Source organism: Bubalus bubalis, chromosome 3, assembly GCF_019923935.1.
Source record: "Bubalus bubalis isolate 160015118507 breed Murrah chromosome 3, NDDB_SH_1, whole genome shotgun sequence".
NCBI classification, from domain to species: domain Eukaryota; kingdom Metazoa; phylum Chordata; class Mammalia; order Artiodactyla; family Bovidae; genus Bubalus; species Bubalus bubalis.
Genome location: NC_059159.1, coordinates 8,023,188 through 8,145,083, shown reverse-complemented (window position 1 = coordinate 8,145,083; position 121,896 = coordinate 8,023,188). Strand labels below are relative to the sequence as shown.

At 54.6% G+C, this 121,896-nt stretch overlaps 5 protein-coding genes, 6 long non-coding RNA genes and 2 other non-coding genes across 21 annotated transcripts in view; 7 read left to right on the top strand and 6 right to left on the bottom strand.

The window, feature by feature from the left end:
• The first annotated feature begins 10,752 nt into the window (after positions 1-10,752).
• ST6GALNAC2 (ST6 N-acetylgalactosaminide alpha-2,6-sialyltransferase 2) lies at positions 10,753-29,419 on the top strand. 2 transcript variants are annotated; one of them, XM_044938607.2, is made up of 9 exons: positions 10,753-10,992; positions 14,832-14,895; positions 19,565-19,739; positions 20,360-20,528; positions 20,948-21,086; positions 23,486-23,589; positions 25,242-25,442; positions 27,408-27,507; positions 28,635-29,419. In XM_044938607.2, the coding sequence occupies exons 1-9, from the start codon at positions 10,868-10,870 to the stop codon at positions 28,800-28,802; spliced, it is 1,245 nt and encodes a 414-aa protein (XP_044794542.2). In that variant the 5' UTR covers positions 10,753-10,867; the 3' UTR covers positions 28,803-29,419. The 2 variants fall into 2 exon arrangements, with proteins under 2 accessions (XP_044794542.2, XP_006045380.4); XM_006045318.4 differs by having other exon boundaries at positions 10,756-10,992; positions 25,359-25,442.
• On the bottom strand, positions 14,045-21,037 carry LOC112583614. Of its 3 annotated transcripts, none has more exons than XR_003107676.3 (3): positions 20,900-21,037; positions 14,772-14,913; positions 14,045-14,367 (listed from the first exon to the last, which is right to left on the bottom strand). It is a non-coding gene; the product is annotated as an uncharacterized LOC112583614 (long non-coding RNA). The 3 variants fall into 3 exon arrangements; XR_003107677.3 differs by having other exon boundaries at positions 14,045-14,364; XR_006549302.2 differs by having other exon boundaries at positions 20,905-21,015.
• Positions 29,420-31,996: 2,577 nt separating the features above from the next.
• LOC112584113 lies at positions 31,997-32,081 on the bottom strand. The gene has a single exon (XR_003108459.1). It is a non-coding gene; the product is annotated as a small nucleolar RNA R38 (small nucleolar RNA).
• A 1,492-nt stretch (positions 32,082-33,573) lies between these two features.
• Positions 33,574-33,651, bottom strand: LOC112584112. Its single transcript, XR_003108458.1, has one exon. It is a non-coding gene; the product is annotated as a small nucleolar RNA R38 (small nucleolar RNA).
• Positions 33,652-33,936: 285 nt separating this feature from the next.
• LOC102414721 lies at positions 33,937-40,886 on the bottom strand. The gene is made up of 5 exons (XR_006549300.2): positions 40,823-40,886; positions 36,864-36,926; positions 36,627-36,713; positions 34,514-34,902; positions 33,937-34,008 (listed from the first exon to the last, which is right to left on the bottom strand). It is a non-coding gene; the product is annotated as an uncharacterized LOC102414721 (long non-coding RNA).
• A 2,019-nt stretch (positions 40,887-42,905) lies between these two features.
• On the bottom strand, positions 42,906-52,077 carry PRCD (photoreceptor disc component). The gene is made up of 5 exons (XM_006045316.4): positions 51,463-52,077; positions 51,097-51,162; positions 48,624-48,704; positions 48,142-48,233; positions 42,906-43,535 (listed from the first exon to the last, which is right to left on the bottom strand). Exons 1-3 carry the CDS (start codon positions 51,534-51,536, stop codon positions 48,683-48,685), a joined length of 162 nt encoding a protein of 53 aa, XP_006045378.3. The 5' UTR covers positions 51,537-52,077; the 3' UTR covers positions 42,906-43,535; positions 48,142-48,233; positions 48,624-48,682.
• On the top strand, positions 47,335-49,326 carry LOC112583613. Its single transcript, XR_006549301.1, has 2 exons — positions 47,335-47,743; positions 49,075-49,326. It is a non-coding gene; the product is annotated as an uncharacterized LOC112583613 (long non-coding RNA).
• Positions 52,078-53,968: 1,891 nt separating the features above from the next.
• Positions 53,969-63,855, top strand: CYGB (cytoglobin). 3 transcript variants are annotated; one of them, XM_025279563.3, is made up of 6 exons: positions 54,153-54,291; positions 54,681-54,894; positions 59,498-59,729; positions 60,010-60,173; positions 62,247-62,292; positions 62,552-63,855. In XM_025279563.3, the coding sequence occupies exons 3-6, from the start codon at positions 59,550-59,552 to the stop codon at positions 62,621-62,623; spliced, it is 462 nt and encodes a 153-aa protein (XP_025135348.1). In that variant the 5' UTR covers positions 54,153-54,291; positions 54,681-54,894; positions 59,498-59,549; the 3' UTR covers positions 62,624-63,855. The 3 variants fall into 3 exon arrangements, with proteins under 3 accessions (XP_006045375.1, XP_006045377.1, XP_025135348.1); XM_006045313.4 differs by lacking the exon at positions 54,681-54,894 and having other exon boundaries at positions 53,969-54,291; XM_006045315.4 differs by lacking the exons at positions 54,681-54,894; positions 62,247-62,292 and having other exon boundaries at positions 53,975-54,291.
• A 6,876-nt stretch (positions 63,856-70,731) lies between these two features.
• Positions 70,732-74,244, top strand: LOC123332515. The gene is made up of 2 exons (XR_006549299.2): positions 70,732-71,521; positions 73,954-74,244. It is a non-coding gene; the product is annotated as an uncharacterized LOC123332515 (long non-coding RNA).
• Positions 74,245-75,145: 901 nt separating this feature from the next.
• Positions 75,146-83,234, top strand: LOC123332514. The gene is made up of 4 exons (XR_006549298.2): positions 75,146-76,121; positions 77,019-77,150; positions 77,926-78,081; positions 82,648-83,234. It is a non-coding gene; the product is annotated as an uncharacterized LOC123332514 (long non-coding RNA).
• A 2,419-nt stretch (positions 83,235-85,653) lies between these two features.
• On the top strand, positions 85,654-110,602 carry RHBDF2 (rhomboid 5 homolog 2). 4 transcript variants are annotated; one of them, XM_044938605.1, is made up of 20 exons: positions 85,654-85,801; positions 96,348-96,549; positions 97,076-97,185; positions 100,539-100,704; positions 101,619-101,761; positions 102,248-102,443; positions 102,527-102,730; positions 103,620-103,748; positions 104,126-104,238; positions 104,372-104,566; positions 105,582-105,693; positions 105,914-105,988; positions 106,175-106,336; positions 107,211-107,320; positions 107,485-107,548; positions 107,641-107,735; positions 107,923-107,998; positions 108,130-108,230; positions 108,376-108,529; positions 109,241-110,602. In XM_044938605.1, exons 4-20 carry the CDS (start codon positions 100,561-100,563, stop codon positions 109,658-109,660), a joined length of 2,493 nt encoding a protein of 830 aa, XP_044794540.1. In that variant the 5' UTR covers positions 85,654-85,801; positions 96,348-96,549; positions 97,076-97,185; positions 100,539-100,560; the 3' UTR covers positions 109,661-110,602. The 4 variants fall into 4 exon arrangements, with proteins under 4 accessions (XP_044794540.1, XP_025135344.2, XP_006045372.3 ...); XM_025279559.2 differs by lacking the exon at positions 97,076-97,185; XM_006045310.3 differs by lacking the exon at positions 97,076-97,185 and having other exon boundaries at positions 85,696-85,801; positions 96,423-96,549.
• Positions 110,603-111,116: 514 nt separating this feature from the next.
• Positions 111,117-113,035, bottom strand: LOC102401346 (serotonin N-acetyltransferase). The gene is made up of 3 exons (XM_044938606.2): positions 112,534-113,035; positions 112,098-112,252; positions 111,117-111,774 (listed from the first exon to the last, which is right to left on the bottom strand). The coding sequence occupies exons 1-3, from the start codon at positions 112,691-112,693 to the stop codon at positions 111,325-111,327; spliced, it is 765 nt and encodes a 254-aa protein (XP_044794541.1). The 5' UTR covers positions 112,694-113,035; the 3' UTR covers positions 111,117-111,324.
• Positions 113,036-118,201: 5,166 nt separating this feature from the next.
• The window catches only part of LOC112583612, a 5,544-nt gene continuing 1,849 nt past the window's right edge, over positions 118,202-121,896 (top strand). The window contains exon 1 of the long non-coding RNA XR_003107672.3: positions 118,202-119,248. This is a non-coding gene — a long non-coding RNA (uncharacterized LOC112583612). The remainder of the gene's footprint in view (positions 119,249-121,896) is intronic.

Sequence of the window (121,896 nt, the reverse complement as noted above, 5' to 3'; positions counted from 1 at the left end):
TAGTGGTTTTCATTTTACTGTTGTTCTTTTAAAAGTTTAAGAGACGCCTTCCTGGTCATCTGGACACTGGTAAGTATTGCCATATGGGTTCAGTGCCCCATTTATATTGATGATTTATTTACCCATCTCCTGAAATGTCATATTTTAACTAACTTCTACCATAATGTTTCTCAAACTAGAGGACAGGGCTTTTCTATATATATGTAGAAAAGTATCCTCACACTTTAAAAATTACTATCAGTGATATGGACCTGGGCTTCCCAGGTGGTGCTATTGGTAAAGAACCAGCCTGCCAATGCAGGAGACATAAGAGACATGGGTTTGATCCCTGGGTCAGGAAGATGCCCTGGAGGAGGACATGGGAACCCGCTCCAGTATTCGTGCTTAGGGAATCCCATGGACAGAGGACCCTGGTGGACTACGGTCCATAGGGTTGCAAAGAGTCAGACATGACTGAAGCAACTTAAGCACACGCGCACAGTATGGAACCTCTGAAATCTTTAAGCAGAAGAGAGGTTATGTTTAGAGCACCATCTAAGTCACGTTGGCAGCTAGCTGAGCAAAAGTTGAATTTGAGAGGACAAGATGGAAGGCAGACTGGTGATTATAAAACAGTTGTAACCCAATATTGTCCACTTATAGTAGGGGCGGGGAGATGAGCACAGATTTGAAAAATATTTAGGATCCAGGAAGTAAATGGATAGTAAATAGAGGGACTTCCCTGGTGATCCAGGGATTAAGACTCCCAGCTGCCAATGCAACAGACCCAGGTTCTATCCCTGGTCAGGGAACTAGATTCCATATAACGCAACTAAGAGTTTCCCATTCCACTAACAACTAATGATCCCACATGCCGCAACCAAGGCCTGGCACAGACAAATAAATATAAATAAATAAATCTTTAAAAAACAACTTATTTTTAAAAACAAGGCCTCCTCCCTTAAAAACAAGATAGCACATGGATTCAATTTGGATTCCAAACTAATAACAACAACAAAAAAAAACCATAGTGAACTGTGTTAAGCATCATAGACAGGAAAATAGTAAATCACTGATTTATTTTGGAACACTTAATTCATTATAATAAATACAGTATTATGGCAGCACAATTGAGATGAATGATGAAATCACTTTTAAGTTTCATAATTTTAACATTTTTGTTTCCTATTATTCCCAGGACCAATTATAATTGTGCAAAATTTTATCAACTGCACTGTCATACAAACAGACAAATTATCTATTGTTAAGACTAGTTTCTCATTTCTGACAAAATAACATTTGTTTTCTCAAGAAGTTGACATTTTTCAAGGGACTGGAAAAAAGTTCCCATTAATAGGTCTATAGAAAAAAACGTAGAAAAAGAAACATTTCACATCTTGAAAAGCATTAGGCACTAATTGTTTGAATCACAAATGCTAATCCGTGTTCTGACTGACCCAGAACATCCCAGCTGATATTCAAAATTTTGTCATCAACTGTATTTTCTTTTTGCAAGCTCAGTTTCTACTCAGCTTCAGTTCAGTGCATAAATTTCTCTTCTTATAAATTCTTGAATTAAAACTAGAACAATTTTCATCATGGCTTTTTTCATAAAATAATAATTAATCATCTAAAAATGGTTTTGATTGAAATAACAAAAACTAGCTTCTGGCACATAATTAGAACATCTGATAAATTTTGATTAGGAACTTGCTTGAAATTCATGCCATTTCAGATACTGAAAAATAAATTGATTTTAGTTAAAAAAAATTTTTTTACAAAGATGCTTATAAAAGTTGTTTCAGAAGAAGAGCACTCAAAGTTTGATCTCTCAGTTCTGTAGAACATAATCTTAGGTGAAAAGTATGTATATATACTCTTCAAGATTTTAATTCAACTAAATGACATATTTCTAAGATATCTAATGAAGTATATTTCACATGTAGACAAAAGAAAAAATTAACATTTTATTATGGAAAATTTCAAACATATACAAGAGTAGAAAGGATAGTGCAGTGAACTCCTAGCATGCAGCTCATATTAATAATAATTAATTTAAGTAGTAATATAACATAATAGAAAAATTGTCAACTCTTAGCCAATCTTGTTTCATCTGTAGTCCTTATCCCCTTCCCACTAGGTCCCACACTCAACTACTTTAAGCAAATCTCATGCATCATTATTGTTTCATCTGCAGACATTTCAGTATGCATTACAAGAGGTAAGAACTCTTTAAAATAATATTTTAAAGACTTTAAACACTTTAAAGTTTTAAAGACTTTAAAAACTCTTTAAAATATTAGGTGTAATATTATTACACCTAAAAGAGTTAAGAATTTCTTAGATTCACCAAATATCCAGTTTGTATTCAAATTTCCCTGATTCAAACAATAAAATTGTAGAATAACAAACCAACAGAAAAACCAACATTAAGTTAAAAATCATTGCAGGGGATACATTTCCAATATGACAGCCCAAGAAATTCCACAGACCCACTCTGCAGTGGAACTGGTGAAAAGTATAAAAAAATAACCACTGGGACTTCCCCGGTGGTCCAGTGGCTAAGACTCCACACTCCCAGTGCAGGGGGCCCAGGTTCAATCCCTGGTCAGGAAGCTAGATCCTACCTGTTACAACTAAGACTTTCACATGCTACAGCTAAAGATCCTGCACGCCCAACTAAGACCTGGAGCATCCAAATAAATAAAAGAAAAAAAGTTTTTTTAACAGATAACCATTTGAAGTATCTGGAAATGATCCTAAAAATATACAGCAAATACAGAAACATCTATTGGAGAAAATCTACCAAAAGTTGATAAGAGTCTTTGAGCCAGAATTGCTCTTTCTCTCTCTCTCTCTCTCCCTCCTTACTCCCACCCCAGTGGAGACAAAAACTCCAGTCCAGATTGGTACAGCCAAGTGCACAGGGCTCACTGTCCCATCAACTCCCTGTCAGAGGGTTCTTTCTAGGAGGATTAATGCATCGACATTTCTCATCCTGCCCTAGATACCTGCTTCTGAGGCTAAGCTACGAACTCTCTTCTGCTCAGCCCTCCCATTTATGGAGGATGAGGCTCTACTTTGCGTGTGATATTACTGAGGATTCTGGGGCCTTGGTCATCCCTGCCCCGGCTCATAAAGTGGTGGTTTAACTCCAGGAGAGGCAAGCAGAGAAGACCCGAAGCTATGGGCTCTCTTCTGCCACTTGGTCAACTCTTACACAGGGGTGTCACTCAGAGAGAAATACATCATTGTCCCCACCCACAGCTGGAGTCCAGGCTCAGAGAGTCTGCCCAGGGACAGAAGCAGACTATAAAACAGACAGGTCTTATCTCTTCCCAAAGGAACTGACCTTATCTGCAACAGAGTGGAGAAGTTCAAGCCTAAGGATGCTCTCAAAACAGAGGGCTGGGACTTCCCTGGTGGCCAGTGGCTAAGACTCCATAGTCCCAATGCAGGGGGCCCAGGTTCGATCCCTGGTCAGGGAACTAGATTCCACATGCCCCAACTAAGACCTGGTGTGGACAAACAATAAATAAGTATATCAGATCAGATCAGATCAGTTGCTCAGTCGTGTCCGACTCTTTGTGACCCCATGAATCGCAGCATGCCAGGCCTCCCTGTCCATCACCAACTCCCAGAGTTCACCCAGACTCACGTCTATCGAGTCAGTGATGCCATCCAGCCATCTCATCCTCTGTCGTCCCCTTCTCCTCCTGCCCCCAATCCCTCCTAGCATCAGAGTCTTTTCCAATGAGTCAACTCTTCGCATGAGGTGGCCAAAGTACTGGACTTTCAGCTTTAGCATCAGTCCTTCCAAAGAAATTCCAGGGCTGATCTCCTTCAGAATGCACTGGTTGGATCTCCTTGCAGTCCAAGGGACTCTCAAGAGTCTTCTCCAACACCACGGTTCAAAAGCATCAATTCTTCGGCGCTCAGCTTTCTTCACAGTCCAACTCTCACATCCATACATGACCACAGGAAAAAACATAGCCTTGACTAGATGAACCTTTGTTGGCAAAGTGATGTCTCTGCTTTTTAATATGCTATCTAGGTTGGTCATAACTTTCCTTCCAAGGAGTAAGCGTCTTTTAATTTCATGGCTGCAGTCACCATCTGCAGTGATTTTGGAACCCAGAAAAATAAAGTCTGACACTGTTTCCACTGTTTCCCCATCTATTTCCCATGAAGTGATGGGACCAGATGCCATGATCTTTGTTTTCTGAACGTTAAGCTTTAAGCCAACTTTTTCACTCTCCACTTTCATTTTCATCAAGAGGCTTTTGAGTTCCTCTTCACTTTCTGCCATAAGGGTGGTGTCATCTGCATATCTGAGGTTATTGATATTTCTCCCGGCAATCTTGATTCCAGCTTGTGTTTCTTCCAGTCCAGCGTTTCTCATGATGTACTCTGCATATAAATATATATATATATATATATATTAAAAAAAAAAAAAGGAGCCTGTGTTGAAAGGCAACTGGAAGAAGAGTGTAGAGTCCATGAAGATCAGGCTAATGCACAAGTCAGCTAGTTTGCAGGAGAGAATCAGGGAGAGAAATAGGAGACAGTAACCTCAGGAGCTGTTCCTTCAAAGGAGCCTGAGTCTATAGAGCAATTTATATGCCAGGGCATTGTTGAAAGCAACAGATCAACTGGCAATTAACGCATCTTGACAGCTGCATGTGGTCAGGGGAAGAAATGAAGAGGATCTGGCGCAAATCACGGCTAACCCAGGATGACGGTGGGCAGATCTCAAAATGTACTTCCCTGTGCATCAGCGGTTAACACTTCTGGGGCCACAAAGACCAGTGGGAAAGAAAAAAGGCTTCAGAAGTGTGAGGAGGTGGAGGAGATGTGATCTAAGATATTCTAGTGGAGGGTGTGGTGGGTGAGAAGACCCTGCTTTCGCTGGCCGAGTGGGTGGAAGGTTCTTGGAGGAAAAACCCAAGGGGTCGAGGAGGGGGGCTTTCCCTGGCCAGGTCGTCTGGGAGGGCTTAGGAGGCCCTATCTCTGTGGATGGATGTCCTGCAGGGTGGCCGTGGGCCAAGCAGGTGTGGAGTACAACCCTTCTAGTAGGTCCTAGCTAATGAGAGAAGAGTGGACATCCATTTCTTGATCCCCAGGCCTGATCTCACCCCTAAACTGACTTTTCTGAGAACAGCGTTCATGGACTTTGTGGGTAGTGAGACATGAAGGGATAAAAGGAGTACGAAAAGCAAATGGTAAAAGACCAAGTGAAATGTGGGATCTCAAAAAAAAAAAGAAAGAAAGAAAGAAATGTGACATGTCTCAAAGCCCTGTGACCTTGGGTCACTTCTCAGTTTCTTCATCTGCAAAGTGGGGAGAAGGGGGGTGGGTGAGGAGGGAGGCTTCTTTAAAATAAGCCAGCCAGTCACTAAACAAAAAAGGGCGTTACAACAAGCCTGGGGGGAGTGAGGGTGGGGGACCTGTACCCAGAGTTGCTACAACGCTAATTAAAATGTCCAGTTTCCAACAAAACTAGATGAGACAAGCAAATAAGCAGGCGTAAAAAACTAATAAGCAGAAACCTCAGTTAAATAGAGTCAGGAGACAGAAGGGGGAAGCTTTCATGCCCAGCAAGGGCAGCAGAGCCCAACAGGAAGAAGAAAGATACCGCTTTCTTCCTGGCAAGGATTCAGCCAGTGAAAAGCCTTGGAATCTTTGTTTACTCCTTCCCTTGCCCTGCGGGACCTGCATATGGTCCTTAATTATAGATCCAGAAATTCCAATTCTCTGTTGAGCCCCATGTTTCTTTTTTTTTTTTTTTTTTTGGTGTGCCAAGTGGCTTGCAGGGATGTTAGTTCCCTGACCAGGGGTTAAACCTGGTCCCTATGCAGTGGAAGCACGGAGTCCTAACCACTGGACCACCAGGGGAGATAAATATATTTATATATAACTTGTATCTGGACACACCTTTCCTCCAGCTACGAAATACAAAAAAGGAATCTGTATGGGGCTAAAAATTACTGCATGCAGATGCAGGACTTTTAGACACAGCAGGGGAAGGATGAATTGAGAGAGTAGCAGTAACATATATACACTGCTGCTAAGTCACTTCAGTCGTGTCCGACTCTGTGCGACCCTATAGACAGCAGCCCACCAGGCTTCCCCGTCCCTGGGATTCTCCAGGCAAGAACAGTGGAGTGGGTTGCCATTTCCTTCTCCAATGCATGAAAGTGAAAAGTGAAAGTGAAATCGCTCAGTCGTGTCTGGCTCTGTATGACCCCATGGACTGCCGCCTACCAGGCTCCTCTGTCCATGGGATTTTCCAGGCAAGAGTACTGGAGTGGGGTGCCATTGCCTTCTCCAATATACACACTATCAAGTGTAAAATGTAAAGAGAGCCTCCCAGGTAGTTCAGTAGTAAAGAACCTGCCTGCCTCTGCAGGAGACAGAGGAGACAAGGGTTTGATCCCCAGATGGGGAAGATTCCCTGGAGGAGGAAATGGCAACCCACTCCAGTATTCTTGCCTGGGAAATTTCACGGACAGAGGAGTCCATGGGGTCGCAAGTCAGACACAACTGAGTGACTGAGCACCTGTGTAAAATAGGTACCTAGTGATAAGTTACTATATAACACAGGAGCCCAGCCTGGTGCCCCGTGATGACCTAGAGGGCTGAGACAGGGGGAAGGCAGGGAGGCTCAAAAGGGAGAGAATGTATATATATGATTATGACTGATTCACACTGTTGTATGGCAGAAACTAGCACAACATTGTAAAGCAATTTTCCTCCAATTAAAAAATAAATTAAAAAAATAAAAACAACTGCATGCATGCACAGTTGGGGCGAATTCTGGACCCAAACGATACAAAGAGACCAAAAAACCCAAGTGCCACTTTTAAAGACAGGATGGCTAACCCTAACCCTGCACACACCACCACCCAAGGGGTGGGCAAACCACCCAAGCCACCACCCCTCTAGCCCACCCCCTGGACACACCCCTATCCTCACCCCATATAAGGAACAAGCTTGCCCCTCCCCGGGGATCAAGCAAGCAAGAGTTCCCTCTGGCCCCCAGTAAAGCCTTGCCTGAATTTCTTATCTGGCTTCTGATCAATTTCTATTGATTAAAGAGGCCAAGAACCCTGAGCAGTAACAGTTCCTTGTGCTATACAGTAGGTCAAATAAAACCAGTTTTGCTGTTGAAATAGCTGACCATCTGTTTGTTTCAGGTCCACACAAGAAAGCATGACTGTTAAACCAGAAAAAGGCAGTCAGCAGAAACTACCTTGTGGGAGTGGCCAGATGCTGGATTCAACAAACACCTAAAAGGAGTCCTGAAAATGACACTTTTAATTTTCTTCAGAATTCAGATTCAGAGGCAGACACAGCAGGACTAGAACAGGAAAACGTCTGCTCCATTGTTCTGCTGGGAACGATGCAGGCCCTGGTGGCCTCCATGGGACAGTTTCAGTGGGGAGGTAGGCAAAGAAACCAGATTCAGAGAGAAATGGTCACAGCGTGGTTGTCCCAACAAGAATGAGGATGAGAAGGAAAGAGTAGTTAAGAAGGGTGCCAGCTCAACAGAGGTTTTGTTTGACTTTGTTTTGCTTTTTAGGATGAGCTCTTTGGGATATATTCATAGCCCAGGGGGGCTTCCTAGGTGGCAACAGTGGTAAAGAATCCACCTGCCAATGCAGGAGACACAAGAGACGAGGGTTCGATCCCTGGGTTGGGAAGATCCCAAGGAGTAGGAAATGGCAACCCACTCCAGTATTCTTGCCTGGAAAATCCCATGGACAGAGCAGCCTGAGGGCTATAGTCCATGGGGTCACAAAAGAGACGGACACAACTGAGCAGCTGAGCACACACGCATAGGCCGGGACAAGGACCCTGTAGATCGGGAAGGGATGGCTGCCAAAGGGCAACCCAAAGAGGTGGGAACACACAGCAGAGAGGCCGGCTTTTACAGGAGGAGAGCTTGGGCGGGTGCAGGTGAAGAGGCGTGACATTAACACGCTGGGAGCCCTCACTGGGTGAATCACATTTCTGCACACATTAGCAGAGGCACTAACTGCCTTTTGTCCCAGACTATCTTTCCAAGATTGTTGGTATATAGCAAACTATCTTAGAAGATAAAGATAATACCCCCATCTGGAGCAGAAGACAAATTTTCTTACTTCCAGCCTAAGTTTTTTTTCCCTCTCTTTAAAAAAAAAGTCTTTAGGCAGTGCCCTGCAACATGTGAGATCTTCATTCCCTGACCAGGGATTGAACTCGCGTCCCCTGCATTGGAAGAGCGGAGTCTTAACTTCTGCACCACCAGGGCAGTCCCTCCAGTATAATTTTTAATGCCTGCCTCGAGGGCAACGGCAGGTTTGCTTGCAGCCCATTGGAAAAGATTCTGATTTCCCTTGTTCAAGGTTCCTCAGCTGTGCGGCAAACCCACCGTATGTGCAGCAAACCCGCTGTGTGGCCCCTTTTGGGTCCCTCTGCCTCACCTTCTGGGGTCTGAAGAGCAAGGAGGCACCATCTTGAAGTTCACGTTGCTCACTGTGCCACCAGGAATCAAGTCACTCATCTCTGACCCCAGAGTCTCACGTCTTCTGTCGGCATCCATCAAACTGTAGCAGGCTGACCTGTTAGCCCGATCACAGGGTAAACCTCAGACCCTTCATGTTCTGGCCAGGAGGTGCCTTTGTAATTGTGGGCCTGGGAAATTGAAGCTCCCCTCTCGGAGGAGGGGGAAAGGAGGCAGGGAGAAAGGAGGCTTGAGGTGACATCTTGGAATCCCTGTTGGGCAGGATGGAAGCTGGAGCTAACCAAGAACGGGGAAATGGCTGGTTGTGGCGAGCCCAGCTGATGCCCAGTGGGTACCATTCTACTCTGGAATGAAACAGTCCCTGGCCAGCAGCTCCTAGCCACGCCAGGGAGCGGGCAGCATGGGGGAGGGGACACTGCACAGGCTGATCATAGTGTTAATCCAGGTCGGAGTTCTGCTGGGCGGAAAGCCAGGAACACAGGAGAATCTGGGTTACGATGAGAGTAGCTCTCAGATTATGAATGACCCCCAGGGGCCTGGCTGGAAAGGAAAGAAAGCTTCAGGGAGAGAACTGATGTGCCGGCAGACAGTGGAGGGGTGAGGACACAGGAGGCTGCAGACAGGAAAGAGAACCCCATGTGGTGGATAGGAAGCTCTGGTCTTAGTGGGGTATTACCTTTTAAAAATATATGTATATATTTATTTATTGGTCTGTGCAGGATCTTAGTGGCAGCATGTAGAATCTTTTTAGTTGTGGCACAGGGGACCTTTAGTTGTGGTATGTGGTATCTAGTTCCCTGACCAGGGATCAAACCTGGGCCCCCTACATTGGAAGCTCAGGGTCTTAGCCACTGGACCACCAGGGAAGTCTTGAGGTACTTGTCTTTTAGGCACTGGAGATGGACCCAAATCCTTAATACGGATGTGCTTGTGTGCGTGTTAAGTCACTTCGGTGGTGTCTGACTCTTCACGACCCTATGGACTGTAGCCTTCCAGGCTCCTCTGTCCATAGGATCTCCTGGCAAAAGTCCTGGAGTGGGTTGCCATGCCCTCCTCCAGGGGATCTTCCCCACTGGGGGATCAAACCCCAGGCTCCTGCATTGCAGGTGAATTCTTTACCAGCTGAGCCACAAGGGGCTGGGGGTAGGTTTGAGACTTAGGAACTTAGAGAGAGGTCTGATGTTTTGTCAGCCCCTGAGGAAATGGGAGAAGGTGCTGATCAAAGGATAAGTAACAGAGACAGGTATTTGGGGGATGGAAAACCATAAAGATTAAAAGACTTGAAATCATCAATTTAAGTCGGTCGGACAGGAGGGTAGCCAGGGGCAGCATTTTTTAAATAGTGTGAACTGAGCCTGAAGGACCTGCTCCTGCCGGAGAGCAGAGGCTCCACGAAGTTTTCCCAGTAAGCCTTGCAATTAGACAGATATCTGTTGCTGCACCCAGGCTTATCCTTTACATGAGGATTGGGGAGGGGTTGGGGGTGGGTGGGTTGCAGGTGCCTGTCATCCTCGCATTTGTTGACAGTTCAGGGTCTAGGGTATTTCACAGGTTTCTGGGGCCAGGATGATGTCCACTGGAGAATACAGTGTCTCATCTACCGCTCACCCCTGGAAAGGCTCTGCTTCCGGTGCACCGGAGCCCGGGCTTCCCCGGGCCTTCCTGATGACACCTGAGCCTCTGCTACACCTTTCAGGTGTCTCTGGGTTGCTGAGATCTCCAGGTTGCCCCGGGGTTGTAACAGGGACGCATTGTGACTGAGGGCTCTGGCCAGTCACTAAATGAGAGAGACAGACAACCTCAGCTCTCCCGCCCTTCCCATCCCGGGCAGGCCCCCTGCCCCATCCCCTCCAATTCCACCCGGGGTCTGAGCGGTTGGGGTTTAACCCTGCATGCTCCCCGCCCCTCCCACGGGCCTCGGCTGCCAGGAAGCCGCGAGCCCAGGGGGCCCCCGAGGGCGCAGTGTGCGGCCCAGGCGGCAGGTGGCGGCGTCTCCCCACGCCCCGCGGCCCCACAGAGTCCCCGGACCGCGCGCACGCACGCCCTTGTCGGTACCGGGAAGCGCCCTGCCCAACACCGGCTCGCGGCGTCTCTGGGCTGGGCCGTCCAAGTCCGGAGGACAGAGGGTAGCGCCTAAGAGGCGCGGGCAGCTCTGGGTGCCGGCGCGACACTCTCGCCTCCGGGACCCGCCGCGCAGCCCCCAAGGGTGCGGCGGCGTCCGGAGGCCGGGAGCCGACAGAGGGAGAAAGGCGGGGGGGGGGGGGGGGGAGGCGGGGCCGGGCGGGGCCGGACGGCCGACTCCGGGAGTCGAGCCCGGCGCACCCTGGCCTCTCCTTTCCGCCCGGGTCGGCTGCCGACGGGACGCCCTCGGGCCAAGGCTGCATGGGGCTCCAGCGTGGCCGGCTCTTCTGGCCGCTGCTCCTGCTCGCGGCTGTCTGCTCCGGGATCCTGGTCGCCCTGTACTCCTCGGCGGTGGAGTTGCACCTGGGGCCCCAAACCGGAGCCAGGTAGGAGCTGCCGCGCGGGACCTGTCCGGAGGGTGCAGGGGACGCGGGGACTCGGGCTGCGGCCCTTTGTATCCAGAGCCTCCACCCCGGCGTTAAACTCGTGCTGCCGGGGGTCCCACAGCTGCTGCTGTATCCAAGAGGAACTTCGCCCCTTGCTCACCGGAGATCCACTCCCAACAGCTTTCTGCTGACTTCCCTCCGGCCCTGATTAGAAACCCTTTCATTTGTCCTACTTTGGCTTGGACATCGGATTCAGATAAAATCAGTCCCGGCTTTCCACGGATTGTGCCTCGCTAACCTCACATTTCTCAGATTCTACTTTGGGGGCAGGGACCCAAGTCTCCCAGATCCAGCGTTGCGCGCGGCTCCTCAGCCCGGCGGCGGCAGGTCGCGCCTCTCCGGCTCGCTGTGGTCCCTGCCCTCCCCGCGCCCGGCTCGCTTCTCTCCTCCCGCTGTGTTCGTTGTTTATTTTGATAAGCCCCGTCCGGGCGCGATCCGGTGAAGAGGTGGACCGCGGCCCACCTTGGGCTCCATCCAAGTTTCCCTCCCTGAGCTGCTCCTGCTGCGCTCCTCTCCCTCTCGCTGACCCTGAGCACCTTCCTTTCATTTGGTGCCCCAGGAGGAGAAACCTGAGAGCCTGCCTTTGGTAGGTCACGGTTCCAGTTACTGAAGAAATCTTAAAAGGGATTTAGCTTTACTTCTGGAAGGTGGACCGAGCTGTGCCCAACGTTTGGATTTGTGAGGCCCCACGGGTACCTACAGCCTGCTGCAGAGGCCTCTGGGCCCTGGCTTTCCCTTCCCAGTGCTTTTCCACCCACACAGTCCTCACTAAAGGGAATGAAGTCAGAATTAGTGTCTGCTCTCAGGAATGGGGCTCTCCAGGTGGCTCAGTGGTAGAGAATCTGCCTGCCAAGCAGGAGACCCAGGTTCAATCCCTGGGTCAGGAAGATCCCCTGGAGAAGGAAATGGCAACCCACTCCAGTACCCTTGCCTGGGAAATCCCAAGGACAGAGGAGCCTGGCAGGCTATAGTCCATGGAGTCGCCAAAGAGTCAGACACTCAGACAGGACTTCGCGACTAAAACACAAAACCAAAAACATTCAGGAAACAAAGTCAAAGGGCACCCAGTGTTACAAAACAATATGAAACACGCTTGCCATTTATTACGTGTCCCCTCCCTTTAGAACCAAAGGTGTTCTAGCTGGCAACACCTGAAGTTAACTTTGCCTCCTTGGAGTCAGACATTGCATAAGGAAAAGGACTGAAAAGGACTGAGGGTATTAAGAAAGGAGATCCGTATCAGTTTTCTGTAAAGATGTTTTGAAACACATTTATTTGAACATCCTTCAAAAGTAACTAATACCACTATAAATATGAGGTTGACTGAACATCCATTATACCTCAACAAAGCTTTTTTAAAAGACCTTTCATGTTTTAAAAATCTAGTACGACCTGTCCATATCCTTGATGTTTTGGTGATGTTTGCATTTTAGCTAAACTCCAGGGGCCAAGTCCAGACTCAGCCTCATTAGGAGCTGGACAAGCAGAGGGGCAGGTGGGATGGAAATCTGAGCAGGGCAAGCAAGCTATGTGACCCCCCCTCACCTGGGGATCAAAAGCAGCCCTCCCGGGCTACGGTGGGGAGTTCAGGGGAAGCCGAGTGCTGGGACCAGGCCTGGCACACCGGAGATGGGAGATGAGGCTCTCCTTGCAGGTTAGAGGGTGGAATAGGTCCAATCAGTAGTTCCCGGGCTTGGGATTTCTAGACTTGTTTTAGAGTGGGTTGCCATTTCCTCCTCCAGGGGATCTTCCTGACCAAACCCATTGTCTTCTGCATTTACCGCTGAGCCTTTGGAGAAGCCTTATTCCCACGGTGGTGTCTAAAAGCCTTTGGATTCCGGGGGTGGGGGTTGCCGGGGGAGTCTCTTGAGCAGAAGGGTTGCTCTGGAGAGGAGCTGGCCTTCCTGAGACCTGAGCAATTCAGGGCTCCCTCCTGTTTCTATTCCACCCATTCAGCAGTTCCTCTGTCAGATTCCAAGCCTGGCTGCATGTTAGAATCACTGGGGAGGAAGGGATGACAGTGGGGGGAGGGGGGTTGAATCACTGGAGACCCAGAACCATCTGATCAGAATTCTGGTGTTTTTCAAAAGTTCCCTGGGGGTTCCTGAAGGCCACCTGGGCTGAGCACCACGGTCCCAGTTCCTCCTCTGAGAGGAGCTACAGGGTTTTGTGGTTGGCTTATCTGGGTTGAATGGAGGAAAGGATCGCCCTGCTTTTTCTGGCCTGCTCTTCCAAAGTCTTTCACAACCTTGAAGGCAGGTGGGTCCAGACGCCCTTGTGGCTCAAACGGTCTTGGTGCCTAGAAGCAAGTCACTGGAAGCCTTTGTTTCCTTCGAAACTGCTGACCTCAGATCCTCCCCACCTGCTCCCTCAGGGTTGTAGGGGAGGTGGGAGGAGTCTGGGAGTAGCCTGACCACCCTCTTGAATGGATAGGGGCTCCTGTTCCTTCCTGTTTGCCCTCTGCCCAGGTGGCTCAGTGGTAAAGAAAGTTACTGCTATTGTAGGAGCTGCGGGTTTGATTCCTGGGTCAGGAAGATTCCCTGGAGGAGGAAATGGCAACCCACTCCAGTATTCTTGCCTGGAAAATCCCATGGACAGAGGAGCCTGATATGCTACATACAGTCCATAGGGCCGCAAAGAGTCAGGCACAACTAAGCGTGTGCGTGCCACACACACACACACACACTGGTGCAGGGACCACCTAGCACCTGGCAGGTGGGTGTAGGGCAGTAACCTAGACCCTTACCTCCCTCCAGAAGGGTCAGTGTCGTTGAGGCTGTCACAGGGTCCCTTCCCTTTGCCCTTTAGGTAACAATAGCTAATATTTAGAAGACACTTCTTACAATAGATAACGCAGACTCTGTTTGAAGGCTCCCAACAAGAATGCAGGCAGGGCTTTACTGGGGCCCCTGCAGGCGGCAACAGGAAGGAAACCCAATGCCAATTTTTCTTGCTTGCTCCCTGGGGGTGGGGCGGGGCTCGGTGAGTTGGTTCCTTCTACAGGATGACAGTAGGGATGGGTCCAGGGGGTCAGGCCAGAGAGGTGGCTTAGGTGGCCTGCCCACCCCCTTAGTGGTGCCACGTGCAGGGTCAATGTGCATACCTGCTTCTGCTCAGATGTTGGTCTTTCTGTATCTCTTTTGTTCATAATTTGCCCCAGCCGCCGCATGTACTCAGCTACTTTAGTCCCTTGTAGTTTACTTTGCATTTTGTTGCTCGAGGAGATGTTTGTCCAAGCGCAAGCACTGCAGCAAAGGGTCCCAGGCCCCAGCCTGTCTCAATCTGACCATCTGCGTACCTGCATGATCATCCCTGCTGAACAGACACAGACACTGAGCTTCTGAGAAGTTCAGTGGCTTCCAGAGATCCTGGAACCCAAACCCACGGAGTCGGGCTTTGGCCCCACCCCTTTCGCCAGGTGAAGGGGGCCCAGGGCACCCGGGATCTAACACCTGTTTTGGAGGCCTTAACAGGGAGATCGCTTAGATGGTCATGAGCCCAGGCTGCTGGCAATCTTTCCTATTTTATATTTTCATCTCTTAACCACCATCTCACTGTTCCCATACATTCCACATTTCAGCCACTTGCCAAGGGGCTAGGCAGAACATAATAAGGTGATACTATTTTGTGCCCAAAGAGAAAGAGATGAGCAAGAATCAGAGCATAGGGGAAAAAATAAAAAAATCAGACCCTGATGGACGATCAGCCTCTAGAGTTACCAGACGAGCACGCTCCGGGGGCAGGTCAGACCCCAGCTTTACTTCCGCCTTCTCCCCCAGGAACACCACGTCATTGTCTCAAGCTTTCTTTGGACCCAAGGCACCAAATCCTAGGACACGAAAGGTACAGTGGCGGGCTACCCTGTGGCGGGGTACAAGGGGAAAGAAAAATCAGAATGAGAACATTCTTACGAGCCTGCTGGGTGGGAGCTCTCTGGAAACCCCCTCCCTCCTCTCCTCCCACCCCCCCTACATTCCCCTCCCCACCCAGAGAATGGAGCACAGAACTGAGGGGCCAGCCAGCGCTCTTCAGACCTGACCACTGAGGTCCCTGCACCCCAACAGCAGAGAAACATGGCTCCATCTTTACTCCCTGGGGTATAACCAGCAGAAAAGTCTTGCACATCTTGATTTATCTTTAAAAGTTCTCTTTTACATTCTACACCTCAAAATGTCTTTTTACTGTAAAACTCACATTTAAACTGTTAGCATGCATGCGTGCTAAGTCACTTCAGTCGTGTCCGACTGTTTGCAACCCTATGTACTGTAGCCCTCTGTCCAAGGGATTCTCCAGGCAAGAATACTGGAGTGGGTTGCCATGCCCTCCTCCAGGGAATCTTCCAGACCCAGGGATCAAACCCGCATCTCTTACGTCTCCTGCATTGGCAAGAGGGTTCTTTACCACTAGCACCACCTGAGAATCCCTTTAAACTGTGTACCATGAAGTAAACACCAAGCCCAGGGGACTCCCCTGCTCTGTCACAGAGCGCAGTGACCGTGGTCTGACAGGCCATCTCAAGCACTTTACCTGCGTTCTCTCACTTAAACATGTCGGCAAGGTTGGGAGGCAGCTTTTACAGTGAGGCACAGAGATACCCTGCTCAGGTTACCCGTGGAAAAGAGGTGGCACAGGGATTCAGGCCTCTCTTGGACCCCCGGGCTGGCTCTGAACTCCCGAGCAACATGCCCTCACCCTCTCTGCAGGCTGCACTCAAGCCGGATGATGACTGTGTAGTTCTGGCCTGATCCCGGTTTAAGAGTTGTTTTTCATGCCCAAGACACTGGAACTTGTTAACTGAGGTCTCATGGGGGCAAGATCTCACCACATGCAAGACTGAGTGACTGCAAAGCTGTAAGCAGCAGAGTGAGCTCCCCCTGGCAGGTGATGGAAACCCCACCCCCACCCCACCCCCCACCCCAAGAACAGAAGTCAGGTGGACACTTGGCCGACTGGCTAAAGAAAGGCCTCAAGCGTCTTAAAGCACTTGGCCAGGTCATCTTTACTTTTCCTAAAGTCCTTTCACCTTGAGCTGCTGCTGCTGCTAAGCCGCTTCAGTCGTGTCCAACTCTGTGCGATCCCATAGACGGCAGCCCACCAGGTTCCCCCATCCCTGGGATTCTCCAGGAAAGAACACTGGAGTGGGTTGCCATTTCCTTCTCCAATGCAGGAAAGTGAAAAGTGAAAGTGAAGTCGCTCAGTCGTGTCCGACCCTCAGCAACTCTATGGACTTCAGCCTTCCAGGCTCCTCCATCCATGGGATTTTCCAGGCAAGAGTACTGGAGCAGGGTGCCATTGCCTTCTCCTACTTGATGCTAATCGACATATTTCCTCACCTGGTTTAAAAACAAAAAGATTTGAGCTTTTGTCTTTTGGATATATATGATGTGGGGGGAAAAAAAGAATAAAATGAAGAAGTAGGTAAAGGAAAAATAAAGGTAAGAAAGTTAGACAATGTCAGATAAGTGCATGAAAAATATGCCAGAGGGTGTCAGAGATGGGCTCTGAGCTTCCCTGTGACAACAACAAAGAAGGAAAGCTTGCCACCCTGTCCATGAGATAAAAGCAAGCCAGCTGCCCAAGCAAAGTGCAGCCTTTCTGGATACGGAGACCTGAAGATTTTTCTCTTGGAGCCTTATAAAGAATGCCCTGAAGATTTTTCTCTTGGAGCCTTGTAGTGGAGACCCTGGAAAACATCCCTATGATGAACTGAAGAGTAGTGAAACTGATGTAGTCAGTTCAGCTTAATGCTTGCTTTTAAAGCATGAATTTGGTCCATAAAGATTGCTGTGGGAGTAAAACAAGTTGAGCAGAACCCAAATTTCATGTGTGTTTATCAGTGATTTTGTCAGCCAGAACACTGGTAAATGCAGAAAACCATACTGCACCAAAGGGAATCATGTAGGAATACCCAAAAGGCACGCACATGCACACTTCAGACAGCCATCTGCTTCATCGCATGTTTTATAACTGGCTTCCCACCACTTCACGATAACTCCCAAACTGCCACCCTTCCGAAGCCCACATCCCCAAGAATGTGTCAGTTCTTTTCCAAGGTCAAGTGCCATATTTTGAGAACTACTTATATATTTCTTGGGCTTCTCTGGTGACTCAGACAGTAAAGAATCTGACTGCAATGCAGGAGACCTGGGTTTGATCCCTGGGTCGGGACGATCCCCTGGAGAAGGGAATGGCTACCCACTCCAGTATTCTTGCCTGGAGAATCCCATGAACAGAGGAGCCTGGTGGGCTACAGTCCATGGGGTTGCAAAGAATAGGACACAACTGAGCGACTAACATTTTCACTTTTCTAGATGTTTCCTAACCAGTGAATGTGTGTAAAACTGCTTCTATCTTCATTTTATGCATCACTGATCAAGTTTTTTGAGTTTCTGCTGCTAGTAGTCCCTTTTCCCAAAAGCCCTGTGGTTTGGGTTGCAGTTCTGCACAATGGTTTTTAGGCATTCGTATGTCACATAACAGCAGAAATGACTGTACTCTTTCTCACTTTGTCCTTTGATTAAACCAACATCTTAACCAAGACCCCCTTCAGTGGAAGAATAGCCCCGACCAGGCCGGGGCTGCTCAGGAATCTGAAACGGGGGTCTGCAGGCAGAGGGGGGCTGGGGCCTGTCTGGTACACGTGCTCTCCTTAAAGGCCGCTGTGTGCGGAGGCCCCTGCAAGGCTTCCTTTGCTGCTGGCACCAATGACCACCAACTTGGGAGCCTTAAAACAAGAGAAATGGAGTCTCTCACAGTTCTAGAGGCCAGAAGTCTGAAGTCAGGTATCCAGCAGGGCCAGCCGCCCTCAGAAGTCTCTAGGGAAGAATCTCTCCAGCTGTCCCCCGGCTTGCAGCTTCATCACTCACTCTCTGCCCCCCACCCCTGCCATCAGTACATGCCTTCTTTGTATGATTTTATTTTTGTTTATTTATTTTTGGCCGTGCAGCGTCTTCGTTGCTGCGTGGGCCCTCCTCTAGTGGTGGTGAGTGAGGGCTACTCTCTAGCTGCGGTGCACGGGCTTCTCATTGCGGTGGCTTCTTTTGAGGCAGAACACAGGCTCTAGGGCGTACACACTTCAGCCATTGCGGCCCATGGGCTCCGTAGTTGTGGCTGCCGGGCTCTAGAGCACAGGCTCAATAGTTGTGGAGCACAGACTTCATTGCTCCACGGCATGTGGGATCTTCCCGGATCAGGGATCAAATCCATGTCTCCTGCACTGGCAGGTGGATTCTTTACCCCTGAGCCACCACGGGAAGCCTAGCACATGCCTTCTTATAAGGATACCAGTCATTGAATTTAGGGCTCACCTTAGTACATTAGAAGTTATACTCCATTTATGTGTGTGGCTCAGTCACTTCAGTCATGTCTGACGCTTTGCAACCCTATGGACTGTAGCCAACCAGGCTCCTCTGTCCATGGGATTCTCCAGGCTGGAGTGTGTTGCCTAGCCCTCCTCCAGGGGATCTTCCCAACACAAGGATCAAACCCACGTCTCCTTCACCTTTTTGCATTGCAGGCGGATCCTTTACTGCTGAGCCACCTTACAGTATAACCTCACCTTACTGATTACATCTGCAAAGACCCTCTTTCCAAATAAGGTCACATTCTGAGGTTTGGGGCAGACATGAATTGGGAGAGGGGACATTATTCAACTCAAGATAGGCACCGGCTGGTCAAAGACATCACAGATCTTCCCAGTAGCCCTTTCCATGTGAACCCTACTGCAGCAAGGACGGCCAGGGCAAGGGTTTGGACCCAGGCTGATGGATTCCAAGGCCTGGGGTGGACCTCCTCCAATACAGGGCAGGCAGCTCTTACCCATTTGTGGGAAAGTGCCCTCAAGTTCCCGCCAGAGCCATCAGGCCCCAGAGACGTGGCATCCAGGGAGAAGGGCTGGGCAGGGTAAATCCAGAAAGCTCTCTGACCCCCACCAGGCCACTGCGTACAGGCCAGCTTGGCTGGCACATCTAGGGGGTGGCCCAAGTCTGGAGAGGGGAAGGGCAGCACTTCCCTCCCAGCCCTCTTATGGGGTATGCGGGCTCCCTGGAAGGTTCCTACCCATCCTACCTTCCAGAACAGCCCTCGGGGACTTCCCTGGGGGTCCTTGGGCTTCCCTGGTGAGTTTGATCCCTGGGTGTGGGAAGATCCCACCCAGGAGAAGGAAATGGCAACCACTCCAGTATTCTTGCCTGGAGAATCCCATGGATAGAGGAACCTGGCAGGCTACAGTCCATGGGGTCACAAAGAGTGGGACAGAACTGAGCGACTAACACTGGGGTCCAGTGGTTAAGAATCCACCTGGCAGTGTAGGGCACGTGGGGTCCATTCCTGGCTGGGGAAGTGGGATTCCCACATACCTCAGGGCAGCTAGGCCCACAGTGCCACTGGAGAGCTCGCATGCCACACCTAGAGAGGCCTGACCACGAAGATCCTACATGATGCAACTAAGACCCAAGGCGGCCAAATAAGTAAATTAAAAAAAGAAACAGCCCTCTTATCTTGTCACCCACAGAACCTGCTCTGTCGGCATCCACTTTCTCTCGCCATTCAGCGGCACCCTCGCTTCCGGAATCTGTTTAACCTCTCCACTCCAGTGCTGCTGTCAGGGGACCTCTTCACCCCGCAGCTCTGGGACAGCCTGAGCCAGCACAAAGCCCCCTATGGCTGGCAGAGGCTCTCCCACCAAGGTAACCTGCAGCCCTCTGGCCCTAACTAGTCCATTCCTCCTGCTTTGGGACCACGGTGCCCCTCTCTCCTCACTTCCTCCCAGGCAGGCTTCAAGGCTCACCTCCACTGCTGTGAGACTCCCTGCCTCTACAAGCACCCTCTACAAGGATCAAGGAGAGGGGCCTGGCTACTGCCCCACCTGACCCCCGCTACCAGCAGCTCTTGCCCTGCTGGGGCCTGGCATGAAAGATGGCCAGTGTCCAAAGGTGGCCGAGGATAGCAGTTGTGAGCCCTCAAACAGCCCAATGATGGCTGCTGCTGGGAGAGACCACCCAGAGCCCCTTCCACTTTAAGTCGGCCCCTCACGCTACCTCCGCAGGCCCCAAATTATTTCCTTTTGGAATAAGCAAAGTCTTGGGAGGACTGGTTATCTGAGTTCTCAAGATGACTGGGGCCACAGCCAACCCTCCCACCCCACCACCCTCTTTGCAGGCGTCCTGCTCCCACGGACGTTTCCCTGTCCTCCACCCTCTGTGCCTCTTGAGAGGGGCCTGGTGTCAGGCCTCAGGCAGGTGCGGGTGCCAGGAAGAATCTCGGGAAGGCCCCAGTGCCCCTCACAGCACTCCACCTTGTCCCACAGCCATCACCTCCACCCTCAGTCTCCTGAACGGCTCGGAGAGCACCAGGCTGTTCGCCGTCTCCCGGGAGCTGCTTCCTGGCTGCATCCGGTGTGCCGTGGTGGGTAACGGAGGTATTCTGAATGGCTCCCGCCAGGGTCAGAACATCGATGCCCATGACTACGTATTCAGGTATGTGGGCCAGGGGCCAGGGAGGAAGCAGGAGAGGAGCTGGGTGGAGAGCTGGTCCCCAGCCAGGCCCCCCGAGGGGAGCATCGTAGGTGAGGGCGTGGGCTAATGGAGCAGCAGTGGCCTCAGGCAACTCAGCAGTTGTGATGGGAGGACAGGCGTGGACAAGGGCGTTAGGCAGACAGACCCTGAAGACGTGCGAGGCTGTGGTCAACCCAGGGGACCCAGGAGGAAGGAGCTGCCAGGGCTGGCTTCGCCCTTTTCACAGGGCATCCCTTCAGGTGCCCGGCTGTCAGGATGGGGCTGGCGACCAGGCACTGGGGCTGCCGTGGGTAGAGGGAGTGCCAGAAGCCTGGGCATGGAAGTCAACATACAGTACCGTGTAGCCACCAAGCAGGCTGATGAGCCTCTGTTCGGACCAGACTCAACGGTGCGGTGATCAAAGGCTTCGAGAATGACGTGGGCACCAAGATCTCCTTCTACGGTTTCACTGTGAACACAATGAAGAACTCCCTCATCTCCTACTCGAACGTGGGCTTCACCTCTGTGCCGCAGGGACAGGTGAGGCTCCGACAGGCACCATGGTCCCTGACAGCCAGTGCTGCTGTTTCCTCTCCGCCCCACATCACACCGTGGGGCGGGCCACGGGGCTCCCAAGCCCCAGCCCAGCGGATGGACAGGTTGTACGCCAGGATCTAGGGCCTGTGTAATGGGGCGCCCTGTGGCTCAGGACCAGGAAAGCTCTGGAGTGGAGCGTGAATGACTAATATTTACTGAAGGCTTATGGAGTGCCAGGCACTTTACAGATGCCACGTCAGCCCCCTCTTACTGGTGAGGGCACTAAGGCTCAGGGCCCCTTCATTCAGCAGAGTGGCAGCGGAGCCCGACTCAAACCCCTGCTACCCCCCGACCCAGAGCTCAGCAGCACACAGCCAGCCAGAGGGTATTTGCTGAGTGTCTCCTCCATTCCCACCCCACACACACTCAGCACAGCAGCCCCTGAGAACTGGAACCTGAGTCTGTCTGCTGCCTCCAGGCTCTTTCAGCCACACCCAGCTGCTCTAACACCATGCTTCCCCTTCTAGAGGGCTTCCCTGAGAGCTCAGTTGGTAAAGAATCCACCTGTGATGCAGGAGACCCCACTTCGATTCCCGGGTCAGGACGATCCACTGGAGAAAGGAAAGGCTACTCACTCCAGTATTCCAGCCTGGAGAATTCAGAATTCCATGGATCATATAGTCTATGGGGTCATAAAGAGGCAGACAAGACTGGACCGACTTTCACTTTCTTTCCCCTTCTAGAGCAGGCTGGCTACCACATGCAGCGGGGAGGTCCCAAGATAAGGGCGCTGTGGTGCTCGATAGGGCTGGTTTGAGTTTTCAGCAGCTTCCTCCTCTTACCAGGGATGTCAGGGGTGTCCAAGCCACAGCATCCATGCTCTGAAGCCTCGTTTAGCTCATGATGAAACAAGATAGCACAGTTTCATTTCTGGTGTAGCCACAGAACCTGTATGTGTGCGTGCTAAGTCGATTCAGTTGTGTCCAACTCTGTGCAACCCTATGTACTGTAGCCCTCCAGGCTCCTCTGTCCATGGGATTCTCCAGGCAAGAATACTAGAGTGGGTTGCCATGCCCGCCTCCAGGGGATCTTCCTGAACCAGGGATCAAACTCCCATCTCTTATGTCTCCTGCATTACCATTAGTGCTACCTGGGAAGAACCTGTATGAGTTCTCCATAACTGCATGACAAATGACCCCCAAACCTCATAGCTGTAAACAACAAGTACTGCTTATCTTGCCGTTTTCATGACTCAGGAATTTGGGAGCAGCTCAGTAGAGTGATTTTGTCCACTTCTTTTTTTCAGCCTCCTCTGGCAGCATGAAAGTGTTAGTCGCTCAGTCATGTGGTCCAACTCTCTGCGACCCCATGGGGTGTACCCCACCAGGCTCCTCTGTCCTTGGAATTCTCCAGGCAAGAATACTGCAGAGGGTAGCCTTTCTCTTCTCCAAGGGATCTTCCTGACCCAGAGTCCAAGCTGGGTCTCCCTCATTGCAGGCCGATTCTTTACTGTCTGGGCCATCAGGGATGCCCTTCCCAGATGACTCAGCAAGTAAAGAATCTACTTGCAATTCAGGAGACACAGGAGATGCAGGTTCAATCCCTGGGTTGGGAAGAGCCCCTGGAGAAAGAAATGGCAACCCACTCCAGTATTCTTGCCTGGGAAATCCCATGGCCAGAGGAGCCTGGCGGGCTACAGTCCAACGGGGTTGCAAAGAGCTGGACACGACTGAGCAACTAAGCGTACACACACCAGCAGCATGTGGGACCCTAGTTTGCTGACGAGGGATTGAACCTGCGCTCCTGCGTTGGAAGGTGGAGTTTTAACCAGTGGACCAGAGAAGTCCCTCATCGGAGTGGTTTTGGCTCAGGGTCTCCCAGTAGTCACAGTCAGGCTTGACAGGGGCCGCGGTCATCAGAAGGCCCGCCTGGACCAGGGTGAGGATGGCTCCCTCACAGCCCTCACCATGTGGGCACTTCTGCAGGCTAATACACTGCCTCCCCGATGGGGTAGCTAGCTTGACCAAGAGCGAGTGATCCCAGAGAGCAAGGAAGCTCCTCCAGTGTCTTTTATGAACCCCTCTCCAAGGGGGTCACACATGCTTCCTTACTCCCACTTTTTCTTATCCATTAGAAAAATTCTTAGTCCCTCAGTCCAGCCCACACTCAAGGGAATGACAGTTGAGCCCGGCTCCTTGAAGGGATGAGTATCAGTGGGTCTGAGTGCTGAAACCCTCAGTGGAACCTGAAAGAACAGGGCACCCGAAAGTGGAAAATACAGACTCAGAAGGGAGACGCTCCTGCCCCAGCAGGGGCCAGACCGGGCGGAGGGCGGTCCACTCGGAGCAGGAAGTCCCCATGGTCTTGTCCCCACCAGGGCTGCTTCTCTGTTGCCCCAACAGTACCTGCGCTATATCTTCATCCCCTCGGACATCCGTGACTACCTGATGCTGAGATCCGCCATCCTGGGTGTGCCTGTCCCCGAGGGCACTGATAAAGGAGACAGGTGAGCAGCCAAGCAGGGAAATAGGGCATGGTACTGCTCCCGGGTCCACTGTCAGATGGGAAAGGTGGCTGAAGGTGGCCAGAAAGGTCCCAAGAATCCACCAGAGCATTAGAAGAGTAAACTCTTCTTTTTTTCCTACCCTCGGGAAAGCCCAGATAATGCTGCTGGTCCCCAGGGACCCTCCTGACCAGGTGGGCTGCAGGTTCAAGGGGCTCCTTTTGGAATGGGGGCCGGCAGGCCTGGCCCCTCAGCTTCAGCTGCGGTCCCCATAACCTGCCCAGCCACCCAGCCGGCCTGTCCGCAGCTGTCCCTGCTGTCCCATTGAGTGCATTGCGTTTGGCGACCAAGAGTGAGGGCCAGGACCCATGCCACTCCTTGGCGGGCACCCTCCCAAGACTGCCCATGAAATGGGAGAGCAGGGGACGTGGGCCCAGTGTCCTGCAGAGTGGGAACAAAGGGCCCTCTGTCTGTCCTCCCCCACCTTCCTGGGCAGCAGGCCCGTGTCCAGCTCTTTTGAACCATGTCCGGGCCTCATCTGAACCTTCTCCCTGTGGTGCTGAAGACAATTTCTTGTCCCTGAGTCGGGTCCTCATAAATCTGCACCAACCCCTGTGGCCGCAAGGACCGGCCCTCCTGTCTCGCTGGCTGGCCCCGGTACATCTCACCCACCCTCAAAGAGCACCTTCTGAGGCGTCCTTAGGGGTTAAGCCCTCGGGGGCCAGGCTGGCTGCGCCAGCCCCGCCCTGTGCCCCGCCCCAACTTGCTGATGACCCAACAATCGCCTGGCAGCCGCTCCTGGGGGTGGGCTTTGCGACCCAGACGGGACTGGCTCCTGGGGGTTGGGGGGGGCTGGCTCAAAGACATCGGGTGGACATTAAGCCTCCCCAACACCAATGAGCTCCCCCTCCAATTCCCCTAATCCATCCCCTGCCCAGTCCCCCTCCCAGTCCAGATCCAACCATACCAACCAGCAGCCCTACGCCAGCCCTGGCGGCTCAGCTCCTTCCCCGTCCCCCACCCGGGGGTCTTCCCGTGCCCCCTCTCACCCTGCCACCCCAAATGCCTCACAGCCCTCTTCCCGGGCCTCCTCCCTGGCCCCCAGCCCTCATGTCCAGCCTCGGGGATCTTCCCAAAATGCCACTCCACCTGCCTCCAAATCTCCCTCTCAATCTGGCTTGAAATCCCTCTCCCGAAACTCTTCCCAAACTCCCCCCATACCTGGCGCCAAGTCCCCCGCCCACAGCCCCGCGCCCTCGGCCTCCTACATCGGGCTCGGGCTCGGGCTCGGGCCCATCCGGGGCATCCCGTCCTACATCGCCCCCTACGTGCCCCGCTTCATGAAAGAGGCCCCCTTCTTCCAGCCTCCTACTTCGCCCCTCCCGCAGAACCAGTGCTTCCCCTGCTCCTTCCCCTGCCGGGCCCGGGACCGCCCGCGCAAGCCCCCTGACTCCCTGTACTTTCCTCTCCTCCCGCCCCCTCCGCACCTCCCCCAGGTCAGCCGCTCCTACCCATCTCCCCCCGCCCTGTTCACGCCCCCCTCCTCCCTCTCCTACACCCTGCCCACCGACGTCCTGGTGGGCGGGAAGCCGCACGTGGTGCCCACGGTGCTCCCAGCCACCTTCTACACCCCCTTCTCCCGCTACTACTCCCAGCCCCGCCCCTACCGGTCCATCCACCGCCACCGCCCCAGCGCCTTTCACCTCTCCTCACTCCACAACCCGTCGTACGACGCCTCGGGCCGCTCTGTTCACTTCTATCGTGGGTCCTAGGCCTCAGACCTATTTTGGACCGGACTCCTCTGCCAGCAAATTCAAGCTACTCCATCCAGACTTCATCAGCTACCTGACAGAGAGGTAGGTGCGGGCAGGGGTGGTGCTGGGAGCAACTCCCCTGCCCACCCCCGCCATTCGCCCCACACCTACCGGCTGCTGCTGCTGCTGCTAAGTCGCTTCAGTCGTGTCCGACTCTGGGCGACCCCACAGAAGGCAGCCCACCATCCCTGGGATTCTCCAGGCAAGAACACTGGAGTGGGGTGCCATTGCCTTCTCCAATGCATGAAAGTGAAAAGTGAAAGTGAAGTCGCTCAGTCGCCTCTGACTCTTTAGCGACCCCATGCACTGCAGCCCACCAGGCTCCTCCGTCCATGGTATTTTCCAGGCAAGAATACTGGAGTGGGGTACCACTGCCTTCTCCGGCAACACTGGCTTTATCCCCTGAAGATGAAACCCAAAGCTGGGCCATGTGCCGAGGACCACCGTGGCCACCCCTGCTCCCCGCCCCGCAGCACTTACACTGCTTCATTTACTTGTTGTTTAGTTCCTCAGTCCTGTCCCATTCTTTGCAACCCTATGGATGGTAGCCCGCCAGGCTTCTCTGTCCATGGCATCTCCCACAAAGAATACTGACTGGAGTTGGTTACCATTTCCTTCTCCAGGGGACCTTCTGGACCCAGACTGAACCCAAGTCTTCTGTTATTGGCAGGTGGATTCTTTACCACTGAGCTACCAGGTTAAATACATTGATGGAGGTGATGTTCTATCAGTCAAGGTAGACAAGAAACTCAACAGGCTTACTTACCAAAAATGTTCACCAACGCTTAGGCTGGGCATAGAGGGACTGTAAGTGTGGGGCTGTATGGGGACTAGTGGAAGCCAGCGTTCAGGCCCACACACAGGAGGACCCTGGGGAACCCCTGCCTGCAGATCTCCACCCCCCACCCCACCCATCAGTGGTCCTCAGCAGGAGGCTGGTCCACCGTCCTGTCTGAAGAGTTTTGGTTGTCACTAGGCGACCTGAGTGCCCCTAGTGGGCAGAGGCCGGGGATGCTGCTGAACCACCTACAAGACACAGGGCAGCCCCTGCAACGCACATCTGTCCAGCCTGAAGTGGTGACGGTGCTGCATCTGGGAAACCTACTGCGTGCAGCCCCAGGCTAGCACCCCAAGACCCAGAGCAGGCCAGGGGTGGCAGGGGAGTCTGGGAGGCAAACTGAAGACCACTCAACAGATGAAGAACAGGCTGAGAGGCTAGGTGATTTGCCTGGCAACCCAGGGCTGAGGTCAAAGCTCGTGGTCACCATACTGTGGCCTCACTTTTGGACCATCTGGGTGTCTGAAAGCGTGTACGTGTGCTTGCACACGTGTGCACCATCTCACTAGCGGCCCAGTCACAGGACCTGCGTGTCTTCTGTCCTCATGTGTGGCTCCTGCTTGGCCAGTCCGGAGGTGAAATTTAGGTGTCAGGTTAAATAACTACGCCAACTATGCCCTAGACGTGGTGGTGTGGGAGGGTGTTGCAGAGAGAAGCAAGTTAGGCTGGACTCAGGCTTCCAGAGTGGGAGAGGGAAGGGTCTCACCTGCGTTTCTTCAGGAGGGCCTGTTCCTCCTCCTCACTGCTTGTTACCTAAGGTGTTACTTCAACCAAAGATTTTTGTGTATAATTCATCTTTCTCCAAATGGCAGATGGGTGAGGGCAGAAGGGCCAGAAAATTTTGCCGTTTCCCAACCTGCCTGAGTTGGTGTAATGGCACAACCCTCAAGCAAATGTCCAAGACCAAAAGTCCTGGGGTTTTTTGGCTGCCCTGGGTTTTCTTTACTGCACGGGCTTTCTCTAGTTGTGGCGAACAAGGTCTGCTCTTCGCTGTGGGGTGCAGGCTTCTCATTTTGGTGGCCACTCCAGAGCGTGGGCTCTAGGCACACGGGCTTAATTGCTCCTCAGCATGTAGGATCTTCCTGGACCAGGCATTGAACCCATGTCCACTGGAACACCAAAGAAGTCCTCCGGAGTCTTTGAGTTTTGACGCTTCTTTTTGCTTCCAGGTTTTTGAAATCAAAGTTGATTAACACAAAATTTGGAGACCTATACATGCCTAGTACTGGGGCCCTCATGCTGCTGACAGCTCTGCATACCTGTGACCAGGTAAGAGGCCTGCTCTTTCAGGAGCCCACAGCAGCAGAGCTGGTGTGAATGGGCCCTTCTTCCATCCATGAGACCCTCTACCTGAGGCCTGCTAGCCCAGACCTGGGACTCCAGGCCTCCATCCAGTGGCAGAAGGCTCCCCAGCTGCAGGAGCCACCTAGTCTAGGGAATGGGGTGGAGGAAGTGCTCTCGGTCCCTTCGGGGACAGCCTTCAGACCCAGTCTTGCCTTCCTCCCCAGGGCCACCTTGCCCTGGGCTTGTCCTTTCACCCTCTGCCCCAGGGCAGATGCTGCACATGGTGTTTAAGGGACATACGACCCAACTGCTCTTGTGAAAGCAAAATCTCAACCAAAGTGGGTAGGGACATCTGTTTTGGGAGGACACTCTCAAACTGAGGTGGGCAGCCTTCCACACATGGAGTCTCTGAAATCACTCCATGAGCCAATTCTTGCTGGGGTGGTACCCACGAGCTGCAGAGACAGAGGCTGAGAATCAGTTTTCAGGGAAAGGCTGTGTTGACCCAGGCACAAGAGCTGGAGGCCAAGCACCAATGGACTCTGGTCCCCTTTTTCCATGTTTGAAACAGGACTCTCCTGTCTGCAGTCACCATTAGAACAGGAAACAGGAGGTAAGGGGCTTTCTGCCTCCATCTTGAGCATAATGATCATGGCTTTGGTGTCACAGACCGGAGTTCAAAACCCACCCCAACTACTTATTAGCTTGTGACTGGGGACACACGTTTTGGTCATCTTTCTGAGCCCATTAACAGCAGCATCTACACTTAGAGTTGGGTGAGAAAATGTGCAGAAAGAACACAGTGCAGATATGAAAACATGGGTGAGAACGGTTGTTTATCCTCACCTCCACACAAGGCAGCTATGCCTAAGTTCCTGCCACTTTATAAACTGCGCTTAGTCGCTCAGTTGTGTCCGACTCTGCAACCCCATGGACTGTAGCCCACCAGGAACCTCTGTCCATGGGGATTCTCCAGGAAATACTGGAGTGGGTTGCCATGCCCTCCTCCAGGGGCCACACTGCAGGCACATTCTTTACCATCTGAGCACCAGGGAAGCCCTTTACACACAGCAGCTCAAATGCTAACTCAAATGCTAACTGTCCTTGTCCAGGTTAGCGCCTATGGATTCATCACAAGCAACTACCAGAAATTTTCTGACCACTATTTCGATCGAATGAAGAAGCCACTGATATTCTACGCAAACCACGACCTGTCCCTGGAAGCCACCCTCTGGAGGGACCTGCACAAGGCTGGCATCCTTTGGTTGTACCAGCGGTGACCCAAAAGCATCCGAGACCTTTATTTTTGCAGAGCTGCGGCCCTGGGCCCCTCGAGTAACTGAAGCTACCTTCTTGTGTTCTATCCTTGACATCCCCCTACCCCCTTCACTACAGAGGACAGAGTGGATGTGTCAGTCACTCAAGACTGCCCTTTGTGGGACACCCTGCCTTGTCCTTAGCTCACCCGAGGAGACTCCTCTGGGCCCAGGTAGACCACCCAACCTTGGTCAAGGAAAAACACTGCTCTGCTGGGCTCGTCTTTAAAACTGAAGACAACACTCTCAAGATGAGACCGACCAGCGCGAGCATGCAGGTATCCTTCAGAGCTGAGCATTTCCAAGCCAGCAGTGGCACGGACTGACTTGGTCAGTGGCGTGGCTCAGGGCCTCTAAATTAACGAAGGTCAAGCAGCAGTAGAAACAAATGCACTTTTCAGCCCAAATCCTCCCACTAGCATGTCCGGCCTCAGATTCCAAAGCAGTTCACCTCAAGGACATGTTGGAACAGCTTTTCTAAAGGGAACAGACTCACTTCTGCCCCCTGATAAAGTGGGAGCACAAAGGGCAGAAAGTCATTTGAAATTAGTTAATTGCATAAATGACGGATAACCACTGTGTCTGTGTTTGTGCTGGGGAAAGTAGTGTATTACGCAGGGTATTTAGCATGGAGAGTCTGAACCACCAGCAAGTCCTGGCCTCTGATTAAAGGCCCACTGAAGATGTATTAACACCCCATCACCAAAAGGACATTATTGGGTAACAAACCCTCATCACTGGACATTGACTATCAAGGCTTCAATAATTTGACTGGATACAGGCAGCTTTCTCTTAGATTATACGGGCTTCCAAGTGTAGATCAACTGAATGACCACTACACAGCTCCGCACACACACCCTGGGTTTGACTGGCTGGTGTCACTGCAGCCCGTAAGGCAGTGGAGCAGGCTGGGGAGGCCTCCCCGCCAGAACCTGGCCTCTGGCCCCTGCTTCTGAAGGGTCATTCCTCTCCGTACAACACTCTGCCTTAGAAACTTAAGACAGGTGACTAAGAAAAACGACATACAGGATTTAACCACTATAGTAGCTACTTGAGAAAGCATGGCTTCCTGAGGCCCGGACCCCTTTCCCCCCATATTTTATTTTTTCCCTATTCCCATCACATTTGTAGTTAGCAAACCAGTCAATTGTATACGATCGATTTAGTGAGAAACTTTAAACTTTCATTTATAAAAGAATGTGCTGATTCACAGAAGAAATCACTGCTTTTACAACAGGTCTCAATCTGAAATCCACAAATGCTAGTAAGTCAACTTTTAAATGTTTTAATTTGCTTTCAAGTTAAGCCCAAGACACTGTAGAAATCCACTGAGAAATGTTTTTTAGGCTGAACACCTGTTTCCCCTTAGTCTTCCACAGAGCGTGTACACGCGAGTTTCACTTTACAATCACTGCAGTCCCCCCACTGCACCAAGATCACCTAAACTCTGTGTGTGGTATTGCAAATGTTCTTAGTTATACCTTCATTTACAAGAGGCAATCCTGAAGGAACTCATTCTAAGCAATCAATCATTTTCCTGTGTTTGTGTGTAAGGCACAACTAGACTGATTCAGTGCAGGCTAGTGGGTCCCAAATGCCTCTTTCCAGGAGACGGTGCAAGGGCCCAGTAAAGAGCACCCACCAAGTGCTGGGGGCATTTATATTCAGACGCCCTCTGAAGTCAAACATACAGGTTCAGGGAATCCCCTGGTGGTCCAATGGTTAGGACTCGGCGCTCTCACTGCCAAGGGCCAGGGTTCACATGCGGCAGAGCTGAAAAAACAAAACACAAAAAACCCCTCCAGGTTCACTTGGGTCCCGCACAACAGTCAAGTCCACTCAGCAGCAGACTGTGACCCAGCAGGCCGACCTTCCCGCCTGCTGGCACACCCTTTCACTATGTCTGCTCTAGGCTGTCAGCTGCTTGGACCAGTTTTCTAGTTCTTTAAATCCCACCCCAAATACAGCTTCCTTGGTGACCGAACAAATATGTGACCTTACATATGAAGAGCTGCACATACCTCCCAACTTCAGAGGAAAAGAGAGGCAATCTGTGCCCACTTCAAGCGTGGCATTTCAATGGGAACAAAGCCCAGTGCCACTCTGCTACTCTCTTGCTCACAAGCCAGCCATGCCATTCAGACAAGAGCTGGGCTAACTCCAGGAGAGTGCCCTGCGTGAACAAGGCACCTGGAAACCATGCTAGTGCCATGGTACCCCTTCTTTCCTGAATGTCAGGATACAGTAAAAAGACAGAGATCAGACAGCCCTGAAGTGTGCTCACTGCCACAGCGGGCATACATCTTCCATTGCCGTCTGTCTCAAAGAGCGCATTCATTTTCTTGAAATATGTGACAAGCACTCTTTCATTCCACAGTAAGAGCATAAGCCAAATCTGGGCCACTTGCCCATTTCTGCCACCTCTTATAGCCTGTGCCCTCAGAGCCAAAGGGTGACAAGGCAGCCCACCACTGGTTTTCAAGTGGCAGAGGGATGGGGCCCCAGGACTGGGGTCTTGACAGGGTACATAAGCACAACTCCCTTTGGAGTGCGTTCCATCTGATCCCTTATAAAGCCTGAACTGCTTTTAAGAACCCAGAGCCAGCCCCTTAAGCCTCAGAACAGATCGTTTTCCCTCAGTCGAGATGTTCAGACAGGGATAACTAACCATCACAGGCTTGTGGGGATTCTTTCGGACACGTAAGATAGAAACAGAAAGCTTACATTACAAACAACGCGAGAGGAACGGTTTCACTTGCTTTAGGTAAAGCAGGTCAGTCCTGTTACACACGCTGTAGACACCTAGCAAAGAAAACAGACCTATGTCAAAGTCACCTTGCCACTCAGCACAACCCAAGGGCCGGGGGAAACAAAAAGAACATCCACCCAGGCCTGTTCCAAAGGTTTTCTCTATTACACACGAGAGAAATTCCACGTCGGGTCCAGGGCAGCCACCACAGCACCGCAGCCAGTGTCTTTTTCTGGAGTATCCTTTTCGGCCTCAAACTGAGGCTGTACCTAGCGAGGGGAAATTGCAAAGGAAAATTCAAGAAGTACACAAGTTATCTCTCGGATAGCTCACTGTTTATTCAGGCATTAAACAAACAAACAAACCAAATAAACCAGGCCTCAATTTTCTTTAAAGCAAACCTGGGAAACTGAGTCTCAGATATCCAGATTCCACACTCAAAGGCTTTTTTTTGGCCTTCAGACAGGGATAACTTCACATCATCATGGACTCAGCGCCCCACCCAGCTGCCAGTCCACAGCACTGACATCCACAGCACAAGCAAACCATGTTCTCCTTACCAAATTCCGCTTTACTTCCTTTCTCAGGAACTCATTCAATCTTATATGCTTTATTAGAACGTGCTTTCCCTCACGGGTAAAAACTTTGTATCTAGTGCCTAGCTGTACCCAGCGTCCCAGACCTGAACGGTGACAGTTCCTGTCCTTTTAAAGCCAGGGTCTCCCTGAGCACAAAGTGTCTAGTAGCCAAGTAAATCTTTCAGCATCTTTGAGCTGTCAGTAAAATGTCTCAAACAGTGTGGATTACTTCTTCCAGCCAGACCACTGAAGGCCAGCTGTGCAAAGGGTGCCTGATGCCAAGAAAAATCAACGCCAAGCAAGGTCACTTCTCCTTTGCTCACCTCTGTGTGCAAAACGATACTGCACAGCGACCATGTGGCTTTCAGTTCTTTAAGACAGGGATTATAGTCTGCCCTGGGAGCTACTTAAAAATAGCCAGTACTATAACCTTGCTGTAATAAAAATCCCTGAGCTAAAAGTAGATCAGATCATCTCACTGTTCCTCCACATCTGCTCTTAAATGGCCACACGTGATCCTTGGGCCACAGTCTAGAGCCATCTCACCCATCTTAGCATGGCTGGAGGTGGGGTCCAGGAACATTCTATAGGTGCAGAGCCAGATCTGAAAAGCACCACTCCTGTCTTTTAGAGATGAAGAAACAAGGTTCTGGTGTGGTTACCTGCTAACAGGCTGAGACTGGAGTCGCAGTCTAACAGTGGGTTTCAACTTTAACTCTACATTTTGGGTGGGGAGTTCTTTGTCGGGGTGGTGGGGGGCCTGTCATGTGCACTACAGGGTAATTAGGGGCACTGCCTGGATCCCAGCAACACCCTCCACCCCTAGTTGAGAACCACTAGTCGAACTCAATGACCAGCTGTTCAACTATATATCACTAAAGCTTAATAATAATGCTCCCCTTCCAAAATCACTTATAGCTACATTTTTATGGCTCTGAAAAAAAAATAACCTAGTTGTGTAACTTTGGGCAAGTGAACGCATTAATTCAGTTTACTTACTCGGGAGCAACACAGGGAAAACATCTACCTCACACTGCTGTAACAATCCCTGCGAGGGAACTTGGTGAGGGGTCTAGGAAAGAGTTCTCTGGGCACTAAAAGGAAAAACTATTCAAGAAGGTCTACACAAGTATCTCTCAGATAGCTGTTAATGTCTGGGAAGACCCACACATCTCTGAAATCTAACAAGCCAACACTTAAATGAACCATAACCTATGCGATTCTGTGGAAGTTAAAACTCTTACCATTTATAGAAATCTCATCACAAGGATCCTTACATCTCTGGATGATGGTTTTCATGTGACTTTTTTTCAAAGCCCACAGCCTACATCTTTATTCTAAAAGAGAAATATGGATAACACATTAACAGGAACAAACTTATTCATTCCCAAGAACATAATTTAAAACGTTGAGCCTCAGCAAGTTAGAATTCCTCACAACAGAAGTCTTTTCAGACAGGGATAACTTTAAATCATCCTCTGCTCAACCAGTAAGGAACATTTCTAAATCTCAATCAACTTGAAAGCTCAAGTTCCAAGTCCCCCTTTTACCCGTGAATGCAGTGGCATCCACTTTGGTTTCAAAGAGCGACACCTAGTGGCCCCAATTACACTGGGACAGAGACCATCCTCATTTCTGGATTCTGGGTAGGACCCCCAACTGGTCCTGAGTCAGCCAGGATTCAGAGCTGCGGTGTGTGGCAGGCTTTAAGACCATCTCGGCTTTCTCATTTCTGTTGCCCACCCAAGTTCCTGCCTACATGCATTCTTACCTATTTCAGACTTCCATTCGTTACTTATAAGCAGGTCTGCTGCTCACCATCTCTGCAAATGCCAAAGAAAGCCTGTGGAGAATAAAAACGTAAGCATGTTAAGGGTCGCTATAAAACTGCAGCCTTCCTAAGTCTACCACGCCACTGATTATCAGCTGTAGAATTAAGTGAAAATTGATTGGGGCTGTCCTCTAGGCACTCCAACAGGAAGCCAAATATTTAGACGTTAATACCCTGGATGCGAGCTTGCCCCGTGGGAGGACCTGGGGACCAGCAGGGCCGCTGAGCCTGGAAGCTCAGCGCTTGGGTGGCCGTGAGGCCTGGGAGGTGCGCAGGATGGAAGAGACGCTCTCCCCCAGGAGGGACGCTCCGATGCCAAAGGTGGGCTTGGGCTCTCTCTCCCTTCAGTAACAAAAACTCGCACCCTTTGGAACGTGTTTTCTCACCTCAGTTAATCCTCCCAACCCCCTATGGGAGTGGGGGTTGGGGGAACCAGGCCTAGCGTCACTATTTCGCCTTCGAGCAGCGGAAGGCCAAGTATGCTAGCGCCGTATCAAGGAATAAGCAGTTTACCCACCTCCGCAGCCTTCCCTCGGCCAAAGGGCCGAAGTTGCTGGCCTTGCTGGAACCACAGCGAGGAAGCCATGACTTCCAGCCATGCAGCCCGCAGCGGAAGAGGGGGCGGGCTTCCGCCTGCGCCCAAGTCTTCACGGAAGTCTCGCGCGAACTCTCGCGCTATTGAGAAAGGGCTACTGGGAAATGTAGTGTGATCGACAGCCGCTGAGGGGCGCCCGAGGCTCCGAAGCCCGGGTAAGATGGTGGCCGCCACTGGGGACAGTAGAGAGTCCAGGGCGGGAGGCTTGCTCTGCATAGAAAACCCGGCGGCTAGAAAACGAAGACCGACGGTCGTTTCGGTCGCAAAGTCGCTATCTGTTGAGAGAACAGGCTGTCCCTGGCCGAGACTGGCTGGGTGGTGGAGGCCGCAGAAAGTTCGAGGGGGCTTCCAGAGGAACGACTGAGGGAACTCGGGCCCCGCCGGACTTCGTAGTTAATTGCTCGACGGATTTTATTAGAGTCATGGAGGGATGGTTGCGTTAGTGAAGGAAAAGGAGATTCCCGGGGAATTCGTTGTTCGACGTCCCGCTCCGTTGCTCTTAGTTGGGGCGCGGGCGGCAGAGGGCGCCCGAGAGCGACGCATCGGGCCGGGCCGGGCCGGGCTCGAAATTCCCCTGAACCCCAGGGGCGCCACGCAAAAATAATTATACTTTACGAAAAGAACAGAGTAGTGTAACACCGTCTGCTACTGCTGAGGGCTGTTTTTCAGGCAGTCACCCCGGATTTAGTGTTGAAATTGTAAAAGGGCAAAACAACTAGAGTCAGAGCCAGAATGTATACCTGTTTGGAAATTAAATGTGCGGACTTCCCTGGCAATCCAGTGATTGACTCGAGGCTTCCAGTGCAGGAAACACTGGTTCGATCCTTGGTCAGGGAACTAAGATCTCACGTGCCGCATGGCCTACGACCGATAGTAATAATAATAGTAAAGTTGCAAGACCACGAAGCCTTTTCTACATCACCTTTTCCCCATTCTCACCAGCCCTTTAGCAATGATCTCAGTGGCATTTAAGTCTGGATTAAATTGTTCTGTGTGTAGTAATATGTTTCGAGGACTTATTTTCAAGTTACCACATTTGTTAATGTTTGCCTTCCTTAATTTGATTGTAAGCTCTTCAAGGCAGAAGTCTAATTTGTTTTTTTCTTTTTAAATTCTTCACAGACCTAGTTGGTATTCCACTGCCTCTGCTCACAGTATGTACTCCACAAATACAATCATTAACTCAGCAATAGCTCCAATTGTGTGAAATTGGCCCCTAAGTTTCTCTGTTTTACCCTTGAAGACAAATTATTTTGTACAATACCAAAAGAAAGAATGAGGTCTCTCCCTGCAGACTAAATTTATTTCAGGCTCTAAGTGTGGAATTTGCCAAAAGCTGCTTGTGTGTAGGCAGGTGATCTGCTGGCAAAACAATAATGATAGCTAATGCTTTATAGCACTTACTGTGAGACATTCACTCCTTGAGTACTTTATGGATATTAATTTGTTTCATCCTCACCACTGCATGGTGAAGTGCGTTATCACTACTCCTGTTTTTACAAATGGGGAAAGAGGAACATTGAAGTGTTACGTAACTTGCCCCAGTTCACCCACTAGTAACTGGTGGAATCGGGTTTGATCCTAGCCTGTAGAGTCTGTACTTTTACGATGAAGTTATACTGCACTGTGAGTATATATATATAAATTGATCTTATATAGAAGGGTTTGGGGTTGTGGGGGAGGGGAAGGAAAACAGATTTTGTGTGTTTCCATGGGCAGTTAGGGATGAAACTGAGAAGTGTGGTGTGGATGATGGGTACCCGTTCCAGTTTCCAGCCATTTTCTGGCAGGGAGAGTGAGGATGAGAGGCTGCAGGAGCTGATCTGTGAAAGACCGAGGGCTCTGGGCTCCTGCAGGGCTGTCTTGAAAAGTGAAAGTGTTAGTCACTCAGTTGTGTTGACTCTGCAACCCCACGGACTGTAGCCTGCCAGGTTCCTCTGTCCATGGGATTTCCCAGGCAAGAATACTGGAGTTGGTTGCCATTACCTTCTCCAGAGGATATTCCCAACTCAGGGATTGAATCCAGGTGCCCTACATTGCCGGCAAGGGGCTGTCTTGTGTCCCAGAGTAATTGCCACCCAGTGTGCAGTGAGGGCTGTTCGTCCCAGCTCTACGAGGGCCACTGTGCCAGAGGCCATGTGGAGCTTTCACACCCGACAGGGCCCTTGGTAGAACAGCAGCAGGCTCACGGCGGATAGGGGTGTCACGGGCTGCTGGGCTGTGGCCAAGTGACTGAGCAAAACATAATGAGCCCTTGTGCCTGAGTACGTACGTGTCAGGTGCACTGCATAGGCCACCCGGAAATAACTGGGAAACACAAAATGCGCCAGCGTTCCTGAATGAGGGCAAGGGCTCAGAGCTATTGAGAGGGAAATGCTAATGTTGTTGTGACTTCATTTGCTGGTGAGCTCTAGGACATTTGAATTTTACATTATTCAAGGCCAGGGTAGACCTATATTTGTTACATGGAGAGTCACACAGTCTAGAGATAAATGACAGAAGTAGATCAGAAGCTTTACAGGGCAGGAGTCCCCAGGGCTGTGCAGGGACCTTGGCTCTGATTGCAGAGGGGAAATCTGGTCAGCTGACCTGCTGTGCTCAGGCAGTCAGCTCACGGAGTTCCATTCACTGATAGGATTTCAATTCAGTTCAGCCGCTCAGTTGTGTCTGACTCTTTCCGATCCCATGGACTGCAGCACGCCAGGCTTCCCTGTCCATCACCAACTCCCAGAGTTCACCCAAACCCATGTCCATTGAGTTGGTGATGCCATCCAACCATTTCATCCTCTGTTGTCCCCTTCTCCTCCCACCTTCAATCTTTCGCAGCATCAGGGTCTTTTCAAATGAGTCAATTCTTCACATCAGGTGGCCCAAGTATTGGAGTTTCAGTTTCAGCATCAGTCCTTCCAATGAATAGTCAGTAGATTTCCTTTAGGATGGACTAGTTGAATCTCCTTGCAGTCCAAGGGACTCTCAAGAGTCTCCTCCAACACCACAGTTCAAAAGCATCAATTATCCGACGCTCAGCTTTCTTTATAGTCCAACTCTCACATCCATACATGACTACTGGAAAAACCATAGCTTTGACTAGATGCACCTTTGTTGGCAAAGTAATGTCTCTGCTTTTTAATATGCTCTCTAGGTTGATCATAACTTTTCTTCCAAGGAGCAAGCATCTCTTAATTTCATCGCTGCAGTCACCATCTGCAGTGATTTTGGTGCCCAAAAAAATAAAGTCTGACACTGTTTCCACTGTTTCCCCAAATATTTGCCATGAAGTGATGGGACCAGATGCCATGATCTTAGTTTTCTGAATGTTGAGCTTTAAGCCAACTTTTTCACCCTCTTCTTTCACTCTCATCAAGTGGCTCTTTAGTTTTTCTTCACTTTCTGCCATAAGGGTGGTGTCATCTGCGTATCTGAGGTTATTAATATTTCTCCCGGCAGTCTTGATTCCAGCTCGTGCTTCATCCAGCCCAGGGTTTCTCATGATGTACTCTGCATATAAGTTAAATAAGCAGGGTGACAATATACAGCCTTGACGTACTCCTTTTCCTATTTGGAACCAGTCTGTTGTTCCATGTCCAGTTCTAACTGTTGCTTCTTGACCTGTATACAGATTCCTCAGGAGGCAGGTCAGGTGGTCTGGTATTCCCATCTCTTGAAGAATTTTCCAGTTTGTTGTGATCCACACAATCAAAGACTTTGGTGTAGTCAATAAAGCAGAAGTAGATGTTTTTCTGGAACTCTCTTGTTTTTGATGATCCAGTGGATGTTGGCAATTTGATCTCTGGTTCCTCTGCCTTTTCTGAATCCAGCTTGAACATGTGGAAGTTCACGGTTCATGTACTGTTGAAGCCCGGCTGGGAGAATTTTGAGCATTACTTTACTAGCATGTGAGATGAGTGCAATTGTACGGTAGTTTGAGCATTCTTTGGCATTGCCTTTCTCTGGGATTGGAATGAAAACTGACCTTTTCCCAGTCCTGTGGCCACTGCTGAGTTTTCCAAATTTAAGATTTGGTATTATTCAAAAACTGTTTTCTCAGGTGGCTCAGTGGTAAAGAATCCACCTGCCAATCTGCCTCCAGGAGACCCTGGAGATGTGGGTTCAGTCCCTGGGTGGGGAAGAGTCCCCTGGCAAAGGAAATAGCAACCCGCTCTAGTATTCTTGCCTTGGAATTCCCTTGGATAGAGGAACCTGGTGGGCTACAGTCCATGGGGTCGCAAAGAGCGGGACACAACTGAGCAACTGAGCACACACGTTTGAAACCCACATTAATAGAAAAGAGTCTTTAAATATTGAGGTTAATGTCTTAACTGGAAAGTTGTGTTTAATTTTATGAATAAGAACACGAAGGAGGAGCAGTGTTTCCTGAGCAGTTGGCTGCTTACATGGGGAGCAGTTGCACCAGTGATATTCCCGGAAGTTCACCTGTGTGGCAGGCACCCTTAGCCCCACCACTGCCCTTCCTTCATGTGACGAACACCGCAAAGCTGCTGGGAGGCAAGCCCCGTCTCTGCCCCAAGGAGTGAGTCTTGAATAGTCTGCACCAGGCCCATGAGAAATCTCTTCCCTTCACCAGGAGTTGGTTTAGAAAATGATCTGCAGTGCAGTTCTGCCACATTTGGAAGGTTTTCTAGTTTCGAAAAACAATAGCCTGCCTTCTGGTTTTGGGACCCCATGAAGTGATGCCTGAGAGCATGGAAGCCATCTTGTGTCCAGAAGGGCTGCTTCCTAGGAAGAGCGGAAGGTTGGCAGTGATGGACAGAACTAAGCTTGAGTCCTGGAAGATGCTTTTGAGCTGCTGGAGAAGCCAGTCCCGATGTCCCCAGCCTTTAGACCTTTAGTTTGATTCAGAGACACATATTTTTACATGTCAATATTTCTGAGTGTGGGAGGCATCCTGTGAGCACTGGCATCTTAGTTTGAGTGAAATACAGAGTGGGAGATTTTAAAAAAGAAACCTCCTTATTGTTTAAGCCATCTTAAGCTGGGTATTCCATTAGAATGATATGACTCCAAATGATAGGACTGACATATCCCAAATCGTCCTCTCTTTTTTGTTGGTGGTTATTCTCGGGAAGAATGGGTCATGGCAAAATAAAGACGAACTGACACGATCAAATTACCATCCTGAAAAAAATAATAGCTGGTGTATAGTGTTAACTCCATGCTAGGCACTGTTTTAAGTGCCTTAAAAAAAAAAAAACCACTTTATATACTGAACCTCTGTAGTGGTCCACTGGATCTGCCTGCCAATGTAGTAGACACAGGTTTGACCCCGTGTCTAGGAAGTCTCCACATGCCACGGGGCAACTGAGCCCATGCGCCACAACAAAGAGTAGCCCCCTGCTCGCCACAACTAGAAACAGCCCATATCCAGCAATGAAGACCTAGCACAACCAAAGATAAATAGAAGAATATATATATTTTTAAAAACCTCTTTGAGATCTGAGTGACATACAAAAAGCTGCCCAGATTTAATGTATAAAACTTGATGACCCTAACCACCTTCAGTTGACTCTTTCATTTGACTCTCACAACAGCCCTGTCATTATCCTTCTGTTTTTCAACTCAAGTGCAAAAAAATGCAAGTCATTAGTGTGTGAAGGCACTGGGAACTCAGCTGAGCCTCCAGACCTAGGGTCTTACATTGTGCTGGGTTTCCTGGAAAGATACACTGTAACAGTGGCTCATGTTTTGCTAACTCCAGTGATTTTAATTCATCCAGCTCGAAAGCACATCCTCAAAGCATAGAGGATATTTTCCACTTCAATTTCTCAGGACTGTGAAAGAGGGCCACAAATCCCGTTCAGCAGAAATCTGGGACCATTGCACAGAGCTTTTAACTTTCTGGAGAAGAAACAGGACAACATGTACCCTGTTTATTGAGAATGAATGACCTTGGGTTGCAGTGGATTCCTTCCTGTGGTGACCAGTAGCACACGTTTCATTTGCCTGCTCTGCAGATCTGTTGCCGCTCATAAAATTATTGCTTAATAGGCTTTTTAAAAATAAGTGAATTTGAAGGATACATAATATGCCACTGACCTTTCCTCCTGTTTTCTGGACATGACTCCCCTTCCCAGAAACCCCTTCTCATAACTCCTGCAGCACTGCTCTCATGCTGTTTGTTTCCTTTGCCTGGACATTTCCTTCCCTTCGTCCTTCCCTTTGTGCGTATCAAGTCCCGATTCATGCTTCAGCATCTCCTCTGCGAAGTCTGACCTGAGATGCTCAGACAGTCCCCTAGCTCCTTCCAACGTTCCCATGGTTGGCTGATGTAGCACATGCTCTGCGACCAAGCGGACCTGGAGTCGGGTCCCAGCTCTGCTGATGTGAGCTAAGTAACCCCTGGCAGATGACTTCACCTCTCTCTGATAAGAGGCTCCTTATCTGCAGCAGGAGGAGGTGGAGGCTCTCACGAACCCAGTAGGACCGTTTAGGACTGTGCGTGCAAAGCACCTAGCATGCACAGGGAAGCACATAGTGAGTGGAGCTCTTATTATGTGAACATACTTCTTTTAATACCCAGTATTTTATGATCCCACCACTTCATGGGAAATAGATGGGGAAACAGTGGAAACAGTGTCAGACTTTTATTTTTCTGGGCTCCAAAATCACCACAGATGGTGACTGCAGCCATGAAATTAAAAGACGCTTACTCCTTGGAAGGAAAGTTATGACCAACCTAGATAGCATATTCAAAAGCAGAGACATTACTTTGCCAACAAAGGTCCGTCTAGTCAAGGCTATGGTTTTTCCTGTGGTCATGTATGGATGTGACAGTTGGACTGTGAAGAAGGCTGAGTGCCGAAGAATTGATGCTTTTGAACTGTGGTGTTGGAGAAGACTCTTGAGAGTCCCTTGGACTGCAAGGAGATCCAACCAGTGCATTCTGAAGGAGATCAGCCCTGGGATTTCTTTGGAAGGAATGATGCTAAAGCTGAAATTCCAGTACTTTGGCCACCTCATGCGAAGAGTTGGAAAAGTCATTGGAAAAGACTCTGATGCTGGGAGGGATTGGGGGCAGGAGGAGAAGGGGACAACAGAGGATGAGATGGCTGGATGGCATCACTGACTCGATGGACGTGAGTCTGAGTGAACTCTGGGAGATGGTGATGGACAGGGAGGCCTGCGTGCTGCGATTCATGGGGTCGCAAAGAGTCGGACACAACTGAGCGACTGATCTGATCTGATTTTATGATCATTTGTTTTCATGTCTGGCTTTTCCACTAGACCGTAAGCAAGACAAGAGTCAAAGCTTTATTCTTGTTTGTTTGCTTTTTTAACTCTTTAAGTCATCTTTATTGAGGCATAATTTACATACAGTAAAATGCATCCATTTAAAAATGTACAGTGCAGTAGTCCCATAAGTGTATACACCTATGCAGCCACGACCCCTTTGTGGTTTAGAACATTTTCACCCCCCAGAGATCCCCTTCACACCCTTTTACAGTCAATCTCCGTCCAGCCCTGCCCCAGACAGCCACTGATCTGCTTTGTGTCACTACAGCTTCGTTTTGCCCGTTCTAGAATTTCATATGAATAGAATCCTACAGCAGGTACTCTTTTGTGTCTGGCTTCCCTCAATTACCCATGCTGTAGCTTATAACAGTCGTTCATTTCCTTTTTAATTACTGAATATTATTCCATCAGATAAATATACCTCAATATTTTTATCCATGCGCATGTTGATGGACATTTGAGCTGTTGGAACTATGATTAATAAAGCTGCAATGAACATTTTTATACAGATCTGTCTGTGGACATAAGTTTTCATTCCTCTTGGATAACTGCAAGGGAAACTGCCAAACTGGTATCCCCAGTGGTTTGCGTTGCTTACATTCCCCCAAGCAATGTGTTTCAGAGTTACGCTGGTTCCGCACTCTTAGCAGGACCTGTTATGGTCAGTCTTAATGCTAGCCATTCTTGTGGGTGTGTTGCAGTATCTCACTGTGGTCTTAACATGCATCTCCCTGTTGACTGTGATGTTGAGCATCTTTCTGTGTATATTGGCCCTACGTGTACTTCTTTATGACGAGTCTATTAAAACCCTCCCTTTTTTATTGGCCTGACTTGTGAAAGTTCTTTATATATTTTGGACACAAGTCCTGTCTCAGATATTTGCTTGGGAGATACTTTCTCCTAGTCTTTCCGGTTTTGATTTAGTCCAGTTTATCCATTTTGTTTTTATGGTTAGTGCTTTCTGTTTTCTGTCGTCAAGATTTCCCTTTCTCTGTTGAATCACTGTCCTTCTTCGGATCCCATTGATCTGTGTGTATGTCCTTTGGAACTGCCTCCTCCGCCACCCACCCCCGCCCCCCGCCCCGCCACACTGTCTTGAACTCTGATCGTGTCTCCTCACCCTAGTAAGACCGCCGTAGTCTGCATGTTCTGCCCCCTGCCCCCCCGCCGCAGGCAGGGAACTGTCTGAGGCAGATGCCCAGGAAGTCGTGAGGTCACCATCCTGTGTGCTGCCTGTCGTCAAGTGTCTGTTTCTTATATTTTGCTCAGTTTTCTAGTTGTTTGTGGCAGGAAGTCTTAATTCACTTTGGCATCCACAGTGCCTGGCACACAGACACTCCATAAATGTCTGTTGAGTGAGCGAGTCCTTGTTAGCACCTCCAGACACAGTCCATCAGAGTCTCTTGATTGGGAGAAGTTCTGGGGCCCCCAGAGGTCATCTGATTGGTCCCCTTTATCTTAGTCGACAGTTCTTTTCCTGAGGACAGCCATTAGTCCTTCACGTCGCCAGCGCCAGCCCACCTGATTCCGACACGTGCCTGTTAAATGGGGAGGTGGGGGTCCAGAGGAGGAGCCGTCACGTGGTCAGGCAGTGTCTGGCTGGTAGAACTGGGCCTCCCAGGCCGAGGTCTTGGTCTTGTTCTAACTGGAAGGGCAGGCACTGTCTTTTTCTTCGCTGTCTCACTCCCAACACCTAATACAAGATTTGTATGTTGTGGGCTCCCAATATGTGCTTGTCAAATAAACAAGCAAGTGAATACATTAATAGTCTCCTTTAATGCTTAATTCAGCTGGCTTCTACATGTGACATTAAGTGGATGTGTGTGTCTTCACCGAAGGATGGGATTGGCCCTTCCCACTTAGGCTCACAGGTCATAGTCATCCATTACTTCTGTTTTCATTTTCTGTCCACCCTCTAGGCTTAGTCCCCACTAGGGGGCATGTGCATCCCACAGAGAGGTTCTATAGTCCTTATGTACCAGGACTCGTTTCCAGTTTAAGTCAAGGGCTCCCTCTCGAAGCCACCTGCTCGAAGCCCTCCCCCTCCTTCAGCTCCCCCTCCAGCCAGGCTGCTGGCTGTGTCCTCTCTCTCTGTCCTGGTTGAAGGGGACAGCAGATTGGCAGTGGCTCTGAGTGCTGGCCTGTCTGTCACCCCTGCCGGTGGCCACTGCCTCCTCCCTGAGAGGATGACAGATCCTGCAGAGCCCGCTCTCCTTTCCTCTGTCAGCTGGCAAGCAAGGACTAGCCATTTCAGAACCCAGTGTCTACCCTTGAACCATGGGTTCCAGAAGAGAGAGCACACAGATAATCCTGGCAGAGCCCTCCTGGCCCACCTGCAGAGGCACCGCCCAGGCCGGGCCATGACTGGTTCCTTGTGCCTGGAGGCCGGGTCACCCTGGCTTTCCTCAAGACTCAGGCCCTTCCTGCCCTGCCAGCTCACAAGCTCCGGTATCACGTTGCCCGGGCGCAGGTCCTGGCTTTGCCACCAGCTGTGAGTGACCTTGAATGAATTCTGTGAACCTCACTTTCCTTATTGGGTCAATGAGGTTAACAGCAGTTCCTGCCTCATAAATGAGACAGTGCTTATAAATAAAGCTCTTGGCACAGCGCCTGGCACAGAGTGTTTGAGACCTATTAGCCATTATTATTAATAGTAGTAGTATCATTATCATTATCATCAAAGTAAACCTCGGTATCAGCCACTTGGCTCTTCTTCTGTTGAGGCTCTATCTCAAGGTCTTGGGCTTCTCTAGCAGTGGGGCGCCTGCAGAGGGGGCCCGGGAGCAGTGGGGCCAGCTGGGCCCCCTGCTGTTGTGTCAGCGTGGCTGCCTCAGATGGGGCTGTGTCCCGCCAGTCTAAGACTGGGCCTCTGCTCTCTGCCCCCGCCCGGGACCGTCTTGTCCGTAGACACACAGTCACACATTTGGGATGGGCCGGTACTCTCCCCGGTTGCTTCTGCACCCCAGGGTCATGCCAGACGCAGCTGCTGCGGCTGCCTCCCTTGCTGCCCCGCCCCACCCCTGCTGCCTCATAAGTTCTCTGGTCGTGTCCCAGTCTCCCAGGCTCCAGGAGAGACTGGCAGCAGCCTTGAGCCTCAGCTGCAGAAGTCGCAGACGACAGCACCTCCTTGCCTCCCGCTGCTGCCCTCGGCTGCCCTGCAATTCCGAGCAGCCTTTTCCCTGTCACTCAGGCTTCCACGGCAGGGAGATTAGCATTCAGACGGAGGGTAGAAGAGCATCAGGGCAACTGCTGCCTGTCTTCTCTGGAGCTAAGAAGCGGAGCCTCTTGGGGGGCAGGTGTCCAGGCCAGGACCGTCCCTACCCCCTGGAGGTTGGGATGGGATTCTAGGTACCCAGAAGCGACAGCAGCAGGCTCTTGTACCGTCTCACTGGGTGCTAGGTCTTACTTGGTGGCCCCCACCCAGCAGTGCCGCCCTCTACTCTTTATTTCAGAGTTGCCCAGTGCCCGGTGGTCGTCTATGTGGAAAGACAGGCCAGGAGGGGCTCTGGGAAAGAGGGGAGGGACTCCAGCTGTTAGATTTACCTACTGATTGTTCTGTAATTGTTCAGTAACTGACAGTTTACAAACACAATCCCACTAGCTCACATATACTGAACACTTAGTAATGTGGTAAGCACGCTACTGCTGCTGCTAAGTCACTTCAGTTGTGTCCGACTCTGTGCGACCCCATAGACGGCAGCCCAGCAGGCTCCCCTGTCCCTGGGATTCTCCAGGCAAGAACACTGGAGTGGGTTGCCATTTCCTTCTCCACGCTACACACATTATCTAATTTAACATCAATCCTGTGAGACAGGAAACTAACACTTTTAGCTCCGTGCTATAGATGAGGGAACAGGCACAGAGACGTTCAGTAACGTACCCAAGGCCACAGAGGTACGAAGTGGCAGTGGAGTCAAGATTTCAACCTGGTGCTCTGACCCTGGGCTCCTCGCTCTCAAATCCTTGATCATTATTTCCTAACAGCCCACACCCTGGACCAGGAGGGACCCAGCTCTCTCTCTTGAGTCTCCCCTTAATCCCCTCCCTCTTGTTACAGCTGATCTACCAAGCCCCTGAACTTTTCTGCTCTCATATCCAAGCAGCAGCTCTTACCAAGGAAATGGGAGAGAGAGGGACTCAGCCTCTTGGGAACACTGGGTCCACCCGCCCCCCCCCACCCCACCCCCCGCACAGTCTTCAACCCAGCTGCTGGGACGGGAGATAGTGGGCCGAGGAAAGGGCGCCTCGGCCCTGGGCAGCCTCCTGAAGAGGAGTTCTCGGCCGAGGGTGGCCACTCTGCAGTAGGAGCTGCCAGCGTGCAGACTGTGCAGAGCCCAGGGGTGGGAGAGCCCTGAGAATAAGAGGCGAGCGTGGGCTGGGCGTGTGGGGAAGGTGTAAACACAATCTGCTCCCACCAAAGCCAGCGTGCTCCCTGGGGGAGAGAGCCCCTCCCAGCCAGCCCACATGGCACCCCAGCTGCCAGGGCCTGGGCAGCCTCCAAGCCTGGCAGACACCTCCCCCCACCTCCAGCAGCCCCTTCGTCTTGCTTTCCCTCCCTTTTTCCGGCTAATGGTCCCCAGGGGCGCCTTCACCTCCTGGGCAGGCTCTGAGAACAGGGCTGCAAAGGGGTGTCACTCTGTGGATGTGTGTCTGGGCGGTGAGCCAGCCCCGGTACAGCGAGCCGACCTTGCTTTGACAGTTCCTCAGCCCAGTGGAAGGAGACAGGCAGAGAGCGGCAGCCAGGATGAAGTGACAGGAATATGGCAAAGAGATTAGAGAATGAACGCAAAGGTAGGATCGGGGAGCACAGGCCAGGTCCTGGGAACAGTGCCCTCTGGCCCTCAGCCTGTGAGTCCTGCCACCAGGATGGTGATGCCTCCCGGAGAAAGACAGGCTGACGGGAGCTGAGACAGGTGGTCATGAACTTGCGGCCCATATCAGGCGGGCAGTGGGGCTCTGACTCAGCTCCAGCACGGAGCTCCTTCCCCTGGTGCGACCCTTCCCCTGCCTCCGCCCTGCCCTACTTTTTGAGGCTCCCACGGAACTGCCAGGCTCCCTGCAGCAGGCTGTGCCTCCTCCCTGTCCCTTGAGAGTGGGTTCCCCGAGTCTGCTGCATCTCAGCCTTCCCTGCTATCTACAGAAGCTTCTCTTTCTCGAAAGTCAGGGAGCAGGGCTGGCCAGGCAGAGGCCTCGCTCCTGGTGGGAGGGTGAGCAGTAGGGGCTGGAGAGGGAGGAGAGATGCACGTGGGAGGAGGGGGGCTTGGGAAGATGAATGGCTGCAAGGCAGTGGGCAGCAGCTGCCTGCCGGGTCTGCGCCTGGATCTCAGGGAGCAGAAGCGGAAATCTGCTTTTATCTCCACTCGGGATCAGGCAGGATCGTAAAGAGAGAGAAATGGCAGAGCAGCTGGGGGCAAAGGAGGCCACCACCGCCGCTACTGAGCAGTCAGCAGACTGACAAAAACAAGTGTCACGCTTCTCCCTTCCCACACGCTACTGCCCGGTTGGAACACAGGCTCGCATGCACGCGCGCGCGCGCACACACACACACAGACGCACGCACGCCAGGAGGACAAGCTGTGGGTTGCTTCCATCCAGCTGCAGGCAGACACCTCATAGACCCAGCTGGCCCTTCCTAGTGATCGGTTCAGCAGAGCAGCCAGCAGGGTGAGCTCTGGGGAGCTCTGGGGACCGGGCAGCGGCAAATGTCACAGGACGTGAGTGCCACTGCCGCCAAGTGACACCACACAGCTCTGGATGAGCTGAGCTGCCAGCGATGGGTGGCCAGGCCAGCGAAACCGCTTCTTCCCCTGAGCAGCTACAGGTTCCAGGTGGTTTCAGGAGGCTTGCACCCCTCCTCCTTATGAGCCTGGGGTCCCCCACTTTCTGGCTGAGTGACACTGGGTAAGTCAGTGAACCTCTCTGCGAGTTTCCTCTGTTTCTGAACCGTGGGTGATCGCGTGACCAGCCTGCATGGGTTATTGTGAAGGTTCAGCAGAGGACAACAGGCAGCCCCTCCTCGGCAAACGTGAGCCATGGCTGTGCCTCACTTCTGGAGTCCCCTCACTCCTTACTGTTCCCTCCTGTCGCCCCCTAGGTGGCAAGAGTTGCCTCAGAGTTAACAGGGCTGGGGCACCCCACTGAGTCCCTCTCTCTGGGTGGCCTCCGAGGAAGGGAGCCTGTCCCAGAGCTCAAGCTCCTCCGGCCCTCCTGCCTGCCTGACCAGGCCCGCTTCTCCAGGAGCCCCAGGCTAGGGCCTAGGGTGGTGCAGACCAGTGGTCCAGGCCAAAAGGGGAGTCTACCTTCTCGACAACTGCTTTCCCTGGTTCCCCTCCTGCAGCTGCTGCTTCCAGCACATTGTCCTTCCGGGGTGGGGGGCACACTGGGACTTGAGCTGAAAGAGAAAAACCAGCTTATGGGCTGGGTCTCCCATCCCAGAGCGGGGACTTGTATTACAGAGTGGGCATCCCAGAGTGCCACCTCTCCCTAAGAAGTCCTCTAGACAGCCCTCAGGCCCCCAGCAGGACCACCACCTCATCCCCAGGCCTAGAAAATGCTGTTGAGATGACCCCTCATTCTCTTAAAACTGACCCTTACGTTGTGACCTGGAACACAACAGGCTTCCGGCAGGAGCCACCGGAAGGAGTCCACCCTCCTACGCTCAACCTCCGTCGTGACCACAACCTGACCCGCTCCCATGCTGCCAGGCTTTGTGGACTCTGTGTCCTTCCCGCCTTGTCCCCAGCCCTGCCCTCTGCCCTCGAGGCTGCAGACCCTGCCGTACCTGCCGTGGCCAGCTGATCCCAGGCCCTGGGGCTGAGCTCCACCTCAAGAGACCAGGGCTTACTTCAGAGGCTCTTTCTCCCTAAACAGGAAAGAATATGGAGTCAGAGGACTGGGAGGGATGACCCGCCCCTGTTTCCAGTCTTCTTTCTCCCAGCCCTGCACCTAGAGATTCACCCTACAATAGAGGAACAGGAGCCCCCCGCTCCCAGAAGCCAGTTGGAAGTAACAACAGTGGAACTGGAGAGCAGAAATTTCCCATCTACCACCGTCCCCAGCCCCACTCCCCACCTCCAGGCCAGCCTTCCGTGGACCCACTGTCTGCGAGAGGGGTAGATAGGAGGCCAGTTTCTCCAGTTAGCTGAGTCCCAAGGAGTTAACAGTCCTGGCAAGGCCACAGCAGACCAGGCCCGGCCAGATGGTCCCAGATTTGGCCTTTTCTCTCCTGACAGGAGCTCCAGGGGCATTTCATGTGGAGGAGATGGACTCTGAAGTCAGAGACCTGCCAGTCCCACGTCAACCACAAACTGGGCAGACAACCTCTAGCAAGTCCTTTCCATCTCCCTCTCCTTCAGTTTCCTGCAACATTGACAAAAGCCAGAAATACTTGAAGGGCCGGACCTCTGGGGCCAGGGACTCTTTTGAGTGAGTTAATGTATGAGAGCCCCCCAGGGAAGAATAAAGCAGTGATCTCATAACAGCAAGAGAGAACCTGGTGTTAATTGAGCAGTTACTGTGTGCCAGTGCATTATAATGGTTATCTCACTCAAACCTCACAGAAACCTTGCAACCTCTCTGTTATTAATCTCAGTTTACATATAAATAAAAGATTACATAATTCACCCACAGACTCTCAGTAAGAGGGGAGGAGGTGGGATTTAAACTCAGGCTGCCCCACTCCAGGCTTCCCTGGTGGCTCAGTGGTAAAGAATCCACCTGCCAATGAAGGAGACATGGGTTTGATCCCTGGGTCGAGAAGATCCCCTGGCAGAGGAAACGGCAACCCACTCGTTGCCCAAGAAACCCCATGGGCAGAAGAGCCTGGTGAGCTACAGTCCATGGGGCTGCCCAGTGTTGGACATGACAGCCACTGAGCATGCATGCCTGCCCCACGCTAGACCCAAACCCCACAGTGAGGACCAGGGCACTTTCCTGGAGGACCAGTGGTTAAGACACCGCCTTCCAGTGCAGGGGGTACAGGCTGGATCCCCAGTCGGGGAACTAAGAGGAAGGGCATCACAGAAATGACTCTGCTTCCTGCACAGGCCCTGGGCTTCCTGGGGACCAGGGGAGGTCAGAGAGATGGAGTTGGGGGTGGGCGGGGAGCCGGGGAACATGGTTCTGACATTCCAGACCTAGGGGAATCCAAAGACTGAGAAGTAAGACCCATGTTCTATTGCCCATCTCTAGCTATCTAGGGGTCACAGCGCAGGCACATTCCCCACACCCTGGACGAGGCATGGGGCGTCCAGACAAGCGTACCAGTGCATGCTGTCTGTCTCAGCCATCTGAGCCTGTGGGGAGACAGCCTTCTCCCAGGGTCCCCCGAAGCCCAAGGCCATCACACTCTGTCTTTCATGGGGAGTAAGAGGAGCAGTGCCAGGGGCTCAGAAGAAGCTGTTACAGGAGAGAACTCCCTCTTCAGCTAGGCCCCCACACCAGGTGGGCCGGCAGGCACAAACCAACATCTCCCACAGTGTGTCCCTAACAAATATTGGTCGATTTTTCAGTGTTTATTGTTGGGCATACAGCCCCTCTCATCAAAGGACACTAGTCACCCGGGGAAGGGAAAGTCCAGACGTTACCCCTCCGCCCAAACTTCACCCCTTCTAAAGGCCACATGGCTTCAGAAGAGGGAAGAGTTAACTTTCTGGCCACCGGAGACAACGTCCTGCCCGCAGGGGCTGCCCAGCCAATGGCACTCGGTGGCGGTGACGTCATGCGCCTCCCGCGCCTTCTATTGGGGACCAGACAGCGAATCCTGCTGGAGGTTCGGGCAGTGGAGCTGCCGAGGCTGGGCGGGGCCGCGGGAGAAGAAGGGGGAGGGGAAGGCAGGCCGAGCATCACAGAGCTGCCGATGACTCCTCTCTCTCTCCTCTCCCGCTGCGCTTCCCAACGGCGGGGCCCTGGGGACCACCCCACACTCGGACACGCAAGACAGAACAGTTTGGGTCCACAGGGGAAGGCTGGGACTCCCATACCCAGCTGGAGAAAACAGACATTCAGCCTACCCAGTAGGCACACAGGGAACAGGCAAGCTGGGGTGAGGGGCCAGCCTGGAGCGCACACACACACACACACACGCACGCACACACGCACGCACACACACGTACACCCCAGGGCCTGGAGCACACACACACACACACACACACACACACACACACGTACACCCCAGGGCCTGGGTAGGGACTAGGGACAGTGGCAGCCTCCTTCGTGACACCCTCCCTGCTCCACCCCAGGCTCTTCTGCCTTACCTGCCTGACTGGAGGTCTGTGTCCAAGCTGCTGCCTGAAACTGCCCCATCGACTCCATTGGGCTCTCTGCGGGAGGGAAAAGAGGTCGGCAGAGCTGTGGGTAACACCCAGATCCCAGAGCTCAGACCCCGGACCCCAGACCCCTCTCCTGCTTCTCTGCAAGACCTAAGCCATATTGGATTCTGGGGACCGGAGGCCGCAGCCAGCACCTTCGAAGAACTCAGAGTGCCTCCTACTCCAAGGGGAATCCTCTCAGGGCTCCCCGGCAAGCCCCTCCCAGCCTCCCTGTGAGTACAGGCAGCCCCTGCCCGCCTTCAGCCCAATCATTTTCCCCCACCCCAGCCCAGGGCCCGGTGATTTTCTCACGGTTGGACCCGGTTGGCAAATCGGCGGCGCCACAGCATGGCCAAGGTGCTGAGCAGGAAGAGGGTGGTGCACATGTCTCAGCTGCCCCATCCCCTCCGGACCGAGTCTGCAGGAGAAGGCCAAGATGGCCCCCACCAGCTCTCCCGAGCCTCTGCCCTCCGTCCTGAAGTTCCTGCTGGCGATGGATTAGGAGGCTCAAGCTGATTAGTGGGGTCAGCAGACCCGACCTTGTGAAGCCTGATTAACCTCACTGGGCCCAGGTTGTCCCCCCAGTGGCCGGGTAAATCGCCCTCTGTCTGTTGTGGATGTAGATATGACTAAGCGCTGGGCCTGGCCCTCTAGGGGCTTAGAGTCTAAAACAAACTCCCTGGCAAGTTAAACAAATGGCCACCACCCACCGCGGAGAGACTCAGGCGATTAAAGACGCCTACAGAACTCTCTGGGAATTACAAGCATCAGGAGACACTTCAGAGAGAAGTTGGGCTCTCTCATCTTGGCTGAATTTGCAGGGGCTGCAGGGAAGAGTGGGCCCCCAGACAGAAGACTCTGCCAGGGCTGCAGGCGTGAAAACTCAAGGCATGTTCCAGCAACTGAAATTCGAGTATTGGTGGAGCCATGATGTCACAGGGGAGGTGTCATGAGGGGAGGAAGAATATAGATGATGAAGCCAGAAAGACAAGGGAGGCCAGGGAGTGAAGGGCTGGCTAAATGGTTCACTTCTAACCTCTGGACAGTCCTCACCCAACGCTTCCGATTACATACCCTCTTCAGTAAAAAGCAGAATTTAAGTGTGCACTCCTGAAAGAAACATATGGGTACACTCATAAAGGAATTATATGCATCCACTCATAAATTATACACCATATTACTGTACAAATGCAGTCCTGCCACCAGAGACATGCATAAAGCTTGTAAAGATTGAGATGAAAGTAAGTTTCTCCTACTTTCTGTCCACATCCCAGGGGAACCTCTTGGGCCGCTGTTTGGAAGGCCACTGCACTGGCCATGGGAAGCTCTTGGAGGAATTTCTGAGGTGGCCCAGCACATCGTGCTCTGCTTTGGTCCAGGCAGCATGCGGAGCACAGATCAAAAGCGAGGACACGGGTCTGGAGTGGCCTAAGCGCTGAGCCCACCCATTCTCCTCTATCCCTCTCCAAGACCCCCAGAGGGGGGCACTGGCGCTGCCCTCCCTCAGCTGAGACCTGATGGCAGAACCCTCCTGCCAGGGTTCCAGCGAGGTACCTGAACCCTGGACTCCATCGAGGCCCAGACCTCGGGCTGTGCCAGGGCACTCGACTTGGAAACATGATTTTTTAAAGAAGCACATCAACCAAAGCTGAAGAGCCAAGCTACGCCTCTTGCAAAACTTGAGCAGTAGACACAGAGTTGGACAGGCAGGGTCACCAGGAAGCCTTAGGGAGAACTGGACACACCCGACAAGTGCCCTCGCAGCTTTCAGGTGCTTGCAGCCTCTGGCTTCAACTGGGAGTCAGAGGTGGGACCCCAGCCGTAAGGGTGGCTCTCAGAGGTACCGGTCCCTACCTCTGGTCCAACCGGGCCTCCCTGAGAAGCCCACCAGGACTTGTCTTCTCCACTCACAGAACCCCTCCCTAACCCAGGCCCTGGCAGCTGAGATGGCTCCAGTGTCCTGGCCCTCCCCAGGACTTCTTGACATCCTGCCATCCCCACCGCAGGGCCCTTTTGCCCAGTCGGCTGCCTCTCCTTCAAACTTTGTTCCTCCAGGGCCAGCATTAGGGGAGTCCCAGGTTTTGGCCTGCCTGTGTCATTGGTAAGTCACCCGGGGCCTCCAGGGCCTTCTTTCTGAGGCCACGTGCGTGCACCGAGGGGGAGGGGTGCTGGCGGGAAGGAAAGAGGGGCTCTGACCTCTTGGCTGCTCAAGTTCCACAGCCGCCCTCCTGTCCCCGCACCGGGGTTTTCCTGTAAGGTGTTGGAGCAGGGAGATGACCCCAGTCCCAAACCCTTCGGAGTCTGGGGTCCGGAGCGCTGGGGGTGGCGCCAGGGCCCCGTGGCTGGCTTGGGGAAGGCGGGAGTCGAGCCGGAGCTCAGCTCCCACCGCGGCGCTGCCGGAGGGGCTCGCCTTCGCCCCCTCGGGCTCGCGGCCACGCCGCAAATGCCCGGGAGTGTTTGACTCAGAGTCAGTTCCCTTTGGCGGGAAGGGTGCACACACGCCCCCAGACCCGCACCAGCGCGGCGCACTCCTGTGCGGCCAGCGCGGCCCCGCGCCCGGTGACTGCCAGCCCCCTTCTCCCGGGACCCCCAGTACCTCCGCCACACCTACGCCCCAGCCCCGCCCGGCCATCAAACTCCGGTCTGGAGGGCGGGCAGGCGCCAGCCCCGTCGCCCCCACCCCGCCCATCCTTCACCTTGCCGGAATTGGTTCACGGACACGGGTTTGGGGGTTTGGAGCGGATTTATTTTTTTTCACATTTTTTCCAGCAGACCACATCCCCGCCCCCCGCTCGCGGTCCCCCGCCCCCTGCACATATACCCTACACACGCGCGCACACACACACACACCCGGCGCGCACAGACAGACACGCTCCCTCCCTCCGGCGCGCTCTACCACTCGCCGCCCGCCGCGCACGCAGCCGGCCCCGGCTCCCCGCGCCCCGCGCCCCGCGCCCCGCCGCCGCCGAGCGAAGCCGGGCTGGGCTTGGAGCTGCTCATGGAGAAAGTGCCGGGCGAGATGGAGATTGAGCGCAGGGAGCGGAGCGAGGAGCTGTCCGAGGCGGAGAGGAAGGCGGTGCAGGCGACGTGGGCCCGGCTCTATGCCAACTGCGAGGACGTGGGGGTGGCCATCCTGGTGAGGTAGGTGTCGCCCCGGCCCGGCCGGGCCCGGGGGAGGGACAGCGGCAGCGGCTCCGGGCAGAGGCGGGCTCGGCCCGGGTCCGAGCTCGGGCGCCGCCTTCCCAGCTGCGACTGGGGCCCGGGCCGGTCGGGGGATTGCGGGTAGCCTGGGGTGGCTTGGGGTGGGCGAAGCCCTGGCCGAGCCCTTCTTAGCTCTGGGCGAGGGGCTCACCAGGAACTAGGAACCAGACACAGAAGGAAGGCACCTCCATCCCCCTCCTCTCCCGGGCCTCAGAACTCCTGGTTCAGCCAGCCTTGCCTACCTCGCCGCGACCTCAGCCACCCGCAGCTGTTATGGACACACGTTTTACGGCCTTTCCAATAGGGGTCGTGGGGGCTTCCCATTCTAGAGACAAGAAAACTGAGGATCAGCCAAAGAGGACAAAGAGGAGCAAACCCTTTTCTCCAGCTCAGCCCCTTCCCGTATGCAGAGACCTGGAAGGGCTGCGCAAAGGGCAAAAGAATAGAGGTCAGAAGAAGTGGACCCCAGAGGTCCCACTTTCCCAGCTGGTCCCTTCCTGCCCCTGGGGCCAGGCCAGCAGGGAGCTCCCAGGTGAGGTGCAGGTGAGTGGAGAAGTGAACAGTCCCCGCGGATACAGTCCCTGCTGAGTTTGATGGAGGGAAAGGGAGAAGCTTCAGGAAAGGGGACCCCATCCTGAACCCCAGGTCTGGGGAGGAAAGGTCGTGGGTCTTGGGCTCAGGGGTCATTCAGGAACCACATGCTCCCAAGGGATGCACACACAGAGTGACACTGTTATTCACACTCCTACACGCCAGTCAGTGCACATGCATGCCATTCCCACAGAGTGCATAAGCTAGTACCTGACTACTGCTCCAGATCACTGCTCTCTTCCCACACATGCTGGTCCCTGGGGGGTGCAGGCAGGGAGGCCCCAGACCCTCACTCACCCCCAACTCTCTGTCCTTGGCAGAGGGAAGCTATCAAATCTAGGACAGATCTGGGCAGTCTTTTGGTTTAAAGATGGGGTGAAACCTCCCATTGGAAAGGACAGTTGAAGTGCATGCCTGTCTCCCAAGCTTGGCCCCATCTCTGGCTCCTCTTTTTCTCCCACACTCTCTCCCTTCTGCCTCCCCCAAGCCTGGGACCTACCCAGCTCCATAATGATGTGCCCTGATTCCAACTTAGAAACAGATTTTGGAGGAAAAAAAGAGCAAGCAGCACTCTTGAGGAGTTCCAGGAGGGCGCCCAAGGAAGAGACAGCTATTTGGGCAGCTCCCAGGCTCAGAAACAGCTGGGGTGGTGGGGAAGGCAAGAGGGGATTTCAGGTTCCCAAGCCATCAGACATGGGAGGTGCATCTCTGCACTATCGAGCACCCACACGGTGGGTCGCAGAGTCACAGATGCGCCAGACTGCATCCTGGGGTGGGGTGGGGGGGGGCGCGGCTTTTAGCACGGAGGTCTCAGGATGCATGCGGAGGATACCCACACGGGTCACCAGGAGGAAATGAGGCGAGGTTTACAGGACCATGGCTATTTTTTGTCCCGACACCCTGCTATTTGCCAATAAGGACATGAGAGGAGGGCATGGCCACCCACTCTGGTGTTCTTGCCTGAGAATCCCATGGACAGGAGCCTGGCGGGCTGCAGTCCATGGGGTCGCAAAGAGTCGGACACGAATGAGCGACTAAGCTCAGCACAGGAGTTGTGTCCACAACTCCGCTCCTGGGATCCCACCCAGCTTCCCCAGGAAAGTGGGGTAGGGAATTGCCAAGGAAGCAACTGAACCCCAAGGTGTTTCTGGAGGGTCTGAGCTCTCGGCAAGGTTTTCTTTCTCTCTCTGTGCCCCTCTAGTTCCCTGGGGGGAGCTGGTTTCTCAGAGGGGACTGGGTTGGGCTGGGGAGGTGTTTACCAAGTGTGCAGGCCCACAATTAACCCAAGAAGAAGACCAAGATAGCAGTTAGATCTGGCTTGCTGATAACCCCCGGCTACACTTCACCTGACCCCACCTTGGTTGCCCAGAGCCCAGCCCTGCCTAGGAGAGAAGCTGGCGGAGCAGACTGTCCCCCAGCCCCCGTCCCACCAGCCTCCCTTTTCTTTCACTCCTGCACCTGCTGTCTGCCCCAGGGTGGGCAGTGTTAGGGGGCAAGACTGATAAGCTTCTCAGATCAGGCCCCTCCCCAGATCCTGCACCCCCCCAGTTTTGTCCTGACCACCTCCTGTTTTCACGGGCCATCCACAGGCCAGGTGGAGCCTGAGACAGTAGCCCTGGGGCCAGTCTCACCCCCTGAGGAGGCAGCAGCCACAAGGAAGGTAGCAGAGGGGCCGCCCAGACCCAACACCTCCTTTCCCTGCAGGAAGAGTCCAAGAGGGAGCACCCATGCTCCAGGAAGGCTCCCCTCCCAGTTGTAACTGCCGCCTTCCCCCTCACGCACACAGGCCTATTTCAGGCTCTCTTGCAAGCCCAGATGCCTCTGAAAGCTGAGAAACTCCCCAAGGCTGGCCGCTGAGGCTTCTCACAGCAGCAGCGCAGGCCGGGACTGAGAGGGTCAGGAGTTAATGCAGGGGCCCGGGAGAGACCCCAGGATGAAGGGGCAGAGTGCAGGCCCTTAGACTCTCACGGCTCAGAAGAGGGACCCAGAAGGACCGTCCTTCCTTGGGGCCATAACGTGGTGCTGGGTGTTGTTGGGCAGCGGACCCGCTGGGTCCCAGGCCACCATCCCCAGCAGAGCAGCCTCTGAGATGGACTGGGGAAGTCATCAATGTGGGAGCTGCTCTGGCTCCTTCCTGGTCCTGCTACCCACTCCGCTGGGCAGCCTTGGGCAGCAATTCCTCATTGAGGATATGGAGATAAAAACAGTGCCAACCTCAGAATGGTATCCCAAGGATTAATGAGATCCTATAGTAAGTGCTCAGTAAATAGTCCCTGTTACCTCCTCGTCATAATACCCACCTGGTGGTGGCATTAAAGGAAACCCGACAAGTGGACATGCTCTGCATGTTGTTGTTCACCAGCCAAGTAAAAATTAGTATTCTTATTGCTGTGTAAGATCTCCAAAGTCAGAGATTCCCCATTTAAAGCCAGATTGCGTTTTTCATAGCTGTCCTTCACTATGATGCTTTTTTCCAATGTATTTTCAGACCCATCACCTCATTTGTCCTCACCAGTATATCTGTGAAGTGGCGAGCAGGGGTGCAGGGACTCCTCTCACACTTTTTCATACAGAAGGCTGTGAAGTGATTTGTCCAAGGTCACACTTGGCCTCTGAGAGGGGCCCTCCCAGCTCTCCATGTGGACTGTGTCCCGGTCACTCCCCCGCCAGCCTCTGTCTCGTCGCCTGCAAGGGTGGCGGGGGCCAGCTGTTCTCCCTGCATCTATCCCAGCTCTCAGATCTGAGACCTGCCCCAAGGGTCATTTTAGCAAATTACCAGTTCTCTCTGATCACAAAGGGGAACACTCCAAAGGTGTGAAAACAACCTGAAAAAAAAACAGGTCCAAGACGGTCCATCCTTTTTCTGAAGCTTCAGTTGAGTTACATAAGTTCTGATCGAGTCTGGCCACGTACCTCCCTGTCCCTACTGGGAGAGAGATGGAACGCGAATGTCATCACCATCCTGCAAACCGCAGGGCCCTGAGCCAGGGTGAAGGGTCAGAGGGTGCGTGAGACCCGGGCTCTGCTCTGGGGCTGTGGGACTGAGACGGGTAGAAAGGGAAAAAGCCGTGAAAGGTGGCAGGGAACCCACTGATGGCCTTGGAAGGAAAACAGTCACCCTGGCCCGGGCTGTGTACTCCTGGAGAGGCCCGACTGACACACGGAAAGAAGGAGGGAGGTGGTCCATTGTGTAGAAGGGCAGGCCAGCTCACCCGAGGAATCTTTTACCGATGCTAAGTGAAGCTGTCAGGCTGGTGCATAGGGGCAGAATATGGACCCCGTGTTGGAGAAGCAGGTGTGGGGCAGTTTCTAACAAGCCTGGAATCTTAAGGAATTTTGACTGTGTCCGGTAGGACAATGGTGAGCAATGGAATGTTTCTGAGTGGGAGAGCGACCCAGTGAATGTGACGTGCTGTGTGCTCAGTCGTGTCTGACTCTTTGCACCCCCTGGACTGTAACCCACCAGGCTCCTCTGTCCATGGGGATTCTCCAGGCAAGAATACTGGAGTGGGGTGCCATGCCCTCCTCCAGGGGATCTTCCCCACCCAGGGATCGAACCCAGGACTCGCGCATAGTGAATGTGATATCTGGGGGGAATTAGACAATTGCAGATAAACCCAAGAGGGAAGGGGTAGATCACCCTGGGGTCTGCCCCAAGGTGTGCACAGGCTGGCTGGAGAGGTCAGATGTACGGACAGATGGGAAGGACTTACAGAACCACACCAGGCAGGTGACATCAAGTGATATCTTTAATTAAATCAACCAATGACTGTTTACTGCAGGCTGAGGAGGGAGGCAGGGAAGGGACGAAGTGAAGAGGGAAGGGACGGCATTGGGAGGAGGACTGAGTCTCATTTCTTCCCTTCCCTTCCGTGACAGGAGTTAAGTCATAGTTGGGGCCCTCCTTTGTTTAGGAAGAGAGCTCTGACCTTATCATAACAAAGGCCTTCACTGAGCACCCTGCATCCACCCTGTGCCGGGGAGCTCTCTCATTGCCTCCTCCCAACATCCCACAAGGACTCTCAAGAAAGGAACAGTGATACCCATTTCGTGGAGGAGGAACTGAGGCTCAGAAAAGTTAACTGCCCCCCAGATCAACACCAGCCCATGATTCCCAGAAGGCAGGCTCTTACCCTCTGACCTGCAACTGGAGCAGGCCTTGAAAAGCGTGTGGTGTCTGGGAGGAAGGCAAGAGGCAAGGGAGCAAGGAAGGCAAGAGGCAAGGGAGCAAGGAAGGCAGAGACCTGGGAGAGGACATGCAGATCTGACTGCTGGAAAAGGCTGGGACCCAGGGAGGGGCTTCATGTCCACTAGCTCGGCCAGAGGAAGGGCCGGTGTTTGAGGGACAGCTGCACGTGATGGCATGGGAGTGGGTCCTGCCTCTCCCCCATCACCCTCTCCCACCTGTGGGAGCTTTGGGAACCAGACACCCTCAGGACCCAGCCCCATCCTGCTGCCCCTCCTGGGCCCTCCCTGCACCCCCCCATCATCCGAACACTTCAGGGTGGGGCCTGAGGCCGCCCCCTGCTCAGCGCCTGCCTGCTGCCTGCTGCAGGTTCTTTGTGAACTTCCCGTCGGCCAAGCAGTACTTCAGCCAGTTCAAGCACATGGAGGAGCCCCTGGAAATGGAGCGGAGCCCACAGCTGCGGAAGCATGCCTGCCGGGTCATGGGGGCCCTCAACACGGTGGTGGAGAACCTGCACGACCCCGAGAAGGTGTCCTCTGTGCTCTCCCTGGTGGGCAAAGCCCACGCCCTCAAGCACAAGGTGGAGCCCGTGTACTTCAAGGTGGGTCCCTGGATGGGTGCTGCCATCCAACACCAAACCCCATTCGGCTTCCGAGCCCCACGGTCAGCAACAGCCCGGGGTGCCACCCAGCCTCGTCCCCCGGCGTGGCTGTCCCTGGGAGGGGCAGCAGGATGGGGCTGGGTCCTGAGGGTGTCTGGTTCCCAAAGTTGCCAGGTGCTGTGTCCTGAATGATGCCCTTAGCCAACCACAGGATTCTGTGGGCTGCTGGGGGCGGGGGAACCCCGGGGTTCACTCCCCACTTCCTTCTCTTCGTTCTCAGATCCTCTCTGGAGTCATCCTGGAGGTGATCGCTGAGGAATTTGCCAACGACTTTCCCCCCGAGACGCAGAGAGCCTGGGCCAAGCTTCGCGGCCTCATCTACAGCCACGTGACCGCTGCCTACAAGGAAGTGGGCTGGGTACAGCAGGTCCCCAACGCCACCACGTGAGGAGGCAGCCTCCCTGCCTTGTCCTCCCCTGTCCCACGGCCTCCCACGTCTTCTGACACCCAGGGGCTGACCACCCTCCAGGGCAGGGACACTCCCAGGGAGGGTGGCTCTGGGGTGGACAGAGAAGAACAGGCACGATAGGAAAAGGCCCACTCATGCCAAGGGCCCCAGACGGATTCTCCCTGGGTAGAGCCTCCCCTCCCCTAGAACTTGGAGGGGCACGCAGAGCACCCCAAGACCGAGGCTGCCCCGGGCAGAGAGATTCGGAAGGTTCCTGGCAGGAGGCTGGCTCTTCAGGCCCAGAGGCAGCCCAGGCCAGCTCTGGCCACTTCTTCCCCGGGCACCCATCACATGGGGCTGTTTTTCATCTCGTGCTGAGCAGCGCTCCCTCCCGCCTTGGCCTCCAAGCAGGCCGGAGCCAGGAGAATCACGGGGATGCACGCACGTGCTGAGCCCACTCGGGGCCAACGTGGGTGTCCCTCCCACGCACACCAGCAGGGTGGGTGTGGGGGAGGGTTGCTTCCGGGCTGACTCCGGAGTCCACGTTCCCAGTTCTGGGGTGAGGCCCTGGGGACGGGCTCTGAGAGGGTGGCCAGTGGCCTCCGGGTGACTCCAGCTGACTTGGAGCACGCGGGGAGGGCTGGCCCCCAGACGTGGCGGCTGGGAACACTCCAGCCTCCCTGGGCCCCCTTGGGGCTGGGGCTCTGGGAGCTCAATGGAGGGGCGGAGGCCAGGCCAGGCTGGAGGCGGGAGGGGGGAGAGGCGCGGGGGCGGGAAGGGAATGGGAAGCAGGGGTCAGCCAGAGGCTCGGGACACGCGTTGGAGAGAAACAGTCCCAGCAGTTTCCCAGGGAAGAGGCGGCGTTCCCCCTGCCCCCCCCGGGGCTCCAAGCTGGGAGCTGGCCCGTGGGGCCGGCCGGACCTCTGCTCACAGGCGTCCCCGCGCAGCTCGGGTCTTCCGAGGGCAGCCTGGCGAGGCCCTGCCTCCCGGCCTTCCTGCCACTGACCACCCTGGCCCCCACCTTCTCCCGCTGCCTTCCCTGCCTCAGCACCACTCGAGGGAACGGAGCCCTCGGGGACTGCTGGCAACAGCCAGGGGGCCACTCCAGATGTTTGCAGCTGGGCCCTGGCCGGCCCCAGACCTCAGAGCGGATGGACAGGAAGCCGGCAGGCGGCTTTTTACCTGCCTAGGAGGTGCTGGCAGGGCCTGCAGAGCTTCCGGAAGCGCCGGAGGGGCCAGGAGAGGGTCAGAAGGAGGAAGGGGGTTTGCCCTCCCACGCCTCTCCCCAGGCAGGCTCTGCCGCCAAAGAGGAGCTTGTTTACAGCCAGGAGAGGAGACTTCCTGCTTCTAGAGAAAAGGGCTTTTTTATAGGGGCCTGGAGGGCCGGGGAGAGAGAGCTGGCCGGTGCGAGTGAATCAGAGCCACATGGACAGCATTTCCCGACACGAAGCCCCGTCGCCTCCCCTCTCTTGCCTCAGCCGGACCCCTGGGACTGAAATCTTGCCAAACCCTAAACATTAGGAAACCGCCGAAATCTCCCGCCTCCCCCGTTTCTGCTCCTGTGGGCTCAGTGGAGATTGGCCACCGTGGGGACTGGCCGGGGCCCTGCACCCCCCTGGGCCCCAGCACCCCACGTTTCTGGGGGAATCCCCTCATCCCTTTCCACACTCTTGTCTCCTTGGAGCACAGATGTAACCCCCAAGAGAGTGTCTGCCTGGGCCCAGGGCCTGCAGGCCCAACTACTGCTGAGTCCAAACGGGTTCAGAGGGCGGGACGGAGTTCCAGGGCAGAGTTCTAGAAGGCCTCCATCTAGCCTCTCTTATCAGAGATGCAATATTGGGCCAGATGCCACTGTTTATTGAACTGTCTCTGCTTAAGGGTGTGTGTGGGTGTGTGAGCGTGTGTGTGTGGGTTTGATGGGGGCAGTCAGGAGGTGGCAGTGGGGGTGGGGGGCGGTGAGTGCCAAGGGGACACCCATGGGTGGCCCGAGGGGGTACCACAGGCCAACCTGGGAGTGTCTGCATCTTACAACTGAGGACAAGCACTCATATCTGTATGGTTCTTTGCAGTTTGCGAAACACTTTCAGGCAGTTCCATCACTCAGTTCTCACGGAGGTGGGTGCTGCAGGCAGGACTCAGGAATTAGAGGAAAAGAGCTGAGGCTCAGGGGGCTGGCGGAGGTCATACCGCAGGTTCCTGGCAGAAGAGGGCCTTAGAAGCTGGGTACAGTGGGCTCCTTTCAGGGGCCCCACATGGGTCTCCAGGAAGGTAGTGTCTATCTCACCAGTCCCTGACCCCTGGCCCCTCCGCAAAGGTCCCCTGGCCCCACGCCGAGGCCCTAGTAACCTGTCACCTCCTTCTCTCTCATCCACAGCCCACCAGCCACGCTGCCCTCTTCGGGGCCATAGGACCCTCTTCTTCTCCCCCGTCCCTGGCAGCACCTTGAGCAGAAGGCCGAGTTCTGAAGACCCTCCTGACCCTCCATCTCTGGGTGCCAAGGAAGCTGGAAGAATCCCTGACTCATCTTCCTGGAAAGAGGCTGCCTCCGCCTGGGCCACAGTCCCCCCCGGAGCCACCGGGAGGTGACACCGGCTACCCGGATGCCGACTCCAAGGGCGCCAAAGCGGGTGGCCTGTGGGGATGGGGGACCCTCCCTCTTTGAAGAGCCGGGCACACCCTTCTTAGCTTTTCTACTCACTGTTAGAGACCGGCGGGGATCAGGGACAGGTCTGTGAGTCACTCGAGGAACGAAGAGGCCTGTTTCTATCTGCCTGGCCACATGCCGGTCTGGTCTCTGCATCACTTATCTAGAGTACCATGCACACGTCTATTGCATATACAGATATATTCTATATACAATCTCTATATAAATATATATATATATATACACATACATATCTTATAATGTGTACAGTGGGGCCCAGAGGTACGTATGAGGCTTCGGTTCTGCCCACCGAGGGGTCCTGGCAGCTTCTGGGCAGAGATCAGAGTGTTCTGGAAGAGACGATGGGGGTCCCACAGATGCACAGAGAGGGCCACGTGGCAGGGCGGAGGCAACACAGCTCGCCAGCAAAGCGCAGACCCTTCTCTCTGACCAGCTGCCCACATCCCAGCTCTCAAGACAGAAAGGTTTTGGCGCGCCCTACCTCTGCCCCCTACAAAAGGAGGTGGCTTCCTGACTTGCCCCCAGATGGGCCGGGGCAGGCAGAGGGGGCCGGAAGTTCTGAACGGGGTGACTGCAGCCAGCAGGGGAAGGGCTGTAGTCAAGAAACCTGGAATGCTGGGTTCCATCTGCCTTTGCCGCTAAGACAGTGGGAGGGAATCCAGGCTGCTGATCTGCCAGGCAGGGCAGTGGTGATGGGACCAGATGCCTCTGTCTTGTCCTGGCACTGTGAGGGCCACGGGCCTTCCCTCCCCTGCCTCGCCTGGCTGCTGGCTGGTGGTCGGGCCTGTCCATCCATCCAGGTCGGCATTGCTGGGGACTCCCCCCGCCCATGTGTGCCCCTGGGTCGTGCGTGTTGTCTTCAAGGATGCTTCGCTGCTGTGGTTTCCATGCTCGCCTCCTCCCGTCCCGTCTTCGTGCAGCCGTCCGTGTAACTGCCTGTCCTCCTTTTGTAGTTTCTGGTGTTTGTAACCAGACCCAGCCGTGTCATTAAACAGACTCGTTCTTCCCGTGTCTGTGCACGCTCCTTTGGTCTTTTCCTGCCATCTGCCCCTCGCCTCTGTCTCCCCATCCTGAGTTCAAGACCGGGGCATTTTTCTTGACCTCCCCACCAAGGGCCCCCCTCACCTGTGTCTCAGCCTTGGCTGGTCACGGGCCCCTCTGACTGGGGCTCAGGATGGTGGTGCGGGTCCCCCTGGTGGTTCAGTCGGGATCACAGAGCTGCAGACTGGAAGCTGGGCTCTTGGGGGTGGGGTGGGGCAGAAAGGGAGTCTGGGCTTGTTTTAAAATGTCCGGGAGACTTTTCACCTTTTGTTCTGGAAATCTCCCTGGTGCGGATAGGATAAGTGAGGGAAGACTCCAGGGAGAGATGTTTGGAAAGGAAGGTCCTGATAGTTTAGTGAGCCAAGCAAGCCAAGGGCGAGGCCTTGACCTTCCAGACCTGAGCTGGGTGTCCCATACCCTGCTTGCCGCTTGAGGTTCATGGGTGGGGTAGCCTGTGGGCGTTTGAGAAAGTCTGCCCTTATAAGCCTTACCCCCTAGGACCACCCTGAACCCTCAGCTCCCAGCCCCTTCTGTCTCCCACTCCACAGCCTCAGGCCAGGCCTGCCCAGCCCCCACCCCTGATGGCGGCAACAGTCAGCAGCACAACTCCCTGAGGAGCAGAGCGGACGGGAGGTCACCACCCCCGGGGTGGGCTGCAGGGGAAGCAGGAAGCAGCGTCTGCCCCTGGGGAGGGCTCCGGCTGCCTGGGAAGATTCAGCTGACATACAAAGAAAGTCTCATCTCTCCAGGCCGTGAACTCCTTGAATGTAGGCTGAGCCTCCACTGCCTGGACCTGGCACAGCAGAGGTACTGGATAGCAATCCAGGGAATAAATAAACTCCACTCTTAGAAAGCAAGACCAGTACCTGGGGCCAAAAATGAGCTGGGCGCTTCACCGATACAGGAGGCGGGTGCAGGGTGGAGAGGATGGAGAGAGGGCAAGGCTATTCCAGGGACAGAGCGCCCAGCTCTGCAGGGACTGTCTCCCTACGCTGCATGACCTTGGGCAAGTCACTCAGACTTTCCGAGCCATGGGTCACCTCTAATTTAAAATAGGAGTGAACATGAGACCTGTCTTGCGAGGCAGGTATGAGGAGACCAAGGATGCATGCTATGGTCCTGGGGACGTGGGAATGCTCAGGACAAAGTGACCGCCAGGTCATTGGAAGCAACAAAGAGAAGGACGGCGGGGGTGGGCGAGGAGCTGGCTAAGATGAGTGACGAGTCTTGGAAGAGACTGCCAGACTTCCAGGTTCCGGGCCTCATGGTCCCTGGTGGGCTCAGACTGAGCCAGAGCCAGAGGGCTCTGGGTGGGGGTGGGGACCGCGTGGCTGTGGTCCCCACAGTGGCTGTGGCTAAGAAAAGGGGTATCTGTGGTCGGAGGTGGGGGGTAGTCTCTAGAAAGAAAAACCCCTCCCCATTTCACTTCTCTTGACCGGAGTGTGGTGAAGGGGCCTCGGAGATGGGAGTTTTTCTGGAACGCGGCTCTGGAGAAAGATTCTCTCCACTGCCCACCCCACAAAGAGGGGACATTGGCAACTGGTGATTTACCCTGTAGTTGGGGGAGGGGTGTTGCTTGAGGAGGGGCCTGATAAAAGTCTGAACAGAGGCGATGATGCTTGGCAGGGCTCACCGGGTCCTGGTGGGTGGCAGGCTGAAGGCAGGAGGCTACCGGGTCCAGGAGCAGTGACTGGCATTTTGTTTTGTGCTCTGTGCTGAGGAATAACCTTGTCGCCGACCGAGCGGAGCAAGTGGGTCAGCTCCCCTTGGCGGTGAGTGATGGGGTGTCAGGAACGCGAGTGCAGAGACTGTCTCCTTCCCTGCCACGCGGACCCGGTGAGGCAGCCCCACAGCGACGCCTGCTGGCCGAGGCGGGAACGTCACGCGGGAAGAAGCCTCAGCCTGAGCGGGCGGTCCAAATTATTCCTCTTTTCCTTCCTCTGGGGCTCACCTTCCTCCGTCTCTTTATTTATTTATTTTTGGCCGCGCGTGGCTTAGTTCCCCGACCAAGGATCGAACTCAGGTCCTCGGCAGTGAAATCCCAAGTTTTAACCCCTGGACCAGTGGGGAATTCCCTCTCCCTTGCTTTAGAGGAAGTGGTGCCCCAACCAAGCCTAAAGCCAAAAGAAAAAATGTACACCCCATGTATATTTATGAAAATATCCTCCCCTGTTTTGACCCAAGTGGGAAAAAAGTAATTTTTAAAAGACTATACACAAAGCCCCACATTTCCTAAGCTGTTAGGTTACCAACATCAACAGATAAACTCACTTAATTGGAGACACAACAGCCTCCCAGGGGTTACCAAAACAAACAACGGGGACTTCCCTGGTGCTCCACAGGTTGAGAATCCACCTGCCAGTGCAGCGGGCGTGGGTTCGACCCCTGGTCTGGGAAGATCCCAGCCCCGTGCCACAACCACTGAGGCCCTCATGCCCTAGAGCCCGCCCTCTGCGACAAGAGGAGCCACCTCACCGAGAAGCTCGGGCACCGCAGCTAGGCAGTGGTTCTGCTGGCGGCGCCTGGAGAAAGCCCGTATGCAGGAGCAGAGACCCAGCGCAGCTGGAGGGGAAAAAAACAGTGGCCTTTGTTTAAAGTTTTGAATTTTTTTGTTCATCATGGATATGTTTGTTTTAATAAAGTTTAAATATTGTATTTATTTCCTTTGATTACTGCTCCCACCCTTAAATATTGTGTCCCAGGCAAATGCCTCACTCATCTCACTCTATTCTCAGCCCTGTCTCAGTACATCCTTTAAGACACCCCAACTGAAAAACACTCATCTTCGGCCTCAAAAGTTTCCCTCCTCCAATCTTCCAGGGCAATGGGTTTCAGAGCGGCTCATCTGATACATTTGGTAAAAGCGCTGTGACATCAGGATAAGAGCCTGGACCGGAATGGTCCCTTAGGGTTGGTGACACTGGGTCGGAGGTTTTGGTGGCGGGAAACAGAGGTCCACTAAGGCTCACAGAATAAGGGGGGCTGGGAAATGCGCTGGTGGTCCAGAGGTTAGGAGTCCATGCTTTCACTGCCGAGGGCTGGAGTTCGATCCCTGGTGGGGGAACTAAGACCCCACAAGCTGTGCAGTGCAGAGAGTCAGGCCTCTGGGAATCAGGAAAAAACCACATGGCCCAGCCTCGCTGGAAGCAAGGACCCCAGCACAGCTGCCCAGGAGCCTGTGAACCAAGTAGGGGCCTGGGAGAGGGCAGCTCCAGGTCCGATGATCCTTCGGGAGCAGACTCACGTTTCCGTGCTCTGAGGCTCTTCTCACCCTCCCTTCTTGCCTCAAGCCCCCTGAGCACGTCATGCGCACTGGCTTCTCAGGTAATGACCTTAACTCTCACTTCATGGAGACGCCTTTGCCACCCCCCCCCCATCTGGTCTCCCACCAGAGGCACAGCCCACCTCTCCATCTTCCCAGGTGAGTCCTGTAAGAGCCACCCCCTCCCTCTGGAGTGCTTCCCTTCTGCCATCCTGGCCCTTGCCCTGTCCCCACTCTCCTGACTAGGGGTCCCCCACGCCGTTCCATGCCTCTTGGCTTCCGCTCCTCCACTGGGGGTCAGGCTCCCCTGTGTCCACTTTGCATCTGTCTTAACCACTCACTCTGGACGCTGGCCAGGACCCCCAGGAATACTCTCTGGACAGCTTCTGGTTTTGTCTCACCCCCTCAGCCCACCCCCCACCCACCATGGCCCCTTCTTGGCTCTTCCCTTTTCCCCTGACCTCCGGGGTGTCTACCGATACTGTCTCATCGGTGAGCTCACCCAGGCCCCAAATTTAAGCCCCAGCTCTGACAGCACCATTGTGCTGCAGGCTGCAGTGTCCAGCTGCCCCCTGAACGCCCTACAGTTTCACCTGGATGAGCCAGAACTGTTGATGCTCCTCCTGCCAAATCCTGTTCTTCCTGGCGATTTTCCCCTAGAAAGTGGCCCTTCCACTCGCTAAGGTAAGCAGACCAGAAACTTCAGATCCATCCTCACTGTCCTCTCTTCCAATCCCTCACATCCTCACATCCAATCCCTCCATGAATCGTGTCGGACCGACTTCAAAACTAGATCCCTACTGGGTCTCCTCCCACCACCTCTGCTTCTACCCCTGGTCCAAGCCTCTGCCCCCTCCACGCCGCCTCCCGCAGCCATCATCGTCTCCGCCACCAAGCCGCGGCTTTAAAGATGTTCTGCCACTGGGACTTCCCTAGTGATCCAGTGGTTAAGAATCCACCTTGCGGTGCAGGGGATCAGGGTTTGATCCCTGGTAGGGGAACTAAGATCCCACATGCCGAGGAGCAACTAAGCTGGAGCGCCACAACTACTCATCAGGAGCCCATGTGCCGCCAGAAAAGATCCCACACGATGCTGCTAAGATCCAATGCAGCCACATAAGTAAGTATTAAAAAAAAACCCAGCAGATTTTATTCACAACTATGGCAGTTGGGGGAAAGAGAGCTCAGTTTAGAACCGGCTCAACTGTAACACCTGGTGGGTGAGTGGAAATTTCCAGCCAAGGAGCGAGAGTGGGAAGGGGCGGGGGGGGGGGGGGGAGTGGTGGATGTAAGACTGCTAGGGGGTGACACTGGGGGGCGGGTGTGGCTTCAGTGACGGGATCCTTGGGGAAGGCAGGCGGGGGCCTCAGACATCATGGAAGGTGAGGGGAGGGGAGTGGGTTGTGGAAGATGAGGATGTAACGGATTCTAGCTAAGCCAACTGAGCTGGAGGCTAGCTAAAATTGGACAATGCAGATGAACCTAGAAGTCCAGAGGTCAAGCCTAGTAGTAGAAAGATCAGGGAAGTCTGAGTTAGAGCTTCTTTGTCACTTTCTCCCTCGGACCCCGATGGCTCAGTGGTAAAGATTCCGCCTGTAATGCAGGAGAAGCGAGTTCAATTCCTGGATCAAGAAAATCCTCTGGAGAAGGAAATGGCAACCCATTCCAGTATTCTTGTCTGGGAAATCCCACGGGCAGAGGAGCCTGGCCGGCTGCACTTCACAGGGCTGCAAAAGAGTCTGATATGACTTAGCGACTGAGCACACACAGCCTCAGACCATAGGGAAGCAGCAAGTACCACCAAGAGCCGGGGATGAGTCCTGAGTAACTGCACAAGGGCAGGTGGGCAGGCCTAGCCCTGGGTCCTCCAAGTGGACTGGTCTCATGGAAAGGGGCAACACCCTCACAGCCCAGAGTGTCCTCAGAGCCCCTCCTGTCTCACCCATCCCTCCAGTGTGGACGTGGGGAGAAGGGAGTGAGGAGGGGTGGGGGAGGGGAGGAAGGAGGCAGAGAGGTGGGCAGAGGGGGAGGGGAGGAGCCTCCAGGGGCAGGTGGGAAAGTGAGCCCTTGACCTCATGTAAGTCCAAAGACAGAACGTGCAACACCATTCCTTGTTAAAAGCAACAGTTTTATTATGCAAAAACCAAAAAATTTAAGTGCACTTCAGAAAATGTAGCCTCACCCAGAATCCATCACCCTTGCCCAATCTTCCAGATGTCTTTTGTACACATTAAAAATTTTATAATGCTTGAAATTTTTATACGTAGCTTTAAAAATAGCATTCGCGGAGCGGGGAGGGGGTGTTGTATGATTACGAAAGCAATACATGATCATTGCAGGGAATTTGGGGATGAAAGGAAAACACAAAAGAAAAAAGTCACCTGTGATCCCTTCAAGCAGAGGCAATTCATTACTGTTAGCGTTTTGGTCTAAATCCTTGCAGCCTCTTCCCTGGGCTGACATACCTCACACCTGCCATGTACGTATTGCGTTTTACGTTAAGTTGGGATCCTATGGTTCGCGTTGATTTCACCGAGATCTCTTTGCTAAATGGAGCCTCTTGGAGTTTGTGCAAATCAATGGTTTACGTCCGGGTCACATGGTGACCATGACAGCTGACTCCACAGCGGCACGTGTGCCAGACATGTTTCCTGGGAGATTCTGTCTGGCCCTTAGTTTGTGTGTTTGGTTTCTTTTGTTTGCTTGTTTTATTTTGTTTTAAATGTATCTTGGCTGCACTGGGTCTTCGTTGCTGCGCGCAGGCTTCTCTAGTTGGGGCACTCAGTCTCTAGATCATATGGGCCTCAGTAGTTACAGCACGAGAGCCTAGTTGGGGCTTGTGGGATCTTAGTTTCCCAACCAGGGATGGAATCCAAGCCCCCTGCACTGGGAGCATGGAGTCTCATCCAGTGGCCCATCAGAGAAGTCCCTGGGTCCTCAGTTTGAACTGAGCCAGGGAAGGAGGCCACCGTCTCCTCCCAGGCAACCAACCACAAAGCCCTGTCCCCAGCCTGCAGTTTCCACTCCCACCCCGGTGTCTTCTTCTCCACTCAGCACCCAGAGGATGAATAAGACTGTATCAACCCTCCACTCACTCCCATCAACCCCACCCCCACCCCCACAGCTTCACACAGTCACACTCAGAACGCAGAGTCCTGGCCCGGCCCGCTGGATGGCACCGTTTACCCCAGGGCCCATCTCTCCAGCCTCATTTCCGTCTCCGTGCTCCAGCCCCACTCACCTCCCTGATGCTCCTGAGAGACACACATGCCTATTCCTGCCCCAGAACCTTTGCACCTGCTGCTCCCTGTCCCACAGTGCTTTCCCTCTGCCTCATCTCATGGCTCTGTCCTTCCCTTCACTCAGGTCTCTGCTCAAAGCTCATCTCCTCAGAGAAGCCTTCCCTCACCACCTCTCCAACACAGTGGGCCCATCCCATCCATCTCTCTGCGCCCTGGTCGAGCTTTCCTGGGGCTCTGACCATGACCTGATATTACACTTTGGCTTGTCTGCTTCCCTCATTGGCACAGCCTGCCATGGGGGCATGAACCTCACGTGTCAGAGCTGGACTAGGATGAGGTGAGTGAGGCACTCGCCTCAGGGGCAAAACTCACAGGGCATCTCAAAGCCCAAAAATCAAGAGAAATCTTTTTTTCTGTCCACACTCAGAGGCATGCGGGATATTAGTCCTCCAGTCAGGAAACGAACCTGCATTGAAAGTGCAGAGTCTTAACCAATGGACCACCAGCGAAATCCCAAGAGAAATCATATTTTAATGCATTTCTTCTTCTTTTTTTTTTTTTTTTTCCGGCCATGCCCCTCGATTTGTGGGATCTTGTTGTCTGACCAGGGACTGAACCCTTGTCCTCAGCAGAGAAAGCACAAAGTCCCCTGGACCACCAGGAAAGTACCCCCTGCAATATTTTTTTTTTTGTTAGATAGAAGTTAATGCCCACAAAATCCGTGATGGAAAAAAATCAACATTTTTAATGAAGTCAGGATCCATTTTCCCCGCCCTTCTGTCCTGTTTAGAGCCCTCCAGCCACAGCTGACGCTGGGAAACATTCCTGAATGAATTAAGAACAGCCGGGGAGAAAGCGGAGTCGGGTGGAGGCGAAAGACCAGCGGCAGGTGGACAGAGGGAGGAAGGACAGAGAGGAGGGGTTGCCCCCAGAGGGGCCAGGCCGGGAGTCCGGAGGAGCCCCCTGCCGGGAATGCAGCTGGGGAAAGAGGCTAGGTGGAGTCCTGAGAATCGGGCAGGGATGAGAGGCAGGGAATTTGTTACTCGAAAACTGGGCTGGACTCGGTGGACGTTGAGCCAAGAGACACAGTCAAGCCAAACAGCAGGAGAAGGAAGCATTTATTACTTGCAGGAAGTAAGGAGAAACACTGGGGAATCTTTCCCAAAGCAGCAAAAATAGGGACATTTTTTAAGCTAAGGGTATGCGTATATTCATGAAGGGGGTTGGGGGGTTGGGGTGCATGTATATTCATGAGGGGGTGGGGGGGGGTTGAGTGGTGTATGTATATTCATGAGGGGGTGGGGGGGTTGAGTGAAGTATGTATATTCATGAGGGGGTGGGGGGTTGAGTGGTGTATGTATATTCATGAAGGGGTGGGGTTGAGTGGTGGGTGTGTATTCATGAAGGGGTGGGGTTGAGTGAAGTATGTATATTCATGAAGGGGTGGGGTTGAGTGAAGTATGTATATTCATGAAGGGGTGGGGTTGAGTGAAGTATGTATATTCATGAAGTGGGGTGGAGCAGAGGAAAATAAAGCATCGAATTGGGGCAAAGGTCAACAGAGACCAAACTTTAGCTGATTGAAGTTATGAGGGTCAGAAAAGGTCACCAGCATCATTCTTGAGGTTCTGGTTGACCTTGTGGCTGAGGGGTTTAAATTCTGCCAGACATCTCAAGAAAGGGCTCCAAGCTAATCTTTACCATTGAAACAAAACCCAAAGTCTTTACAACTGATTTATTATCTTTGCTATTATTACTTCTCTTGCCTGATAACATTTTTTTTTTTTTTTTTTTGGCTGCATTGGGTCCTAGTTGTGGCAGGCAGGATATAGCTCCCAGACCAGGAATCAAACCTGGGCCCCTTGCATTGGGTGTGCAGAGTCTCAACCTCTGAACCACAAGGGAAGTCCCTTGCCAGCATCCTTTTGTTCTCTTAAAATCACTAGTTACTGAAACCTGTTCAGCAAGCACTGTGGCCAGGCTTAGATCACAAAATGACTTTTCAGCCAAAAATAGTATCTCTTCTGTCAAGAAAGCCATGCCTGGTTCCGGGGACCCCCTACCCTATCTACTAATAAGCTGGGCTTCTTAAAGGAGTGCAAGAAGCTCTGACAAGGAGAGTCAGAGCTAGAGCTGGTGGTGTGGTTTTGGTGGTGGTTGTTGTAGAACTTGAATAACTCAATATGTTGGTTTCCTGGGCTTCTAGAACAAATGACCACAAACTGGGCGACTTAAAAAAGCAGAAACTTTTCTGCTTCTCTCACAGTCTAGAGGCCAGAAGTCCAAAAGGAAGGTGTGGGCAGGGCTGCCCTCACTCTGACGGCTCAGGGGAGAATCCAGGTTATTGCTGTTGCTGTTCAGTTAGCCAGGCGTGACCGACTCTTTGCGACCCCATGGACTGCAGCATGCCAGGCCTCCCTGTCCCTCACCATCTCCTGGAGTTTGCCCAAGTTCATTTCCATTGCATCAGTGATCCTGTCCAGCCATCTCATCCTCTGACGCTCTCTTCTCTTTCCGCCCTCGATCTTTCCCAGCATCAGGGACTTTTCCAGTGAGTCGCCTGTTCTCATCAGAGGACCAAAATACTGGTGCTTCAGCTTCAGCATCAGTCCTTCCAGTGAATATTCAGGGTTATCTCCTTTAAGATTGACTGGTTTGATCTCCTTGCTGTCCAAGGGACTTTCAGGAGTCTTCTCTAGCACCACAGTTCGAAGGCATCAGTTCTTTGGTGCTCTGCCTTCTTTACAGTCCAGCTGTCACAACCGTGTGTGGCCACTGGGAAGACCACAGCGTTGACTTTACAAACCTTTGTCGGCAGAGGAATGTCTCTGCTTTACAACTCATTGTCTAGGTTTGTCATGGCTTTTCTGCCAGGAAGCAATTGCCTTTTGATTTCATGGCTGCAGTCACCATCTGTAGTGATTTTGAAGCCAGGATATAGGGTTCCCTCCAAAAATCCATATGTTGAAACCTGACCCCTCAGGTGCTGGTACTCGGAGGTGGGGCCTTTGGGAGGTGATTGGTCACGAGAGTGGAGCCATTGTGATGAGACTAGTGTCCTTATCAGAGGGATGCCAGAAGCTCCCTTGTCCCTCTGCCCTGCCACGTGCTGCAGCCTGTCTCCGCCCAGCAACACTTTCTGAATCATGTGGCCCCAGTTCAGACCCAGATGAGTCCTGAGATCTCACAGAAGAAGCAGCTGATGGCCGGGGAGGGAGGGGAGTTGGTTAGTGAAGTGGATTAGGGACCCTGGATCTGAGAGTGAGGGGAGCTGGTGGGAGACAGCGAGTGTTTGTAGACGTCATGTGCTCAGCTTCTGATAGCGTGCAGGAACCTGTGGGCTTCTGGGCACAAGGCCTTTCTGTGTTCCCCCACTTCCTTGATTCCAGGAAACTGCCTTTATTCAGCCTCCATGATCTTTCCTGTTCCAATGGGCAGATTCAAGCAGTTGTTGATAAGGGGAGAGGATGGGAGACCAAGGAGAAACAGTCGAGAGCAGCCTTGGGGCAAGATCCTGTTTCTTCATTAAGGGACACACACAACAATGTCTTTGAGCTGTTTTGCAGATACTAAACCCCCCTCCAGGTGGGAGAAGTCCATGATGAAAGAAGTCATGTGTTGCCCACAAGTATGGAGCCCCCCAACCAGTTGGACCCAAAGGTTGGCAATGCTGACTCCTACTTCCCTCACCACCACCCCATCAGAAGAATGTCCACAAGCTGATCATGCCCCTTTGGGGCAATTAATATAAAGCTTCTCAGTGTGTCCAAGTTGGGATACATGGGGACACATGAGTCCATTGTGTCCCCCTTCGCCTGGCAAAGCAATAAAGCTATCCTTTTTTATATCACCCAAAACTCTGTCTCCAAGATTCAATTTGGAACCAGTGTACAGAGAAGTGGAGCTTTCAGCATCACTTCTTGTGCTTCTTCTTCTTTTACTATTTATGTATTTATTTGGCCACACCGGCTCTCAGTTGCAGCATGCGGGATCTAGTGCCATGACCAGGGATCGAACCTGGAAACCATGAATTGACAGCATGGAGTCTTAGCCACTGGATCCCCAGGGAAGTCCCCATGTGCTCAATTTCTTATTCCCAAACTGAGATCTGGGCTGATAGTGAGGGGATCCAGGTGTCTACACACACACACACACACACACACACACACACACTCACATCTTAGCTAAACAAAATCATACTTGCGGCATTATTTTGCGACTTGCTTTTTCACTTTGAATATCTTAATATGTGTTGCAGATGGTCTTAGATCAGGTGCCAGGTTCTGGAAAGAGCCCTCTTCTGGGGTGAGAAGTTGGCAAACTTCTCACTGTATCCTCTTGTGGCAGAAGGGGCACGGGAACTCGGGGCGGGGGCTGTTTTCATATGTATGTATGTATCTGGTGGTGTCAGGCCTTAGTTCCAGCCCATAGGATCTTTCGTTGCCGCAAGCAGGCACACGAACTTAGTTGGCCCATGTCATGTGGGATCCTAGCTCTCCAACCACGGGTCGAACCCACATTCTCTGCATTGGAAAACCGACTCTTAATCACTGGACCACAGGGAAGCCCTCTTAATACAAGGGCACTAACCCCATGCATGGGGCTTTCCTGGTGGCTCAGTGGTAAAGAACTTGCCTGCCAGTGCAGGAGACATCAGTTTGATCCCTGGGTCAGGAAGATCCCCTGGAGAAGGAATATTCTTGCCTGGAGAATCCCATGGACGGAGAAGCCTGGCGGTGAACAGTCCCGGGGGTCGCAGAAGAGTCAGACAGGACTTAGCAACTAAACACAACAACAATCCCATGCAGGGGAGCTCTGCTTTCATGACCTAATTATTTTTAAAAAGCCCCACCTCCAAAGCCTCTCCTTAGGAGTTAGGTTTCGATATATGAAAGGGGGGATGCGCAAACAATTATCTATAGCAGAGGTCTTTCCGTCTCAGTGGGTGGGACCCTGCCACATTCTTCATGCGCGCCGTTTGGTACTTCCCTGTGTGGATGTGTTTTAGGAAAAACTCACTCACTCACTGTTTCCTTCTGCTTACGCTTGCAACAGTTCTGACGCCAGATGTGTGGGTTTTCACACCAGGCAATTCTGACCCTAACGGCCTAGGTTAGCGGAGACCCCATAGGTTCAAAGTCCCAGCCCCATAAGCCATGGGTCCTTAGGTTACCTACAACTTCCGTCTGACTCGGCTACCAATCAGAGGCTCCAAGGACCCCCTCTTTGGGTTTGATAATTTGCTGGAGGGTCACAGAACCCAGGAAAAGAGTTTACAAACTGTTGCTGATTAATTACAAAGGATACCTTCTCAAGGCTACAAGGCCACTGGATTCCAGACCTCCGGCTACGTGACTGCAGGACTCAGCTACAGGCTAAAAATTAACCATCCCTTCAGAGCATTCTTCATTGGCGGGGTATAAGAAAGACCCCGTCAGAAAGGGAGGACACTGGTTCTCTTTAAGGGCCAGTCACCCTCTCATTTTCCCTGTAATAAATTTCCTTTTCTTGCCTGACTTCCCAGTTCACTCTGTTTTTTTTTCACCCTTGCCTTCCATTCTGGGAGGGAATATCCACCTCAACAGGGTGGGCTCCTCTCACGAGCCCACCTCTGGCGGCCCCCTCCCTTGGACCTTGCCGAGACACCGAGACGAGCTCCAGGACAGGACTCTCCACTTGCCTTGCTGGACTGACATCCACACACCGGCCCACATTTCATCCCTCAGTTGCAAGGGTGAGTGAAATCCCATTACCTCGAGTTCTCTCTCTCTCTCCTCCACCCTCCTCTCGTTTCCAAGTCCTAGAGCTAGGCGGGAGGATACCCATTGACCTCACTTTGAAATAGGGGACACCCATTTCAAAGCAGACTATTATTCTTCTCTGAGAAGGTCCTGAGAACAGAGACACCTTTTGCCTGGGCCCTTTCTCCTCGTTTTCTCTCGCCCTCGTCTAACCTCCCTATTTGGCCACAACGGGAAATTCTCAATCCCAGCCCTCAAGGATTACTCTTCTAGGATGCCTTCTCTGAAACCTAAAAGCCTTGGGCTTCCAATGGGAGATAAGACCAAAAAGCCTTATTTACTGTTCTAACACTGGCCACAATACAGACTTGATAACAGGTCCCAATGGCCAGAAAACAGAACTCCTGATTATAATACCCTACGGGACCTCGAAAACCTCTGCAAGTGGTCAGAGATCCCTTCTGTTCAGGCTTTCTTCGCTCTCTCCGCTCTGGACCCTCCCTCTGCGAATCCTGTTCTACTTCTCAAATACTCAGCCTACTCTGGGCCACATCCTCCGCATATAGTGTCTCCCATCCCTGTTCAGACTTTCCTTCTTCCTTCAACCTTTCCGACCACAGCTCACCCCCTGTCGCTCCCAATCGCCTTGTAGCCACTCCAGATCCAGTTCCACAACCTCCACTTTATGGTCCCTTCTCCATCAAACCCCCTCCCCTGCCTGTTCCAAAGGCAAGCTCTGAGACCCCAGCCCCACCCTCTATCCCGAGGGTCCCAAGGCTCTACCCCAACCTCCGTAGATCCCCTCCCCGTAGCCGGTCCTGAACAACATTAAAACAGGAAACTTCCCCTCAGGACCCCGCTCCTTCCCCTGCCTGACTCCTCTTTTCCAGGAAGCAGCTGGAGCAGAAGGCTTTGTTTGGGTTCCTGTCCCAGCCTCCCTCACCGATCTATCTATCGCAAATCAAAAAGTAGCATCTTGGTTCCTTCTCCTCAGACCCGGATAATTATCTAGAAGAATTCAGGTATCTTACCCAGTCCTACGACTTAACCTGGCATGATATTTACATCATCCTTTCCTCCACTCTCCTCCCAGAAGAGAAGGAACAAGTATGGCAAACCTCCCGGGTGCAAGCTGATGAGATACACAGGGCTGACGACACGAAGCCTGTAGGGGTCACGGCTGTCCCCCGCCAGAGATGATCCTGGGATTATCAGGCAGGGAGACCTGGGCCAGCAGCCTGTCATCACATAGTGGCTTGCCTCATTGTGGGCCTTCAAAAGGCAGAACATAAAGCTATCATCTTTGATAAGCTTTGGCTAATAATTCAAGGGCTAGACGAAAACCCGGCACAATTTCTAGCCAGGCTAATGGAAGCCCTACAAAAATATACAAGATTTGATCCCATTTCAGCAGAGGGCACCATTGTCCTTAACACCCACTTTATCTCCCAATTGTCCCCAGACATCTGAAAGAAACTAAAAAAGGCAGAAGGCCCTCAACCCCCTCAACAAGACCTTTTAAATTTAGCCTTTAAGATTTTCAGTAATCGGGAAACACAGGCAAAGCTAGAGAAGGCCCAACGAGATCAGGCCAAATACCACCTTTTAGCCACTGCCCTACATGGCTCCAAATTTCTATCAACCAACAAAGGCAGGAAGCCATGTGGGCCCTGCTTCAAATGCGGCAAAGAAGGCCACCGGGCCCACTCATGTCTAAAGCCAAGGCCCCCTCCAGACCCGTGTCCCAGCTGTGGCACAAAGGGACATTGGAAGGTTAACTGCCCAAATCCCCCTTAGGGATCCGGACATACCCTCCTGGTCCCGAGCAGCAGTCCTCTGACCCAGCTCTGCCCAGCCTCCTTGGACCCGCTGTTGAGGATTAGAGGTGCCCAGGGCTCCAGGCCCCGACTCTCGCCACCTCTAAGGAGCCCAGGGTAACTCTCACAGCGTCAGGTAAGCCGATCTCTTTTCTCACCGACACAGGGGCCACTTACTCTGCTATGCCTGCCTACTCCGGAAAAACCAAGGTCTCCCAGGTCTCTGTTATGGGGATTTTCGAATAACCGAGCCTCTACCTTGCACACTTCAAGATACCCCATTTTTGCATTCTTTTCTCATACTCCCCAAATGCCCCACTCCTATTCTTGGAAGAGACCTTCTCACAAAGTTCAAAGCTTCTATTACTATCCCAACCCACCTTCCAATCTAGCCTGGTTGCTGCTCCTTAACACCCACCACCTCTGCAACAACAGGCTCCTTTCTGTTTTCCTAGACAAAACTCTGTAAACAATTCTCACCCTCAACTAGGAACTGTAGCACTGCACCCCTGTAATTACACTTCACATCTCTCCTTCCGTTCAGGCCGATCGGTCTACCACGTCTCGGGAACTGCAGGACATTCTTTCGCTTTCTCAGGGAGACTCCCTTCTACTCCTCTTGTAGGGGCTACGCTGGCGAGGTCACTGTCAGTTTCAGAGACTACTAACAAGTTCCCAGAAAGACTCCTATTTGCTATCGATTTCAGCTGTTGTCTTCTTACTGCTGGAATGTTTTTCTCATGTGGAGCCACCGCCTATTTATATCTTCCCATTTATGTCTTCCAGCTAACTGGACAGGAACATACACCCTGGTATATCTGACCCCAGATACTTCAATTGCCCCTAACAATCAGACCCTCCATATCCCGCTAACTCACAACTGACCCCAGACGGGCAATTCAATTCATTTCTCTATCGATCAGTTTAGGAACAGCGGCTGGGGTTGGGACAGAAACCACAGGACTCACAACCTCTTTAAATTACTACCAAAGCCTTTCTAAAGACCTCACTGAGAGCCTAGAAGAAATGGCTACCAGCCTTATAACTATCCAAAACCAGCCAGATTCCCCGGCAGCCGTGGTCCTCCAAAACAGAAGGGGGTTAGACCTTCTAACGTCAGAAAAAGGGGGCCTATGTCTATTTTTGGAGGAAACTTGCTGCTTCTACACCAGCAAATCAGGCGTTGAAATCAGCAAGAAATCTGACAAACAGGCCTCAAGAACACGCCAACACCTCAGGAATTCATGGGAAAACTGGCTGAACAATTGGACTTGGATGCCCTGGGTCCTACGCTTTCTAGGCCCTCTCCCTCTACTTACTCTTATTCTAACTTTCAGCCCACGTTTAATGTGTCTTTTTTCAAAATTTCTTCAGGGCTGCTTACAAGGCTCCACCAGCCGAACTATACACAAGCTACTTCTAACTCACTCAAATTATCAAAATCTTCGACCCCACACAGATCCCCTTGACCCACATTCCAGCCTTTTCTTATCTCATCCCCACGATGCCCCTGTCTCGAAGGAAGCAGTTACAGAAGACTGACCTTTGGCCCTTATCCTAAATCAAAAAGGCTGGAATGATAGGGTCTACATGGGGGTTCATTGTTAAGATGGCTCATTATGTTGACCTCGCAAACAAAGAATAAAATCACAATGACCCTTGAGACTGACCAAATTGCCCAAATGACTTTCTGTTTTCTCACTGGTGTCTACCTTCTGAAAGGTACAAGACCACCAGATTCCAGACCTTTGGCTACATGACCACAGGACTCAGCTACAGGCTAAAAATTAACCATCCCTTGAGAGAATTCTTCATTGGCGGGGTGTAAGAAAGACCCCGTCAGAAAGGGAGGACACTGGTTCTTCCCAAGGGCCAGTCACCCTCTCGTTTTCCCTCTAATAAATTTCCTTTTCTTGCCTGACTGCCCACCTCACTCTCTTTTTCTCTGCACTCGCCTTACAGCAGGCAGTTCTCGGGGTGCCCGGGGTCTTGTAATCCTCAAGCACCCCTGTAGAGGGTCACAGGACAACCTGAAAGACATTCAGGATGGCAGGGAGAAGAGTTACATAGGCTTTAGCATCTTACCGACACTCACAAGCCCTCTTAAGAGGCGCGCCCGAGGCCTTCTGCCTGTAACCTTTAACTGCCAAGTGTATACAGAGGAAAGGAAATCCCCCTGCGTCCCTTTGACCACAGGGGGCATCCCTTAGTGCAGTACCGCTTAGCGACACTAGGTGGCGGCCCTGCACCATCAATGCCAGTAGCAAGCGGAGGCAGATGCTGGTTCCCTTCTCTGGAAAACCCCTCAGTTTCACCCACCCAAGTCCATTCTTTCCTGACTTTGTCCTGTGGAGCCCGTGGGTGAGGGGAGGTAAACCTAGAGCATAAATGGAAAGGAACTCTAGGGTCTTGTGTTGGCTAAATTCTGAAGAGAGAGGATGACTTTCTCAACACACCCCACCATTTGGGTCTCCAGGTCCCACCCCACTCCAGTCCCTAGACTCTTAGCAGCCTCTTCACTGGCCTCCCCATCTTCATCCAAACCAGTCTGTTACTGTGTGGTCCATGGAAAGAGCTGAAAAGAGTGTAGGACTTGGGACCAGCACTCTCCTCTGGGCTCCACCAGCCGTGTGGCCTTAGGCACAGCCCTAAACCTCTCTGAACCTCAACAAGAAAGTGGACATATCCCTTCATTCAATAGAACTTCATTGTGTTCTAAAAAAAATTAGAGGGAGGGGATATATGTATACATATTGCTGATTCATTTCCTTGTACAGCAGATTAACACAGCTCTGTAAAGTAATTACGTGTGTCAGTCGATCAGTTGTGTCTGACACTCTGAGACCCCATGGTCTGTAGCCCGCCAGGCTCCTCTCTCTGTCTGTGGAATTCTCCAGACAAGAATACTGGAGTGGGTTGCCATTCCCTTCTCCAGGGGCTCTTCCTGACCCAGGGATCGAACCTGGGTCTCCGGTACTGCAGGCAGATTCTTTACCACCTGAGTCACCAGGGAAGTAATTATACTCCACTAAAATAAAAATAAATGAGCCTGTAGGAAGAAAAAAATTTAGTTTAAATCCTAGCTATGACTAACAAAGAAACCACTAATATTTTACTCCCCAGGAAAGGTATGTCATCAGAGCTTTTTTGAGTTTGCGAACTGATGACTTGAAGGTCCTTTGCCCTTCTCTCCCAAGGGTCACGATGTCTCATCTCCTTGATCTGAATGTCACGAGGGAGCCTTGGGATTGCTCAGACGTGAAAGGAAGCCTGTCATTCTGCTGGGTTGGGAAACCGGTCGGTGGTTTCTCCTCTCTGCTGCCTTCCTGCAAAGCGGTGCAAAGGGCAAAGCTTCTCATTTGAAAACTGAGTGTGTGGTCTTTACTCACAAAGCCTGTTTCCTCATTGTAAAACTCGCCCTAACCTACCTTGCAGGATCGCTGTCAAGATTGAAAAATGTAAACATGTCTGACGAAGCCCCCTTTCACAAAGAGCTATGTGAGTATAAACTAGTAGAATGCAATTTCTCAATTAAAAAAAAACCCTCCATTGGGACTTCCTTGGAAGTCCAGTGGTTAAGACTCCATGCTTCCAGTGCAGGGGGCATGGGTTTGATCCTTGGTGGGAGAACTAAGATCCCACATGCTTCACAGCACAGCCAAAAAATAAAAAATAAACCAACCTCCATTACTTACAAGATAAAATAAAAACACTTTATCCTGATCCCTCAGAGTCTCCAGCACATGCCCACCTGCCTGCCCAGTCTTGCTGCTGTCCATCATCCTCCCAACATGTCCTGTGATGCAGCCCACCCCAGAAACCAGAAGTTTTCCCCCAGAATCACCCCTGTGTCTTCCTGCTTGTTCATTCCACCTGGACTGTCCTTTCCTCATTCCTCCCTATCAAGATCATTGCTATATTTTTAGGCCTATTAAAAGAAAAGCTTAGACTGTGCTTTTTGGTTAGTTAGAAAAGTAATGCATGCATATGGTATGAAATGAAAAACAAGTCTCTGTTTCTCTCCTCTTAATTCCCCTCCCTCAAATGCAAGGTCACTCCACAAACACACTTCCAGAAGTTTATGTGGATCTACCAGCATATATATGTACATTCTCTTTAAATGTAGGTAAATGGAATTATCGCTTCCCTGGTGGTTCAGTGGTAAAGAATCCACCTGCCAATGCAAGAGATGCAAGAGACTTGAGTTTGATTGATCCCTGGGTCGGGAAGATCTCCTGGAGAAGGAAATGGCAACCTACTCTTGTATTCTTGCCTGGGAACCTCCCATGGACAGAGGAACCTGGCAGGCTACAGTCCGTGGGATTGCAAAAGAGTTGGATATGACTTAGTGACTATACAACAACAAATGGAATTATACTTACATATTAAATATGTAAGTATAGCTATACTTATATATTAACATGTAACTTGGATATATTCCAAATCAACACAGAGAGGTGGGCTCCCTGCTTTTAACAGCTGGGTGAGGGACTTGCCTGGCAGTCCAGTGGTTAAGACACTGTGCTTGCAATGCAGGGGTCACTGGCTCCATCCCTGCTTGGGGACTAACATCCTACATGTTATGTGGTGTGACTGGGGGGCAAGAAAAGCAAACAATTGAAAAAGATCAGAAAAAAAAAATAACTGGGTGACATTAGCACAAATCCCCCCCTGTTCTATTTAACAGCCTTCTCTCCAACAGGTGCTTGCTGTTCAGCCAGTGCTGTGATGAGTATCCCCGCCCCATGTGGCCGGGCAGGGATACGTTCCCATGGGACGCATCCATGATGTCAACCTCCACTGCAATCCCTCCCCTCCTGGGGCCTCCTGCAGAACTTTCCTTGGAGTTCCTGGGCTGAGCATTTGCCAGAAGCTAGAGTCAGATGGTGACTAGGTTCAAATACCAGTTGCTCCATCAACATCTCTCCCTGCGTCAGTGTTCTCAACCCTACAAAGGAGATGATAATCATGGTACCACTTCCAGAGTTGTCTTGAGTATTACATGCAGTAACGTGTTATAGCCCCTGGATCAGGGGAAGGACTCAGGATGGCTCGCTGCCCTCTCCTTCCCCCTCTGATATCCTATCTACCCTATGGAGTGCCAAGCTTTGCACGTGGGCCCTGGTCTAGTCTAGTCTGCACGCCGCAGCTTCCCCGGATGTGGATGTGGTGGGTGCACAATAAATAAATGGCCCGTGCGTGTGCCGTGAGGTGCAATCCTCCAGCTTTGGCCTGACCCCCACTCCGCTAGGCCTGGGGGATGGGGAGGAGTAGAAGTGCCTTTCTCTGGATGGTCCACAGCACCCCCAAGTCCCTCCCCCTCTTTCCTTACCATCCACCCCCATCCGGGTCAGTGATAAATAGCAGGAAGGTGGGGGTCAGGAGCTTCATAAAAAGCCAAGGCCCTGGCCCACCCTGGGACCAACATCACTGTCTGATTCTGGTCCCCACAGGGACCAGACACCATCTGCCTCCCCCACCCCTGGCCGGTGTCTCACTTCAAACTTGGCTCCTCTGGGCCAGCTACGTCTCTCCCAGGGGTGGGTTTGGGGGGAATAAGAGCCTGCTCAGGGCTGAGAAAGGGGCATTTGGACACTGGAGCTCACCCGAGATCTCACCACCGCCCCTGCGCCCCCACCAATGATTTTATTTGTCTAGTCTACCGCAGGAGGCTAGGCCAGAACATCAACAACCAGAGGAGGGAACAGGGGCACCTGGGCAGCCAGACCCCAACCAAGGGGTGGGAAGGCCAGGATGGAGTGACTGGGCACCAGCAGGGCGTCAGTCGGGCCCACACACACCCGGGGGACCAGTTAGCTGGGTCCTGAGGATAGATGCCTCTGGGAAAGGAAGGTGCAGGGGTTTGGGCCCGGCTGCAGGGCACATGCTTGAGCCGTCCTGCAGGAGTGGGCACCTGGGGCAGAGGGGACTCTGCCTGCCCCCACCCCAGTGGAGCTACAGGGCCAGGGGCGAGGCTGCAGCAGAGGAGGGAGGCTAGGAATCAAAGCTGAGCTCCTCTGGGCTGAGAGCAAGTAGAGAGACTGGCTCAAAGTTGAGGAGACATTGAGGTCCTCCTGTGGCAACAGTCACAGCAGTAGCGGTTAACAATAGCAGCTGCTCACAGTTATGAGCACTGCCTCCTGCCCTCAAGGGGCTTCTTGTAAGACACAGGGCCTATTTTTCAGCTCAGTTCAGCCACTCAGTCGTGTCTGACTCTTTGTGACCCCACGGACTGCAGCACGCCAGGGTTCTCTGTCCATCACCAGCTCCCAGAGCTTGCCCAAACTCATGTCCATTGCGTTGGTGATGCCATCCAACCATCTCATCCTCTGTCCTCCCCTTCTCCTGTCTTCAATCTTCCCCAGCATCAGGGTCTTTTCCAGTGAGTCAGTTCTTTGCATCAAGTCCCCAAAGTATTGGAGCTTCAGCTTCAGCATCGGTCCTATTTTTTTATCAGGGCCTATTTTTACCTCCATTTTTATTTGTTTATTTATGCAAGATCTTAGCTCCCTGACCAGGGATCGAACTTAGGCTCTTAGCAGTGGAAGCACAGAGTCCTAACCACTGGACTGCTGGGAAATTCCTTTTACTCCCATTTTATTTATTTATTTATTTTTAATGAATTATTTATTTAATTCAATTATTTGGTTGCACCAGGTCTTAGCTGTGGCTTGTGGGGATCTAGTTCCCTGACCAGGGATTGAACCTGGGCCCCCAGCCTTGACAGCACAGAGTCTTAGCCACTGGACCACCGGGGAGTCCCTTACCCCCATTTTAAAGAGAAGGCAGCCGCAGGCCCAGGGAGGTTGAAGGATCTGAGGCTCCTGTGGCGGTAGAGATGCCGCCACCAGTGGTTTCACGGGTCGGAAGGTGGGACAGGGTGGCTACTATGTTGAGAACAGGCTCAGACAGGCTCTGCGGCCGGAAGGCTGACCCCGCAGTCCAGTCTCCAGATCTTGAGTGCTTTCCTAGGACGCAGGCACCCGTGAGAACCAAGGTCCTGCCCCATTAGGAAGGTTCCGTGTCACTGGGCCAGAGGCCACACGGGTTTGTGGTTTTTTTTAACTGGGTCTCCCCTAAAGGAGATTCCTGGAACTTTACCAGAGACCCCGCCGCCACACAGGCACTCAGTGAGGGCTTCTCCCAGTAGCAAACCCCAGGTCCCCTTCTGTCCTCGGCGCCAGGCCTGGACGCAGTGCCGGGGGCGAGTGGGCGGGGGAAGTTGAGTAAGAGCGGGTCTCAGCCCGGCAGGGAGCCTTAGCTGCAGCAGGATGCGGGGGAGGGCGCGTTCGCGGTGGACTAGAGTCTAGAGCAGCGATGGAAATCAGAGGAGGCGTCCCGGAGGCGGCAACCGCAGCAGGACTTGCAGGCGAGACTCTCCAAATGAGTTTGAAGGAACGCCTGAGGGCTAAAAGGCCCGAGGGAACAGGCTCATTTGATCCAGGGATGAAGGCTCTGGAAGGGGGCTGTTATTGGAGAGGCTTTTCTTGGAAGTTGACGGGATGATGGCACTTCAGACCTAGATTATACGTTTTATCGGGGGAGGAGTGGACAGCGCCCGGAAGAGAGTAGCTCCGGCGGAAAATAGGGTTTGCCCGGGCGGGGACAGTGCGACCCTGGAGCTACAGAGGATGCTGGCCTAGGGGGACCGACAGAGGCCCCGCCCCCAGAGCTCGGGCCCGCCTCCAGGACCCGGACCCGCCCAGGCGTCCGGCCCCGCCCCCGGCCCCGCCTCCGCCGACCGCGCGCAGGTAGGGAAGAGGCGGGGCGCTGGGGCCCCGCCCCCGGGAGCCACTACCCAGCGGCCGGCCGGCGCAGCTTGGAGCTGAGTCCCGGGGACTTGGGGCCGCCGGGAGGTGAGCGCGGGGCACCGGGAGGGGCCGGTTCGCGGCAGCTGGGCGCCGGGCACCAGAGGGGCCGCGGGGTCGCGCCCGGGGCGGCGGTGCGTGACCGACGAAGGGTCCGGCGCTGGCTCCACGTGGGCCGATACCGGAGGCGGGGGCTGGACTGGGACGGGGCCCCTGGACCGGGTCTGCCGGCCCCTAGGCTCAGCTCGGATAAGACACCTCCCGGGTCCCTGGGCCACGAGTCACCAGAGGCGGGGACAGGATGATTGGGCCGCAGTTTAAAGTCCCAGGAGGAAGAGCGGGGGGAAAGCCCCAGGGCAGGACCGCGCAGTCCCGCCTTGCCCCAGAAGCGCCCGGAATTCAGACCTTCCCCGCCCCTCCACTTTCTCCTGGGTGAGCTGCAGCGGCCGGGGCGGAGTTTGTTCGGCCTCCCCGGGGTGGAAACAGGTGCCGCAGCCAGGCCGGACCGGAGCTCAGAAGTTGGACCCAGGAGTCCTGACTTCTGGACAGAGTGGCTTGGGAAGGTGACCCCCCCCCCCCGTTCCCCCAGGGTACTGCGTTGGGTTAGAGAGGAGTATGTCCCTAGGAGCCCGGGGTGAAAGGCCAAGGGAGAAGGCCTGGAGTTGGAGCTGAGAAGGGAGTGTCTGAGGAGGGGAGGGCTTGCGGACTGACCCCCCACGTGGACTGGCTGCTCTTTCCCAATGGCTAGCCTTAGGCCTGTGTGGGTGGTATTTGCTGAAATGTGATGGGCCCAGCGTCTGTCTTGTGTTACTGTCACTCACTGTAGGTGAGGCAGAGCAGAGTGGAAAGTGAAGCTTCTTTCAGAGCAGTGACCCTCAACCGGGCCTGGGGGAGTGATTTGCCTGCCAGGGAACATTCAGCAGTGTCTGGAGACGTTTTGGTTGTCACACCTGGGGGTGGGGTGGGGAGGGAGAGTGTTGTGGCTCCCAGCATCTAGCGTGTAGAGGTTGGGGATGATGCTAAACATCCTGAGGTGTGCAGGACAGCCCCCTACCATTAAGAGTTATCCAGCGGGAAGTGTCAGGAGTGCTGTGCTGAGCTTGGCGTGGTACCCGGTCCATCAGGTTACTTCTCACTGACTGCCCCTCCCTGCCTCAGTTTCACCAGGTTAGAGGAGAAATAAACCCAAATGAGATAAGCAGTAAGAAGGCGTGAGGGCAGTCCTGTCCTAACAGCAGGCCGCCCTTGGTGCCACCAGCCTCTTCCCTACTTAAACCCCAGGCCCTGCATTAAGCAGTTCTGAGTGCCATGGGGGAGGGGCTGGAAACAGGGGCTCTCTCACAGCTGGGTCCTGGAGTGCTTCACCCCCAGGGCACCTCCCACGCCGGGTGAGCCAGGGCAGCCCTGGGGGTCAGACATCAGCACAGTGTGGAGGGTGGGAAGGGGGCGAGCTCTGTGCTCAGAGACCGCCCAACCCTTGATTGCTGGGTGGGCCTGGATGCCTGACACCATGTGACCAGCTGTCATTTTCCCTTCTGAACCTACTCCTAACTCCTCAGTCACTTATACCAGGAAAATAACACCCGAGGAATAACAGGACACATTCCTTGCCGCTTCACAGTCTGCTTCCTGCCAGCAGTAAAACGTTCCACGGTGGCTGTGGGAACTCTGGGTGAGATGAGAGACCCAGGGTGGGCCCTCATGCTAGACAGCGAGGCGCCCCCTGCTCATGGTGTTAGCAGAGCCCCAGTGAGCGATGGGGATCATCAGAGCCACAGGCCAGGGGGTTCCCCGGTAGGGACAACTTTGAATTAATTATTTGCGTTGGGCTCCCCGCTGTGCAGGGAATTGCAGCGGGGGCTGTCATAGAAAGGGCAGATGGGATGAAGCAGCCATCCACGCCCAGGAGCCCAGGTCCCCTCACTGCCCTCCCTGCCCACTTCTTGACAATCTCCATTCCCACGCCCACCCTCCATCCCGTTTACTTGTGGTCCCTGGCCTCCTGACCTGGGAACCCTGGTGGGGTCAGAGGGCAAGTGGCAGTTTCTGGTTTGACTTTTGCTTTGGGGGGCTTCTCTTTAATCTTTTAACTTTAAAAGGCTGGAGTGAGGCTTTCACCTTTTCAGCTAAAACAAAAACAAAAAAAAGCAACCTGTAATAGCGACCTCCCATCTTCTGTGTGCCTCTGAAGCCATAAAGCAGCAGTCAGACTTGCACAAAGCTGTTCGGGAAGTAATCAGCAGGGCCTCACGTTGAACCTGGGCCACCCCTTCCCAGGTCCAGCCCTAAAACCCTGTGCCACCAGCTGGCAACAGAGTGCCAGGTGACTTCTACCTCACTTACTCATTTCTGAGTACCTGGTGTGACACACATGGACACACACACACAGGCACACGCTCACTGCCCAAGGTGGGGACTCCTGGTCCTCTAAGAGGAGGAATGAATCACGCATAAATGCACTGGGGGCCGCTGGGGTCCAAGCCCAGCTCCGGGTCAGTGGTAGTGGCCAGACTTCTCTGCAGGGTGTGTGACTTGCTGTGTAAACTCTTCCCCAGGTGAGGCCTCAGATGGGAGCAGGAAGTCAAGGGATGGTATGTTTGTGCCTGTGACTTGAATGAGCCATCTGGCACTTCCCTGTGGGTTGGGATGAGGGGTGGCAGGATTAGGGTGGCCCCGCCACCTGCCTGCCCCCTTGTGCAGCATCAAAGGGGATGTACACTCCAGACTGCAGGTCCTCTCGGGTCTCCATGACGCCCACTTTGGAACAGACCTTAGTGATGCCCTGGCCACCCTTGGGGATTTCCAGGGTGAGCTCACGCCTCTGCTCCCGGTTTCCCAGCCAGCTGGGCCAGCCTGGGGGAGGAGTGGTGACCACGGTGGGGAGGCTGCAAAGCAAGGGCTGCTCTTGGGACCAGCATAAAGAAAGCATTTTCTTCTCCGCATCAGAGCAGTACAGACAGCCACCGTGTCCACGTTCCCTCATTCAGTAAGTTTATCTAGGGACCCAGATGCAAGGCTTGTGGTTTCAGAGCCTTGGGAAGGCACATTCTGAACCTTCCAGGAAAGTTGTTGTTCAGTCGCTCAGTCGTGTCCGACTCTTTGCGACCCCGTGGACTGCAACACGCCAGGCTTCCCTGTCCTTCACCATCTCCCGGAGCTTGCTCAAACTCATGTCCATTGAGTCGGTGATGCCATCTGACCATCTAGGAAAGTGGCTGGTGCTAAGTGGGCAGCGCAGACAAGGTGGGCCCATCAGGGATGCTGGCCGGGAGGGTGGGGGTGGCGGTGGGAGGGGGTGATTCCCAGCTGGGGCAGCCAAAAAGCAAGGCCCAGATTCTGGCAGGTGCCTGGGCTATGAGAGTGTGGTCAGTAGGATGGGGCGGAGGGTCACTTAAATAGTCTGTGCCTCAGTTTCCCCGGCGGGGTCACAGTGGTCTGCCTGGGAGGATTCCAGTGGTGGTCCATGTGAAGCTTGGGCAGGTGTCTGGCTGCACGAGGAGCGTGGTGAGGGAGTAACAGAAACATCACAGTAACAGGTACATGTCCGTGTGCCGTTGGGATGGACTTGTGGTGAGGCCAGAGGTCTTACCATGGCCTGTTGGGGGGACAAGCTGAGAACAGGCTGTGGAATGGCATCGTGGCTGTGTCATCCTCTAGAAGTGGCCGGGTCCGGGGTGGGGGACCTCAGCATCATGGAGGCCCCGGGAATGGAAGATGGGTTTTGGAGGGAGGGAAGGGAGGACCAGGCTGTGAACTGCCGGCCCCCACCCGCCAGCGTGTGCGTCATGTTGCTGGGTGGGGTGGGGGGGGTTGTGGAGGCCGTGACCCTCAGCCCTGCTCCCCGCTGGCCGGGCTGCCTGGAGCCGGGAGCCAGGCCAGCTTGGCTTTCTCTGCCTCCCACGTGTGGCCCCAGAGCTTGTGCCACAAGGATCCTCGGGTGGTCGTGCCCTCTCCTGGTGGCTCTCCCAAGGTCCTGCCCCTGGTGCAGACCCCAGAAGGCCTGGAAGAGAAGGGGGACCTGCGCAGGACTGGGTAGAAGCCAGCCTTGGAACTGCAGTCTGGCCTGAGCCCTGGCTCATTAGCTGATGGCTTTATCAGCCAATGACAATTGTGAGATAAGGACAAGGATGAGAGAACGTTTGTGAAAGCCCTAGATAAGCTGGGAAGTGCCACCAAGCGTTAGATGATGTCATTTCTACTTGGTGGGGGGAGGGGAGGGGCTCATGAGTCAAAGGCCTGTGCACCCCAAACTTGCCCCAGCTCCTGAGTCACCACCCCCTGCCTGCTCTTCTGCCACTTCGCCTCACCAGTTCCCAGATGGCAGGAGGCCACAGCCCCACGACCTAACCGTGTGACCTTGGACAGTTGCCTTTACCTCTCCGAGCCTCAGTTTTCCCACCTGTCAGAGATCTGCTGCCTCTGGGGTACTTGGCTCAGATGTAGAAACCAAGTCAGCCGTGGTGGTGGAGGCCAGCCAGGAATAAAAGAAGCTACACATTACCCTCCACCAATTTTCCCAGGCGCTGGGCATTCACGATCTCATGTCATCTCTGCTGCATCACCCCATTTCACAGCAGAGAACACTGAGGCTGAGAAGTCATAACTTGCTCATTCTTCCAGTGGATAGGTGGCCAAGCTAGAGAGTGAGCCCCCTCACCTCCCATTTCTCGATAAGAGGACCTCAGTGGCTCCAGAGCAAGGTGGAGAGATAGAGCTGGTAATGCGTGTGGAGAGCCCCTCTGGTCTGAGGGGCCTGGCTGGCCCACGTCTACGTGTCCCAGAGCCCTCGCAGCAGACATCGGGACTGGGGCCAGCTTCTTCCAGGGACGGAGCAACCCCAGGGCAGGATTCTGGGAAGTCTGGTTTATTAGCTCCTTAATGACTGTTTACAAGCTGAAAAGTGTTTGCCTGGCATCTTCACTCTGTGCTAACGGCCGACCCCAGCCTCCAGGAGTGAGGGGCACCCGGCGCCCTGTCCTGAGCGTGTTGAGGTGAGCGACCCCGGGCAGCCCAGGGCCCGACAGTGGCTGAGTGACAGCGAGCGAAGTGTTTAACCTCTCTGTGGACTATCAGGCTTTGTCCCTCGGCTCCCCAGCCTCCCAGGGCGACCCCATAACACACCAAAGCTCAGAGACGCCAAGTGGCTTGCTTAATATCACACAGCGCTCAGGGCCGGGCCTCTGACCCCATCTCCCCGAGTGGGACAGCGTTCTCATTGTCTGGAGCCAGGCCACAAGGCGTGGATGGAAACTGGGTGGCCTCCGCCCTCGCGAGCACAACACAGAGGCCTGCTCTGTGTGCTGGGGTTGGTCGTGTCTGCAAACGCCTCGGGGTCTGGAGCCCCTGGAGGGAGGGATGTGGGCCTCTCCTCCTCCCCGACCCGTGTGGCACTCATCCCCTGCCACCACTGAGCATGTGCTAGGTCCTACCGGTTCCGAGGACCAGTGGAAACCCAGCTCCCAGTACCTGAAGATCCCGAGAGAGGCAAACTCCTCAGGAGTGTCTGGAGCAAAGCCTGGTTCCTGAAAGGTCTGGGTCAGTGCGGTGCCCAGCGGTGCATGTACTCCCACCCCCCCAGGCTCCCTCCTGTGCCCTGGTATCCAGCCTGGATGGACCAGAGCCTTCTGGCTATGCTCCAGGAGCAGTAGAACCAGGAGGGAATAGACCACCTTCCCAGAGGAGGCCAGGCTGCCGGGCAGAGCATCTCAGGACCCAGCCACTCCATCCCTTCCCGCTGTTGTCCTTGAGCAGCCTTTGGCCCCTAGCTGCTAGAGGCTGCTACTTTTCTGAGTTCTGGAAGGTCTCTGCCCAGCTGTGTCCCTGGTCTGCTTCCATCAGCAGCTCCTGGAGGCCAGGGATTCCAGTGGGGCCTCGGGGAGGGCACCGTGGTGGACAGGGCACAGCATCGTGGTTGGTTGGGGCCATCTGGTGGCATTTCCCTCCCAATAATGCCTGTCCCCGTATGTTACCAGCAGCGGCCCACACCTTAGGATGGGGGGCTGTGTGGCTTGGGCAGTTCCAGCTGGGTTTTGGAATTGGGATCCCCACAGGGATGGGGCATCCACATCTCTGCCAGCCAGCCTCGCCCCCTCACTGGTGTGTGGTCCTGAGCAAACCTCTGGGTAGTACGGGGTGGGGGCTGGGAACACGGCAACCTGTCCTCCTCGCCCCTGCACACTCTTGGCAGCGGCCTGGAGCCCGGCGCCCACGTCCCGGGTCTGTGGTCGGCCGTGAGTCCCAAGCCACCCCAGCCGGGGAGCCCGAGCCTGGTTTCGGATGGGGAAGGTTACCAGGTCCTTGACCCTGTGCTCAGGTTCTTTATCTTCTCGAGGTTGAGCAGAAAGCAGGATCAATCCGGGCCTCCCTGGGCCAGGGCCCTCTGTGAGTGGGGCCTCTCCCTGTGGTTGGGGCGCCAACCCACAGTGGTTTCATTTTTCCTCTCCGTTGGGGGGAGCTGGGCTGAAGGGCGGCCTGTGAAATAAGTCTGCCAGCTGGCTCCCCTGGGGAAGTGGGTGCTTGCCAGGAGGCAGGGGGTCCCGGGGAGGGCTCCCGCTGGCCTCTGGAGACAGCTGGGCATCCCCTCCCCACTCTCCTTCCTCTAACTCTGATGGTGGAATTTGCGGCCTCCACCTGGGAGACTTGCCTCCCTCCCTTTTCATCTGTCCATTTTTGGTCTTCCTGATCCTGTCCGACCCTCAGCTGGCCTTCTTGGCTCTTTCCTGCCAGGCTCTCCTATCCACACTCACTCTTGCCAGGGCAGGGAGGCATTCAGGATGAGTCACTGGCTGCTCGGGCCAGCGTGGGGCCGCAGGTTGGGAGCCCGGCCAGGTGGCACCTTTTACATAAGCTGCCCTTGCCAGGCCTTGCGGCAGCCAGAGCAGCCCCCCACTTCCCCCTGGATCCACCCCAGCTCAGCAGAACCAGGGCTTTCGCTGGGCGATTGCACACTGCCCAAGGGCCTGCTTCCTCCTTGCTGCTTTCTAAAACTGACCCGGTTCCCAGAACAGCTGTGGGGAGGAAAAAAGCAGGTTTCGGTTTCTGTGACAGGGAAGCAAGTGGGGGGGAGAGGCCACTTCCTTGCCCTCCTCCCTCACCCCGACATCCTGTGATTCAGTGGGGGGACAGGCAGGACCCAGCTGCCTGGCCACCTCCCTTCCCTCCAGACTGCCCGCCTGCCGCCAGCTGGGGGGAGCCTCTGGGCCAGATGGTGGTTTCTTCTTCCTCTGTTCGGGGGGCCTGAGGCCCTCGCTTTGGGGGATCCCCTAACCTTCCTGACCTTATGGTTCAGAAAGCCCCTCTCAGGAGGGGCTGCTCATCCCTCCTCCCAGGGACCCGCTTCCTCTCCTGTGTCCCCACGTCTGGCCACACGCAGGCTGAGTCCTGTGTCAAGTTGCCCTGCCTGCTTCTGGCTCAGGAGGTCCTCAGAGCCCCAGGGGGTGTGGAAAATCCATCCAGCGTGAGCAAGACCTGGGGTGGCTTCAGAAACCTGCTGGTGTGTCGGGGGGGTGGGCAGGTGGAGAGAGAAACAGGACACCAGAGTCAGATTCCCAGGGATGGAACCACACCTGGGGGCAGGTGGGGCGGGGACGGTGGGCCCATGCAGCCCGGGGATGGGGCACCTTGCCCTGGTAGGGCTCCAGCGGGGGACCCACTGCGGGGAGGCCTGGCTTGCCCTGGCTGTGGCTGCCAGGACAGGGCTCAGCTGGCGGTGCCCGGCCCCGCCCTGTGGGGAAACCGGATTCCCTGGCGAAACCAGCGTGCAGTGTCTGAGTCTGCGTTTCTGCCATGTGCGTCTGATCCTAGGCTATGCCTCTGGGCGTGGAGGCGGTGGGGTTTTAGACCCTGGGTGTACCTTGGGGTGACTTGAACTTTGTACTGCACTTGCTCTGGCTATGTACCCCCCACTCCAGGATGGAACCCCTTCCTCTCCCCAGGCCCCTTTGGGGTCTCCTGGGTACCCTGGGACTGAAGGCCTTTTTCTGGGACAGGCCCCCAACAAGGTCAGAATTTTTATGGGCGCATGGCAGTGGTCCAGCCAGGTGGGTCCTGCCCTCAAACCTCCCCACCCCCGACCCATGGGCTGGATGCTGCCGCAGGCCTGGCGGGGGGATCTCAGAGAGCAGCGGATGTGACTGGGTCAGGAGGAAGCCTAGTCCCAGGATGTCACAATTTCCTCTGCAATGAGCAAGCACTTTTGGGGCGCGGGAGATAAGCGTTGGGCGGGGCAGGCGCTCCCAGCGCTCCAGCACTTTTTCTGCCATCTGGGCTCCTCCCCACCCTAGACTGGGTTATGGCAGGCACCCAGAGTCTGTCCACAACCCCTGAATCTACCCCAGGCACCTGCCACCCCCAGCTCCTCCCTCCCTGAGTCCAGAGGCAGGGGCTGGGCTTCTGGTGCCCCCACCCCCTGTGTCTGCATCAGCTGGGGGCATACCCACTCTACTGGGGAAGAGTGACAGGGGCAAAGTGGTGTTTTTATGCCCAATATGTGGGCTCGAGGATGTCACGGCGGGTCATCATTTTGTCCAACCCCCTTGCATAACAGAGAAGGAAACTGAGGCTGTGGAGGTCACGCTGCTTACAGGCCAAGGCTCTGGGCACCACGCTATGAGGATGGTTAAATGGCTCCACATGAAAAGGCACTCCTGCCCTGCCTCTGCTCTCTGGGACTGGCCACTTCTCTTCGGGACTGCTAAGATTTCCCCGGGGTGGGTCCAGTCCCCCCTCCCCCAGCCTTGGATTGAGTCTGCCCTTCTTCTCATCAGGAGCTCCGAGTCACCCAGGGATCCAACTGTTTGGTGACCTTACTGAGCTCAGGCGTGGCAGCCCCAGACTCGCCCCCAGCCTTCCCCCGCTGCCTCCACTCGTCCTTGGTGCCAGTTTCCCAGGGCGGTGCCCGCCTGGTGCCCTCTCACTGCGCCCTGGTCGCAGGGGCGGCCCAGCGGGAAAAGTTTCTGTGCTGGGGCCCCAGGTGAGGCTGTTGTCATGGAGCGGTCCCCTGAGTGGTGCTAAGTGGCGTCTGAGGCTCCTGCCGACAGCCCATCTGCCCTGGGGTGCAGGTCAGAACTCCCCACATGTGGGAAAGAAGGAAGGATGCCCAAGTCTTGGCCAAGCCTTAAGCAGGAAGCATTCCGGGCCCCCAGCTGGGCCTCAGATAGCTCTCTGGCACCCCCTCTCTACCCAGAGCTCTCATCTGCAGTTGTAGGACTGGAGGTGAGAGGCCCTGCCCAAAGCCAGAGGACTGCTGCCCTGTGGAATCAGGGGGGTCCCGGGCCCTCCCCCCACCTCCAGTTTACCCCATGGCGGCCCCTTGGATACTTCTGGTGACCCCAGACCGCTGAGAAGCACAGTTTGCAAAATGCTGAGATGTTCGACCAAGTTTCTCTCCAGGCTGGACTCTGCTCTGTCTCCCTGATAGGAGGCTCTCTGGCGGCAAGTGTATTCCTGATTTAGGGAGAAGGGGCGCCTGTTCCCAAAGAGGCTTCAGGCCCTGTAGCCAGAGCAGCCTAAGTCCCAGCTGCTCCCCATCCTGGCTGTGTGAGCTTGGGCAAGTTACTCAACCCCTTTTGAGCCTCCATTCTTATCCACAAAAAGGTAGTTGATAATATCTACCTCAAAGCAAGTTTTGAGGGCAGAGTAGGATAATGTACGTAAAGGGTCAGTCAAGGCCTGGCCCACCTGGGGCCCTGACCCCGTCCTGCCCCCAGCGGCCCTCAGGGGCTCCATCAAGGGGCCCCTACTCTGCTACACCAGCATGTCCCCTGTGCAGGACTTCTCAGAAACAAAGGCATGCCCTCAAGTTGTTCACTTTTTTTTCTTTCTTTTGGCCGCAGCACACAGCATGTGGGATCTTAGTTCCCCAAGTAGGGATCAAACTCTCACCCCCTGCAGCAGAAGCACAGAGTCTTAACCCCTGGACCACCAGGGAAGTCCCACGAGTTGTTCACTTTTTAATCCTTTTATGGTGTGTGTGTGTGTGTTCGTTGTATCTCTCTGCGACCCCACAGACTGTAGCCCACCAGGCTCCTCTGTCCATGGAATCCTCCAGATAAAACTACTGGAATGGGTAGTCATTCCCTTCTCCATGAGATCTTCCCAACCTAGGGACTGAACCCGGGTCTCCTGCATTGCAGGCATAGATTTCACCTAAACTAATTGTTAAAAAGCTGAAACGACAGCAAAACACGCCTGAATCCTTTAAACACTGCCTTGAATATCTGCCTTTGTCTAATTGAAAAGAAATCTTGATCAGAAGATAGCCAATAATGTCTGCATTTTTAAAAGTTTAGTGTTTCTAATGAAGTTCTCTAGAAACAAGAAAGTAGGGAGCGTATTGATTATGGTTCCCAGCCCAGAGCCCGGGTCTTTATGTGGTTTTGTTAGGTACATGCCCAGAGGCCCCTGGCCTCCGGGCTCTCTAAAGAACCTAGCTCATCACCACAAGGGGAGAAGAAGAGGGGTTATTTCTTAATCTCCTACCTTTGAAGCTGGTGGAATTATCCCCATTTTATAGATGAGGAGACTGAGGTCAAGAAGATGGAAAGATACATTGGTCCTGACATACCCCCTTGAGCCTGCCTCCCCTTCCTTATAGGCTGTGAGCACCAAGGAAGCAGCCCTGCCTGACCCGGAGTCATCTGTCTGTCTTTCCATCTGTCTCTGCATCCAGCCACCTCTCCACAGAGCTGAAACTTGACCCCAGAGCATCTCTGCAGAGTGAGGAAAGGACTAGAACATGCTCTAAAGTCCTCAGCAACAAGACTCAGGGAACTGCAAGCTCAGCCCACAGCCTGAAGGTAGGTAACTGGGTAGCCGAGTGGCGTGGACCCCGGGTACCAGCTACTTTGCTTGCTTATCTGACTTGCAACAAATATGTACTGATGCTACCCGTGGGCCAGCACTCTGCTGACAGTAGAGATGCAGCTGTGAATAAGGCAGAAAGAGGGAGACGAGCAGGGTGAAGCGATGGAGAGACACATGGGGTGGGAGGGGTGCTGCCTCAGGCAGTCCGGGAGGGCTCCTTGGAGGAGGTGGCGCTCAAGCTGGGACCAGAGTGATGAGAAGGAGACACCTGCTGTGCACAAGTGCTCATCTGATCTGGGGAGAGCCAGCAGGGTCCCAACCAGAGGCCCAACATTTATGGAGCACGTACTTGTAACTTTTTTTTTTAACCGTCTTTATTGAGATATAGTTCATGTTTAATCTATACAATTCATGTAAAACTCATCTACTTTAGGACATTTTCATCATCTCAGAGGGAAACCCCGTCCTTCATCTGTCACCCCCAGCCCTGAGCCGTGACTCATGCTTCTGTCTCTGTAGATTTGCCTCTTCGGGACCTGCATTGGGACCCCTGGCGTACGCGGTCTATTTGTGTCTGGCTTTCATTTAGCATAACGTGCTCCAGGTTCACCTGTGTTTAGCCTGTCTCAGTGAGTCATTCCTCTTCATGGCTGAGTAATAGCCCCTTGTGTGGATTTAGCACATTTTGTTTACTCATTTGCATGTTTGTTTTCCCCATAGATTCTAGTACCTTTTTGTAACTTTTATTTTGCATTGGGGTGTAGTCACAGGTGTATGGCAGAGTGATTCAGTTATACGTGCACATATATCTATCCTTTTTCAGACTCTTTTCCCAAACTGCAGAATTTTTTTTTTAATTGCACTGGGTTTTCGTGGCTGTTCACGGGCTTCCTCTAGTTGTGGAGAGAAGTGGCTCTTCCCCATTGTGGTGTGCGGGCGTCTCTTTGCGGTGGCTCCTCTCGTTGTGGAGCACAGGCTCAGGCACACGGGCTCCAGGTTGTGACTCAGAGGCTCCAGAGTGCAAGCTCAGAAGTTAGGATGCGCAGGCTTAGTTGCTCCGCGATATGTGGGATCTTCCAGGACCAGGGTTCAAACCCGTGTCCCCTGCATTGGCAGATGGATTCTTATCCACTGTGACACCAGGGAAGACCCACCGCAGAATACTGAGCAGAGCTCCCTGATCTATATAGTAGGTCCTTGTTGATTGTCTATTTTGTATGTAGTGGTGAGGAGGAAGGAAGGAAGGGGTGTGTGCTGAGTCATATCCCACCCTTTGTGACCCCGTGGACTGTGGAGGCTCCTCTGTCCATGGGATTTCTCAGGCAACAATGCTGGAGTGGGTTGCCATTCCGTTCTCCAGGGGATTGTCCCAACCCAGGGATTGAACCCTCGTCACATGCGTCTCCTGCATTGGTAGGCTCATTCTTTATCTCTATGCCACTGGGAGCCCTAGATATAGTAGTGTGTATATGTTAATCCCAAGCTCCTACTTTATCTCTCCCCCTTTCCACTTGTATTTTGATGAGCATTTGGCTTGTTTCCACCTTTGAGTTCCGGTGAACGTGGAGCTATGAACATTCCTGCACGAGTGTCCATGGACGTGCTGCCTAAGTGCCTGTCATGTGTGCAGTCATGTGATGCCCAGATGTCTCTTTAGGGGAGGGGGTTATTCCCCCCCATAAGGTGAGGACCTAGGTGACCCGTGATCAGATGCAGGTCAAGCCCCAGGCCACCCAGCTCCTGTCTGTACTTTTGACCATGACCCCCCAGCACCTCCTAATAGAGCTTGGCAGGTGTAGGGCAGTGAGGGACCCCAGGTGGCCTGATTGGGGTGAGGGTGGGACCAAGGAGGAGATGAAGGGACGAGGAGACTCACCAGCAGCCCCAGTGAGAAGTTTGGACATGGTTTTAAGTGAGAACTGGAGATCCTGGCCTAGTGTTGAGCATGGTATGATTTGTGTTTTAAAAGGCAAACTCTGCCACTGGGTGGAAATGGTCCTGGGGTGGGGGCTCGAGGGGGCAGCAGATCAGGAGGAGTCAGGGGGCTGCTGGGACCCTTCAGGTGAGAGGTGAGGGTTGGGGAAGCAGGCAGGCTCCAAACAAAGGTGGCCACTGTGTTGCCCTGACATCCGGCACCTTGGCCTCATGTGGCCCCACCCCGATCAGAAGATGGATGTGAGGGAAGAGAAATCAGACCTGCCCCAGCAGCCCTGGGATGCAGGGAGAGGAAACAGCAAAGGATTTTAGCAAGACAGAGGTCACAGGGCAGAGTGAGAGGTGAAATGGAGAGACTAGTCAAGTCAGAGGGTGCTCGTTCTGTTGGGTCAAAGCGGGTGTGGGAGTCAGTGGCACCTGTGAGGATGAAAAAGCCCCAGATGTGGGTAAATTGCTACTTCCTCCTGGCTGGGCCATTTGGAAAGTTCCACTGAAACTCAAGACACACTTATTCTTCAGTCCAGTCGTTCCCCTTCCACTGTTTGTCTGTTATAAAACTTGGAGGTGGCGCTAGTGGTAAAGAACCTGCCAACGCAGATTCATAAGGAGACAGGGGTTCAATCCTTGAGTCAGGAAGATCCCCTGGAGGAGGGCATGACAGCCCACTCTAGTATTCTTGCCTGGAGAATCCCCATGGACAGAGGAGCCTGGTGGGCTACAGTCCATGGGGCCGCAAAGAATCGGACACGACTGAAGCGATGTAGCATAGCACAACACATGTGATGTAGGCAAGGGTGTCCTTCACACTGGACACAACTCTAAGCAACCATCAGTCTGGAGTTAAGTAAATCTTGGTACATTCCATTCTTAGAAACCTTCCCAGTCTTCAAGACAGATCAGGTAGATCTGTCTGTCTGCATTGACAGAGGAGGATGTCCATGCTGTAGAGAAATGATAAAAGTGTTAAGTGGCCTTCCCTGGCATCTCAGGGATAAAGAATCTGCCTGCCAGCGCAGGAGACGCAGCTTTGATCCCTGGGTCGGGAAGATCCCCTGAAGAAGGAAATGGCAAATCCACGCCAATATTCTTGACTGGAAAAATCCCATGGACAGAGGAGCCTGGTGGGCTACAGTCCATGGGGTCTCAGAGTTGGACACAACTTAGCAATTAAACAACAACAAGGAAATGTTAAGTATTGTGTCCTTTTTCAGGTGCAGAGAAGCATGTGCTCACCAAGCTCTTTCCTGGAACACGGGGTGACGGGCGGGCCAGCAGTTAACTTTCTCCTTTAGTCGTCTGAGTCCTTTTCTTTTGCAATGCTCGTGTATCATTTTTATCACTAAGATGTAATATTCTTCCTTTGTGAAAAGAAAAAAGTGACAGATGGCAGTTTCACTTACCTTTGAAAGAGGAACTTGGCAGTCCAGGGGGACAGGGGCTAGCACGGTGCCTTTCTCATGCTCCCAGGAGTTAGGTTGGACCTTCCCTTCCTCGCTCGCAGCCCAGGGATTCCTTCTCTGAGAACCACCCGCTCCCTGCACAGCTGTGGGTCCCTTGTTTGTGAGCCGCCTGGAGCCTTCTCCCTATCCTCCCCAAGCCCTGCCCCAGGGACGAAGGCAGGGCCCTTTGTCCAAGGAATCTGCCTTCCGGGCCCCTGGCCTGCTCTAGCCAGACTGATGGGCAGGCCAAGATCACATCCTTTCTGCATCCCTGGTCCTCACATTCCTTTCTGGGTGTGGTCCTCGCCTGAAGCAGAGAGACCAGAAACAGAACGAGGTGACAAGTTGGGGACCTCCCAGGCTCCTGCTGGCCTAGAATGCAAATGAAGGGATGAAAATAGACCTTCTCACCATACCCCACCCAGTCCGATCAGTGTGCTGCTGCGGGTTTTAGTATCCGGAGTCAGTTTTGAACCAACTGTCCATGGGTTGTTCTCAATCTGGGCTGCCCACCGTGGCACGCCCTGACACCCTGCACTGTCCCCGTGCCCCCCCGCGTCCTGCTGCCTCTCGACGATACACCTGTGCCCCCTCCATTGCCCTTCCAGTTGCCCTGCCCCCTTACCCACCATGGCGTCCGATGACAAGAACGGCGAGAGGGTCCCCTCGGTGTCCAGCAGCCGCCTACAGAGCCGGAAGCCGCCCAACCTGTCCATCACCATCCCTCCGCCCGAGACCTCGGCCCCCAGCGAGCAGGCCAGCTTGCTGCCCCAGGTAAGAGGGGCCCCCTCTGTGCCCCTGGCACCTCTAGGGCAGTTTCACTTCCTGGAAGGGGGCCCTTCCGGAGCCTGTTGGAGCCCCTGCCGCAGGCTTCACGCACGGCTTCCTGGCCTCCAATGTCACTGGGAGTGACTTCTGAACTCAGGAACTCAGTCTCATGGCTGGCCAGGGAAAATAGGAAACTCCTGTCAGTCCCACCTGGGAATCGGCTGTTTCCGGCCCTAGTCCCTTCTTTTATTTATTTTTATTTGGCTATGCCAGGTCTTAGTTGCAGGATCTAGTTTCCTGGCCAGGGATTGAACTTGGGTCCCCTCCATTGGGAGCACGGAGTCTTAGCCACTGGACCACCAGGGAAGCCCTCTGGCCCCGGCTGTTCTGCGGGCGGTAGACTGTGACTCAGGGGAAGGGGCACCCCGACTCTCAGCGCTTTGCTCATGCAGGAGAACGGGGATGAAGCGCTTTGCTCATGCAGGAGAACGGGGATGAAGCGCTTTGCTCATGCAGGAGAACGGGGATGAATCTGTTGCTAGCATCCCAACCAGCACTCCATAAAGAGTCCATTGAGAACCCGCTGCTCACAGCGTGGGCTCCTGTGCAGTCCGGGGCCCCAGGGTGGCGGTCTCGTGCCACCCACGCAGCCAAGGGCGCTTTGAAACATGCAAAGCCGGGCCAATCTGCAGCTTAGTCATGGCCAGGACCTAGAGAGGGAGCCCTGGGGAAATGAGTGCCAGGCTCCAAGACACACTAGAAAAGGGCCCATCTGACCCTCAGAATGAGAAAGTGGCTCGGGGTCAGCTGGGGTCGAGGTTTGTCCTGTCTGAGTTTTCACATCGGAAGCCAGAGCAGAGGCAGCCGGGGAGGCTCGGAGCTCTACGGAGTCACAGCCCGTCTCCCTCTCCCACCTCCAGGAATCCGGAGGGCAGAGGCCCAGGAACCCGGCCCTCCTGAAGAGCGTCAGCCTCCAGGAGCCACGAGGGCGATGGCAGGAGGGCAGCCCAGAGAAGCGTCCTGGCTTCCGCCGCCAGGCCTCGCTGTCCCAGAGCATCCGCAAGTGAGCACACGTTCCACCCCTGCCTACATGCTCCCCCACACAGCAGACCCCCCTTCCCCACCCGACAGACTCTGACACTCCGGGTCCCCAAGCCCCTTTCTGGGAAGCGTGGACAAGCAGCCCATGTTCCAGGCTGGGGAAACTGAGGCCCGGGTGGCTCTGTGCCTGGCAGGTAGACCCGGCAAGGAGGCTGCAGGGGGTCAAGGAGCTGGGGGTGGACCCTGCACTGCAGAGGAGGGTCCCCCTCTCTCCCCCCGGCCCCAGGCTCAGCCCTCAGGCCCTGGACTTGATTCCCCTGCCTCTGCCCATCCAGTCCCTGGACACTGAGTCGGGGGGTCAGTCTGCCCCCCACCCCCCACTGCACCCACACATGTCCTGTCCCCTCCCACTGCACACACACGCACCCTGTCAGCTCCCCACACACGTGGCCTGTCTTGCTCCCGCCGCCATGGTGACATGCGCCCTGAGCCCTGTCCGCCCCCGCAGGGGCGCGGCCCAGTGGTTCGGGGTCAGTGGAGACTGGGAGCTGAAGCGGCAGCACTGGCAACGCCGGAGCCTTCACCACTGCAGCGTGCGCTACGGCCGGCTGAAGGCCTCGTGCCAGCGGGACCTGGAGCTCCCCAGCCAAGAGGTGCCCTCCTTCCAGGACACCGAGTCTCCAAAGCCCTGCAAGATGCCCAAGGTGGGCTCCAGCCAGGGACGGGGCCATCAGGGGACTCGGCCCAGCGCCCGGCGGCCTCTGCTCACTGCCTCCCTCCCATCCAGATCGTGGACCCCCTGGCCCGAGGACGGGCATTCCGCCACCCGGATGAGGTGGACCGGCCCCACGCCCCGCACCCACCGCTGACCCCCGGGGTCCTTTCCCTCACCTCCTTCACCAGCGTCCGCTCCGGCTATTCCCACCTGCCCCGCCGCAAGAGGATCTCTGTGGCCCACATGAGCTTTCAAGCTGCTGCAGCCTTGCTTAAGGTAAGGATACCTCTGCCCGGCCTGCGCCCTCTCTCCCCCATTCCAGGCACCTGCGTCTGTGCCAGGGCAGTGGCTGCTCCAGGATCCCTGGGCGGAGAAGGGGGCTACAGCCCAGCAGGCAGCCTCACCCACATCCTTCTAGCCCCGCTTCTCCCTAGTGCGGGCAGCTGGTTTCTGCACCGCCACATACACAGGAGAAATAGGAAGTGAAATGTGCAGTCACCGCTCCCTGACTCATGTTTGTGGAGCCCCTGTTACATGCTGGGCACAGGGGCACCGCAAAGAGAATTGAGCCAGTGTCCCTGCCCTAGAGGAGCACTCAGCTCGGGTGAGGGGAGGATGTCATCATGCGGTGTGACAGGTGCTAGGGCCCGCCCAGAGGAAGGGCTGCCCCGTCTTGCCCAGGAGAGGGGCTGATGTCAGAGAGGGCACTTGGGAGGTATAAAGAAAGTTTCACCAGGAAGGGAACAGCATTCTCAGCAGAGGGAACAGCCTATGCAAAGGCCTGGGGGTAAGAGGCAGTAGCAGGTAGATTTAGTGAAGGGTGGTCACAAGAGGAATCATGGGAGGTGGAATCAGAAAGGTCAGCAGGGGCCCTGTGTGCTGTGCCAGGAAGCCTGAACCTCGGGAGTAAGGGTGCAGGGTGAGTGGTGGGGTGCCAGGTACCCAAGCCCAAAGGCGGGAGGTTGCCAGGAGAAGTTGGCAGCCAACTGCAGAGAGAGTACTGTGTGCAGGCCAGGAGAGGAGCTGGAGCCCAGTCCCGGCCTCCGCAGACACTCCTGCTCTGCGCGGGGTCCCACCTCCCTGGGAGGATGGCCTTGACACCCCTTTGGTGTCGGGGCAGGACCACCTCCCCTGGGCCTGACACCCGTGCCTCTGCCCCACATAGGGGCGCTCAGTGCTAGAGGCCACGGGACAACGGAGCCGGGTGGTCAAGTGCAGCTTTGCCTACCCCAGCTCCCTGGAGGAGGACGTGGTCGATGGGGCGGAGACGTTCGACTCCTCGTTTTTTAGTAAGGCAAGCACGGGGTGTGTGGGCCCTCGGGGTCAGGGGGCTGGGGTGGGCAAGAGCTGTGGGAAGAGACCCGACCTCCCTTCGCGCTCTGCCGGGAGCCCCTCAGATGTCCAGAGGCCTGTCCGTGGGATGGGGGTGCCGCCTCTCGGAGCTCCCGGGCCCCCCATTTTTCATTGGCAGAGCGAGGGCCTGGGGTGGGGCAGGTGCCAGCCGGGAGAGTCACCATCAGGGCCCGCAGACACGCGCCTCCCCTCCCTCTCTCCCTGGGGGCCTGTCCAACGTTGTCCTGCCCTTGAATTGAGCTGTTGGGGGGGCAGGCTGGGGGACAGTGACTCCTCACACTGTCTCTTTCTGTGTCCCTGACTCCACCCCTACCCCAGGAAGAAATGAGCTCCATGCCCGATGACGTGTTTGAGTCGCCCCCACTCTCCGCCAGCTACTTCCGGGGGATCCCACACTCAGCCTCCCCAGTCTCCCCCGACCAGATCCCCCTGTGAGTTCCGGGCAGTCCTCCCGGGTGTGGGGGGCAGGGTGGAGGGGTTCCCCAGATTGCAGGTCCCTCCTGGTCCCCTCCTCGTGGGAAGGAGGGGGTGAGGGTACCCGGCTGAGACCACCGTCCTCACCAGGAAGGAGTCCAGCCGAGCCCCGGTGCCCCCCACCAAACGCGGCAAGCGCATCGCCTCCAAGGTGAAGCACTTTGCCTTCGACCGGAAGAAGCGGCACTACGGCCTGGGCGTGGTGGGCAACTGGCTGAACCGCACTTACCGCCGCAGCATCAGCAGCACGGTGCAGCGGCAGCTGGAGAGCTTCGACAGCCACCGGTGAGCCGCCGGCCGGCCCGCCCGTTCCGAGACCTGGGGGTGCTCACTGTCCCGGAGGGCTGCTCCCAGGAGAAGGCCCAGGCAGAGGGGCTGGGAGCCATCCAGGAGGGACCGGGGGGCTTCCAGATCCCCCTGGGCCCTCTCCCGGAGCATCCCTCCTTGTTCAGCGAGCCTTTGATGAGCACCTCTTGTGTGTCGGGGGAGCAGGGACAGTCCCCGGGGTCACCCTGCGAATGCACACGTCACCCGGGAAGAGTCGTCTGGTGTTGCTGCCTCTCCTTGCTTCTGGGCCCCCTTTCTCCCTGGGTCCCAGATAACAAGCATTCACTGAGTGCCACACGGGCCCTGGGACAGCAGAGCAGGGCAAGTGTGGTGGATCAGAGGTGTGGTTAGAAGCGGTGACCCCGAGTGAGGAGCCTGTGGAGAGGGACTGTGTACAAGATCTTGGGGAAGCCAGAGGACTGGGAACAGGCCATTCTGTGTACAGTTAGCAGCAACCTGCTAGACTTTGAACCCCAGATCACAAAAAATTAAGTGATAGCAGGTGTGGAGTGTGTCCCCGAGAAGGAGGACAGAGAGGGAGTGAACAGAGGCTGGGGAGGCATGTGGTCAGGAAAAGCAGCGGTTAGCTGGGTGAAAAGAGAAGGGCAGAGCATCTCAGGCAAAGGAAGCATCATGTGCAAAGGCCCCGGGGCTGCAGGGCACGGGGTGCGTTCCCAGAACTGCAGGAGGAGAGGAAGGAGGCCAGGAAGGTGGGCAGGCACAGCAAGGCCTGGCCACCAGTGGGAGTGGGCAGCATTAGATTTGATTCCCAGAGCAACGAGAAGCCACAGGGAGGGTTTCAGATGGGAGAGAAAGGCATAGAGGTGCATGTTAAGAATTGCGGTGGTGAAGGACAAGTCTGAGCAGAGCAGTGGAGGGTTGGGAGCAGGTAAAAGCTGTCAGCAGCTGGGTGTCACAGGCCTGAGGGTCGGGGCGTGAGTCCAGCTCTGCTGACCCAAGGCCCTGCCCGCAGGCCCTACTTCACCTACTGGCTGACCTTTGTCCACATCATCATCACGTTGCTGGTGATCGGCACGTATGGCATCGCGCCCGTGGGCTTTGCCCAGCACATCACCACCCAGCTGGTGCGTGGGGCTCGGGAAGGGGGTCTCCATCCTGGGAATCCTAGCCTCCCCTACAAGAGGCATCCTTGTCTTGGGCCATCTGGTCCCTCCGGGGCACAGACCTGGCCCAGGCAGGAGGGGGCTCTGGGCTGTCCTCTGCTTTGGCTCTTAGCCCCTTCCTGGAAGCCCTTCCCTGGGACAGAGAAAGCCCTGACCCCGCCTCCTTCCAACCCTGCGCCAGGTGCTCAGGAACAAAGGTGTGTATGAGAGCGTGAAGTACATCCAGCAGGAGAACTTCTGGATCGGACCCAGCTCGGTGAGGCGCCCAGGCGCAGAGGCATCTCAACAGGGAGCCCCCTGCCCTTGTCACCCCCAGCTGGGCAGAGAGGGGGGTTGTGTCTAACCTGGAAGCCCCCCTCAGCAGGAGCACCCTTGGGAGGAACGCTCCCGGCCAGGTCTGGGCCTGAGCTCACCACCCTCTCCCCGGCGGCCCCCTCCCCAGATCGACTTGATCCACCTGGGAGCCAAGTTCTCGCCTTGCATCCGGAAGGACCAACAGATCGAGCAGCTCGTGCTGCGGGAGCGAGACCTGGAGCGGGACTCGGGCTGCTGTGTCCAAAACGACCGTTCAGGCTGCATCCAGACACAGAGGAAGGACTGCTCGGTGGGGGCCTGGGCCCTGCAGCCCCGCCCCGCCCCGCTTGTCTAAGCTGGCTCCACTGGCCCAGCCTGGGGGAGGGCCCGGCAGGGGCGGTGTCAGCACACTGCACCCATCCTTGTCTGCCCTCCCCGGGCTCCCCCTTCCTCCCCGGGCTCAAACCCCGCCTCCCTGGGCTCGCGCCCCCTCCCTGGCTTCACACCCGCCTCCCTGGCTTCACACGCCCCTCCCTGGGCTCACGCCCCTCTCCCTGGCTTCACACCCCACTCCTTGGCTTTACACGCCCCTGCTTGGCCTCGCGCCCCGCTCCCTGGGCTCAAAACCCCCCTCCCCTGGCTCGCGCTCCCCTCCCTGGCTTCACAAGCCCTCGCTGGGCTCGCTCACCCCTCCCTGGACTTGCACCCTGCTCCCTGGCTACACACCCGCCTCCTTGGGCTCGCGACCCGCCCCACCCCCCCACCCCCCCTCCCTGGCCTCACATCCCCCTTCCCTGGCCTCACAGCCCTTCCCTGGCTTCACACCCCACTCCCTGGCCTCACAGCCCCCTTCCCTGGCCTCACACCCCACTGCCTGGCCTCACACCCCACTCCCTGGCCTCACAGCCCCCTTCCCTGGCTTCACAGTGCTTCCCTGGCCTCACACCACACTCCCTGGCCTCACACCCAATGTAGGCAGCCTGGCACAGGGAGAGTATCAACCTCCCCAGCCCCAGAGAAGTGAAAGCTAAGTCCTGGGAGTGTCAGCGAGGGGTGGGGGTCTGGGAGATGAGCCAGAGACCTGGATAGCAGGGAATGAGCCTCTGCCCTAGAGGGGCCCCTGCCCACTCTGATGGGCATGACCTTGTCCAGCCTGCCATGACCAGCCCTTCCCCATCCTCCAGGAGACTCTGGCCACTTTCGTCAAGTGGCAGGATGATACGGGGCCCCCCATGGACAAGTCTGATCTGGGCCAGAAGCGGACTTCTGGGGCCGTGTGCAACCAGGACCCCAGGTACCCACGGCTGAGCTCTCTGAGATGAGGCTGAGTGTCATGTCATTGGTGCCACCTGTGGGGGTGCTGCTGGTGGGTGTGGCCGGCTGGGTGCGGGCCAGGGGGCGTGGCAAGCTGGGGGTGCCAAGGCCCCACATTTTGCCCCCTCCAACCTCTACCTCCAGAACCTGCGAGGAGCCGGCCTCTAGTGGTGCCCACATCTGGCCCGACGACATCACCAAGTGGCCGGTGAGTGTGCGGAGAGGAGAGCGGTCCAGGAAGGGCAGGGAGGCACCTGGCCGCCGCACAGCCCCATCTCCACTCCGTGCTCCTCCCGGCAGATCTGCACGGAGCAGGCCAAGAGTAACCGCTCGGGCTTCCCGCACATGGACTGCCAGATCCGGGGCCGTCCCTGCTGCATCGGCACCAAGGGCAGGTGAGCCGGCCTGGGCCGCGGGCCCGAGCCCCTGTGCTCCTCCTCTGCCGCTGTCCCCCCTGCCCCCTCCGTCCATGCTGTGAGGGTCCCTGAAGAGGGGCACCCATCCTGCCAGCGATGCGCTGGACACCGGGTGAGGGATCGGGACTCAGTCCCCTGACGTCCGCCCTTGCCTCCCCGTCCCCAGCTGTGAGATCACCACGCGCGAATACTGTGAGTTCATGCACGGCTATTTCCACGAGAAGGCCACACTCTGCTCCCAGGTGAGGCGGGGCCCTGGGCACGGTGAGCAGCCTTCGCGCCCTCCCACGGCGGGTGTCTGGTCCCAACCCCGCACATCAGGGCCTCCCACCCGGCTGGGTCGCGGGGACTGACTGCCATGTGCTCGACCCAGGTGCACTGCTTGGACAAGGTGTGTGGACTGCTGCCCTTCCTCAACCCCGAGGTCCCTGATCAGTTCTATAGGCTCTGGCTGTCTCTGTTCCTCCACGCTGGGTAAGAGGCCCCTCACTGCCCACCCCCCAGGCCCCCATGGAGGAAGGGCCCCTGAGCCAGGGCACAACCTGCCAGGCCCCGGTGCCCCCCAAGTGCCTGGCTGGTGGCCACGGGCGGAAGCCGATGCCCGTGTGTCCCCGCCCAGCGTGGTCCACTGCCTCGTGTCTGTGATCTTCCAAATGACCATCCTGCGTGACCTGGAGAAGCTGGCTGGCTGGCACCGCATCTCCATTATCTTCATTCTCAGCGGCATCACCGGCAACCTCGCCAGCGCCCTCTTCCTTCCGTACCGGGCAGAGGTGGGGACTCAGGGCACTCTGGGGACTGGGTGGGGTGGGGCTAGCCCTGCCACTTCCTTCCCCTCCCCACCCCACCCCCACCACTACCCCGAGGGACGCACAGCCCCCTGCTGTGTCAGGCTCAACAGTCGATGGACAGCTAAGCTGGGGGCTTCCTGGCCAGTTCCTTAGTCTGTCCCTGGGCACAAGGGAGCAGCGATGCCCCCAGGTCACGTGTAGGGTCACCTCCAGAAAGACCTTCCTGGACCCCCCCACCCCAACCCCCACTTCATTTCTCAGTGACCACGACCACCGCCGGCCAGCACGCCCTTTAGCTACAGGCTGGGCCGTATGAAGTCGTCCTCGTGTGGCCGTTCTTGCTAAGAAAGCAGGGTTTGTGGGTCAGCTCCACCTCGCGCTCCGGGCTGGTTCAGTGTCTGTCCCCGCCACGTGCGCTGCCCGGAGCAGGCTGTCTGTCCCGCTTGCTGTGCCCACTGTGCACGTAGCAGGTGCTCCGTGTCTGCGGAGAGGGTGGGCGGAACGAGTCCGGCTGAGTTCCGGCAGCGCTGGCTGCACCTCAGCCCTCAGCTTCGGGGTCCCCACCCTGGGAGGGGCTCAGGGACAGGATGACCCGGGTCCCAGGGCTCCAGCCTGGCTGTGCCCAGGGCTCCCCGCGGGCTCCCGCCCGGCGCCTGGAAGTGACTGTGTCCGCGCCCCGCCCACCTGCCCCAGGTGGGCCCTGCAGGGTCACAGTTCGGCCTCCTGGCCTGCCTCTTCGTGGAGCTCTTCCAGAGCTGGCAGCTGCTGGAGCGGCCCTGGAAGGCCTTCCTAAACCTGTCGGCCATCGTGCTGTTCCTCTTCATCTGCGGCCTCCTGCCCTGGATCGACAACATCGCCCACATCTTCGGCTTCCTCAGCGGGCTGCTGCTGGCCTTCGCCTTCCTGCCCTACATCACCTTCGGCACAAGCGACAAGTACCGCAAGCGCGCCCTCATCCTGGTGTCGCTGGTGGTCTTCGCCGGCCTCTTCGCCTCGCTGGTCATCTGGCTGTACGTCTACCCCATCCACTGGCCCTGGGTCGAGTACCTCACCTGCTTCCCCTTCACCAGCCGCTTCTGCGAGAAGTACGAGCTGGACCAGGTGCTACACTGACCACCTGCCCGGTGGGGCCGGCACGGCTGCTCCCACCCAGCTCGGAGGATGCGGGGACTGTGTCTGGACCAAGCTGTCTGCCTGCATAGCACCCTGCCCACACCCCAGAGACCCCATGGGGCCGGCCCTGCTCCCAGGAGCCCTCCCCCAGGAGAGGCCAAGTCCGAGGGGAGACGCTCCTAAAGGTGGGCTTCTTGGGGGGCCCAGGCCCCCCTTCCTCAGGCCTGGGCTGGGGGACACTCGGAGCCTGTGCATCGCTGCAGCTCGGGGCCCAGGCCCTGACAGACCTCCACTGCCCGGCCGTCAGGACCCCTCCCGGTCCTGGGATGCTGCTCAGCCCCTACCTCCGGCTCTGCTGGTACGGTGCCCACCCCTCCCCATTACTGTGAGCTAGCTCCTCCCGGGGACGAGGCTGGGGTTCCCGCCGGGCTCCCAGCCCTGCCTGGCCACGGCCCCCTGCCTGTTGTCCCTCCCCTCTCTGCCCTGTGAGTCCACGCCCGGCTTCCATCACTGGCCTGGTGAGCCTCCCCATTACGCTCCTGGACCAGACCTCGTGGGAGAGGCTTTGGCCATGGTCTGGGACAGAGAAGGAGCAAAGAGACACAGCTGGACTGGGAAGCTGAGAGCCTGGGCTGTTACCCAACAGAAGCTGAACCCACCAACCCACCCCAGGGCCCCCAGGCCCTCCCAGCCAGCCCTTCCCCTCGAGTTAGTGTTCAGCCTCCTGGGGCTGGACTGATGCCAACCAGTTCACCACCCTCTGCCTCACTTATGCCAAGAAAGGGGCAGGGCCACTCTGTAGACCTGTGCCCAGGGGTTGCCCAAGGTCAATCAGGACTTTTTTTTTTACCAATTTATATCATGGTCCTAATTTTTTAAAGTAACGCTAACTTTGTATGGACAACGTTATAAATCTGAAATGAATTAAATGATATTCTTTAAGATAGGACTAGCTTTTGACCTGAGACCTCAATGAAATAAAAGCAGGAACTTTACTTTAGGGGTGGGGTGGTGGGGGTCAGCCATGAGGAGCAGGGGTCAGGGGCATGACCCAAAGGAACCGTGGAAGCCTGTGGGACTTTCGAGGGATTTGTTAGGGGCAGAAACCAGGTTGGGGTCACCTGGAGGGTTTCAGGAGGTGCGCTGAGACGATGCTGGTAAATCCTTGGACTCCCGCGCTGCTCCAGCCCCAGCTGCTTGTAGAGATAGTCAGGGGTCTGGCTGGGCAGAGGGGAGGGCCAGCCTGGCAGAAGCAGTGCTGGAGCTGGGGGTGCCGCTCTTGGCCATTCACTGCACGTCCCCCAGCCCTTCACCCCACACCCGACGCGGCACAAGCACGGTTACTGTGGGCAGGGAACCTGGGGCGCTGGGGTGGTGGGACAGCTGGGAGGTGGCCCCTGGCCTTCCCTCCCGCTGGCTGCTCCCACTCCAGGGATGAGGACCAGAAGGGGCAGCCCTGGGTCTGGGGGCATAGGGGCTCCTTTGGTGAGATGCAGAAGCAAGGTTGCAGGATGCCTCCCACTGTCCCCAGTTCATGGACCCAGCACGTGTAGGCGCAGTTTGGATGCAGGGGGTCCGGAGGGCCTGGTGTGGACACAGAGGAGCACACAGTACTTGCGTCCCAGGAGGGCACCTGGGCTGGGAGCAGCCGCCCCACCTTCTCTTTATTTCACCCATTCTCCCCGTTCCGCCATCCCCTGGGAATCACCGTCTCCCTTCAGACCAAGCAGAGTGGGGGGACGGCAGGACAGAGAAGGGGACCAACCGGGGATTGAGTAGGAGCTCCCGACCATGGGCTCCCCGGGGGGACAGCAGTCACTGTTCCGGCGCAGGGCAGCGTGGCCCCGCAGGGAGCAGTGCATCTCCGTGAAGGTCAGTGAGCCCACAACGATGGCACATGGGCCCGCGGGACGGAAGCCGAACCTCTGGTAGAAGGGCACCAGCGCGTGCTCGCACATGAGCACGGCCCGGCGCACGGCCGGCTGGCCGCCCACGTGGTGCAGGTAGCGCCACAGCAGGACGGAGCCCTTGCCCTGCTGCCGGAAGGTGCGCTGCACGGCCAGCACGTGCAGGTGCGCGGTGCGGCCCCCGGGCCTGTGCAGCGTCAGCGACTCCTGGGGCGAGACACGGACACGAGTCAGGGTCGCCTCTGTGCACCCCAAAACCACCCCCGCTGGGCCGAGAGCAGCTGCCCCGAGAGTCCCCAGTCAGCCCCCTTCTACCCAAGTTAGGAGCTATGACCCCGCCCCTTTGTGTTCCCCTTCATCAGAGCCTTGAGCCCCAAAGGACTGGGCTCTCTTGCCGGGAGAGGACCCACCGTGAGCTCCTGTGTTGGATCCCAGCCTCCTGCTCCTCCCCCACATTCTGCCTCCACGGGAGGTGGTGCCCTCCTTTCCTGAGGCCTTCCCGGGACTGGGCAGGTCACCCCCATCCTCACCTGAGTAAGTCTCTCCTCGTCCCACAGGGAGCCAATGATGAAGGCCACGAGACGGCCCTCCACGAACCAGCCCAGGGACAGCTCGGGACACAGGGTCAGGAACTGCTGGACCTCGTCCAGATTCAGGGGGCAGTTGCCGGAGACAGAGATGAAGGCTGCGTCAGGAAGCACGAGTGGGTGACCCCCAGTCCACTGAGCATCTGCTCGGATGCTGGGTGGGCTCCCCGGGTCCCCTGGGAAAGCATGGGATTCAGGGCTGCTCTTCCCCCCACTCTCCTGAAACACACATGTGCTCCTGTACACGCACAAAACACACCATCAGACACTCTGGGGGCCCGTCTGCCAAGGACAGGGGACTCCAGGCTCTTCCCCCAAAGGCAACAGCAGCAGAGTTCAGCAGAGTCCCGGACCCTGGGGGGCCGGGGGGGCTGCTCACCCTCTTGCTCAATCTCAAACACGCCGGCAGCGTCCTCTGGGGTGAGGCAGCGGAACTCGGCAGGGAGTGTATGGCGCCGCTGGCGGCCTGGGGACCCTGGGATCCCAGACGGCAGGTGCAGAGGCGAGGGTTTCAGGCAGTGGATGCTCAGCGTGGACATCCTGGGTGCGGCTGCCACCCAAGGGGTCCCCAGCTTCAGAAGGAGCCTGTGTGACGAGGAGGGTCCCTCCGCACCTGTTGGAGAGGGGCGATGGTCAGGTGGCTGGTCCTCATCTCCCAGGGGGCCATCCAGGGCGATGGTACCTCTTGCCTCTGTTTCAGGAGACCTGGAGTGGGGAGTCTAGGGGCTAGGGTGGAGTGGGCATGTAGGGCATCGATTCCTCCTGCCTTGTGCCTCCTCTGGCTCCCTGGGCCCCTTTCTGTCTATCTCCCTGACCCCCGTCTATGTGCAGATCCAGCCGTACCTCTGTTACGAAGCCAGTAATCTGCGAGTTGCCCTTCCCACCCTCCTCTGCCTTCTCTCCCCTTGTCTCCAAGCCCCAAGCAGGGGACTCCTGTTCCTGGGAACCTGTGAGAGGATCCCACTTACCAGGACCACAGGGCCAGTTACCCCAGAGGCCGTCCTTGGGCTCAGGAGCCAGGGAAACCCAGGACCTGCTTTTGTAGCAGGTGTGGCCGGGCAGCATATGACAGTGCCCCCAGAGATTTCTAAGGTAATGCCCCACCTCCATGTCACCCCAGGCAAGACGAAGCCAGCAGGGCTGTGCCCTGTCCCCAACCTCTGAGGGCAAAACCTTAGGCTGGCATGCAGGACACAGAGGGGATTACAGCAGCTGATGAGGCCCCAGGGGTTGGGAAAAAGATCACTTGGGACCGCTCAAAAACAAAAGTCAACTGAGTCCATTCTAAGATCAAATTGGCTTTATTCAGGGATTCATGAGTCAGAAAACTAAGATCATGGCATCTGGTCCCATCACTTCATGGGAAATAGATGGGGAAACAGTGGAAACAGTGTCAGACTTTATTTTTGGGGCTCCAAAATCACTGCAGATGGTGATTGCAGCCATGAAATTAAAAGACGCTTACTCCTTGGAAGGAAAGTTATGACCAACCTAGATAGCATATTAAAAAAGCAGAGACATTACTTTGCCAACAAAGGTCCGTCTAGTCAAGGCTATGGTTTTTCCAGTGGTCAGGTATGGATGTGAGAGTTGGACTGTGAAGAAAGCTGAGCGCCAAAGAATTGATGCTTTTGAACTGTGGTGTTGGAGAAGACTCTTGAGAGTCCCTTGGACTGCAAGGAGATCCAACCAGTCCATCCTAAAGGAGATCAGTCCTGAACATTCATTGGAAGGCCTGATGCTAAAGCTGAACCTCCAATACTTTGGCCACCTCATGCGAAGAGTGGACTCATTGGAAAAGACCCTGATGCTGGGAGGGCTTGGGGGCAGGAGGAGAAGGGGACGACAGAGGATGAGATGGCTGGATGGCATCACTGACTTGATCGACATGAGTTTGAGCAAGCTCTGGAAGTTGGTTATGGACAGAGAGGCCTGGTGTGCTGCGATTCATGGGGTCGCAAAGAGTCGGACACGACTGAGCAACTGAACTGAACTGAACATGAGTCAAGCACCATCCCACCTGGCAAATAGAAAGGAGTCCCAGGGCTTCCCTGGTGGCTCAGTGGTAGAGTCTGCCTGCCAAGGCAGCAGACACAGGTTCGACCCCTGTCTGGGAAGATCCCACTTGCCATGGAGCAACTAAGCCCCTGCATCACAACTGTTGAACCTGTGCTCTAGAGCCTGGGAACCGTAACCGCTGAGCCCAGGCAGCCTAGAGCCCCTGTTGTGCAACAAGAGAAGCCCCTCAAAGAGAGGCTCGTGCACCACAACTAGAGAGAGCCCGCGTGCACCAGCGAAGACCAAGCACGGTCATGAAGAAGCAAATACATATTTAGAAAGGCGTTCCAAAGAGTTGTACAAAATTGAATGCCTTCAAAGGCTGAAGGGGCCAGGAACGAGGAGAGAACTGATGAGGAATTCCTTGATGGTCCAGCGGTTGAGACTCGGCTCTTTCACTGCTGGGGCCTCAGCTTCAATCCCTGGTCGAGGAACTAAGATCCAGCAAACCAAATGGTACAGCCCCAAAAATAAAAATGATTTTTTTTTTTATAATGAAAGAGCAGATGAGGTCTATCAGGAAGAGTTCGTCACTAATGCTGCCCAGGAAATTCCAGATTGACTGGTTTAGCATTCCAGACCTGAGAGAGGCAGAAGCTGCCAAGAGGTTAGGTATTAAAACCTCAGTTTGGTGCTGCTTAGCACTAGGGACTCCATTTTGGGCTTGTCATTGATTTCTAAACAGTGTTAAGCCTCAGGGGTCAGGCTCTAACCTCTGCTCTGGTGTTCACTGGTTGGTTGGGGCATCACCCTCTGTCCCCTGGGGACCTGGGCGCACCCTCCTCTGAGGGTCCTTCCAGCCCTGGCAGCCCAAGATTGCTGCATTTATAGCACTTGATACCTGCTGAACCCTGGATCAGAGTCTCCTTTAATCCACATGACAGCTCCGCCCAGTGAGTATGAACCCCACGTCAGAGAGAGGGAAACTGAAACTCAGAGAGGTGAGGTGAGCTGTATGTTACCCCCAGGGCTGCTAGGCCCCATCGGTTTTCCAAATGACCAGTTCACATCTTCGCATCTCTCCTTGCGGTCACCAGTGTCCTCCAGTCAGGGTCTACCAAGCAAAGGGAGCTAGTGAGCCACCTGTCAGCTCAAATCTGGTTCCCAGATGGGCAGGTGGGACCAGTGAGCCTGGAGACACACACATGGCTGCAACTGTGCAATTCAGACCTTGCTGTGTCCATAGGGACAAGCCTCTGAAGGGGCTCCATCACTGACTGACCCTGGAGGCCCTGTCCGCATACATTACCTCCTCCGTGGTGTAGGTAACCAAAGTCTGGTTCTGCACGTACACCTCTTTCTGAGCACTCTGAGGAAGATCTCCAAAGGCAGGGTGTGTGTGCTAAGTCATTTCAGTCGTGTCCAACTCTGTGTGACCCCGTGGACTGTAGCCCGCCAGGCTCCTCTGTCCATGGGATTCTCCAGGCAAGAATACTGAAGTGGGTGGCCATGCCCTCCTCCAGGGGATCTTTCTGACCCAGGGATGGAGCCCAGGTCTCTTGGGTCTCCTGCATTGGCAGGTGTGTTCTTTTGCCACCTCAGAGGATCAGTGCCTGTCGGGGGGCGGGGCTTTTTAAAAATCCCAGCTGCATGCAGGATCTTAGTTCCCTGATCAGGGATGGAACCTACGCCCCCCTGCAGTGGAAGTTCAGAGTATTAACCACTGGACCACCAGGGAAGTCCCCTCAAAGGGAGCTTTTGGGGAGGTGCTGGAAATGTAACAATACGTTCTTAAATTTAGCTTGTGTGATTTCGTGCATATTTGTTCTACTTGTTTACTTAAATATCTGGAAGACTGCTTTGCCTATCAGGTCCACTCCAGAGTTCCTGGTCTATCTTGGCTTCACCCCATGGGCCCCTGGTCCACCTTGGCTTCACCCCATGGGCTCTTGGTCTACCTTAGCTTCACCCCATGGGCTCCTGGTCCACCTTGGCATCACCCCATGGGCTCCTGGTCTACCTTGGCTTCACCCCATGGGCTCCTGGTCTACCTTGGCTTCATCCCATGCCCAGGGCTGCCCTCTGGTCTTAGTATCTGATGTGACCTTTCCCTCCTGAATCTAGAGTCTCAGCAAACTGCCTCCTGCTCCCTTCTCCTATGCCGCTACCCCAGCCCCTCTTCAGGCCAGCAGATGGCCCCTGGCTTCCCTTTCCACCCCCAACTCACACCCCTCCTGCAGCTCTCAGCCCCTCCCTAGCCAGCACCCAGCCCTGTTTTTCATTGACACACACCGCCTGCCCTATCGGCCCTTGGCTTCTACTCCCGCACAGCAGAGCTGACCTCTGTCCACACACCATGGAAGGAGCCCCTGCTCTCACCAGGATCCGAGAGGCACTCCAGTGCTGGCCCAGCCAGGTGCTGCTGGGCCCACCTGGCCCTGACGCTGGAGTAACCTCAGATCAGCCCAGGTGCCCCCACACCCTTTCACCCAGGGCCCCTCTGCTGTCTGAGGCCCAGCAGAAGCTCCAGAGCTCACATGACCCCTGCTCACCCCACCTGCCACTGAGCAACTTCCTGTCTTTCCCCTTCTGGGAACCCACGACTGACTTTTCAGGACTGACCAGAAGACTTCCTCAGGTTTGGCCTTCACACCTGCTGGGAGGAACATGTCCAGGACCTGGGCTGGGCACCCCCACCTCCAACCTGGGGTCCCAGAAAAGGCCTCCTCTGATAGGGGCTTCCCAGGTGGCTCAGTGGCTAAAGAATCTGCCTGCCAAGCAAGAAGACGTGCGTTCTGTCCCTGGGTTGGGAAAATCCCCTGGAGAAGGAAATGGCAACCCACTCCAGTATTCTTGCCTGGAGAATTCCCGGGACAGAGAAGCCTCACGGGATACAGCCCATGGGGTTGCAGTTGCAGAGTCAGAAACCTCTTAGCCACTGAACAACAAAGCTCTTCTTAGATCCTGTGGCTCCACCTCGCCCCCTGGTGGCTGATCCCAACAACCTGGAGCCGTGAAGAAATGCCCGCTGTTGAATGCACTTCTTTTGTTTGGACACCATATGGCCTATGCTTTCTGGAAAACCCATCTAGGCACATGGATCCTCAGAGAACAAGACCAGCAGGATACAAAACACAGCTAAACTGGGGCATGGCTCCCATGGTGGGCAGGAAAGGGCAGGGAAGGCTGATCACAAGGCCTCTCTCCCAGTCAACAGGAAGAAAATGACAATACCCCATTAAAGGGAGAGAGTGATGGGAACAAAGATAAGGGTGCCCTCTGTAGTGAAATCAACATCAAGAGTGACAGCCATAGTGCCTGGTACCAGCCAGAGTAAAAATCTGCTGAGGTTTTTTTTTGCTTAGCCCCAAAGCATGCAGGTCCTTAATTCCCTGGCCAGGTATTGAACCCAAGTCCCCTGAAGTGGAAACGCAGAGTCTTAACCACTGGGCTGCCAGGAAATTCCCTACCGAGGCATTTCAGACCACTAGACTCGCTAGTCAGAGAAGGCGATGGCACCCCGCTCCAGTACTCTTGCCTGGAAAATCCCATGGATGGAGGAGCCTGGTGGGCTACAGTCCATGGGGTCCCTAAGAGTCGGACACGGCTGAGCAACTTCACTTTCACTTTTCACTTTCATGCATTGGAGAAGGAAATGGCAACCCACTCCAGTGTTCTTGCCTGGAGAATCCCAGGGACCAGGGAGCCTGGTGGGCTGCCGTCTATGGGGTCGCACAGAGTTGGACACAACTGAAGTGACTTAGCAGCAACAGCAGCAGCAGACTCGATAGTGATGTGTCCTCCTCCTCCCCTGGGCTGTAATTGAATTCGTCAACCAAGGGAGTAGCTTCAGGTGATGTCAGTTAAGTCTGTCCAATTTAGCAAATAAAAATGCAGGACACCTGGTGAAATTTGAACCAGGTATACAACAAATACTTTTTAAAGAATGAATGATTCCGAGGTGGCGCCTAGTGATAAAGAACCCGCCTCCCAGTGCAAGTAAACTAAAAGATGTGAGTTTGATTCCTGGGTGGGGAAGATCCCTTGGAGGAGGGCATGGCAACCCACTCCAGTGTTCTTGCCTGGAGAATCCCCATGGACAGAGGAGCCTGGAGGGCTACAGTCCACAGGGTCACAAAAAGTCGGACACAACTGAAGTGAGTTAGCACGCACGCATACATGTGATATGTAGAACATTTTTATACTAAAAAAGGAGTTTATCTCAAATTTCAGTTTCACCAGAGGTCTTGAATTTTGTCTGGCAACCCTGTTTGTGAGGTATGAGAAGGGAAGTGGTCAGCCTGGGCCGGTAAAGGGCCGTGAGGGAGCCGGGGAGAATCGCAGGTCTGCAGCAGGCACAGGGCAGCGCCTATCTGAGCCTTGGGCTGGCTGGACCCTTTGGCTACCAAACCTCATACAGTTATCACCTTCTTTTCAAAAGTCCACATTCTGCCATTTCGCTTTTATGAAAGGCTTACATTAATACCTGTTTTCACTAACCAAAAGAAATCTGAAGAGGATTTTCGCTATTCCATGAAAAGAGGTGAAAATCGAAAACAGCATTGGGGGATCGTTTGGCAGCGAACAAACTGAATGCAATAGCAAAAAGCCCGAGGGAAGACGTCCAGGAACCGGAGAAGCCGTTGACTGAGGTTTTCACTGTGATTGCCAGGGCTGCAATGATTACCGGAAAACAGGACTAATTTTGAAACAGCATGTAGGTTTAGGGCAGCTTTGCACGTTGACTGCCTACTGAGGGCTCTATGATAGAACAACGTGTGAGTCTAAGCAGTCAAGCTTACTGTCCTATTCCCAGCCTTCCTCACCAGCCACGCCAGCCACATCAGCAACATCAGGTACAGCAGACAGCGACCCTGACCTTTGACTTCGAGGCAAGCAGACCTAGAAGACACAGCTGTCAGTGACCTGCCTGCCCTGATGGATTCAGACGTGGTGAGATGTTATTAGATGAACCGCTTCCTCTCGGTCCTGCACCCCAGTCTCAGTCTTCCTCCCCCGCCGCCACCAAGACCGACCCCAACCCACCGTCATGACCACCTCTCGGCCTCCCAGTGTGTGCTATCTTCCCCATTCTGGTGAGTGAGTCTAACTGTCGTACGTTATTTCTATTTGATAAACGCTGTGTGATTATCTTATTATTCCTGCCTTCCCTATATGTTAGTGTTATTTTAGGTTTTATGTGTTATTTGGTATGATTTGGAAGGTTATTTGGGGGGTCTGGGAACACTCAAAAGTGTTTCCATATAACTTAATGGTAATTGCTTCTTTACTTCACGCCCTTTCAGCTTACGAAAGTTTCCATGAGAACTCCCTACTTCCCGACAGTGGGGGAAACCTGTAACGTACACCTTGGTTTGATGCCCCCGGCCGTGACTGGCACCTGTCCAGCTTTCCCTGCTTCAGAACCGTGGTCCTCATGCCTGGCTGCCCATTGGAATCCCACGGGAGCTTTAAAAATATTCCAATAGCTGTCTCATCCTCCGAGATTGTGATATTGATGTCCTGGGATGGGACTCCAGGCCTGTGTACCTTCCCCAGGGCATTCTCCTGTGCAGCCTGGCCTCAAAACCACTGCTCAAAGCACATGTTCTCCCAACAGCCTTTTAGTCATGACTTTGCAACCTGCTTGTCTTCCTGTGGGGAAAGAATGTGGGTCACCCAACAGAGGTACCCAGCCCGCCATGTGCACAGAGCCTGGGAGTTTCAAACCTCTCTAGCCCCAGCCATCACTTCCAGTGGAGTCTGTGGCAGTGGGCGAGAGTATAGTCGGACCAAGGGTTTCCTGGCTGGAACTTATGGAGCTGAAAGAGAATTTCCAGACCTAGAGGATTGCAGAAAGGAGTGAGTTTATTAAGAACAAAGAGCAGAGATAATGTGGGCACTGAAAGCGCAGCAGGCAGACACCTCCTGACAGGCCAGGGAGAGCGGACGGAAGGGAGAATAGAGTTTATTACTGGGAGATAGTTAGGACAGCAGGCATGCTCAAGGGAGGGACGACGTTTTTCCTGGGTTGCTGTTGTCATGCAGTCACTAAGTCGTGTCCGACTCTCTGGGACCCCCTGGACTGCAACATGCCAGGCTCCCCTGTCCTTCACTATCTCCAGGAGTTTGCTCACACTGATGTTCATTGAGTCGATGATGCTATCTGACCATCTCCTCCTCTGTCGTCCCCTTCTTTTGCCTTCAATCTTTCCCAGCATCAGGGTCTCTTGTGGGTTAGTAGACAATTTTTAAAGCCTCAAGACAAAGAAAGTTCCTGCTGGAGAGCTGACATTAATGATCGGTTAGAGCGCTATAGGGTAAGCACTGGCTTTCTTGACTCATCTGCGGTCAGGAAGCTGGCTGGTGATGATCAGGGGAATTTTGGCAACGGTTACAAAAGGGTTCAGTCTGCTTTGGAGGTGAGTCCATGGTTCTGGACTCTGCTTCTGTGGCCTTGGGGCAAGACTCCACAGAACTGCTGGGAATATGTAAGGTTCCCCAGAGGACCCTGCTAGAATAATGGGGGGCATGATGAGGGCCCCCACAGGGATCCTGGAGTGAAATGGAATTCCTGCAGAGGCCTAGACCCACAGTTCAGCCCCCTGGGCCCTTGGAAACCCCACCCTGCACGCTTTCCCTTCCTGGTCATGATATTTATCTCTTGTGCCCACTCCACTGCCCTTGGCTGTTCAGAGGCCTTCTGAGGCTCTGCCCAGGCTGGGGGCTGAGGGGGCAGGAGGAAAATGCCACCTACCTGTGAGGCAGTCACAGGTGATACCACTGTCACTCCAGTGTAGAGGTGAGAGGACAAGGCTGGGTGTGGGATGCAAGGTCAACGCCAACAGATGTGTCTGAGTGGGGACTCTGGCTCGGGGGCTGCGTCCCAGGCCCCTGATGATGGAGTTCTACTCTCTATGCCACGGACTCCCTCCAGCACCAGCCCCCTTGAGAGGGTCCCAAGACCACAGCTCCCCCGGCTCTGACTCAGCTCACCTCCTGCTTCTTCTCCCCAGTTGCTCCCCTTTAGGGGTCCCATTGTCACCTCGTCCACCAGCTGTCCTCTGGGGCCCCCCAGCCTACAAGACAGGGCTACACACATCTGGGTGCCAGCTGTGGCTGCCCACCGGGTCCCTCCCACAGGCTCTGTGGTCCCAGGCAGATCCTGGGCGATGGTGGGCTCCTGCTCCAGGACATTCTATGACAGTGGAGCCGGGTTGTCCAGGCCACACAGAGAACCCCAGAGGGCCATGGGACCTGACTGCCCACCTGCCCAGCAGAGCCTCCCTCTGACCCGGCTGAGCCCCCACCCCACTAATGCTCTGTAGTGGTGAGATGACCAGACAGACTTGGCTGTCCTCACGGAGGAGAGGACATTGAAGTTTCAGTATGGGAAGGACGTTCTGAGGGGCTGCATGTCCCCACAGGGAAAGTGGGGGCTGAGCTGGGGGATGTTCTCTTGGGGCCGAGGGTGGGCAAGATGAGCCAATAACCAGAAGAAAGGCGAGGAGATGAGCAGACCCAGAATCAGGAGCATCACAGAACCCAAGGAGGAGTGGCCAGTAGCATCTCCTGCAGCCAAGAGTGTAGAGAAGAGCTCAGCTTCACCCTGATGGCCGCTGGGCGTACTTCCAGGAGAGAGGGGTGGGGGTGGCTAGGGGCCAGAGGCACCAGGGCTCCTCCGGGTGACAAAGCAGAGGTAGCAACAGGCAGAGGACATCGGTGAAAGGTATACTGACCCACC

Bases quoted from the DNA above. Each gene is read 5' to 3' on its own strand.
- RHBDF2 (XM_025279559.2), top strand. From the start codon at position 100,561: ATGGCGTCCGATGACAAGAACGGCGAGAGGGTCCCCTCGGTGTCCAGC. The intron at 103,749-104,125 runs GCAAGCACGGGG...CCCCTACCCCAG, and splicing joins ACTCCTCGTTTTTTAGTAAG to GAAGAAATGAGCTCCATGCC. The intron at 105,989-106,174 runs GTGAGGCGCCCA...CCCCCTCCCCAG, and splicing joins TCTGGATCGGACCCAGCTCG to ATCGACTTGATCCACCTGGG.
- PRCD (XM_006045316.4), bottom strand. From the start codon at position 51,536: ATGTGCACCACCCTCTTCCTGCTCAGCACCTTGGCCATGCTGTGGCGC. The intron at 51,163-51,462 runs GTGAGAAAATCA...TCCCTCCCGCAG, and splicing joins TTTGCCAACCGGGTCCAACC to AGAGCCCAATGGAGTCGATG. The intron at 48,705-51,096 runs GTAAGGCAGAAG...TTTCCTGTTTAG, and splicing joins ACAGACCTCCAGTCAGGCAG to GGAGAAAGAGCCTCTGAAGT.
- CYGB (XM_006045313.4), top strand. From the start codon at position 54,149: ATGGAGAAAGTGCCGGGCGAGATGGAGATTGAGCGCAGGGAGCGGAGC. The intron at 60,174-62,246 runs GTGAGGAGGCAG...GGTTCTTTGCAG, and splicing joins CAGGTCCCCAACGCCACCAC to TTTGCGAAACACTTTCAGGC. The intron at 62,293-62,551 runs GTGGGTGCTGCA...TCTCATCCACAG, and splicing joins ATCACTCAGTTCTCACGGAG to CCCACCAGCCACGCTGCCCT.
- ST6GALNAC2 (XM_044938607.2), top strand. From the start codon at position 10,868: ATGGGGCTCCAGCGTGGCCGGCTCTTCTGGCCGCTGCTCCTGCTCGCG. The intron at 21,087-23,485 runs GTGAGGCTCCGA...TTGCCCCAACAG, and splicing joins CCTCTGTGCCGCAGGGACAG to TACCTGCGCTATATCTTCAT. The intron at 23,590-25,241 runs GTGAGCAGCCAA...TACTACTCCCAG, and splicing joins GGCACTGATAAAGGAGACAG to CCCCGCCCCTACCGGTCCAT.
- LOC102401346 (XM_044938606.2), bottom strand. From the start codon at position 112,693: ATGTCCACGCTGAGCATCCACTGCCTGAAACCCTCGCCTCTGCACCTG. The intron at 112,253-112,533 runs GTGAGCAGCCCC...TTCCTGACGCAG, and splicing joins GTTTGAGATTGAGCAAGAGG to CCTTCATCTCTGTCTCCGGC. The intron at 111,775-112,097 runs GTGAGGATGGGG...GTCTCGCCCCAG, and splicing joins ACGAGGAGAGACTTACTCAG to GAGTCGCTGACGCTGCACAG.